Raw genomic sequence first — 142,896 nt, 5'->3', positions numbered from 1 at the left:
ATGTATGTTAACCTGTCACAGGTGTATCTGGACTGTGTGCATATCTGGCTATGAACCAACCTGCTGACTGTGTGTGGCCGTGTCTGGGGAGGATGGCATTAAGAAGGACTCGTGCATCTTAGTTTAAAATGTGTATATCACTTGCATGAAGAAGGGATTGCATTACACCTGCAACTCCTATGTTATAAACCAATTTTACCCCAATAAAACATAAGGAGATTAAAAAAAGTCACTGCGTGTCAACCGAGATGACAGGCTCGGATTCCCTCAGGAAGGACCTGCTGGACCGGGCTTGTCCCCAGAGATGGTGGTGCTGTTTGTTCCCCAGCAGAGGTGGGCTTAGAGCCAGTGTGGTCTCATTTATTGTGCATTTGCATAGCGTCTGGTCCCACCTCTGCTGCCTTGAGGTGGAGACTAGCATTTGGCCAGAGGTCAGAGTGCGGGAGGGTGTCAATCCCTGTCCCCCGAGAGACGCCAGGAGATGGCGGGGGGTGGGGTGGGAGGCCCAAGACGGAACTGTTTGGTCCCGGGACTGAGTTTGGCTAAGTGTGGTTGGCTGGGATTTTATTTTATGTGTGTATGTATGTACGTATGTATTTATTTTGTCTTTTTGCCATTTCTTGGGCTGCTCCCACAACATATGGAGGTTCCCAGGCTAGGGGTCCAATCGGAGCTGTAGCCACCGGCCTACGCCACAGCCACAGCCACGTGGGATCCGAGCTGCGTCTGTGACCTACACCACAGCTGACGGCAACACCGGGTCCTTCACCCACAGAGCAAGGGCAGGGATCGAACCCGCAACCTCATGGCTCCTAGTCGGATGCGTGAACCACTGCGCCACGACGGGAACGCCTTGGCTGGATTTTAAACAGGCAGGTTCAAACAGGTGATGCCTGTTTCCATCCCCAATATCCCAGCACAAAGCAAGTCGGGGAGGTGTCTGTGTTCACCAGGGCGTCCCTCAAGCGTCAGCATAAAGGTCTGAGGTCGGCTAGCTGCCTCCTTTCTGACCTAGAGAAGCGTCACTGCCAAGCGACGTGGTCAGCCAAGAGGTAGAGAAGGCTGTGGATTTTTGTGAGTCCTTAGGACTAAGGCAGTCGATACTCATGCCATGTAACCAAGGGGTCGATTATCTTTCTAAAGAAAGACCTCGATCTGAAGGGGGCCATGTGGAAGGGAAACCCATGGCATTTGCGTTGCTAAGAGAGCTCTCTAAAGTGGAGCCAGGAGGCTGTTAAGAAAGTGCGGCTGGGAGTTCCCATCCTGGCTCAGTGGTTCACGCATCCTACTAGGGACCATGAGGTTGCGGGTTCGATCCCTGGCCTCGCTCCGTGGGTTCGGGATCCGGTGTTGCCGTGAGCTGTGGGGTAGGTTGCAGATGCGGCTCGGATCCGGTGTTGCTGTGGCTGTGGCTACGGCTCCGATTAGACCCCTAGCCTGGGAATTTCCACATGCCACAGGAGCGGCCCTAGAAAAGGCAAAAAGAAAAAAAAAAAGTGCGGCTTATGCACATCTCAGCCTGGGTGGACTCCGACGATTGACCTCATCTGCCAGAAGCTCAAGGTGGTTAGAGGCTCCTTGCCCTAAAACACCTTGTGACAGTCCATCTCCTTACTGGACTCCCCAAATAACGCGTGATTCTTTAAGGACACACATTTCCTGACCCGCAGTGGAGTCAGTCACCATTGCAACTAGGCAACTTGTAACAACCTCTTGGCCTTTTTCTTCTTAAGCCCCCGACGCCTTTGGCTTCCCTAGAACACGCTTGTGGTGTTACTGGGATCTGTGTCTCCTGCGTTGCAATTCTTAAGACCGAAAATAAACTTTTTCTTATTTGCCGCATCCTTGTTCGTTGTTGGCTGACACGTTGCCCTCGGTGGGGAGGAAGGCTAATGTCTCTGTTTTTTTTTGTTTTGTTTTGTTTGTCTTTTTGCCATTTCTTGGGCCGCTCCTGTAGCATATGGAGGTTCCCAGGGTAGGGGTCTCATCGGAGCTGTAGCCACCGGTCTACACCACAGCCACAGCAACGCCAGATCTGAGCCCAGTCTGCAACCTACACCACAACTCACGGCAACACCAGATCCTTCACCCACTGAGCAAGGCCAGGGACTGAACCTGCAACCTCATGGTTCCTAGTCGTGTTTGTTAACCACTGAGCCACAGCGAGAATTCCCAAGCTAATATCTCTGAACGTGCTGTGTGGGCGGGGAGCTCGGAGGAACGTGGCAGCTGCCCTCCTATCCTTAGGGTCTGCGCTGCACCGACGCTTCATCTTCTTGATGGCTCTCTTGGCATCACAGAGAGAGCGCTAGTGTCGAGGTCAGGCACATGGCGCTTTGATCCAGGCTCTGCCCCAAACTCCGGGCATCACTTTTGGCAGTTTGCTCACCATTCTGTGTCTGTGCTGTAAAAAGAGGGGTGGACAGATGTGCTTGTCTCAAGTGGCTTTCTGAGCTTCTCTGCAGGTAGGGGCCAGGAAGGGGCCAAGTTCGTGGCTTGTTGGCCGCGTGAAGCCCTTCCTGTCCATCAACCAGAACCAACAAATCCATTTGACAAATTGGGGTTCTGCATTCCATTTTATTTGAGCACAATGTTCTGTCAGCTTGAAAACCATTAGAGATATCATGAAGAACCTATGCAGCGCAAAGCCTCTGATTTAAAAGCTCACTGTCCCTCTTGTTATTGGTGACTTTTCTTCCCAATTTGGGCTGCTCAGCTTCTGACTTTTTTTTAAGCTTTTCATGGGTCTCCTAAGAGGACGAGCAGGTAGGGCCATGGGTGCGAAGGACCACACAAGCAGTCCCCTGGTGACCATGGTCAGATGTTGGAAAGAAGGGGAGTTCCCGTGGTGGCGCAGTGGTTAGCGAATCCGACTAGGAACCATGAGGTTGTGGGTTCCATCCCTGGCCTTGCTCCGTGGGTTAAGGATCCAGCGTTGCCGTGAGCTGTGGTGTAGGTGGCAGACGCAGCTCGGATCCTGCGTTGCTGTGGCTCTGGCGTAAGCCGGTGGCTACAGCTCTGATGAGACCCCTAGCCTGGGAACCTCCATAGGCCGCGGGAGCAGCCCTAGGAAAGGCAAAAAAAAAAAGATGTTGGAAAGAAGGAAGAGGTTGGAATCATTGGTGACCATATAGGCTTCAGGACTGCGACGGATGGACAGATGTTTGCAGCATGTGCCACCCTTGCAGCTCCCTAGGCACCTCGGAGGGAAGGCGCTCGGAAGCCCCTGGGGGGCATTGTTTGAATAAATTCGTCAGTCAGAAGGACTCCAGCCCCCCACCCCAGCATCTGCTCTGCCACTTTTCTTAAGATTTATGTAATAATCGCCTCCATAGCTCATGGGACAAGGACGTGCTGATGAGAGGGATGGCAGACACCCCAGGATTCTCTTAACTGCAGCACACTTGGGAGTGGCTGGGCCGTAAGATTGGCCCCCAGCTTTCGGGCAGGGCTGGGCACATGGTCAGTACGGGCTGGCATGACAGCTCCAGGGAGGCCAGCTTTCTAGGGAAGGGGGGCGTTATGGGCTGGGGGACGGGAGGTGGGTGGGTTGGCATTTCAGAGGGAGGAGCCAAGGAGCAGCCGGAGGTTATAAAAATAAAGACACTCATTGAAGAGTTTCTTTTTTTGTCTTTTTGCCGCTTCTCACGGCATATGCAGGTTCCCAGCCTAGGGGTCGAATTGGAGCTGTAGCCACCGACCTACGCCACAGCCACAGCAACACGGGATCCAAGCCCTGTCTGCAACCTACTCCACAGCTCACGGCCATGCCGGATCCTTCACCCACGGAGCGAGGCCAGGGATCGAACCCGCAACCTCATGGTTCTTAGTTGGATTCGTTAACCACTGAGCCACAACGGGAACTCCTAGAGCTTCTTGATTTTTTTTATCAGGCACGTCTAGAAGTGTGGGACCCTAGGCATTCATTTCACGTGCATTTAGGAAAGAACATCTGCGGCCTCTTGGTAAAGGAGAGAATTGTTTTCAGGGACCCACGTCTTCCACGGGACGTGCACGCTCAGTGTTACAATCTACCCTGCGTGGTTCCTTCCGTATCAATCCAAGTAGGCTTAATTCTCTACCCTTTTTCCAATGTCTTCAAAAATGAAAACTGTGTGTCTTTTCATATCGTGATAGAATCTTCAGATTTGGAAAAGGAATTTCTGCCGTCAGGTGTTGGTGGGGGCCCAGGCTGTGCTGGGTCTTCCAGGAGGGGGGAGCTCGGCCTCCGGAGCCCTGAGGAGATGAGCCGGAGGGGCCCACGTTCCTTTGTGGTCAGGCAGGGCCCCCGCCCTCAGGCTTCTTGCCCTGCGCCCGCAGTAGGTGGGGTTCTGCTTCCCTTCCTGGGCTTGGAGTGGCTTCCCTCTTCGGTCCTTGCCTGTCGCCAATCATCACCATCACCAGCCACGATGTTAAGAGATGCAGATCTGCTCTCAAGCTTGAAAAGAACCTGGCGAGAACTCCAGTGTCACATCCTCATCTGAAAGAGCTGTGGCAGCATTGCAGTGTTTTCCGTTTGGCTCACATGTGACTTGTCTTCTTAAAAAATATGCACAGGAGTTCCCGTCGTGGCTCAGTGGTTCACGGATCTGACTAGGAACCTTGAGGTTGCGGGTTCGATCCCTGGCCTCGCTCCGTGGGTGAAGGATCTGGCGTGACCGTGAGCTGTGGAGTAGGTTGCAGACTCAGCTCGGATCCCGCATGGCTGTGGCTGTGGCGTAGGCTGGTGGCTACAGCTCTAATTGGACCCCTAGCCTGGGAACCTGCATATGCCGCGGGAGCGGCCCTAGAAAAGGCAAAAAGACAAAAAAAAGCACAACCTAAAAGGTGAGAGTTAAGTTTTATTTGGGTCAAAATGAGGACGGGAGCCTAGGAGGCATCACTCAGAGAGCTTCTGAAAAAGTCCAGTCCACGGCCATACCACCCTAAATGCACCCGATTGTATCTGAAAAACTGCTCCAGCGAGGTGGGGGGTGGTCAGCCTCTATGTGATTTTGATGAAGGGGGGTTACGTGCAACCAAGCTCGCATTTTACAGGAGGTCACTGCTAGTCGTGAGGAGCAGACATCACTGTGAAGGATTTTGGTGCTTTTCTAGATACAAAGAGGTGCAAGAATTGCCCTCGTAGGAGTTTCCCACAGCGGAAACGAATCCGAGTAGGAACCATGGGGTTGGGGGTTCGATCCCTGGCCTTGCTCCGTGGGTGAAGGATCCGGCGTTGCCATGAGCTGTCATGTAGGTCGCAGATGCGGCTCGGATCCCCCGTTGCTGTGGCTGTGGCTATGGTGTAGGCCAGCAGCTACAGCTCTGATTCGACCCCTAGCCTGGGAGCCTCCTTATGCCACAGGTGCAGCCGCAAAAAGACAAAAAAAAAAAAAAAAAAAAAAGAATTGTGCTCATAAAATGTTCTCCTGAAAATATCTAACGACCTGAAGACCTGCTCTGCCCGTCTTCCCAGAGCACAGAGTGCTTCACTCCTGGTCTCCACCCTGAGCTCCTTTCAGGGGTGCTGTGGGCTGGCAGCTGCGGGCTCACGACTCAGTCGCGTACAGGCAGATCGCACGTGTCCATCTGCAGTTAGTTCACAGACAGGACTTTTTGATGGGCTGAGCCTGTTATTCGTGTGGTCTTTGACAATCAGACAACCCCCCAAATGTCAAATCTCTAAATGGCAGGTGAAGATGTGTCACACGGGGGACGTCTCAGGAGATGTGCGACTTTGTGGGAAAGGTTAGGCTTCATAGGAAAATAATAAGTTCCCAAAGGCCAAATATAGTTTTCAGAAGATGCCAGTTACTACTTGAAAATATCAAACCGATATTTCAGAAATAACTCGAGATGGAGCCAGGACCGATTATTTCCTGGCCAAGAAGGTGACCCTGGAAGCTTTTATGGGCAGAGATGCAGGGCATCTTTTATGCCACGGACCTTAGCGCTTGCATCTGGTCTAATGTGGGTGTCGTCCTGCCTCATTACAGAGAAAGCCGACATCCTCATCAGTACAGGATGGGCGCTAGAAAGCTGTCTGCTCACCAGTCTTCGGATTCTTTTTTTTTTTTTTTTTTTTTGGCTTTTTGCTATTTCTAGGGCCGCTCCCGCGGCATATGGAGGTTCCCAGGCTAGGGGTAGAATCGGAGCTGCAGCCACCTGCCTACGCCAGATCCACAGCAACGCAGGATCTGAGCCGCGTCTGCAACCTACACCACAGCTCACGGCAACGCCGGATCGTTAACCCACTGAGCGAGGGCAGGGCCCGAACCCGCACCCTCATGGTTCCTAATCGGATTCGTTAACCACTGAGCCACAACGGGAACTCCTGTGCATATTGGTGGGTGGTGAGGTCATGGACGCCACTGGGTGTCCGTGGCATCAAGCTTCCGGTTCCAACTGGTCTGGGGTCTCCATGCGGGTGGGCAGCACAGAGTTGACTTCATCCACGGGACGGTGAGGGCTTCCGCACCTGCCAAACAGTTCCAAGGACGTGGCTCAGAATATCACATATAGTCTTTGAAGACCTGAAGGTCCCTGACTTGATTGAATGACTAACTTATTTTTACTGGTTTCCCTTTTCTCCCTTCTCTGATGAAATTTGTTCTTTGACTAAAGTTTTTCTGTAGATTTAAAAAAAAAAATAGGTGGAGGACATGAGTGTGGGGGGGTCCACTCTGGAAGACCTCCTGGGGTCCCGCTCAGTTTTGCTTCCCCTGTGGCACGAGGCCACCTAAAGAGTGAGAGCCCTGCAGGCATTAGCTTTGTCTGTTGGACAGTCTTTGCTCTGGGGGCCCAGGGGGCCATCGGTCTGCTGTCCCTGCACTGTCCTTTCAGGACCCCCTCTGCTAGGGCCTCCTGCTGACCCCCCACCCACCCACTGTCCCCCTCTTTTCCCCAGTAGCCATGCCTGGGGAAGGAGCTCGGGGACAAGCTGGCCTCAGAGCTGGGTGCAGTGAGTTTCTGTGCTTCGTGGGGACTTGGGGATTTTGGGTGGCATCAAGGGCTGTGGCTTCAGTGATGGAATCCGCGTGGAGAGGGTGGACAGAGGTCAGCAGCCAGGGCAACGCTATGGCCCGGCCCTGGCCCGGCCTCCCTGGCCCTCCCCAGGTCCCTGCAGGGCCCACCGGCCATCAACCCTGCTTGCTTCCTAAGTCTTTTTCCAACAAACCTGCCAAGCATCTTGGGAGTGGAAGGTGGACAGTGTGTGCACAAGGCCCAGGTCGCAAAGGCCACGCAGCTGTCAGGTCTGAGTGTGGACGCGCGAGCCTGGACCCACGTGTGTGGGAGGGTGGCCGCAAGGGGTGGGGAGGCAGGCGGGACCGGCCACTTCCCGGGCACTGTCCAGGGCTGGATGTGGTTCCCAGTGGGACAGCGGGACCCAGATGTGATTTGAGTTGTGTTTGGGGGGGTCACATCCATGCTGGTGGGGAAGGGCTGACAAGAGGGAGAGCTGGGATGGGCGGGGGCTGGTGGCTCACGGGCAGGGGGAAGAGAGGTGCCACCAGGATAAGTCCGCGAGGTCTGGCATGGGCGGGGGGCCGTGCCGTTTGGCGTGATGGGGGCAGGTCGGGGACTTGAAGCCCCTCTGAGGCGGCCAAATGCAGACTTTGGTCAGCCCAGCACGTCTGGGTCCTGCGAGTCTGGCAGAGAGGGTAAGCGTTGGGACTCAACACAGAGGTGGAATTTCAAGCCACGGGTTCCCAGGAAGTCACGTTGGGGGGTGCGGTGGGGCGGTGGGTGGTGCAGGGTGAGAGTAGCCGAGGGGCCGAGGACACAAGGAGAAGCCGGGGCTGGATTCTCAGCTGCTTAGAACCTGGTTTCCGTTCACGCCGGGAAAAGGATGCTCCTGGCTCCATCCTGCACTTCCTGAGTCGGCAAAGGCTAAAACCGGAGAAGCATCCCTCATGGTGTCAGCTCCCTCCAGAGCCTCCGGGCAGCTGCTCCTTCCTGGGAGCAGACGGAGGCTGCCCAGGACCTGTGCTGTAGGGGACACTGGATGAGGCTTTTGACAAACCCTCATGATTTTCCTGGCCCCAGCCCCTGGCCACCCCTGCCACCCTCTCTGCCTCTGTGAGTTTGATGATTCCATCTCCTGTCGGTGGAATCCTGTTCTATTTCCTCTGTGATGGGCTTATTTCACTCAGCGTGACATCCTCCAGGGTCATCATGTTGTTACAGGTGGCACCATCTCCCTCTATTTTTACGGCTGAATGATCATCTGTTGTCTGTATATCCCACACTCTCTTTCTCTTTCTTTCTTTCTCTCTTTTTTTTTTTTGTCTTTTGTCTTTTGTCTTTTTTTTGTTGTTGTTGTTGCTATTTCTTGAGCCGCTCCCGCGGCATATGGAGGTTCCCAGGCTAGGGGTTGAATCGGAGCTGCAGCCACCGGCCTATGCCAGAGCCACAGCAACGTGGGATCCGAGCCGCGTCTGCAACCTACACCACAGCTCACGGAAACGCTGGATCGTTAACCCACTGAGCAAGGGCAGGGACCGAACCCGCAACCTCATGGTTCCTAGTCGGATTCATTAACCACTGCGCCACGATGGGAACTCCTCTTTCTCTCTTTTTTGCTTTTTAGGGCCGCACCCTCGGCATATGGGGGTTCCCAGGCTAGGGTTCCAATTGGAGCTGTAGCCGCCCAGCCTACATCAGAGCCACAGCAACACGGGACCCAAGCCATGTCTGCGACCCACACCACAGCTCACGGCAATGCCGGATCCTCGATCCACTGATCGAGGCCAGGGATCGAACCCGCATCCTCATGGATCCTAGCTGGGTTTGTTAACCACTGAGCCACAACGGGGACTCCTGTCCAACACTTTCTTTATCCATTCGTCTGTGGACAGACACTCGGTTGTTTGTGTAGCTTGGCTGTCGTGGACACGGGGTTGTAGATACTTCTTGGGATCCTGATTTCGGTTCTTACGGATGCACAGCCAGAACTGGGGTTGTGCTCAGATGTGCAATTGCTGGATCACGTGGTGTTTACATTTTTAATTTATTGACTCTGTTTCCATGGCAGCTGTTCCCATGCACAGGCCCACCCGCAGCAGGGGCGTTCCCGTTTCTCCACTTTCTCGCCCAAACTTGTTATCTTTTGTTTTTTGATAATAGTTATGCTACAGGGATGAGGTGTATCTCCCTGTAGTTTTGTTTGCATTTTGATTTGTGTTTGATAATCAACGATGTTCAATATCTTTTCACGTACCCATCAGTCATTTGTATGTCTGTTCATGTTCTTTGCCCATTTAAAAATCAGGTGTTTAGGAGTTCCCGTCGTGGCGCAGTGGTTAACGAATCCGACTAGGAACCATGAGGTTGCGGGTTCGGTCCCTGCCCTTGCTCAGTGGGTTAACGATCCGGCGTTGCCGTGAGCTGTGGTGTAGGTTGCAGACGCGGCTCGGATCCCGCGTTGCTGTGGCTCTGGCGTAGGCCGGTGGCTACAGCTCCGATTCGACCCCTAGCCTGGGAACCTCCATATGCCGCGGGAGCGGCCCAAGAAATAGCAACAACAACAACAACAACAACAAAAAAGACAAAAGACAAAAAAAAAAAAAATCAGGTGTTTAGAGGTTTTGTGGCTTTTGAAGAGTAGGGGTTTGTATACTTTGGGGGAATTAATCCCTTATCAGATACGTGGTTTGCAAACATTTTCGCTCATCCCATAGGTTCCCTTTTCATTCTAGTGACTGTTTCCTTTGAGGTGCAGAAGAATTTTAACTTGATACAGTCCCACTGGTTTATTTTTATTTTTTATTTATTTTTTATTTTTTGTCTTTTTGCTATTTCTTTGGGCTGCTCACATGGTATATGGAGGTTCCCAGGCTAGGGGTCCAATCAGAGCTGTAGCCACCAGCCTACGCCACGGCCACAGCAACTCGGGATCCGAGCCGCGTCTGCAACCTACACCACAGCTCACGGCAACGCCGGACCGTTAACCCACTGAGCAAGGCCAGGGATCGAACCCACAACCTCATGGTTCCCAGTCGGATTCGTTAACCACTGCGCCACGACGGGAACTCCTCCACTGGTTTATTTTTTGCTTTGGTTGCCTGTGCTTTGGTTGGCGTCATGGCCGAGAAATCACTGCTAAGACCAATGTCAAGAAGCGTTTCCCCACTGGAATTGTACAGTTTCAGGTCTTAGGTTTACGTCTTGAATCCATTTTGAGTTGACTTTGGCGTGTGGTGTAAGGTAGGGTCCAATTTCCTTCCTCTGCTTGTGGATATCTCATTTTCCCAAAGCATTTTATTAGAGAGACTCTCATTTCCCCGTGGTGTATGCTTGGCACTCCTGCCAGGAACCAGTTGGCTCTGTGTGTGTGTGTGTGTGTGTGTGTGTGTGTGTGTGTGTGTGTGGTTTATTTCTGGGCTTGCTATACTGTTCCATTGGCCTATATATGCATCTTTACACCTGCATCGAATGCATTTTACGAGGCCGGCGTTACCCTCAGGCTGCAGCCAAAGATGTTACGAGAAAAAAACGACAGAAAAATCTCCCTGGGGAACATGGGTACAAAAGTGTTCAGCAAAGAGCAAACCCAATTCAGGAGCACGTCAAACGGATCACACGCTCTGACTGAGTTGATTGCATCAACAGAATGACGTACAGGAATTACAGGATCGTCTCAATAGAGGTAAAAATCATTTGCCCAAACCGAACACTCTTTCACGATAAAAATGATCAACAAACTACCTACAGAAGGAATGTACTTTACCCTAAAAAAGGTATAACAAGCCAATAGCTAACATCATACTTCACGGTGAAAAATCAAAGCTTTGCCTCTCAGATCAAGAAACGAAACGAGTGTTCCCTTGCCAGAGCAATCAGGCAAGAAAGAAAGAGCGAGCTTCCAGATCGGAAAGGAAAAATAAAATTATATCTGTGTGTAGATGACATGAAGCTATATGCAGAAAACCCCAAAGACACGGCAAAGAACTGTTAGAAATAATAAATACAGCAAAGTTGCAGGGTACAAATGTAAGTTGCACTTCTACACGCTGGCATAAAGCATCTGAAAAGAGAGTTAATAACATATCATTTACAATAGCAATTTTTTTTGTCTTTTCTAGGGCCACACCCATGGCATATGGAGGTTCCCAGGCTAGGGGTCCAATCGGAGCTGTAGCCACCAGCCTATGCCAGAGCCACAGCAATGCGGGATCCGAGCTGAGTCTGCAACCTACACCACAGCTCACGGCAACGCCGGATTCTTAACCCACGGAGCGAGGCCAGGGATCGAACCCACAATCTCACCGTTCCTAGTAGGATTCGTTAACCACTGAGCCATGATGGGAACTCCCCTACAATAGCAATTAAAAATTTTTTTTTTATTTTTGTCTTTTTCTAGGGCTGCACCCACAGCATATGGAGGTTCCCAGGCTGGGGTCCAATCGGAGCTATTGCCACCAGCCTACGCCAGAGCCACAGCAACACCAGATCCCAGCCGCGTCTGCGACCTACACCACAGCTCATGACAACGCCAGATCCTCCACCCACTGAGCGAGGCCAGGGATCAAACCCGCAACCTCATGGTCCCTAGTCGGATTCGTCAACCACTGAGCCACGGCGGGAACTCAAGCGATTATTTTTATTATAAAAATAATAAAATACTTAGGGAGTTCCCTTGTGGCACAGCAGGTGAAGGATCCAGCATGGTCAGTACAGCGGCTCAGGTCGCTGCTGTGGCATGAGTTTGTTCCCTGGCCCGGGAACTTCCATATGCCATGGGCATGCCTCCTCACAGAAATCCTTAGGAATGAACCAAGGAGGCGAAAGACGGGTCCACTGAAAACTACAAAACAGGAATGAGAGAGGAGGCTTACATCCGTGGAAAAATAACCCATGTTCATGGATTGGAGGCTGTAACACTGTTAAAATGTCCACTCTACCCAAAGCGATCTACAGATTCCATATTTATCCCCTTCAAAACCCCAGTGGTGTTTTTATAGAAATTGAAAAAACTCCTAGCATTAACAGGGAACCACACATGACCCAGAAGAGCCGAAGCAATTTTGAGAGAGAGGAGCAATGCTGGAGGCGCTGCATTTGCTGATGGCAAATACATTGCGGAGCCACGTTGGTGGACAAGAGCCGAATCAAATGAGTTTTCAACTGCACGGGAGGGGCCCTCGGAAGGAAGTGCGGTGCCCCGGCATGCGACTCCCTGGTGGGCCATCAGACAGCCACCATCTTCCTCGAGGCCCCAGACCTTCCTACTGCTTGACGTGGGAACTGCTAATCTTCTGGATTTCCAAGAGTTTACATGCTCGAGAGCTGTTATAACTTCTGCAAGGGCTGATGCCTGGAGGACACGCTGGCTTTCCGCCTGTCACTGTGGCTGGGATGGCACCAGCGTTGCTTTTCTGAGGAGACACTGTCCAACCTGAAGGCTCTTTGAGAGGCCAGCCCCTCCCTTCACAGGGGCACCTGGCAACAGTGTCTTCCCAGCCACCCCACCCCTCTTTCCAAGGGGGGGGGTCCCAGGAACACAAATGTGCTGCTACTCCAGCTACCCATTGAGGACGACTGCCACGCTGGCATGTTTCTGGGCATCCGTGACAGGTGAACTCCCCGATGTGGCCGGCTCGGCCCCTTCCTGCCGCTCCTTTTGCAAACGCGCCTACCGCTGAGACTCAGGGAGGCAGCGGGAGCTGATTGCAGGGACAGGTACACGAGCTGGGCCTCCTGCCCTGGGTTCCCGCGTGGGCTGCTCTTCTCGTAGAAAGGGCTGTGACGTCCTGTACGATGAACCGCAGCAGAGCGTTAGCCACGGCAGCAGCCTGGCAAAGCTGTCTGCGCTAAGCCGACTCTCCTTCTAAACTCTTCCCATGTTCTTCCTTAGGCCTCTTGCAGCAGCTGAAGGATCTTGGGGATGGTTTTTGGTTTTCTCTGAAGTGCTTCTGTTGTCCCAAATGGCTGGCCCAGAATTTCCGATATTCCCCTCTGCTGAGGGAAGAATTGCCTTTTGATGGATTATAGAAGGCTTCCATCTTAGAAAATTCAGCAGCCCATTCATCCCAAATTCCGGCTCTGCAGGAACCAACAAGGCCAGAGAGGCACCGTAATGGGCTGACACAAGGCCTTTGGCGCCAGCTCCCTGGGGCTGAGAGCTGTGGACCGACAGCCAGGCTGGGGCACCCAGGTGTCCTGACTTCCAGCTTTGTGTCCTTGCTGCTGTGGCTCCTGGCGGGGGCAGCCCCGGCTTTGGGCAGCCCTCTGCCAGGTTTCTATCAGGACCCTGGGTGGTGGCATACCTCCGGCCCAGGACTAAAGCATAAGGAGACACGGTCATACCGAGATCCGAGATCTGTCAGCAACAAAAAGAGGAACCAGTAGAAACATCACCCATTTGTCACCCTAACTTCCCATATGCCAGGAATTCTCAAGGGTCATTGGTCAACTCTTTCCTAACTTTGGTGAGAAGCTTGGGAGCTCAGCTGGAGGGAGGGAGCCCCTGGAGGGGGGGGGGCGTGTCCACAGCTCCTGAGGGACCAGGATGACCTAGTGTGACAGGGGACCTGGGCTGGATGAGTCTGGCCGTGGTGGTATTTGCCAAGCCCCAGAGGAAGCAGTGGGGAGGGGGTGCTTCACAAGAGCCCCCAGTTTCCAGATGATTCCAAGACCTTGGAAAGGGCAGAACCTCCTGTGGGACTGGCCTAGCCAGGGCCTCTGGGCTGCCCCCTGCCCCCCCACCCCGAAGGGGTGCCGTGGGGGTGGTTCGTGCACACGGGGCAATCTCCATCCAGTCTCTGGTGCTGGACTCTCCTTGGCTGCAAGTAACAGAACAATTTTCCATAGTTTATTTATTTATTTTTTTAATTTTTTTGTCTTTTTGCCATTTCTTGGGCTGCTCCCGCGGCACATGGAGGTTCCCAGGCTAGGGGTCGAATCGGAGCTGTAGCCGCCAGCCTACACCACGGCCACAGCCGTGCGGGATCTGAGCCGCATCTGCACCCTACACCACAGCTCACAGCAATGCTGGATCCTTAAACCACAGAGCAAGGCCAGGGATCGAACCCACAACCTCATGGTTCTTAGTCGGATTCGTTAACCCCGAGCCACGACGGGAACTCCTCCATAGTTTAGAAAAGAGGGTGTAGTCGTCTCACATAAACAGTGGTCCCGGAGAGACGGCTGCTGACACTGAAATCATGCCATTGAGAGTTAACACCTAGGAAGAGCCCTGTGCACAGCGGGCTGCAGAGTGGAGGGTGGTATTTCCTGGTTGACCTGCGTTCTGCGGCTGTGCCCGGATGATTCACGTGTGTCTCATCTGTTTTGCCTTGATGCCAGCAGCCAGTAGCCCGCCCTCCAGGTGATACACCTGCAAAGAGGCGTGGCCGCTTTCCTGGAAATGCCAAACCAGCTTGGGCCTGGGGGCAACTTGCTCCCGTGCCCTGGGCCGCGCAGCCCTCCCTTGCTGGGGAGCGACCCCCGGTTCAGAAAGAACCGCTGCCCTGCAGAAACAAGATATCACCACCACTGCACGAAATGTGTGCCACCTCTGTACCCAGAGAAGCCAGATCTGTGAGGAAGGCACTGTGTTTTATAATTAATTAAATCAGCACGATCAAAACACCATCTATAAGCCTTAGAAAGGCCTTAGCACGCGAATCTGAAAATCGACACCACAGAATCCTAGGAATGTACTCAATATTTGAACAGAATAGAAATTAGTTACTTCTAATTCCTGCTTTCCTGAGATGCGAAGAGGGGGTGGAAGGAAGTGACAGTCGATGGGGGGGGGGTGTCGGGCAGACCCCTCCTTCCCCAGACCAGGAGCAGAGTAACTCGGATTCCTTTCTCTGGATTTGTTGGCCTCGAGACACCCTCTTGGCTGCAAGTCTGTGTGTTCAAGGTGAGAGGTGGGGGAGGAAGAGCCTGCAGGTGATTCTAGGGGGCCAGCGTGCAGGGCCCCCTCCAAGAAGATATGCAGACGGCCAAGAGGCGTATGAAAAAATGCTCACCATCACTCATAAGTAGAGAAATGCAAATCAAAACTGCTATGAGGTATCACCTCACACCTGTCCAGATGGCCGTGGTTAACAAGTCAACAAAAAGCAAATGCTGGAAAGGGTGTGGAGAAAAGGGAACCCTCCTCCACTGTTGGTGGGAATGCAAGTTGGTACAACCACTATGGGAAAGAGTATGGCGGCACCTCAGAAAACTGAATCTAGAACGACCATAGGATCCATCAATCCCGCTCCTGGGCATCCGGACAAAACTTTCCTTGAAAAAGACACATGCACCCGTATGTTCACTGCAGCTCTAATCACAACAGCCAAGACACAGAAACAACTTGTCCATCCCCAGATGAATGGGGAGTTCCCGTCGCGGCTCAGGGGTTAACGAATATGACTAGGAACCATGAGGTTGCGGGTTTGATCCCTGGCCTTGCTCCGTGGGTTAAGGATCCGGTGTTGCTGTGAGCTGTGGTGTAGGTTGCAGACGTGGCTCGGATCTGGTGCTGCTGTGGCTGTGGTGTAGGCCAGCGGCTATGGCTCTGATGAGACCCCTAGCCTGGGGACCTCCATATGCCTCAAGTGCATCCCTGGAAAAGACAAAAAAGACAACAAACAAACAAAAAACCAAACAGATGAATGGATTAAGAAGGTATGGTATATATACACAGTGGAATACTACTCAGCCATGAAAAGAACAAACAATGCCATTTGCAGTAACATGGATGCAACTAGAGACTCTCATACTAAGTGAAGTAAGTCATAAAGAGAAAGACAAATACCATATGATTTCATTTATATCTGGAGTCTAATAGATGGCACAAATGAACCTTTCTACAGAAAAGAAACAAAACTCACGGACTTGAAGAACAGACTTGTGGTTGCCAAGGGGAGTGGGATGAACTGGGAGTTTGGGGTTAATAGATGGAAACTGTAGCCTTTGGAGTGGATGAGCCATGAGATCCTGCTGTGTAGCACTGGACACTACATCCAGTCATTTGTGATGAAACATGATGGAAGATGATGGGAGAAAAAGAATATATGTGTGTGTGTGTGTGTGTGTGTGTGTGTGTGTGTGTGTGTGAGCGACTGGGTCACTTTGCTGTGCAGTAGAAATTGACAGAATACTAAACCAACTATAATGGAAAAAATAAAAATCATTAAAAAAATAAAAAATAAATTAATTTGGTTAGGCTTTTTTGGTTTTTGTTTTGTTTTGTTTTTTGTTTTTTTTGGCTGCCCTGCAGCATATTTCCGGAATCCCTGGGCCAGGGATCAGATCTAAGCTGTAGTTTCAACCTAAGCAGCAGCTGCAGCAATGCTGGATCCTTAACCCACTGTGCTGGTCCCGGGATCGAACCTGTGTCCCAGGGCTCCCAATACACCACAACTCCCGTTGTACCACAGCAGAACTCCTGTGGCTTTTTTCAATGGGCAGAACTTTAAAATGTTTCTTTGAGCTTCGGAAGAGCTTTCTGAACTAATGATAGAAAAAAATTCACTTAAATATCCTCGTAATGTTTCTGGTTTCGATTTTAATATATTATTAAGTTGTTAATCCATCTGAGTTTCATATTAACCCATAAGGTGAAGGACTAGCCTGTGTTTATTGTTTGCTTTTTTGGTTTAAAATGAACTGTTTCTTTTTTTTTTTTTTTCTGGAAAGGACCCCGAGGAAGCCCTGGTCTGGTGACACATCATTAGCCCCTGAGATGCTGGTGGGACCTTCTGTGGCTGCTGAGGAGCTGGGTGGGCCTGTGGCCTCTTGGGGCAGCACGGGTTCCCTCCTCACGCGGGGGGATGAGGGGTGGGACCCTGGCCAGCGCACGGCCACCCTGGATCTCCAGTCCCAGAGGCGCCCCCAATCCCTGGGGACAGCAAACGTGCGTTCTCACCAGCGGGGCGGCGGGGTTGCCGAGGCAGAAATGCTGTGGTCAGACTCTGCGGCTGGAAAATAGCTGCTTCCTTTGACCCTGGCACCAACCAGATCCGTGGGCTGTGTCAGAACAGAACCACCTTCGTGGAAAGATCTCATCGGAATGAAACCCAAAACATTTTTCTGAGGAAGAACCCTGAGATGTCTGGCCTGGTTGTTTCTCAGCCCACCCTGGTTGCTATGGCAACAGGTACCTGCGTGAGCAGCTGGCAGGAGCCAAGAGACCCGCGGGAGAGTGAGTCTCTGGACTTTAAATTGGGTTTTGGAGTTCCCGTCGTGGCGCAGTGGTTCATGAATCCAACTAGGTACCATGAGGTTGCAGGTTCGATCCCTGGCCTTGCTCTGTGGGTGAAGGATCCGGCCTTGCTGTGAGCTGTGGTGTAGGTCGCAGATGCAGCTTGGATCCCACGTTGCTGTGGCTGTGGCGTGGGCTGGTGGCTAGAGCTCCGATTCGACCCCTAGCCTGGGAACCTCCATATGCCTCCGGAGCAGCCCTAGAAAAGGCAAAAAAAAAAAAAAAAAAAAAAAAAAAAAAAATTGGGTTTTGTTTTTTTCTCAGAGAAATAAATACTTTCAAGTGTATTTCCAGGAAAATAAACCCAAGGCCTGTAGTCTTGGGCTAATTAAGCGTGGGCTGCCCACGTCGGCCAGACTTGCCAAACTGTGGGTCAGTTCATTGCTGATCCTCCAGGGGCCTGAGTCCTGCAGCCACTCGGCCAGCCCTCCTGTGCCTCCCTGTGCCTGTCCCATTGTTAGAGAAACTGTAACGAAATCCTCCCAGAGGCCTGTATGTCCTTTTTTTTTCCCTTTTTTTGCTTTTTAGGACTGCACTTGGGCAGATGGAGGTTCTCAGGCTAAGGGTCGAATCGGAGCTGCAGCTGTGGACCCTCGCCACAGCTCACGGCAACGCCAGATCCTTTTTTTTTTCCCCATTTCTTGGACCGCTCCCGCGGCATATGGAGGTTCCCAGGCTAGGGGTCTAATCAAAGCTGTAGCCGCCGGCCTACACCACAGCCACAGCAATGCCAGATCCAAGCCGCATCTGCAACCTACACCACAGCTCATGGCAATGCCAGATCCTTGACCCACTGAGCAAGGCCAGGGATCAAATCTGCAGCCTCATGGTTCTTAGTCGGATGCGTTAACCACTGCAGCCACAATGAGAACTCCCAACGCCAGATCCTTAATCCACTGATGAGGCTAGGGATTGAACCTGCATCCTCCTGGGTACTACACTGAGCTACAACGGGAATTCCTGTTCTTTCTTAAGGGCACAAGTGCATGTTAATTTATCTGTGATCGCTATTTCCGGCAGGTTGTCTTCTGTCTGCCTTGAGAAAGGACAGGTAATTTATGCAAGTTCCCAGGTGCCTGGTACTGGGCCGGCTGGCCTCTCCTACAGCCTTGATCTGCCTAAGTGGAGGCCGTCCTTTTATCTCAGGCACGGCTGCCCAGCCCCAGTCAGCTGTGCAGGGACCAATCCCGGGGCCCCGAGGGCACCCGGGCACCTGTCTCCTTCCATTCACGCTGTGTGCAGTCAGGCAGTGCCTGTGCGTGCTGAGACGCGACACGTTTGTAAGAAACTGTCTTAAGATTCACCTGGATCTTTATTCCCTGGAAAGGTCTAGTGAGTCAGTCTCTAGAAATTCTGTTAGTACGTTAAGTTTTCTACCTCTGAGCAGAAAGGAAAGCTAGAGGGGCAACGTCTAAGCATTGGAAATCGAGGGGCAGGAGACCCTTGCCCGCCTGTGTCTTTGTGTCCTGGAATACCCATCCCCTGAGTTTACAAGTCCCCTCGAGGTGGGCAGAGGGGGGTCCGATCCCTCTGCCTTGAGCTGGATCCCCACGTAATTCTGTGGGCAGCACCCCATCAGCAGGTGACATGGACCACACTGACAGGGACCTGCCTTTGGCAGTGATCTCTCAGTTCTTTTTTTTTTTTTTTTTTTTAATTTTCCCACTGTACAGCAAGGGGGTCAGGTTATCCTTACATGTATACATTACAATTACATTTTTTCCCCCACCCTTTCTTCTGTTGCAACATGAGTATCTAGACATTGTTCTCAGTGCTATTCAGCGGGATCTCCTTGTAAATCTATTCTAGGTTGTGTCTGATAAGCCCAAGCTCCCGATCCCTCCCACTCCCTCCCCCTCCCATCAGGCAACCACAAGTCTCTTCTCCAAGTCCATGATTTTCTTTTCTGAGGAGATGTTCATTTGTGCTGGATATTAGATTCCAGTTATAAGTGATATCATATGGTATTTGTCTTTATCTTTCTGGCTCATTTCACTCAGGATGAGATTCTCTAGTTCCATCCATGTTGCTGCAAATGGCATTATGTCATCCTTTTTATGGCTGAGTAGTATTCCATTGTGTATATATACCACATCTTCCGAATCCAATCATCTGTCGATGGACATTTGGGTTGTTTCCATGTCCTGGCTATTGTGAATAGTGCTGCTATGAACATGCGGGTGCATGTGTCTCTTTTAAGTAGAGCTTTGTCCGGATAGATGCCCAAGAGTGGGATTGCAGGGTCATATGGAAGTTCTATGTATAGATTTCTAAGGTATCTCCAAACTGTTCTCCATAGTGGCTGTACCAGTTTACATTCCCACCAAAAGTGCAGGAGGGTTCCCTTTTCTCCACAGCCCCTCCAGCACTTGTTATTTGTGGATTTATTAATGATGGCCATTCTGACTGGTGTGAGGTGGTATCTCATGGTAGTTTTGATTTGCATTTCTCTTATAATCAGCAATGTTGAGCATTTTTTCATGTGTTTGTTGGCCATCTGTGTATCTTCTTTGGAGAAATGTCTATTCAGGTCTTTTGCCCATTTTTCCATTGATTGATTGGTTTTTTTGCTGTTGGGTTGTATAAGTTGCTTATATATTCTAGAGATTAAGCCCTTGTCGGTTGCATCATTTGAAACTATTTTCTCCCATTCTGTAAGTTGTCTTTTTGTTTTCTTTTTGGTTTCCTTTGCTGTGCAAAAGCTTTTCAGTTTGATGAGGTCCCATGGGTTTATTTTTGCTCTAATTTCTATTGTTTTGGGAGACTGACCTGAGAAAATATTCATGATGTTGATGTCAGAGAGTGTTTTGCCTATGTTTTCTTCTAGGAGTTTGATGGTGTCCTGTCGTATGTTTAAGTCTTTCAGCCATTTTGAGTTTATTTTTGTGCATGGTGTGAGGGTGTGTTCTAGTTTCATTGCTTTGCATGCAGCTGTCCAGGTTTCCCAGCAATGCTTGCTGAATAGACTTTCTTTTTCCCATTTTATGTTCTTGCCTCCCTTGTCAAAGATTAATTGACCATAGGTGTCAGGGTTTATTTCCAGATTCTCTATTCTGTTCCATTGGTCTGTCTGTCTGTTTTGATACCAGTACCACACTGTTTTGATGACTGTGGCTTTGTAGTATTTCTTGAAGTCTGGGAGAGTTATGCCTCCTGCTTGGTTTGTGTATCTCAGGATTGCTTTGGCGATTCTGGGTCTTTTGTTGTTCCATATAAATGTTTGGATTGTTTGTTCTAGTTCTGTGAAAAATGTCATGGGTAATTTGATAGGGATTGCATTGAATCTGTAGATTGCTTTGGGTAGTATGGCCATTTTCACAATATTGATTTTTCCAATCCAGTGATCTCTCAGTTCTGATGTCTCAGTTCTCAGGTCACCATTTGTCTCCAGAGACTTCGAGTCCAGCGGAAAAGAAGGGACAAGAGCATTGGCAATGAAACTCACTGCCAAGTACCAAGGCGGAGACCAGAGACGGTCAAGAGGAGGAAGGGAAGCCGGGCACAGGGCCTCAGCACCCTGGGGGCATGGTGGCAGGCTTCCCAGGAGGCTGACTCTTGACATAAAGTGTACCTTGTGGTTGCCCACCCGGATCAGGGGGAGACGGCGTGAATGCGGGGGGCTGGCGTGGTGGGAACAGGTGACGTGTGACGATTTGCGAAGGCTCGTGCGGGGAGCTCTGGGGTGTGACGGCGAGAGGCCTCTCGGGGACGCGAAGGCTCTGGAACATGCTCGGGTGGGCACCGAGTAAACCGAATTGCAACTCAGGAAGGTCGCGCTGGGTGATTTGGGAAGAATCCGAGGGCAGACGATTCACTAAGAGACCAACTCAGGAACTCCTGGTTAAATCCACAAAATGGGATTGTGACCAAGGGACGGGGGCGGAGGGGTGGCACAAGGGGCCCCAGAGTGGAAGATGGCGGGTGGAGCTGTGAGGACCGCAGGCTCTGGGGCTTCTGGCTTGAAGGTGCAGGAGGAAAGCAGCTTGGGGAGGAAGATGTTGGCCTAATCTTTTCATGAAGCTGAAGCTTCGGTCACTGATTTTTCTAATTTTCTCTTTTTTCGATCTGTATTTTAAGTTGTAAAAATTCCTCCAAGGACTGCTGCAGTTGCATTCTACAACTTTTTTTTTTTTTTTTTTTGTCTTTTTGCCATTTCTTGGGTCACTCCCATGGCATATGGAGATTCCCAGGCTAGGGGTCTCATCAGAGCTGTAGCCACTGGCCTACACCACAGCCATAGCAACGCAGGATCCGAGCCACGTCTGCAACCCACACCACAGCTCACGGCAATGCTGGATCCTTAACCCACGGAGCGAGGCCAGGGATCGAACCCGCAACCTCATGGTTCCTAGTCGGATTCGTTAACCACTGTGCCACAATGGGAACTCCTGGTTAATATTTTGTTCAAATTTTCTGCTCCTTAGTGGTTTTCTCATAGGCTTATTCTTTCCATGACAGAGGAGCGTGTTAGACTCTCCAGCTATGGCAGTATGCGTGTTGACTTCTTCTCTTAGTGGTGTCCCTTGCTTCCTGGTTCTAGGGGCGGGCAAACGTAGGACTGTTACGTCTTTCTGATAAATCAACCATTTATCATCATGAAGAGACGGAGAACGTGGGTTTGGGAAGGGGTAGAGGAGACAGTATCAGATGTGCAGTTTGGACCTCGGGAGGAGATGGCAAGCTGTAAGTGCCGACACACCGGTCGTCTTTATAAGTGGCCCCCCCATGTTAGATGAGCTTGCTGTTTCCTTCCCCTAGTGCATTTGATCAAAAAGCGGCTGTCCTAAATCTCATGCCTAAAGAGCCTTGTTGGTTGATTTTTTTTTTTTTTTTTTTGTCTTTTGGCCTTTTCTAGGGCCGCTCCTGCAGCATATGGAGGTTCCCAGGCTAGGGGTCCAATTGGAGCTGCAGCCACCGGCCTATGGCGGAGCCACAGCAACGTGGGATCCAAACCGTGTCTGCAACCTCCACCACAGCTCACGACAACACCGGATCCTTAACCTACGGAGTGAGGCCATGGATCGAACCTGCAACCTCATGGTTCTTAGTCGGATTCGTTCACCGCTGCGCCATGACGGGAACTCCGCCTGGTTGGTTGATTAACCGGACCACATAATTTGTGTTGCCCTATTAATGGTTTCTTCGCAGAGATACTTCCTGCAGGGACGTGTGGCGGTGGGAGCTGCAGGCTGACCATCAGGAGAGCCACCTCCGGATGGCCTCTCTGATGGCACTGCTGTTTCTCCGTCCAAGGATTTGGGCCTCAGTCCCGTGCCCAGTGGTTTCTGGCTGACTTGGGGATGTGACAGTGATATTGTGTTATAATACAATGATGTGATAAAACCACTAACGTTTACAGTGTCATACCATGTAGTATAGCTGTAACCTCACCTCGTTAGCACAGAATCGTGCCGTTTTTATAGGCAACTACGGCATCCAGGTTTTTATTTTACTTATGGGGGGACTGTGACATTTTTCTCATTCTTTCTGTCTTTTATGATTTTTGTACCCTGATTATCTGTTTCTGCTGGTCAATTTTCTAAAAGTTGGTATTTTTCTTCCATAAGAAGAAATCAGCCTTGCCTGATTTCTTATGTAGCCAAGGGCCTTGCCGACACTCGTGTAGCAATTGCTGGGGCCTCGGGCTGCTTCTGGGGCATCCACAGTTGACCCATTCTGTCCCCGCGGACGTTGTGAGACTGGGAATGGGCTTGGGGTTTATGCCTGCTGGTCCGCACCCGGGCCGGGTACAGGGCCATCCTTGTCCCAAGTGGGAGCACTGTCTTCCGGGAAGTCAGCCCCTGGCTGGTCGGCACGAGGAAGTGGGCTCGGGCACCTGTGATATCTCGGCTCTTCTGAGGGCCATGGGCCAGAATGGGGCTGGGGGTGAACACAGACCCCCCCTTACTGCCTGGACACTTGCCCCATCCAGAGGGGTGAGGGCGGAGGCTTGGGTGAACCCAGCTCATCAGGAATTTGCTTGGACAAACTGACAGTCAGATGCCACGGGGATGTCATTATCTTATCTGTATATTTTGCCAACGAGCATCCTTCCAACTTGCTCTTAAAACATTATTTTCCTCAGAGATGCTTTCCTGGCCCCAGGTGGGCAGACAGAGGCATGTCGAGGTCACCTTCCCTCTCAGGCCCTCTGGCTCCTGGGGGACCTTGCTTGGGGTCATCCTGTGCTTCCATGGGAAAAAGGTGCCTCCAGACCTGGGGCTGAGCAGGTGCCATGGGGACCTTGCTTCCTTCCTGGTGGCCTCCAGAGAGTTCTCCTTGCTCCCACCCACGGTGGTGCTTTCAGGAGCAGTGGCGGGCACGGCACCCCTCCCTGCCATCACACGGACCCAGGTCCGAGGGTCCCAGGCAGCCTCGTGTGGTCACCTGCAGGACAGCCCGGGGCTCGGCCTTCCTCTCGTTGCGTCTGGTGGATAAGCCGCCCACTTGTCTCCATGGGGACTTCACGAGTGTGTGGACAGGGCCGGTCAGGAAATTCGCCCGAAATCAGAGGAGGGTGTCGTCCTGACCCCCGACACTGGCAGTTCTCGAGCAGCCGAGACATTTCAGAGGCTGCTCACATCACCTGCTTTCGGACCTGCCCAGAGGCGCCCTGCATGGACTCCTAAGGAGCCGAAGCCCCCCCGCTTGCCCTTCTCTCTCCCTCTGCGGGGTGTCGACCCTGGGTAGACAGGGGGAGCCAGTGCATTTATTTTCGGCTCTGCCAACAACGCACCCAGAGCACAGCAAGGCAGCTTGCAGTTACCTGTGGCTGGCGGGCTGCTGAGGCCCTCCCAGGCTCATGCCCACCCTCTGCTGCCACTGCAGGGCCACCATCAGTGTGGGATCTGCTGGCGGGTTGTGAGCCAAGGCCCAGGTGTGGCGTGGGGTGGGGCCACGTGGGGTGGTTTTCGGTGATGTCCTCTGTAATCTGCTTTGACCCCTGCCTGTGGCTGCAGGTGTACAGGCCAGCTGGGGACGCCCTGGGCAGAGGCAGCCCCAGGATGCACGTTTCTATTGCCCGGCTGGTGGACATGGAGGGGAACCCACTGTGGTTCTCGAGCCCGGAGCCTGGATGCAGCCTCATGGTGTTTCGTAACAGCAGCCTGTCTGGCCTATGGGTGCAGCTGCCGTGCCCACCACCCACCCTCACACCTGGGACCAGGCTGCCCTGTGTCAGGGGGCAGAGCCCTCCCCACCTGCAACCTTGAAGCCCCCTCACTGCCTCTGCCCTGGACTCTGCCCTTGCTGTTCGTGACGTCGGCCTGGCCATCTGACCTTAACCTCACTTACTGGCCCCGGTGGGTACCTGTCAGTGCCAGACCCCTCCCCTCACAGCCCTGCATGTCCCAGCAGTGCCCCAAAGGGGATTCCGTGGTTGGATTCACCTAAGAACCATTTTGACGTTGCTCGTGGCCCTCTTGTTTATCTGGGTTGGACAAGAATGCAGGGTACGGAGGGCGTTCACTCGCAGCCCAGCCTGAGCTGGGTCTGTCCTGGTGGCACCTGCTGCGGTGCCTCCCAGCAGCCCTCAGAGACCGTGCCTGCCAGTGGCGTTGGCTCAGATTCTCTGGATGCTTTGTCTTTGTTCTGGCCAGGATCAGGTTGACTAGATTTCATGCTTCAGTTTCTTTCTTTTCTTTTTTTTTTTGTCTTTTTGCCATTTCTTGAGTCACTCCCATGCCATATGGAGGTTCCCAGGCTAGGGGTCGAATCGGAGCTTTAGCCACCGGCCTATGCCAGAGCCACAGCAACGCAGGATCCAAGCTGCATCTGCAACCTACACCACAGCTCACGGCAACGCCGGATCCTTCACCCACTGAGCAAGGCCAGGGATCGAACCCGCAACCTCACGGTTCCTAGTCGGATTCGTTAACCACTGTGCCATGACGGGAACTCCCTCAATTTCTTTCTTTCTTGGTTTCAGAGGTCAGAGGAAAGAGCACTTGGAATTGCTCTGGTTGGAGGTTCTGCAAGGTCACGCAACCTGCTACGGGGTCCTTCCCCGCCTTCCTGTGCACGTGCAGGTGGAGACGCAGTTACGTCGAGACAGCCAAGTGGATGGCAGGGGACAGCTTTTGCTGAGGGGAAGCGCAGGCCCGGAAGGCCGTTAGCTCTTGACAGAAATCCCGTGAGTCAGACTCATGGTTTAAAAAGCAGTGACTCTGTTTTATTCTAGAAGCATCTGAACAAAAGGCAAAGGCTTTTGAGGTCTGCGGTGCTGCTCAGGGGTGTGGGCTCAGGCAGGCACAGCGGCATCATGTCCACGGCATCCGGGCTCCCCTGTCACCCTGATGTAACCTCCTTGCTAAACTGTCCAAGGAAGTGCATGGCTTCTCTTCTCTCTGGGCCCCTCTCAGCCTGGCCCTCCTCTCAGCCCACCAGCTCCAGATGCCTGTCCACCCCTCCTCCGACTTGCACCGCCATCTGTCACCTCCTGAAACACCTCCTCGGCCAAAGCTTCCCCCAGCTCCAAGGTCTGGCCTGACCTTGCATCTCTCATCTCTCGCAGGGTGGAGGCCAGGCCCCCATAAACCATGCTGACCACATCTTTGCTGCACTTAAACTTACTTCTAGGAGTTCCCGTCGTGGCGCAGTGGTGAACGAATCCGACTAGGAACCATGAGGTTGCGGGTTCGGTCCCTGCCTTTGCTCCATGGGTTAACGATCCGGCGTTGCTGTGAGCTGTGGTGTAGGCCGCAGATGTGGTTCGGATCTGGCGTTGCTGTGGCTGTGGTGTAGGCCGGCGGCTACAGCTCCTATTTGACCCCTAGTCTGGGAATCTCCATATGCCATGGGAGCGACTCAAGAAATGGCAAAAAGAAAAAAAAAAAAACACCCAAAACAAAAAACTTACTTCTAGGTCACCCTCTCTGTAGGTGCATGCACCCCACAGCCCTCATTCAAGGCCTGGCTCCCTTCTTCCCCTCCGGACCTGTGGGCATTCTCTTCTGCAAAGCCTTGCGTGGTCTTACACATAGACGGACAGACGGACAGATGGAGGGCTGGACAGGGAGGCACAAGGCAGACCAGGGGCAGATCCGTGAGCCATAGCGAAGTTCCTATGTCACGGGCGAAGTAGGACCTCAAGGCCTCTTGTAATTTCTGTGCAGCATGGGTGACTCGGGAGGTTGCTGACTCGTGGCCTCCCTTGCCCTTCGTCCCTGAGCTGCGCAGGACGTGCTGTCTCCTGTGCTGCTCTGTTGGGGCCCCATCGCCCCAAGAGGAAACCCTCTCGTCCACCTATGTCTTCAGCTTCTCAGTCTGACGAGGAGGGGCTCTCCTCGGGGGAAGCAGGGAGGGAGACCAGGAAGCCAGACAGGACCCTTTGCAGAGGCGCCGAGGGTGTGTGGGGGGTTCGTGCATCCACGGGTGTGTTTTGTGTTGAACCTGGGGCTGAACTCAGAGCCCAGAACACGTACTCCTTGGGCTTTCGCTGCAGGCGGACAGGTCTGGGAGAAGACGGGGAACTCACGCCCGAGAAGGTCTGCGGAATGATGGGCTTCTAGTGTATCCTGTGTCTTCAGATCCAAAAGGCTGCAAAGACTTAGGGTTTGAACATCCCAATGTTGCGTATTCTTGACTCGTAATAGCGTACTTAGTAAAACCACGAAAGCTTGTGTTTTTCAGGCACGTTGAGTTTATGCGCTGCTTCTTCTTCTTCTTCTTCTTCTTTTTTTTTTTTTTTTTTTTTTTTTTTGGTCTTTCTGGGGCCGCTCCCGCGGCATATGGAGGTTCCCAGGCTAGGGGTCGAATCGGAGCTGTTGCCACAGCAACGCAGGATCCGAGCCTCGTCTGCAACCTACACCACAGCTCCCGGCATCACCAGATCCTTAACCCACAGAGCGAGGCCAGGGCTCGGACCCGCAACCTCGTGGTTCTTAGATTCATTAATCACTGAGCCACGACGGGAACTCCTATGTGCTGCTGCTTATGCTGCATCACCTACAGCATTCAGCACCCAAGGATTTATAAAACGCTCAATCTCCAAAAGACAGACTGGTGCCACCTGGTCTCATTATTTTGTAATTCTATTCTAATTTAGGTCCCCCTATGCTTTCTTCAGTGTCAGGGGTTGAATATGAATAGCTGTAACAAGGATCCCAGTGACAGCTCTGGGGACAGTGACACCCTGAGGCCTGCTGCCCGGGGGCTGGGTCCCAGACGCCTCTGGGCAGGAGGAGGTGGGACCGTTGTCAGGAGCGGGGACCACCTACTGCCTCCACCTGCCCCACTTTGCTCATTAAGCCTTTAGAGAAGATAAAGGAAGTGACAGGCCCATTTCTTTCCACCTTCCAAAGAATACGCCTCTGCATAAAAGATGCCCTAAATCCTTTGTGACGGCCACAGGCTAAGTGGGGCCTCTCCGAGGGCCTGGTGTGTGGCAGATGACAATGACATAAACTGCCTCCGGCCTCAGCCTCTGGTGAGTCTCGTCCCCATTTCCTAAGAATAAAGAAGCTAATCTGTAAACTTTCAGCAGGACTTGCATTCTGGTGGGGTAGCTTCCTGGGGGAGCAGGGCGTTAGGCTGAGATCTGAATCAGAATGAAAGAAAAAGCTCTCCTTAAAGGAGAGACTAAAGACAGGAGGCGGACTGGATGCAGCGAGGCGGAACCCCCGCCGTGCTCGTCCACGGCAGCCTCACCAAGGGGGCTCTGCGGCCCCTCTGCCAGGGCCAGATGTCCAGGCCCGGAACCCATTGCCCCTTCTGGGACCTTGTTCAGTGGGAACTCTTGAGCAGACCCATGTACCCCAACATTCCCTGATGGGGGTGGATGGAATACACCACGGATGTTGCTGCCGCCGAGTGTCACGCAGCTGTTAAATACAGAGCCACCTGTGTGCACACAGGCCAGAGCCACACAATCCGTCTGAACTGCAGAAGCAAAGCTGGAGCAACCTCTATGCAATACGATCTCCTTTCCAGGAAGAAGAAAGGGCGGGAGGGAGGGGGGAGAGAGGTTTGCGTAGACGTATAGGAAAATACTCAGAACCACATCATTCACTCATATTTACTTCAGGGGCAGTGAGAGGCAGATGGAGAATGGAATTCAGAGGTTTTGCACTTTCTAGATAATAGCTGCCTATCATATCTGAGGTTTGATAACTCCTCTGTGTAATTTCTGTAACTTGAAAACCTAAAGAAAAGCATCACTTAAAAACTGCCATTCTTGGAGTTCCCGTCATGGCGCAGTGGTTCACGAATCCAACTAGGAACCATGAGGTTGCGGGTTCAGTCCCTGACCTTGCTCTGTGGGTTAAGGATCCGGCATTGCTGGGAGCTGTGGTGTAGGTTGCAGATGCGGCTCGGATCCCGCGTAGCTGCGGTTCTGGTGTAGGCCAGCAGCTACAGATCCGATTTGACCCCTAGCCTGGGAACTTCCATATGCCACAGGAGCGGCCCAAGATAATGGCAAAAAGACAAAAACAAAAAAACAAACAAAACAAAACAAAACTGCCATTCTTTTTTTTTTTTTTCTCTTTTCTTTGTCTTTTTAGAGCTGTACCCGCGGCATATGGAAGTTCCCAGGCTAGGGGTCCAACTGGAGCTGCATCTGCGACCTACACCACAGCTCATGGCAACGCCGGATCCTTAACCCACTGATCGAGGCCGGGGATCACACCCGTGTCCTCACGGATCCTGGTCGGGTACATCACCCACTGCACCACCATGGGAACTCCAACAACTGCCATTCTTATTAAGAAAGCAAGCTCCTGCTACTTCCATCTGCAGAGAGGCAGCCTCTTGTCAATGCACACGGCGTCCCCTTCCCTGGAACATGATCTGTCGTAAGCAAGTCCGCACAAAGCCCTTTTCACCAGCAGACACCTGACAACCTGCCATCGCCTGGGGCCTGGGCTGCGCTCTTAGAACGCGCAGCATGTGTGTTCATCTGGCTCATTTTAACTCAGCCTCTCAAGACTCTGCCTTTTACAGTGCGCAGTATTCGTCTCGGAGCAGTTTCGCTGAGCCTGGAGTTGGACAGAAACAGATTCTGTCAGTGGCCAAATGAGGGTGGGGGTTGGTTCCCAGAATGCACACACACACGCGCATGTGTGCAAGGATGCATGTGCGCACATGTGCAAGGATGCACGTGCTTTGCTCTGGCTCTAGTTAGCAGGTTCTCGGGGTCTAAGGAGCTGGGGGGTGGGTGGGTCAGGAGCTGCAGCCCTACCCTGCCCTGGGGGCTGCTGGGAGCTGTGCCCTCGGGAAGGTGGCTTCTTCCAGAGGCCATGAGCTGCCACGCGCCCCCCTCCCCACCCCATCCTCCATCCAAGCTCCACTTTAGAAACAGGAGGACTTCCTCTGAATAGTCTCAGTGTGAGATCCTGGGGCCTCAGGATTTGCTGTTCAGAGTCACCCAGTGAACAGACATGAAATGCGTTTTATTCAAGGTCACGCAGGGTGGCTTGGGGACATTCCACACACGTTTACAGCATTTTAAAATGACATGTGTTGACTCTTTGGTCACCAGCTCCTCTTCTCAGACTGAGCGAAATTCCCTCTCCCCTCTGCTCTTGATCAGGCAAGTTCAGGCCTTGGTGCCCGCTGGCTGATGGACCTCTCGGGTGCACATCTGACACCTGAGCCCCCATGGCCCCAGGAAGCCGGGGGCTGGCTCTCCAGCTGGTCTCTGGACATGGCTGCGCTTTGGCCAGGCTCCTTTCACAGGGGTGCGGACGCCCACACCGAAAGGATGCTGCAGGGTGGCAAGCCTCGCAGCCTCTCGCTGGCCATCCAGCCTGCTTCCTCATCCTGGCCCTACCTCCATGCCCCACTCCCTGGTGCCAGCTGTCCCCGTCACTGGCACTGCCGCCCAGGTCTCTGATGACTCAGGACGAAGGCTCTGTGGCCTCATTGTTCAGGAGGGCCCAGTATCATCAAGGCTTGGAGAACTGGTGCAGCAGCAGAGAGGAGAGCTGGACGGTGGCTGAGCAGGACCGGGGCAGGTGGGGCACAGGGGGGGTGCTGGGGGGGCGAGGTCCACCTGGGCTTGCAGGAGAATTCCATGGCAGCTCTCAGTGGGCATGGACGTGTCCTGCACACAGGAGAGCGGCCCCTTTGGACCTGGGGGTGGGGGCCCGTTATGCAGGTCATGCAGAGGGAGGGGCAACCACATCACTCAGGGTTAGCACCCCAGTTCGGGCCTGTACCTTCTGAGAACAAGCACTGAGATTAGGAAATGCCCCATTTTCTCCTGCAGTTCCTGGACCCCAGTCCTGGGCTTTGGTCTTTCCTATCCTCTGTGAAAACAGGCCCATCCACACAACCAAACATTAGGAACAAAAGGGCCTAAATGCTGGAGTTTGACAATCATTAGCTTTGAATCCCAGGTGGTTACAAGGTCCCGCGGTTCCATGGCTGGGATGAGCCCAGACCAGCTCGGGGGTGGGGGTGGGGGTCAGCGCTGATTTGTCCTGGGCACTCCTGGCAAGGGGCTCAGGCTGCTGCTGCGAGGGGGGCCCCGCTAGATGACCGAGGTCTCCGTCTGCAGGAAGGATGGGGCGCGGGAGCCGCGGGGGACCTGCAGGGCGCCCTCCGAGCCGTTCCTTGAGATGGATGAACTGTGCAGCCTGTAGTCCCGGCCGGAGGGTCGGCTGGGGCACAGGCCTCGCCACCTCCTCCTCAGCTCGCTCTGCACCTGGGCCGATGGGAAATGCAAGGTGCCACGGGGGTCAGGGGCACGCTGGCAGCCAGGACCCCAGAGTCCCCCTGCAGCAGACTCGGTGAATGGCCTGCTTCCCCCCACCCTTCGCTGAGTGTGACATCCCAGCCCTGCTCATCAGATGGGCAGTAGGACAGGAGGGAAAGACCAGGGGACCAGAGAAAAGTGTTCAGACCACAGAACCCAAGGTCTGAGCTGCTGGTTTTTTAAGATCTGCAAAGGACAGCGGCTGATACTCCCGATCCCAAGAGGACTGATTCGAATTTTCAGAGAAGCCGAGCCCTGGTTCTGCTTCCTCCTGCCTGGTGAGGGAGTTTCAGGGAGTCCGGAGGAGGAGGAGCCCCTCAGCCCAATAGAGGACAGGGCAAGGGGCAGTGCTGGGATGGTCAGTGCTGAGAGGAGAGAAAGCTGGACACAGCAGGGGCGGGACAGCATCGGAGTGGCCTCGCGGCAGGGCAGTCAGCCCTCCCGGAGGGGCTGTGCAGTAGGAGGCCAGGGGTCGCCCCGGCTGCCTCGCGGCCGCCCTTGGCCCAGAAGAGGGGTTCTGGGCCCCGAGAGTCTCCAGGCGGACCGCTCCCCTAGCTGAATAACCTCTGCACAGATGGGCCGCTCAGGGACAAGAGCGGATGAAAGAGCAGAGCCTGCCTTTCTCCCAGGCGTGAGGTTCCTATGACCCCTACGGCTGATGCTTGGGGGGTGGGTGGGGGGCTCCCGGCTGGGAGCCTGGCGAAAAGAGAGTAAAGTCCAACTTGGGAAAAACCTTCCCACTGAGGGCGGGGAGAGGAATCTACGGAGCTCGCGCGCTGTAGGAAAAGAAAGGCCTGCGAGGCTGCTTGGCACCTGCCTGAGCAGCTGAAAAAACAGCCACTGCCTGTTAGATGAGGGCCTGGGGGGCGTGGCGGAAGCAGGGGGCGTGGCAGGAGCAGGGGCATGGCAGGGGCGGGGCCTGGCGAAGCAGGGGCGGGGCGTGCGCGCAGGGCAGCGTTGGACAGCGGCGGGCAGGGTGGACGCAGGTGGGCTGGCCAGGGGGTTCCCAGGGGGCACCCTGGGCCGGAGCCAGGCTGGTCAGATGAGGTGGCTGGGATGCGCGGCAAACTGAGCACCGCGAGGGCCCCGGGAGGGCTGCGGGCGCTGGGCGGTGGCACTGACCCCTCAGGAGGGGTGGGGGGCGTTTTAGGGACTCCATCCCAAGCCAGAATCCAGGCTTCCCCAAAGCACTTACTTCACTGTTCAGAAAGCAGTAGAGAACAGCCACCACCAGGCCCTGCAAGCGAGAAGGGTGGTCAGAGGCCAGTCGTCCGCCTGGGGGACACACAGCCCCTTCCCGCCTCACCTGAAAGGATCCGATGCACAATTCGAAAAGTATCTGGTATTTGGAGGAGATTTTGATGGGAAACACGGCAAACACCATATAGTGGACTCCAAACAGCGGGATGAGCAGCAGGGTGGACTTGGTGAGCCTCCTGCATCCAAAACACAAAGGGCCCTGAGCTCCCGCGGTGCCTGGACGTGTCCTCCCTGGCCAGCCCAGAGCCCCTGTGTAAACCACCCCAGTCCATTATGGGCAGAATGTGCAAATGCGGTGACAAGCACCTCATCAAGCAGCACAGCTCCTAGAGGACATCTCCAGGAGTTGGCCAAAGCTGCCTTTGGTCCGAGGGGGTCTTACGGTTTCATTTTAATAGTGGAGACCCGGAGTGCCCATCGTGGCTCAGTGGTTAACGAATCCGACTAGGAACCATGAGGTGGCGGGTTCGATCCCTGGCCTTGCTCAGTGGGTGAAGGATCTGGTGTTGCCGTGAGCTGTGGTGTAGGTTGCAGATGCAGCTTGGATCCCACGCTGCTGTGACTCTGGTGTAGGCTGGTGGCTACAGCTCGGATTCGACCCGTAGCCTGGGAACCTCCATATGCCACGGGAGCGGCCCAAGAAATGGCAAAAAGACAAAAGACAAAAAAAAAAAAAAAAAAAAAAAAAAAAGCGGGGGTTGGGGGGAGACCCAACCCCAGCCTTTGAAGGATGGGGAAAGTTGTACTTTCAGATCCAAAGAGCAGATGCTGCAGGGGTTGTCCCCTGGGCACAAGCAGGCAAGAGTGTTCCTACAGAGGGCTGTTTACAGGTCCCAGCAGGGGACCGGCTGTGGATCCCACAAAGTCTGAGGACTTGGGAACCTGGACTGGATCTAACGTCTCTTTCAAAGCGCTCTTACCCTACTCCGTCAAAAAGCAGATTTTCTTCTCGGTGCACTGGTGTTGAAAACAAAGCAGCAGAACTCAGTTGTACCCTCCTGGAAGCCTCACTCCTACGCCTGTGCCCCTCTTGCTCCCCAAGGAGTTACAGGTCAAGTTTCTCTAAGTCAGGCCTTCTCAGGCCCCAGCTGCACCAGAGCTACCTGGCAGGCATGTTAAAACACAGATGCTTCTGACTCTGAAAGTCTGGGCTGTGGCCTGAGAATTTGCTTTTCTATCAGGTTCCTAGAGAAGTGTGGCTGCTGCCTGGAACCCCACTTGAGAACCACTGCCTGAGCCAGGGACTGTCAGGGCTGCACAGAAAAATCACCTAGGGGGCTTTTTAACCTCTTTGAGTCCAGGCTGCTCCTCATCCAATTAGTTGGGTCTCTGCAGGTGGCCCAGCATCTTCCCAGGTGATTCAATGTGGCTGTATTTTTTTTTTTTGGGGGGGGGCGGGGGTCTTTTTTGCCTTTTCTAGGCCCGCTTCTCCCGGCTTATGGAGGTTCCCAGGCTAGGGGTCAAATCGGAGCTGTAGCCACCGCTTACGCCAGTGCCACAGCAACACGGGATCCTTAACCCACTGAGCAAGGCCAGGGATCGAACCCACAACCTCATGGTTCCCAGTCGGATTTGTTAACCACTGAGCCACGACAGGAACTCCCAATGTGGCCATATTTGATGCTGCAACCCCAGCATGGTCTGAGGAGCAGGAGTATTGAGGTCACCTGGGGAACAGTCAGGAAGGCAGGGGCTCGCCACGCCAGGTGATGCGTGGGCACACTGAAGCCTCCTAAATGGAAAACCGGCAGACACTCCAACAACCAGGCTCGTCCAGGATGCTGAGTTGAGGGAACTGAGTGCAAAGGGGCTCCTTGCTCTCCCCCACCTTCTCTGGCTCTGGGAGACATAGTTACCACTTTCTTTCCGTGTTTTTGAGGCACCTACCTCAAACCCAGCCCTCAGAGCCTCGGATATAAGTTCCAGAAGTGTGTTCATGTCTCTGTTTCCCTCAAACACACACAAACAAAACAAACTGCCTGTACCACGACCTGTGGCATGACAACCAGAAGAAAGTGTCCTGTGCTTCAGGCCACCTGCCCAACCTCTGAGACCAGCTCTTCTGCAGGAAAGGCTGTCACTGACTACGGAGCTGCCGTCATCTGCAGACCTGAATATTCGACTTTGTTTTTTTATTTCTTTATTTTTGTCTTTTTGCCTTTTCTAGGGCTGCTTCTCATGGCACATGGAGGTTCCCAGGCTAGGGGTCTCATCGGAGCTGTAGCTGCCGGCCTACACCACAGCCACAGCCACGCGAGATCCGAGCCGCGTCTGCAACCTACACCACAGCTCCCGGCAATGCCGGATCCTTCACCCACGGAGCGAGGCCAGGGATTGAACCCGCCACCTCGTGGTTCCTAGTCGGATTCATGAACCACTGTGCCACGACGGGAACTCCCTGAACGTTTGACTTTATAACATGCATGGTGCCCATGGCTGCCTTGGTTCAGTGTCAGCCGTGAATGAAGGCTGGGAGTCTGCAGGGACCTGCCCTTTGGTTAAATGCTAGTGAAAACCTGCTGGATTCCCATCAGTGATCCATCTGGAATCTGCTAGGGTACTAGGCTCTAGAAAAGGTTTTAGAGGCTGGACCCCTGGGGCCCTCTGCAGGGAGATCTGTCACTACTGTTCCGAGACAGAAAAGATGTCAGCATGTACCAGGCGAGCATCACAGATGTGCTCAGCCTTTCTGGTTATCCTGGAAAAGGAGAAGGTATATATATATATATATATATTTTTTTTTTGCTTTTTCTAGGGCCGCTCCCGCAGCATATGGAGGTTCCCAGGCTAGGGGTCCAATCGGAGCTGTAGCCACCGGCCTACGCCAGAGCCACAGCAACGCAGGATCTGAGCCTTGCCTGTGATGTACACCACAGCTCACGGCAACACCGGATCCTTCGCCCACGGAGTGAGGCCAGGGATCGAACCCACAACCTCATGGTTCCTAGGCGGATTTGTTAACCACTGCGCCACGACGGGAACTCCAAGAGAAGGTCTATGAACCCCGCTTCCTTTTGTTTCCGAAATAAAAGTATGCATCTCTTAGATCTACTTAACGACACTCCCAAAGGGCCCGAGGGCAAGGCCAGCACGGCTGCGAATGCAACGTGCAGAATCTAGAAGTTCGATCTGAAGGCAGCCTGAGCTGCAGGCGTGGGCTGGGTCCAGGAAGCCGCCCGGCTGTCCCCTGAGCTGTAGCAATGCTCCTTGGAAGGTCTGCACGACTTTGCCCTTTGTGGTCGGATGTGGAGCCCTGTCTCTTGGCCTGACCGTTTACACAGCTTCCTCTGAGGTGGGCTGGGCAGAGGGGCTCACACACCGGCACGAGCACAGGTGTACCACGATGCTTACGGGTGCCAGGCGCTAACTGTCCTTTGGGTGTTAACTCAACCAGTCCTCATAACCACAGGGGCCGTTATTATTATCTCCACTTTACAGGTGAGCAGCTTGGTTACCGGTCCCAGGCCTCCGGCTAGTTCGTACCTCAGCACTAGGCTGCTGACCAGGAGGCTGGCACCCGTCCGTCTCCCCAGGTCCCCCCTGCTGTCCAAAGGAGGGGAGGGGGGAGACAGCAGAGTCCCTCCCCCGCCCGGGGCGGGGCAGTCGTGTCACCCGCCCAGGGTAACACAGCATTCAGTGTAGCTGCAATTCCAACCCCGGTCTGTCTGAACCTAAGGCTCCTACCATCTGGACCAACCACACTAAACGAGTTTTATTTTATACTCTTTTATACTTTCATTTTATATATAAAATTGGGAGCTTTGTTTTTTCTTTATAAATTCTTGATAGAAATTTAGAGAATTTTCCAGTGCCTCTGCAGAGCTACAGAACCTCGGAGTTCCCGCTGTGGCGCAGTGGTTCACTCATCTGCCTAGGAACCATGAGGTTGTGGGTTCGATCCCTGGCCTTGCTCCATGGGTGAAGGATCCGGCGTTGCCGTGAGCTGTGGTGTAGGTCACAGGCGAGGCTCGGATCCCGTGTTGCTGTGGCTGTGGTGGGGGCTGATGGCTACAGCTCCGATGAGACCCCTGGCCTGGGAACCTCCATATGCCAAGGGTGCGACCCCTAGAAAAGACAAAAAAAAAAAAAAAACAGGAGCATGGGCGGGTCTCAGTAAGCAGCCCCTCTGGGGAGGCCAGGGGCTCGGCTTGAGCAACAGCCATGGCCACACGGGCCCCTGGACGAGACACTCCATCTCCGGGGTCCCTGTCATTGGCCACGAGCACTCTCTGGAGACTAAAGGAGAAGAACGGGAGCCATGTGCAGGGTCCTTGGGCCCCGGTCCCTCTGTTCCACGCACACCTGCTTCATCCCCCTTCCGTGAGGTTTCTAGGCTGTGTGGGGTGGGTGAGGGCAGCTCAGAGCTGGATCCAAACACATACTCACTTGTACTGTGACTGGTCATTCCCGCCCACATCTGGGGATGTCAACTTCTGTAGTAAAATCCGTATAATACTAACAAAAAGGACAAAATTGACCTGCACAAAAAGAGATGATATGTTTGTGTGTGATGCTGGCGTGGCCGGATGTCTGCAGCTCAGCCCTGCCCCAGGTGGGGCTCCAGGCACCCTGTTTCAGAAGCACCCGGGCCACCCAGCCTGGGTTTGCACCCCCTGCCCCACAGCCCCAAGTCAGAATGGGACAGTGTCTGTCTGTGGCATCACACGCATTCTGACCCCAGGCTGTGCAGTCGAGAAAACCGATGGTGACAGGGGTGGCAGCCAGATGGCGAATGCAGGCGGGCATCTGCCCCATCCAGCTGTGAGGCCTCTGATGTTCCCTTGAAGGAGCGACTCCTTCTCGCCCGTCCCTGCCCTGCGACTTCGTCCCAAAGGTGGGCCCAGCCCCCCATGGAAGAGCTCAGCCTTAGGGGCCTTCGATCAGAAGACCCACTACAACGGGGCCGTCGAAGAGGACAGCGTGCTGGCTCTCCGCCCAAATGTGCAACCCGGGGGCGGGAGGGGGGCACTCACGTTTCAATACGGATGTGACTTACTATGATAGAAATTAAAATTGGTGTGCGTATAACCCACCAGGGAACACTGTGGTCATTGGTATCCCAGCAGCTGTTGAAAAGAGAGGAGGAAAATCGTATCACCACGGGTTCCAGCGACAAGCCCCGCACACGCACCCGCCCACGGTCCTTGCAAAACACGCCGGCCCGCCCCGGAGACGGTCCCTCCGAGAGCTTAGCGCTCCACCCTAAAAGCACAGTGACTCTGTGGTTATCCATCCCGACCCGACCTGTCCTTTGGAGTGATTTTGTTTTGTTTTATTCTTTTTTTTTGATCTTTTTGCCTTTTCTAGGACCGCTTCTGCGGCACATGGAGGTTCCCAGGCTAGGGGTCCAATCAGAGCTGTAGCCACTGGCCTACGCCAGAGCCACAGCAACGTGGGATCCGAGGCGCGTCTGTGACCTTCACCACAGCTCATGGCAACGCCGGATCCTTAACCCACTGAGCAAGGCCAGGGATCGAACCCACAACCTCATGGTTCCTAGTTGGATTTGTGAACCACTGCGCCACGACGGGAACTCCAGTTTTGTTTTATTCTTGAGAGTCTACTCATGGAGAGGAAACCCCAATAGCCCGGAGAAGGGGCAGCGCGAGCCCCAGCAAAGTCTCCTAACTTGGGACGGGCGCAGGCTTGCTCCAGCTGACATCATAGAAAAAAAGGACGTTTTCCTTTGGAAAATCAGTTTCCCCTCACTTCCCAAATGCCTTGTCTTAGTTTCTTGAATGAAGGTTTTTAAATGTCTGCAGAATAACTGAGGCGCAGCTAGGGATGCCTGTCTAGCAATCTGCTTTCTTTTTTGATTTTTAGCCGAAGAGCTGTTCGCCGTAGGAAGCGAGGACACAGGAGGCTTGGAAAACGCCTCCCTCCTTCCCTCGGTCACCTGCACCCCTCCCAGGGGGCAGATCCCCGCCCTCGTCCTGGATCCTGTCTGGTTTGGACGGTGGGATGCGGACTCCTTGGAACCCACAGGGCAGAGAGGAGCCTTCTAGGATGTTCTGTCTAGACCGGCAGCCCTGGCCCACTGCAGGTGCCTACAGCGTGTGAACGGTCCAGGCTGACTGGGACAGCTGCCCAGAGTGCCAGTGACAGACACACCAGATAAACTGCGAGGATGTAAGCTCCAAGGTTTGGGTGGCTTGTTAGTGTGAACAACTGGTAGCGCCCGGGGGCTCGCCCGAGGCCCAGCGTCGTGCCTGCATCTGGGCCATCATCGGGCTCGGCACAAGCAGAGATGCTCTGGCCCTCATCCAGCTGCATGGCCTCGGACTGCTGTGCCCCAGCTGGCCGCTGCACCCAGGCTCCTCGCTGGGCTCCGGGCTCCCCACCCTTTGGTGACCACCGCTCCCCCTTCTAGGATGCTGCCCGTCTCTGCCTGGTTCATCCCAGTCTCATCTGTGCCACCAGATGCGGCTCAGTGCCATCTCTGCCCTGGCTCTTCGCCCAGGGCTCCAAGCCCACTGTTCCTCCCAGCCATGGTCAGCGTCCTCCCCGTCGGGCTGCCTCCCCGACCAGGTCCGAAGCCTCTCTCTGGTTTCCCAAGACAAGTGACACGGGACCCTGGTCAGTGTTACTGGATCTCCGCACAGGCTCAGCACTCACCCTGTGTCTTCTAACCAGAGCCGGGCTGCCGTCCACGCCCCCGTGCAGACAGTGGGGATCCCTGCAGGAAGACCCCAGGTTACCATGACCCCCTTCAGCTGCTTGGACCAGCCCGGGGTAGGGGGGGACTCAGTGGGGCCTTTGTTGGCCCAACAGTCAAGGGCAAGGGCTTTCTGATGAAAAGAGTAAGTGGAAATGCTTCATAATTACACACATCTGTCCTCATGTCTTCTAAGCAGTGGAGACAACTGGATATGAGTTTGAAAGCTGAAACTTCGTGGGCCTGGAAGGCATCACCATGTTTTGTGGGTGCTGGAGAGGCTGTGTTCAGACTCGATGACTGGAAGGGGTGCCCTGGTTGGGAAGGTGGGGGTCCCGCAGCTCCACCTCCTCCCCAGCTCTGGCTGAGGCACGATGGACAGCCCCCCAACTCCTTCTCCCCCCACGCCCCTTCTTCCCGACTCTCCCACCACTGGGGCGCAGCAGGATGAGAGTCAGGGCAGTTTTCACCCAGGTCCTGGTTTCCCAGAAATATGAACGCGTTGGCTCCAGGAACCCACAGCTGCTCTAGGAAAGCACTTACTTCTGGGGCATCACAGTATTTTTCTGAGCTGAAAGGACCTGCATTGATAGGCTGGAGGATGGGAATTGGGAACCCCGAGGGTTTGGGGGTGGCAGGGGCCGCCAGGGGGGTGGACTCACCCCATCCAATCAGGAGATAGGCCACGAAGCGCCGGCTGGGGGAGAAGATGGCCACCAGGAGGGTGTGCAGATACAGCCCCTCCACCAGGAGCCAGCAGAAGTTGGCCATGATGCAGTACTGGAAGAAGACCAGGCTCAGCTTGCAGCCCACCTGGAACGGCACAGAGGGCGGCTGTGTGGCGAGGCCAGCACCGCTCCAGGTCCCACCGAGTTTGTGCGCTGCACAAGGCGTGTGGACCCCAAGGCAGAGGTGGCCACCAGAGGAGGCTGGTGCGCGTTCAGGTGACGCCCCGGAAGTGGCCGGAGGGTAACCCAAGGCCCAGGCAGAGGTACACAGGATCCCTGAGGGTGATGCGTATCTTGGAGAGCGAACCTGTGGGGGTCTGGTGGGCTCGGCTGACCTCGCTCTCCCTCCTGGACCCCCTCTCCGTCCTGCACCCTCCCCCCCACTTGCACCCTCCCCCCCACTTGTACCCTCCCCCACTTGCACCCTCCCCCCCACTTGTAACCTCCCCCCACCTGCACCCTCCCCCCACCTGCACCCTTCCCCCACCTGCACCCTCCACCTGCACCCTCCCCCACCTGCACCTTCCTCCTGCACCCTCCCCCCACCTGCACCCTCCACCTGCACCCTCCCTCCCATCTGCACCCTCCACCTGCATCCTCTACCTGCACCCCCCCACCTGCACCCTCTCCCCACTTGCACCCCCACCTGCACCCTCCCCTCACCCTGCATCCTCACCCTCTATCACTCCCCCTTTCTCCTCCTTCTGTTCTTCTTCACTGTGCTCTCTTAACAAGGGATGAGAAAATAAAAGGCAAAACAAGAGAAACCCACAAATAAATCATTTCCCCAGGAATTGTGAAAGGGAAACATTATGTATTACATAAAATAAATATATTTTAATCGCTCAGATCTTCATGTAAGGAAACACATCAGGTATTTCCATGTCATGAGAAAATATGAAATTGAGGCTTTTAATCACTGAGCTGAAATGTACTGAAAAAAGAACAGCACTTGTATTTCTATTCTTCTGTATCTTTGCAGCTTCCTCCCCTGCTACGTGCGGATGGATGGGGTATATACTTACTTGTGTGTGGATATACCTACACACGTGTGTGGCGGACGTGCACGTGTGTGTAGATACCCTTTCCTGTTACTCAGACACGTGCATGGGGTGGGGCGGGGGGGCGCACCTGTAGGAAATGCACGGCGGCCTTTCAGACTTTGACGTACAGCGGTTCCATCCTCTTGGGGATGCCTGATCCCCTTACCCTGCACTAGTTTCTCTCGTCTCAGTGGGGTGTGTGTGGTTCTGCTCCTTTATTTTTATTTATTTATTTATTTTTTACCATTTCTTGGGCTGCTCCTGTGGCATATGGAGGTTCCCAGGCTAGGAGTCTAATTGGAGCTGTAGCTGCCGGGTTACGCCAGAGCCACAGCAACAGGGGATCCGAGCCGCGTCTGCAACCTACACCACAGCTCAGGGCCACGCCGGATCCTTAACCCACTGAGCAAGGCCAGGGATCAAACCCGCCACCTCATGGTTGGTTCCTAGTTGGATTCATTAACCACTGCGCCACAACGGGAGCTCCTCTGCTCCTTTCTCAGGTGGTTACCGATTACGGATGCCAAGTGTGGGGAGGGGGTCTGGCATGAGAGGCGGCCCAGTGGACATTGAGGCAGGGCTCCCATAGGTGGAAAGACACCTTCCAGAACCAGCCGTGAAAACAGGCGAACGAACTGGTGTCCTTGGGGCTCAGCGGCTCTCGTTGGAACAGAGACGGAGGGCAGGTGGATGTCGGGGGGAGAAGCACTCTGGGCCCACCTGCGGAGGAAACCACTGAGGCACCTGTGGCGCCTCCGCCTTTGGGAAGCTCGTCCAGCGCTCTTTGCCGCAACTTAAATACACGTGCCTGGCCATCCCTGCAGTCTCCCAGTGCCCTCTGTCCAGGTAAGAGAGCGCGCCCAAAGGCGGCTGTGCAGAAAATACAAAATTCAAGCGCGCCTGTCAGTGTGGGATGGCCACGCAGATCACGTCCCACCTCCGCGATGTGTGCGGAGGCAGCCGCGGCCCCGGTGGACGCGGGGTTTCGGGCTGCGTGGGGAAAAGGGCCCAGAAAAGGTGTTTACGATGAGTCCAATTCCACTTTCCTGGTGAAAAGTTACGGTGCTGTGGCCGCACTGCCTCCTTTTGCTCGTGTGCTATCAACCTGCCGTGAGCACGGGAGGCTTGGGCTGCTGAGCTGTCCGCTGACCCCATCATCTTCACCGCTGGAGAGCCCAATGGCCACGCAGGGGGACAGCGCGCCACACAGAATGCAGGAGGCTGATCGAGGCCCGCGGTTCCCCCACCAGACCTGTTCCCTGCCTGGAGCCTCCCACCACTGTATGCGGCCCCACATCCAGGGGGCTGAGCCCGCGGGCCATGGGGGCTCCTGCTGAAGATCAGCTTCCATCTGGCTGCTCCTTTTCTCTGGACTAGAGCACCGGTGCCACAGGACTTAGGTGAAACCCAAACCAACCAGCCCAGCAAAGAGGCGCTGTGTGTGCAGGGTGGGGCCTGGAGGCGGGGGGTGGGCGGTGGATCTGCTTTCTGAGCCATTAAATGCATTGGCCTCTGTCAGACCTGATTCCCAGAAAAGGATGAGAAGGCTGCCCCCAGCCCCAAGGCTGTCGAAAGCAAAGTCACGTCTTATAGCTGGAAGCCTGTGTCCTTCGGGGGCCTGCAGGACCGAAGGCGTTTCCCCGGAGAGCCAGGAAGACTTAGAGCATCTGGAGGGGCGGATCGAGAGCGCGTACGCAGCAGAGTTGATTTAAATGTGTGGAAACAACAGCTGCAGGCCTGGGCACGGGGCACGAAGGGGGTCTCGGCGCCCATGTGGGTCCGATGCCTGGAGCCCTCACTGCGCAGCGAGCAGCCGAGGTGATGGCCATGGTGACGTCTGCTGTGTGGTTTCACTCGTCCCGTGTCCACAGCCAGTCCACACTCGAGGACACGGGCTCACCCAGCAGCCCACAAGCCCTGTCCTTTGGAGCCGTCCTTCCGGGATGGAGCCAAACTTGTGGTGGATCAGAGCCCGAAGGGGGCATGTGTGTGCCTGTTCCCCTCTGCGGGCACGCGTGCCCGTGCATGTTGCTTGCTTTCTCTCCTCCTGCCCCTCTGCCATTCAGATCCGCGCTGTGGGCTGAGGCGGCAGCTCAGGGGCCCAGGACACCCTGCAGGGCGCCGATTCCCCCCTCCGCCCCTAGCACCCCCGGGACAGCAAGCAGTACCCTGTCAGTGCTCGCTTGGGGCTGTGCAGCCCTGTCCAGATGTTCTGGCCTCACTGCCCAGCTCAGGCCTCCGACTCCCCAGGCCTCTGACTCCCCAGGCAGGTGGGGCTCAGGGCAGGGACATTCAGCTCCCTGAGTGGAGAGCAGGCCAGGTCCTCCGTCTACACAGCAGGAGCGAGTGGAGAGCACTACTCCAGTTTTGTGGGTCCATCAGGGTCACGATGTCTCGGATGGATGTCCTCTGGGAAGCTCTCAGCAAGGAGGCCCCTTCGAGCAGAGCTTTGAGACACGTGCAGAAGCGACAGAAGGGCTCTCAGCAGGAGAAACGGGGTCTGCCTGCTCCGGGCACCGGGTGCACAGTCTGGGCACAGGAGACTCCCCTGGGGGACAAGAGCCCAGTGTGCCTCCCCCCAGATCCCCTGCTTCCTCTGGGGGGGGGGCGGGATTTGCCAGGTAGGGGATCTCGTTGCTAAATTTATTATCACATTGAGTGCACACGTGTCCTGGGCAAGATTCTCCCCAGAAGTGTGTCCACCTGCAGGCCTCACAAGCAGCTTAAGTTCTCCGCTGTTATAAAGGCTTCATGCTCTTTCAAAGGACATGAACTCAGATCTCTTCAGCCCAGAGCAATGGTGCCCACAGCAGACAAATCCATCCGCCAGGAACCTGGTAGGAGAGCAGCCTTCTGGCTCCGTGGGGAAGCAGTGCCATCGGATCTGTGGTGACGTCCAGAACCAAGGTGCAGTGGCGGTGGAAGGTGGGGTAGAAGGCCTGTATCTCTGAGAAGCTCAATAAATGCACTAAACTGAACTATGTCCTAAAGGCTCATAGACATCCCCCACAAACCCAGCAGTCTCGCATGCACTTGGCAGTTAAGGCGATTGAGTCTCCTATAAAGAGCGGCCAGGCGGTCGGTCAGGACGTGCACTGCGCTCCTAGCGGGGGCCGTGGGGATGCGTCTACCACGCAGGTGACTTCCTCCCAGCCATCGAGGGAAGCACCTACTGCCCAGAATCTGGGTCATTGGGTGAGACCACAGCGCCATGTGTGTCCACCTGTGTCAGGGTTTTCCAGCCGGGGCTGCTGTGCTCCCTCCGGGCAGCACCCTTGCGGGAGTCCTGCTCTGCCTGGGGTCAGCACTCCTGGCCGTGAGCTCTCACCCAGGCAGCAGCCCTGTCCCTACCTTGTCACACCTGCCGTCCTGGACCTGCTCCGAGGTCTGGCCTCCATTTGCTCAGGCCTGACCCCTCGCCCGGCCCGGGACCTCGGTCCCCTGCGCCCTGGCCCTGGGACTGCATCCCGGTGGGAGATGCGAACAGAGAGGAGGGATGGTGGTGAGGAGGAGGGGGCGGGGCTCACCGGGCGCCTCCCCCAGCGAGAGGGCCCTGCCCACTGGGCAGCCTTACCCAGGAGGACGGCTGGTCAGGGCAGTGCAGCGTGCCCGAGCTGGAGTACAGAACGTCGTCCTTGACCAAGACGGAGACGGCGCGCAGGATGAAGGAGAGGAACAGGTTCAGGTGGATGTAGTTCCGGGTGCAGTGCAGCCTCCTGCGGGGGCGGGGCGGGGGCGGGGCGGGGCGAGGGGAGCGCGGGAGGGGGGAGAGGGGGAGGGGGGAGAGGGAGGTGGGGAGAGGGGGTGAGGGGGCAAGGATGGGGTGAGTGTGGGGACGTGTGGACAGGGGTTGGGGTGATGGGGAGAGGGTGGAGGGGGTTTGGGGTGATGGGGAGAGGGGGTTTGGGGTGATGGGGAGAGGGTCGGGGGTGGCAGATGGGTGTGGGGAAGTGTGGAGGGGGGTTGGGGTGATGGGAGAGGGGGTGGGGGTGATGGGGAGGGGGTGGGGAAGGGTGGACAGGGGTTGGGGTGATGGGAGAGGGGGTGGGGGTAATGGGAGAGGGGGTTGGGGTGATGGAGAGAGGGTGGGGGTGGTGGATGGGTGTGGGGAAGTGTGGACGGGGGTTGGGGTGATGGGAGAGGGGGTGGGGGTGATGGGAGAGGGGGTTGGGGTGATGGGGTGGACGGGGGGGTGGGGGTGATGGGGAGAGGGTGGGGGTGGTGGATGGGTGTGGGGAAGGGTGGACGGGGGTGGGGGTGATGGGGAGGGTGGGGGTGACGAGGGGGGTTGGTGGGAAGGTGGTGGGGACAGAGGGGATCGGGAGGAGGGAGAGGAGAGAGAGCATCACTGACTTTGTGCAGATTTTACTTTTATTTCTTTGTTTTCACATCTTTATCTTTTTCAGGTTCTTTTCCCTCATAGGTTGTTACAAAATACCAGGCATCGTTCCCTGTGCTATAAAGTTGTGCACACTTTAGTAGCTGCCTGTGTGGCTTTAATCTTAGGGTTTCTCCTTGATGGAAGTTCATCTTTTGTTAGCTATTTCTTATTATATAGCACAGATGTTTTCAGTTTTGGATTATGATAAATTTTTTTTTTTTTTTTGTCTTTTTGTTGTTGTTGTTGTTGTTGTTGTTGCTATTTCTTGGGCCGCTCCCGCGGCATATGGAGGTTCCCAGGCTAGGGGTCTAATCGGAGCTGTAGCCACTGGCCTACGCCAGAGCCACAGCAACGCGGGATCTGAGCTGCGTCTGCAACCTCCACCACAGCTCACGGCAACGCCGGATCGTTAACCCACTGAGCAAGGGCAGGGACCAAACCCGCAACCTCATGGTTCCTAGTCGGTTTTGTGAACCACTGCACCACGATGGGAACTCTGATAAATATTTTTGTACACACATATTTCCCCTTATTTCTGACTTATCTCCTTAGTTTATTTAAAGTCCTAGAAACAGGATTTCAGGGAGTTCCCGTCGTGGCGCAGTGGTTAACAAATCCGATGAGGAACCATGAGGTTGCGGGTTCGATCCCTGCCCTTGCTCAGTGGGTTAAGGATCCGACGTTGCCGTGAGCTGTGGTGTAGGTTGCAGACGTGGCTTGGATCCTGAGTTGCTGTGGCTCTGGTGTAGACCGGCGGCTACAGCTCTGGTGAGACCCCTAGACTGGGAACCTCCATATGCTGCAGGAGCGGCCCTAGGAAAGGCAAAAAGATAAAAAAAAAAAAAAAAAAAAAAAAAAAAGGAAAAAAATAAGGCAGCCTTCACAGAGCCTGAAATAAGGCTGCCAACCACTGCCATCCCTGACTGGCTCAGGCTGGTCTGCCCACCAGGCTAGACACAGTGGAAGCCTCTCTGTAGTAAGATATCATACAATGCCTCTGCCATTTATTTTTTTATTTTTTTGCCTTTTTTTGCCTTTTCTAGGGCCCCTCCTGCACATGGAGGTTCCCAGGCTAGGGGTCTAAACGGAGCTGCAGCCACCAGCCTACACCACAGCCACAGCAACTCGGGACCCGAGCCACATCTGCGACCTACACCACAGCTCACGGCAACGCCGGATCCTTCACCCACGGAGCGAGGCCAGGGATCAAACCCGCACCCTCATGGTTCCTAGTCGGATTCGTTAACCATTGCGCCACAACGGGAACTCCTCAAGACTTTTTAAAAGTGAGAAAATACAAGAATAGCTGAAAGAAGTTCCCCCGACCCCAAGCAAGAGGATTACAAAGAAAAGCACATGAAGGCCCATGATAAGGTGACTGCTCAAATCCAAAGACAAAGCAAACAGTCCTCAAAGCACCCAGGGAAAGACTCATCCGTCAGTGGAACGATGGTGAGACTGGCAGCGGACTTTTGCAAAAGAAAAAATGATGTATATCTTTAACGTCCAGAAAGAAAACTGCCAACGAAGAATTGAACACTCTTAAAAATACCCCCAAGCATGCAGGCACAATCACGAGGATGTCAGGCAATCAAACGCCATGAGACTTCACGGCCAGGAGGCCTGTGCAGAAGGAGACACTAAAAGGAGAGCTTCAGGCAGGAGGAAAATGGTCCCAGATGGAAACACGAAAATACAGAAAGGAATGAAGAGCCAGGAAAGACAGGCGGGCAGCTCTAAATAAATACTGACTTCCAAACAACAGTGACAACAGCAATCACGCCTCATGGTATTTAAAATTCACGTGGATTTTTTTTTTTTTTGTCTTTTTTGCCATTTCTTGGGCTGCTCCCATGGCGTATGGAGGTTCCCAGGCTAGGGGCCCAATCGGAGCTGTAGCCACCAGCCTATGCCAGAGCCACAGCAACACTGGATCCTTAACCCACTGAGCAAGGCCAGGGATCGAACCTGCAAACTCATGGTTCCTAGTCGGATTCGTGAACCACTGTGCCACGACGGGAACTCCTATACGTGGAATTAGAACACATAACAACGGCATTAAAGGGATGGGGGGGGACAGAACGAAGAGCTGAAACTGGGAACTGGAGGTTAAGGCCTGTGAGACAGGATGCAGGTTGTAAATACGGGGTGGAAACTAGAAGGAGAGTAGAATATATAACTAACAATCTAAACTGGAATAAGAACCCTTGATAACTGAGCAACACCAGCTGGTGCAGGAGCAACAAGACTGCTGAGACAATAGAAAGCGAAGAGACAGACGGTGGATTGAAACTCTAAGCTGTCCATACGTCTAAATGCGAGGGCACGTTACTGCCCATAAAAGAAAAATAGACTAGAAATAAAAAGCACATCTCGATGAAATGGAGCTTTCCAAATACTCAGATTAAATATAAAATAGGGAATTCAAAGTAAAAGCACAGAAAACAGCATACCTTGCAAATCGTAAATAAAAAAAAGTTAACACAACTACATTAACACAACAGGGTATTTATTTTGTCTTTCTGCCTTTTCTAGGGCCGCTTCTGCGGCATATGGAGGCTCCCAGGCTAGGGGTCTCATCAGAGCAAATCACCAGTTGCTGTGGCCTACACCACTGGAGCCACAGCAACGCGGGATCCAAGCCTTGTCTGCGACCTACACCACAGCTCACGGCCACGCCGCATCCTCAACCCACTGAGCAAGGGCAGGGGTCGAACCCACAACCTCATGGTTCCTAGTCGGATTCGTTAACCACTGCGCCACGACGGGAACTCCCATCCGTTTTTTTTTAAATGCAAGTGATGCTGAAGGCACCGATTTAATCCTAAAAACCAAAAGCTTTTCCTAGATAGAAATTTCTACCCCCATCCGTGAACCCTGTTCAACATCTCTCATCACAGAGAACCCCCCCCGCCGAGGGTCCAGAGGCAGGAAGGAGGGGCGGCATTCAAAGAGTGCTTACACTTGCCAGGTAGGCTCCCCAGCCTGCATGCTTTAGAGATGCACAGAGAACTTAAGCAATTTGTCCAAGGTCACACAGCGGCCGAGGGACTGACCCAGGATGTCAATCTGTCCTCATGCACCTGTACCCTTCACTGTATGTCATCAGAGCGCCACCATGAGGCCCAGATGTAGGTGCTTCTAAGTGGAAAGAGGAAGGCCAGGCTGCATTTTTTTTTCTTTTTTTTTTTTTTTAGGGCCAGGAATCGAACCCGCAACCTCATGGTTCCTAGTTGGTTTCCCAGCATATGGAAGTTTCCAGGCTAGGGGTGGAATCTGAGCTACAGCTGCTGGCCTACACCACAGCCAGAGCAGTGCCAGATCTGAGCTGGGTCTGCAACCTACACCACAGCTCACGGCAACACCAGATCCTTACCTTACGAAGCCCGGCCACGGATCGAACCCGCATCCTCATGGATACTGGTCGGGTTCACGACCCCTGAGCCACAAGGGCAGTACCCAGGATGCATCTTTATTTTCAAAGCATTTGCACACTGCCGAATGGAAATAATAGATGCACCGCATTTGGATCCAGTCCGTATTGTAGCCTCACAGAAGACGTGCAGAGAATTTAAATACACACATCAACCTTAACGTCATATTTCATGCTGCCATTTCCCAAGGGCATTTGATGGGCTTGGCACAGGGGGTGGCTTGGAGGCGGCAGTTTCTGCCCTCCTCTGATGGGCCGAGACGGCGTAAATGGATGGCGTCTCCTCCCATGTTTTTGGCAGAATGGCTTCTTTCTGCTACTTACCTGAAGAGGCAGAGAATGATGCTTCCTGTTGTCAGGGAAATCAGAGAGACACTGTAGCCCAGGGTATAAATGGTCTTTACGAGGACATAAAACGTGATCTGAAAGAGAGGGGAACGCCTCTGTAAGCCGCTGGTGGCCAGCTACGAACAAGGGGCCGGTTCCCACCTCCCCCCCATGCCCTCCCTTCAGGAAGGGCTACGGGCTGCAGAAGCTGGAGCTCCATCCTCAGCCAGAAAGGACACTTCTCTTTAAACACCCACCTGGAGTTCCCGTCGTGGCGCAGTGGTTAACGAATCTGACTAGGAACCATGAGGGTGCAGGTTCGATCCCTGGCCTTGCTCAGTGGGTGAAGGATCTGGCATTGCCATGAGCTGTGGTGTAGGTCGCAGACATGGCTCGGATCTGGCATTGCTGTGGCTGTGGCTGTGGCGTAGGCTGGTGGCTACAGCTTCGATGAGACCCCTAGCCCGGGAACCTCCACATGCCACAGGAGTGGCCCCAGAAAAGGCTAAATAAATAAATAAATAAACACCCACCTGTCCTCATAACTCCGTGTGAATGACCTGGGATCGTTTCCATAAAGCAAACATGTCTGGAGGGCGCGCAGGGCCAGCAAAGGAGAAAGTGCCCACCACTCACAGCCCCCGGGTGCCTCCCTGGGCAGCGGGCCGGAGGGTAAGCCAGAGAAAACCACCGAGCTGGGCCTCGCCTTCAAGACCAGGCTTTGTGGAGGCGTGCGCAGGGCACTGGGCGCTGCCCCTGCCATCGTCACTGAGTGCCACCCCCACAGAAATGGCCAGTTCCAGTTAGAACCAAGTGGCACTGGAGCCCAGGAAGACAGAGATCCTACAGAGATGCCCGCCGTCCCCGTGAACTCCTGGTGGCTTTGGGTCTTAGGTCTATGAACGGCTGAGCTAAGCATGAAAGGAACCTCGAATCCTGCCTTGGGGTGACCCCTTTCCAAAGCCTCCAGAGGTGTGCTGGGGGCGGGTGGGGTCCCTGTCACTCTTGGTGGCTTCGAGCCTGCAGGGAAGAAAGTAGGTGGCCAGCTGGGCTTCTGCAGTGGCCTGGAAAAGGCTGGTCTCAGGTCCTGTCCCTCCCCTGCGTCCCCTCCCGACAGGGGCGGACTGGCCTTCGCTGCCACCTCTGCTGCTTCACTGTGATGACAGTTCAGGCTTAACAGCTGCAAGTGTTTCAAATTACCGAATGCACGGAACACAGGGTCCTGACCCCACACGCCGCTGATCGATGCCAGAATCCAGCCCACAGGGAGCAAAACCTCCAGGCACTCCGGGGCCCACCTCCCTGAGGCTGGATCCCCCCTGCGGGTGCCCTTCTCAGACCCTCTTGCCTGTGTATGCGCTGCGGTCGTGACGGGTTGACGGGGTAGTTGCTTCTGCACATGTAACCCCCACCCACCGTCAGCTGTGCCCCTGACGGCCGGCGCTCTTTCACCCCGTTTTCAAGGTAACCCTCCCCCTCTATTGTGGCTCGAAATGATCTCTGCTGGGCTTTCCCATGTTTATCTTTTTTCCTTACATCCTTTCTTGATGCTCAGCTCTTCCGTCTGGTTTATTCTTTCCCCTGAAGCGCAGTTCAGGCATGTTTCACGAGGGTCTGCTGGGCGTGGATTCCGCCGTCTGTTGTTCTGACCCGTCTCTTTCCCTTCATCTCTGAGCAGCCGCTAGCAGGTGGATTCTGAGCGAGGCCAACTCCCCCACTCGGGAAGCGTGTGCGTCCGCTGCATCCTGGGTGGGCAATCGCCTCTTTCTCTGCGGGTTTTGAGTCTCACCAACTTGATATTTCCCAGTTTCATCCCCGCTGTCTGGCTGTGGAGTTCCTTTTTTTTTTTTTTTTTTTTTTTTTTTTTTTTTTTTTTTGTCTTTTTTTCTTTTTGCCTTTTCTAGGGCTGCACCCGGGGCATATGGAGGTTCCCAGGCTAGGGGTCCAATTGGAGCTGCAGCTGCTGGCCTACACCACAACCAGAACAACAGGGGATCCAAGCCGCGTCTGCAACCTACACCACAGCTCACAGCAACGCTGGATCCTCAACCCACTGAGCAAGGCCAGGGATCAAACCCGCAACCTCATGGTTCCTAGTCGGATTCGTTAACCCCTGAGCCACAGTGGGAACTCCTGTGGATTTTCTTTTATTTGCTGCACCTGGGGTGGTCAGGGTCTCCGTCTCGCCTGCTGAGACTGTGATCACATTGATGCTGGACCTGCAGGCAGACCCCAAACGCCTCCGTGTCCCTGTGCTGGGTTCCAGCAGTTTCTTCGAATCTATCTTCCCCATTACAGAATTCTCAGTCCATCTGTATCTGATTTGCTGTTTGATGTATCCAGTTGATTTACATTTTAAAAAAATCAGGAGTTCCCATCAAGGCTCAGTGGTTAACGAATCTGACTAGGAAGCATGAGGTTGAGGGTTCGATCCCTGGCCTTGCTCAGCGGGTTAAGGATCCGGTGTTGCCGTGAGCTGTGGTGTAGGTTGCAGACACGGCTCAGATCTGGCGTTGCTGTGGCTGTGGTGGAGGCCGGTGGCTCCAGCTCTGATTCAACCCCTAGCCTGGGAACCTCCATATGCCCTGGGTGTGGCCCTAGAAAAGGCAAAAAGACAAAAAAAAAAAAAAAAGAAAAGATCAAAGTGTAGCTGATTTACAATGTATTAGTTTCAGGTGTACAACCAGACGATTCAATTATATATACACATATACATTCTTTTCCATTACAGGTGATTCCAGATGCGGGATATAGTTCCTTGTGCTACACAGTAGGTCCTGTTGTTTAGCTATAGCTATTATATATTTAGTAGTATGTTTCTGCTAATCCCAAATCCCCAATTTATTCCTCCCCCACTTTCCACTTTGGGAACCATAAATTTATTCCCTATGTCTGTGAGTCTGTTTCTATTTTATAAATAAGTTCATTTGTATCGTTTTTTATGGTATTTGTCTTTCTCTGACTTCCTTCACTTAGTATGAGAATCTCTAGGTCCATCCATGTTGCTGCAAATGGCATTATTTCATTCTTTTTTATGGCTGAGTAGTATTCCACTGTATATTCCATTGTATATTCCATTGTATATATGTACCACATCTTCTTTTTTTTTTTTTTTTTTGTCTTTTGTCTTTTTAGGGCTGCACCTGCGGCATGTGGAGCTGTGGCCGCCAGCCTACACCACAGCTATAGCAACGCCAGATCCGAGCTGCATCTTTGACCTATGCCGCAGCTCACGGCAATGCCGGATCCCTCACACACTGAGCAAGGCCAGGGATCGAACCTGCAACCTCATGGTTCCTAGTCGGAGTCGTTAACCACTGCGCCACAACGGGAACTCCGGTACCACATCTTTATCCATTTCTCTGTCAATGGACATTAGGTTGCTTCCATGTCTTGACTATTGTAAACAGTGCTGCAGTGAACACTGGAGGGCATGTGTCTTCGAATTACAGTTTTCTCCAGATATATGCCCAGGAGTGGGATTGCTGGATCATATGATAGTTCTCTTTTCAGTCTTTTTTTTTTTTTTTTTTTTTTTTTTGCTTTTTAGGGCCACACCTGCAGCATATGGAGGTTCCTGGGCTAGGAGTTGAATTGGAACTGTAGCCGCCGGCCTACACCAGAACCACAGCAACACGGGATCCAAGCCGAATCTGCGACCTACACCACAGCTCATGGCAACACCGGATCCTTAACCCACTAAGCAAGGCCAGGGATTGAACCCACACCTCATGGTTCCTAGTTGGATTCATTTCCGCTGAGCCGTGACAGAAACGGAACTCCTATTTTTAGTCTTTTAAGGAACCTCCATACTGTTCTCCATAGTGGGTGTATCAATTTACAGTCCCACCAACAGCGTAGCTCCCTTTTCTCCACACCCTCTCCAGCACTAATTATTTGTAGACTTTTTGATGATGGCCATTCTGACTGGTGTGAGCTGGTACGTCACCGTAATTTTGAATAGCATTTCTCTAATAATTAGTGATGTCGAGCATATTTTCATGTGCCTGTTGGACATCTGTAAGTGTTCTTTGGAGAAATGTCTATGCCGGTCTTCTGCCCACTTTTTTTTTTTTTTGGATTGTTCTTTTTTTTTTTTTGTTATTGAGTCATGTGCACTGTTTGTATATGTTGGAAATTTAGCCCTTGGCAGTTTCATAGTTTGTGAACATTTTCTCCCATTCTGTAGGTTGTTTGTTTTTTGTTTTCTTTATGGTTTCCTTTGCTGTGCAAAAGCAGTAAGTTTGACTAGGTCCCATTTACTTTTGCTTTTATTTCTATTGCCTTGGGAGGCTGATCTAAGAAAACGCTGGTACAATTTAAGTCAGAGAATGTTTTAACTATATTGTCTTCCAGGAGTTTTATGGGGTCATGTCTTATATTTGAGTCTTCAGGCCCTTTTGAGTTTGCTTTTGTGCATGACGGGAGGGTGTGTTCTAACTTCATTGATTTACGTGCAGTTGTCCAGCCTCCCTGGCACCACTTTCTGAAGAGACTGTCTTATTTCCATTGCATATCTCACCTTCTTTGCCAAAGATTAATTGACCATAGCTGTTTGCGTTTATTTCTGGGCTCTCTATTCTGCTCCATTGATCCATATGTCAGTTTTTGTGCCAATACCACTGATTGATTACTGTAGCTTTGCAGTATTTTCTTTTTTTTTTTTTTTTTGCCTTTTTGCCTTTTCTTGAGCCGCTCCCATGGCATATGGAGGTTCCCAGGCTAGGGGTCCAATCAGGGCTCTAGCCACCAGCCTACACCACAGCCACAGCAACACGGGATCCGAGCCTCGTCTGCAAGCTACACCACAGCTCACAGGAATGCCTGATCCTTAACCCACTGAGCAAGGCCAGGGATCGAACCCGCAACCTCATGGTTCCTAGTCGGATTCATGAACCACTGCGCCATTATGGGAACTCCTGCAGTATTTTCTGAAATCTGTGAGGATTATGCCACCAGCTTTGGTCTTTTGACTCAGGATGTCTCTGGAAATTCCGGGTATTTCATGGTTCCACATTATTTTAGGATTATTGGTTCCAGGTCTGTGAAAAATGTCATGGGTGTTTTGGTAGGATCACATTAAGTCTGTAGATTACTTCGTGTGGTGTGGCCATTTTAACAATATTAATCCTTCCGATCCAAGGGCATAGGATGTCTTTCCATTCCTTTAAACTTTATTCCATTTCCTTTATTAGCATGTTATAGTTTTCAGCACAGAAGTCTTTCACCTCCTTGGTCAGGTTTATTCTTAAGTATTTTATTCTTTTTTCTTTGGTGGCACTCTTGGCACATGGAAGTTCGTGAGCCAGGGACTGAATCCAAGCCACGTCGGTGACCTACATCACAGCTGTGGCCACACCGGATCCTTAACCCACTGCGCTGGGCCAGGGGCTGAACTCGACCCTCAGCAGCAACCCGAGCTGCCACGGAGATAACACCGGATCCTTAACCTGGTGGTGCCACAACAGGAATTCCAGTATTTTATTCTTTCTGATGCAATTTTAAAAGGGATTTAAAAAAAAAAAAACCACTTTCCGATAGTTCATTGCTAGTGTAAAGAAATGCAACAGATTTCTGTCTGTTTAGATTTTCATTTTTTTAGGTCTATTTTCCCCCCAGATCAGGTCCTTTTTAGAGTATCTTGCTTTCGGTTATTTTCAATTTTCTTTTTTTAAAAAACAGTTAAAATGCACATATTTGTATTCTGTGCTGGTTGCATCCATTATCTCAGTTCTGGGGATGTAATTTCACTGTTTGTTATGTGCTCACTGGTTTACCATGGCTTCTTCCATGTGTAGTTGGTAGCTGTGTGTTCATCTTTGGAGTTGGCTGATGGGAATTTGTGAGGCCTCGGCAAAGAATTCCTCCAGGAGAACCTGTGTTTGTTCTGCCAAGTGCACCCTGTGCTACCAGCTCAGGAATGCTTTACCTGAATAGACGTCTCAGCTCAGAGTTTCTGTGCTGCTCAGCATGACAAGAAAACCCAACTTGCAGAAGGGTATACGGGGTGACAGCTTCTGGGGAAAGACTTAAAATTCCTTCATGGAAAGCAAAGATGAGTGAAAAAAACTGTCCCTGTCACTTCCACCGTCAGAGTCCATCCAGTCCTCCTCTCCAGCCGCCCACCTCTCCCCACTGCTCCGAAGGGACCCACTGTCCCTGCTGTCTGGCACCCTGGTCCTCAGCTCTTCCTTCCTTTTTTTTTTTTTGAGATTTCTGTACTTTCCTGAACTCTTAGCTATGCATTGAGAAGCTTCCTTGTTGTACTTTATTTAGCCTTTCGAGGCGGTTTGTTGTAGAATTTTCACCCCCAATTTCTCGGAAAATTCTTATTTCCCATGAACATGCTTGGTCGCATTGGTGAATGCATCGCCTTCTGTTCATCGCACATGAGAGAGTAATGGACTCGAACACGGTCCAGGTGCCTCGGAGGCAGGGTGAGTGAGGGGAGCCCACACCAGGGCTCCCAGACCTGCTCTTACCGTGGAATCTCTGTTTGGGGACTGACTGTCCAGGAGGCACCATGTGACTTAGGAACCAAGACTAGATGAATTTAGAGGTTTTTTTTTGTGTTTTTATTTTTTTTTCTGTGTTCAGCAGAAAGAACATTTCTGTTTATATCTAGTTTGCTTACACCCGAGTTAGATTTTACATGGCTTCCTCATTGAGGAAGCTTCGTTTGGGTACCTGCAAGTTGCCTCCCTAAGGCCTCAGTGGAGCAGAGCAGAGTCCAGAGTCCAGGGTGGTTGAGGGCCCCGAGGTCAAGCAGCCTCAGGAAGGTCTTTTCAGACCAGCGTGCACGACAGCCCACAGCAACCGTGGGCAACGCAGAACCCAGCCTGGCGAGCCCCTCAAAGAGCCACACGATGCCTGTAGAGCTTAGTGGACAAGACCTGTCCCTGCAAACAGCTCTTAGGAGAATGAGGCAACCACAAGAAAACAATCAGGGTCTCTGCTGGAGCAGGAAGGGTGGACAGCTTTTAGGGTTAAACAGAGCGGGGACTCGGCGAGCAGAGGGACGTGGCCTTGCGAAGACCCGTGGCTCCTGCACCATGACCTTGGCTTTCAGATCCATGGGGAAAGGATGGGCCATTCAGTGTGATCCTGGGAGAACAAAATACTTTCTTGGTGAAGAAGCCAGTCCTTACTTCCCAAAGTTGCTGCAAGTCAATTCCAAGTACGTTAGAGTCACTGCTAAAGACGCATGTTCTTCTTCTTCTTCTTTTTTTTTTTTTTCTTTTTTTTAGGGCCACACTCGTGGCATATGGAAGTTCCCAGGCTAGGGGTCAAATCGGAACTGTAGCCGCTGGCCTATACACCACAGGTCACGGTGATGCTAGATCCTTAACCCACTGAGCAAGGCCAGGGATCGAACCTGCAACCTCATGGTTCCTAGTCGGATTCGTTTCCGCTGAGCCATGACGGGAACTCCCAAGATGCACATTCTAAGAAGAAACGATACAAGTGGCTGGGTGCTGCTGTTAGGGTGCAGATGCCTAAGTGGAAGAGGAAAGAGGTCAAGTCCCAGTGATCCCACATGAAATGTGAAGGATTTCCCAGCTGGTGAGAAACCTGGACTCCATCCTCGGTGGACCAGATGCTTTCTGGTGGATGGGAAGGAAGGTGCCCCAACGGGGAAGCTGGCAAAGCAAACGAGCTCCTGAACTTGGAAAGGCCTGAGCCCATTCGTAATCAATCAAGGGCAATTAAAATAACAAGATAGCTTTTTTTCTGGTTTAAAAAATTGGTGAGAATTGAAAAAAAATATGAAACTGCTGGTGAGGGCATCAGCTAGATGGGCATCACATCTCGTCTTGGGGAAAATACACATTGGCACATCTTTTTGGAGAGCCGTTTGACAACATAACTAAAAGCACTAGAAAAATCCTTTTCCTATTTCACATCCTCTGACCAGGAATTTGAGATCTGTGCTCAGGTGTGTTTATTTAGTAAAACAACGAAATAACAGAAACAATCCCAGAATAACAGAAACAACCTAAATTGTGAACGGTTGAGTCAATTCGGCATATTCATAAAAGAGAACATCCCGCTGCCCTTAAAAATTGCATTTTCAAGGCTACGGACTGATTTAAGGAAAGGTTCATGGTTAGAATCGTTTATAAAACAAAACAAGCCAGGTGTACAAATAGGTACCATGGTACTTTTGAAATGAATACGTAGGCACGGGGAAGAGATGGGGGTGCTACCCATCCGTCACCCATCATTCTCTCCTCCTGAGTCCCTCTCGGAAGCCTCCCCTCCCCCCTCCGCCGCCAACACACCAGTGCACACGTGTAATCAGAGCCGCAGAATCGGGGACAGGTAGGTAGCACAGGTGAGAACAGTGGCTGCGCGGAGGTGGGAGCAGGGCTTTCAGTCTCGAGCTCTCAGCAAAACTGCTGTTATGTTCCTACGGGAGAACCTGCCTCTTTTCTTTATCACCTGTAACATCTAGAATCTGCACCCCAACCTTCACAAAACAGACCTAAAGGGCACGTCCTTGGGGGCAAACCATCCGTCCTGGGGCGCCTCCCTCCTAACGTCTTTGACGTGAGAAGGCACAGCTACCCTTCAGGTGAGCGAGTTATTTAAAATGTTCCGTTTTCATCACTTTTGGATGCATACAAGATTTATTCGAAATGTCTGGCTGAACTTAATATGCAGTTTTGACCTGATCAGAATAATGGGATGGCCCCCTCCCCAAACTCACTCTTAATGAGTTTTAGGCGCTTATGGAAGACTTATAACCGGATATCAGTAAGGACTTGTTTTCCTTAAGCCAACAAGAGCAATCAAAGAACACGTAGGACCCTCTGTAATTCTTAACTCTTTTCTTTGTCATTACTTTGGGCACCCGTTATGCTTGAGGTCCATGAAAAGCTGGCTCAGGTGTTCCCGTCGTGTCGCAGCGGTTATCGCATCCGACTAGGAACCATGAGGTGGCGGGTTCGGTTCCTGGCCTTGTTCAGTGGATGAAGGATCTGGCGTTGCCATGAGCGGTGGTGTAGGTCACAGACATGGCCCGGATCTGGTGTGGCTGTGGCTGTGGTGTAGACTGGCAGCTACAGCTCCAATTGGACCCCTGGCCAGGGCACCTCCACATGCCGAGGGAGCGGCCTTAGAAAAGGCAAAAAGACAAAAAAAAAAAAAAAAAAAAAAAGAAAAAAGAAAAAAGAAAAGCTGGTTCAGAGAATATATGACGTAGCTGAGGTTTTATTGGCCCGGCTTTTGCAGTCAGACAGCCTGCATCTGGCTACACCGCTGGCAAGCCACGTGGTTGCTGCCAGCCTCCGGTGACATGCCAATCTCTGTCTGAAGATCCTTTCAAATGTTGAGGGTTCTGTATCACCCCACCTGATTACTGAGAATGTCTGGAGCCTGGTGTGGTGGTGTGGGGTGAAATAATGGAGGAATCTATTACAGAACACAGAGTTTGCTTTTTTCCTGCAATCTGAATAACGTTCTCACTACCATCGAACAGAAAACCTCTAATTATACCCCCAGATTATATTGTGCTCAAGTTTATATAATTGGGTTTCAGATCCAATGTCCCTTCTCCCAGCAATGCCCAGGCACTTAACGGGTAGAAGGCCCTGACCTCTGGGGCTTTTCCCGAGGCTTCTCAGAGGGGTATCTGGGATTACGTTGGGGTGAACACAGAGAACTCAGGAAAAACAGTGGGTGAAGAGTTCCCGTCGTGGTGCAGTGGAAACGAATCTGACTGGCACCCATGAGGATTCGATCCCTGGCCTTGCTCAGTGGGTTAAGGATCCGGCGCTGCCGTGAGCTGTGGTGTAGGTCACAGACGTGGCTCAGATCCTGCGTTGCTGTGGCTGTGGTGTAGGCTGGCAGCTGTAGCTCCAATTCGACCCCTGGCCTGGGAACCTCCATATGCCGTGGGTGTGGCTCTAAAAAGACGAAAAGGAAAACCCAAAAAACAAAAAAACAGTGGGTGAGTGGGAGGCATCCAAGGGACAGGGACCCCCTTTGTCTGACGCGGCTGCCACCTCCCCAGAGGACAAAGGTCCATCATGCCTCGGGGCTTCCACGCCCCTCAGATCCTGACGCTCACCCATCTTCAGATGCTCTGAAGGCCAATGAGCGGGTCGAGCCAGCATGGCTGCAGTTCTGCTCTGAAGATGTCCATTGCTGGCGGAGGCCAAAGCCAGGGTGTTGGCTGTACTTCAGACAGCCAGAGCTGTTCTTCTGGGTTATCAAAGGCCTGTCATCCCCAAACAAAAGGGTGACAACCTAGAAACCCAGTCAGGCAGCTAATTCAGCCTCAGAGTTCCATCCAATGGCTAGAATGACCCGGCGACTGGTAAACCCCAGGGCACAACAGAAGGCCTGAGTTTGGGCTGCGTGTATGGCCCTGGAACAAAGCAGCCTTGCCTGGTGAGACCTGGGCTTCCCCATCGGGGACGTGATCGAGCCCAGGAAGCCGGGGAAGGCAGGGCCCAGGGTCCCTCCTGCAGCCCCATTTCCAGGTGAGGCGGTCTCTGGAAAGGTATGGATGCCTGGGGCTCCAGCAACCTGGGACCTCATCTCTGAGCCTGAACAAACATTTTGCACGTGACCTTGTATTTTCTTTCTTACAGAAAGGCCTCAAATTGTTTAAGCTCGAGGCTCACAGGACGATGCCCAGGCTGCACAGCCTCACGGGGTGTGGGGGGCACTTGCTCCTGAGGGGCCTCCGCTGCAGAGGTCATGCAATCACAGATGTCTCCTTACACGGGAAGATCAACACCGGTGGGGACCGGAGCGTGCCCTGGGGGGCGGGGACCGGGGTCAGGTCTCCAGTGCTTGGGCAGCAGCCCTCAGGGACACAGGTAGCAGGGGATCGCCTCGTGGTTTTACCAGGGGAGACGGTCTCAGGGTCACACGTTACCATCACAAGTGGGAGACCAATCTACTCGTAACAGCGCTTCAAAAGCTGCCGTCATCATCACACGATCACGTGCTTCAGGAAAACAGTGCAGAGATGCTTCTTTTTCTTCCCAAGGCTGAGCCGCTGCAGGGGCCCGCGCTGGACGGTAGGGACAGGGCCCCCTGCACGCCGAATCGCTTCTGAGTCCGCAGGCACGCCCCAGGCCAGCTTCGGCTGCAGGTCCCACCCTACTGGCTGTCCCCCAGGGTGACATGAGTGTGTGGGACCAGGTGACATCCAAGCCTCTTCCAGCTCCAAGGGCGCGTGCTCGAGAGTGGTCCAGAGCTTCACGGCAGAGTCCTGCTGAAGGGAGCCTGCAGACTCAGCGAGTGTTTCCAAACAGTGCGTCATAACCAGGCCAGCAAAGCCTCCAGTGGGCCTGGGCCGGGCCTGGTTTGCGTCTGCTGTCCCCGAGGGACTATTAATAGCTCCCCTTTCTCTCTGGAGAGGCCAGATTTGGCTGATATTTTATACAGCCGTCCTATTTATAACCCAGTAGTGGGTTATGCAATCACTTTTGTGGGTCGCAATCAAGGCGAAAGAAGGTAGCACAGAAAATGTGGCTGTGTGAACTGGTTGTGGGGAGGGGTCATAGGGCGACATGCATGTCTCCAGGAGGCAAGCGGAACCACTGTGGACACCAGCATCTAAGGATGGGCCTTGGAGTTCCCGTCATGGCTCAGGGGTTAACGAATCTGATTAGGAACATGAGGTTGCGGGTTCGATCCCAGGCCTCGCTCAGTGGGTCAAGGATCCGGCGTTGCCGTGAGCTGTGGTGTAGGTCGCAGACGTGGCTTGGATCCCACGTGGCTGTGGCTGTGGTGTAGGCCGGTGGCTGCAGTTTCAATTCGACCCCTAGCCTGGGAACCTCCATATGCTGCAGAAGTGGCCCTAGAAATGGCAAAAAGACAAAAAAAAAAAAGATGGGTCTTCTGGATTAGGAGGCATGGCCCGTCTCTGGGGTACAGAAGGGCTTGTGGGTTCAACGAGCTCCCCCTGCACCCCGAAAAAGGAATGAGAAAAGTGCTGCCCTGTGCTTCCAACTCTGCCCTCGGATCATGCAGCCGAGGCAGGAGCAGGAGCAGGAGAAGGCAGCTGAGGGAAGCGCAGGAGCGGGTGAGGTGCCCGGTGCTGGGGAGGCCCGGCATGTCGCCAGTCGGGTGGGGCTCCTGGGGGCCACAGTCGTCTCTGTGGTAATCACTCCACTTCTGGCAGCTCCCCGTCATCCCAGGGCAGCTCCTCATCCCCATTCCTCTGCCAGGGCTTCAGGCTCCTCTGAGAAGGTGCCACAAGAGGCTCACACACGTGTGTCCTGTGGGGCAGCAGGCAGTGCTTGTCTCACCGCAGGACAGGCTGAGCGAGTCTCCAGTTGGGGGCCTTTCCCTGGGGTGGCTCTGGAGAAGGGCTGAGGCAGGACTTGGGAGCCCGAGGGCCAGCAGTCCTTGCCAGAGGCCAAGAAGTAGCCTCTGTCTCAGGTTCAAGGAGATTCCTAGCCTCACCTCGAAAAAGCAAGGCAGAGGCTTCTTTGTCTTGTCTTTTTGGGGGGCCGCACCTATAGCATATGGAGGTTCCCAGGCTAGGGGTCAAATTGAAGCTGTAGCCACTGGCCCACGCCACAGCCACAGCCACGCGGGATCCGAGCCACGTCTGTGACCTACACCACAGCTCATGACAACACCAGATCCTTAACCCACTGAGAGAGGCCAGGGATCGAACCTGCGTCCTCATAAATCCTGGCTGAGTTCGTTACCGCTAAGCCATGACAGGAACCCCTGAAGCTTCTTTGTTTTAAAACAAATGTTTTAGAGGCTACCAGAAACACCAGTCTGTTTTCATGGGATCGTGGTCCAAAGTGCAGACATCAAGCCTCTCCCCAAGACTCACACACCAGCTCAGGATTCCTCACGAAGCTTGCCTCATGTGCTGTGAAGGTGTCGTGAGTTGAATTTCTTCCTGCATGTCTTCAAGACCCACCCGTTCTGCTTAGGAGACTGTACAATGACTGTAAGAGTGACGCATATTTTGCGATTGACAAAAGTTAATTCACTGACTTCCTCAACCGCCTGTGAAGGAGCAGAGGGAGTGTTAGCCACGCCCCTTTGTACGGATGAGGGGCCTGAGCCTGGGGTGCGCGGCTGGTTTAAGCACACGGGACCCCCAAGGAACAGAGCTAAGACCCCAGCCAAACCCCAGTGTCCTGCCTCCAAGAAGGCTCCCTCCACATGGAAAATTACTTGTCCATTTCAGTCCATTTCAGTTTTTTTCCTTTAAGAGGAATCCCTCAGTTTCGCGTGTCAGGAGCTTATAAATCACCACTCATCATAACAATGAGTAAAACACTAGACAGCCTGAAAGATCGAGCACTTTTCTTGGGTCCACAAGAGAGGAGGTAGGACACGGGACAAATAGCTGCCCCAAGACTGGAGAGAGACAGGCAGCGGCAGGAGCTGAGGGTTCCCCGAGCAGAGTCATGCGCTGATGGTGAAGCTCCAGGAATCAAGATACTGTGCAAAAAAACAAATGTATGCAGAAGACCTAAATAGACATTTCTCCAAAGAAGACAGACAGATGGCCAGCAGGCATGTGAAAATATGCTCCGCATCACAAATCATTAGAGAAATGCAAATCAAAACTGCCACGAGCTGTCTCCTCGCACCAGTCAGAATGGCCATCATTAATAAGACTATAAATAAAACATACTGGAGGGGGTGTGGAGAAAAAGGAACCCTCCTACACTGCTGGTGGGAAGGTACGTTGGTGCACCACTGTGGAAAACAGCATGGAGGTTCTTGAGAAAACTAACATAGGACTACCCTATGACCCAGCCATCCCGCTCCTGGGGATACATCCAGACATGATCTTCATTCAAAAAGATTCATGTTCCCCTATGTTCATAGCAGCATTCTTCACAACAACCAAGACACAGAAGCCACCTAAAAGTCCATCGACAGAGAAATGGGTAAAGAAGATGTCAGATGTATAGACAGTGGAATATTACTTAGGCATAAAAAAGAACAAAAGAAAGCCATTTGTAGCAACATGGATCCAACTAGAGATTCTCATACTAAGTGAAGTGAGTCAGAAAGAGAAAGACAAATATCACCTGATATCACTTAAATGGGGAATCTAAAATATGGCACCAATAAACTTGTTTACAAAACAGAAATAGACTCACAGACATAGAGAACAGGCTTGTGGTTGCTAAGCGGCGGGGGAGGGAGTGGGATGGAAGGGGAGTGTGGGGTTAGCAGATACAAACTTTTCCATTTAGAATGGAGAAGCAATGAGGTCCTGCTGTACAGCACAGGGAACTATATCCAGGCATTTGGGCTAGATCACGATGGAAGGTAATATGAGAAAGGGAATGTATATAAATATGTATTTGTGACCGGGCCACTTCGCTGTCACTTGGCACAACATTGTAAATCAACTATACAATCATACGATTTAAAAAAGAATGAATGTGGACACAAACCTTATGCTGTCATAAAATTTCACTCCATAAAATCTCACTCAAACTAGGTCATAGACCCAAGTATAAAATGCAAAACTATAAAACTCCTGGAAGGGAACAGAGAAAAAAGTCTTGGTGACCTTGGATATGGTGATGCTTTTTATTTTATTTATTTATTTATTTATTTATTTTGCCTTTTTGCCTTTTCTAGGGCCACTCCCTTGGCATATGGAGGTTCCCAGGCTAGGGGTCTAATCAGAGGTATAGCCCCCCGCCCACACCAGAGCCACAGCAACGCAGGATTCGAGCCGTGTCTGCGACCTACACCACAGCTCCTGGCAACGCCGGATCCTTAACCCACTGACCGCATGGTTCCTAGTCAGATTCGTTAACCTCTGTGCCAGGACGGGAACTCCTGGTGATGCTTTTTAAAATACAACACCTAAGGTGCCAATCATGAAAGAAATAACTGATCCGCCGGACATCACGAAAATCAAAACATTCTCAGCAGAAATTGACAGAACATTGTAAATCAACAGTAAGAGAAAAAAATAAAAATCTTACAAAACATTGAAAAATTCTGCTCTGCGAAGAACTTTCAGAGAAGGAGAAGACAAGCCGCCAAATGGGAGAGAGTATTTGCCACCTGGGACTGATGCTCAAAACAGAGAACCCTTAAAACGCAGCAAGAAGAGAACAAACCACCCCATTAAAAAGGGGCCAAAGACCTTAACAGATACCTCACCAAAGACAGGTCCAGGTGCAAGAAGGCTGGTGGAAAGATGTGGCACACCAAATCCTGGGTTGTGGGGTCAGGCTGGACCCCAGAGCCAAGAGGAACATCCAGCGCCCACACGAGGGTGGGGCCTGTCTGGGTTTGTGCTTTAAATTCCATTAACCCAAGAGACCGCGGGCTAGTTTCCCTTGACGGTAAAATGATGCTTAAGAAGAAGGCTGTACCTCGTGGGCTTGTTGGGGGCTTAAATGAGATAATCCCCGTAGAGAGCTTGAAGGTGCTCTTAGTAGATGCTCCACAAACGATTTATGTCCCTTGGTTGGATTTTATAACGAAAATATTTTTTATAATGAGAGAGATTTTTAAGGTTATTCATCCAGAGACCCAAGTCCTCCTCGGTCAGGTTAAGAAATACCTTCAAGTAGGAGGGCCTGTAGCGGCGCAGTGGAAACGAATCTGACTAGGAACCATGCGGTTGCGGGTTCGATCCCTGGCCTCGCTTAGTGGGTGAAGGAGCCGGTGTTGCCATGAGCTGTGGTGTAGGTTGCAGATGTGGCTCGGATCCTGAGTTGCTGTGGCTGTGATCTAGGTGGGCAGCAATAGCTCCGATGAGACCCCCAGCCTGGGAACTTCCATATGCCGCAGGCGCAGCCCTAAAAAGACAAAAGACAGAAAAAAAAAAAAAAGAAAAACAAAGAAATACCTTCAAGCTTCCTTTGTACACATCCCGGATCTCAAATTAAACCCCCAGCCCTGCGCTTGCTTGGGGTGGGTACCTTTTCCCCGCACCGGGCCCAGCCCTGCATCGGGGTGGAGGGCGAGGGATGCAGATGGTTCCTCCTTCGGTCTGTGGGTGGTCAGAGGCCCCACAGGTGCCCGCAGTGGGAAGCGCCCTGAACTTTGGGTTCCAGCATCTCTACCCTTCTTCGCTGCAGCCTTCGGGGACGCCTGGGAAAGTGGGACGGCTGCAGGTGGGCCGTGGACAGCACTGCCTGGGGCCAAGGTGACCAGGCGCCCTCACAGCAAGGCTGGGTCACCTGGGTGGTGTCACACGCCCTTGCCCCCGAGGTCACCGGGCACGGGGAAGGTGCCCCTTGAGTGTCTGATGCCTCGTGGAGAAGGTGAGGGGTCGGATGGTCACACCTGCCGCTCACTTGGAAGAGGGCCGATCCCTAGAAGCTGCACTGCTGTTCAGCTCGGAGCAGGGGTCTGGCAGCTTCTGGTAGCGTGGCCTGACGGTGACATCTCAGAGCAGGAGGCTCTGGGGCGGGGGCCGGGGCCTCGGGGCTGTTGGCAGAGGCCCCAGGACCGCGTGGCTGGCTTGCAAAACACCCCTGGTTCAGTCCTAACACAGAGCACTCCTTCGTGGGTGTGGACAGGGTGGAGGAGAAATGGGCTGCCTTTTAAAATCCAAATATGACGTTTCTGAGGTAGCGAAACAGCCCTGGCTATTTCGAAGCACTTTCTGCCACAGAGACCTATGCTGAGCAAGGATTTATGAGGACAATGCACGGACCCAGGGGTTGGGAGCTGGCCTGACCCCAGAAATATCAGACAGAGCCTGCAGAGACCCCTTCTGTGAGGTCAAGGCCAAAGTTCTTCACACATGATTCATGAAAGACAGAGAAGGACTGAGGGGTAGGAAGAGGCTGGGGTCACGGCCACCAGTGTCACACACAGGCTTGTCCCTGATGGGGATAGCAGATGAGGTAACAGCTTTGGAAAAATCCTAAATTTCCTAATTTACTAAAGGTGCCGAGGTTTTTCTTTCAGGAAATACACCCTTGAGCTTGACCCGCTAAGCAGGCAGGAGTGTGCCACCCAGCCCAGCGGGCGACTGTGTCCACATCTGCCCCCCCGCTGTCAGAGAGACAGTGGAGGTGGAGAGAGGGCCCCCGCCAGCCTGGTGCCCTGCACTGTTCCTGCAGGTGCATCTCTTTCGAAGAGGTTTCAGGAGACGCAAGACAGAGGGAAGGTGACAACTGAGACTCCTCATTGTCCCAACAGGGTCCAGGGTGGAGGGCCAATGTCACTGAGAAATGATCTGTTGAATGACATACACTTAGGTGTTCTGGGGGGACTTAAACTTTGATTTTATTTGACTACAAAAGTAGCAGAAGCTTATTTTGGAGAAAATAGGACATGGAACCAAACCGTAAAAAGGAACGTGCAGTTCCAAGGCCCCTGCTCCTGTCCTTATCAGCAGCCTCGCCATGCCCACCTCCAGCCACCCTAACTCCCTAATCACACGGATGTGACAGGTGGAGCCAACAAGCCAACAGCAGGTGAAACTTTCCAAAACTCTGTTGTCTCTTTTTAGCCTTTTTTTTTTGTCTTTTGTCTTTTTAGGGCCCCACCCGAGGCACATGGAGGTTCCCAGGCCAGGGGTCCAATCAGAGCCGCAGCCACCGGCCTACACCACAGCCACAGCCACGCGGGATCTGAACCGTGTCTGCCACCTACACTGCAGCTCATGGCAACGCCGGATCCTTAACCCACGGAACAAAGCCAGGGATCGAACCCACAACCTCATGGTTCCTAATTGGATTCGTTTCCACTGTGCCACGACGGGAACTCCTTTTTTTTTCAGGTTTTAACAGCAATCGTGGGTACCCAGTAAAACAAATATTACTCATTTCCATACTTGCTTCAATTATTTCTCAGGACCACAGGCTTGGAGTCCTGAAATTGTACACCACATGGAAACGAGCAGCATCACCCAGCGAACATCCTGGGGCCCCGCAAGTCTGCCCCAGAAGTGGAGCTTTCCACCTGCCCCTGCCTTGAGGGCCCGGCTGGGGCAGCCTGCATCCCCGAGACCTGTCCTGGGGCTGCCCGACCCTCTGCAGGGGCCCAGCCTGTAGCCCTGAGTCCCCCAACCGAGGCCTCAGCCCTGTGGACACACCTGGTCCCCACGGTTGTCTTAGAGAATCAGAGGCAACCACTCAGCAGCGCAGGGCTCTGGTGTCGCTGCGGTGGGTCCGCGGCTCCGCCTCCCCACCCCTGCTAGGCTGCGGTCACCTGCATCTCAGGCGCACTGGGTCTCCGTCCCTGGTGACGAGTTTTTCCTCTGCATTTCCCTCGACTCGCCTGCATTGCTTCCTGAGTGTTTCTTCTTCATTATTTGAGCCTCATTTCTGTACCCTTGTCTCCTTGCAGGAGAACCTTCTAGACCGGGGGATCCATCCTGGGACCCGAGTGTCTCTCTAGATTTCCTTGTTAACCTCCTCTTCGTCACTCTGTTTCTCCTTTGGCTTCTGGAAAGACTCATTCCTTTACTCAGCAAGCACTAAGCCTCATGCTCCCAGGCCCAGTAAAACCAGCATAAAAAGAGCTAATAATTGGGTCCGCTATGTGAATCTCCGGAATCACCTTTCTTTTGGGGGTCAGATTTCTACCTGGACCATCCGCACTTACGGATGCCCCTAGTCCTGCAGGTGCTGCCCATCCCCTGCGGGGTCCCCAGGTCTTGCCCTGCCTCCCTCATTGCCCCTGACCCCGTGTCACCCCATTATTTGATAAGCAGTCCATGAGGCAAGAATGGCCCACAAGTGCCCCCGAAAATTACGATGGGAAAAGCTTCCTTGCGCCATCAGATGCAAAATGAAGCCAAACACTGCCCCTCGTGCTTGTTCAGAAGCCGAACGGAATCGGCTTCTGGAACCGCTGGAGCGGAAGTGAGTATGGGATTTGCAGCCAGCCCCTTGGGTGGGTCCCACTCAGATCTCGACCTCGAGGCCCATGTTCTGGAGCCGCTTCAGGCTCCGGCCCTGGCCTCCAAGGCCCGCGGCTGCTCAGCACATCCCGGGCCGCCCCTTCCTCTGACATGGGGATGTTGGGGGGCCTGGGGGGCCTGGGAGGACCAAGTGAGAGGCCGAGGGTGCCCGATGGGGAGGGACCTCACACGCCAGGGCCGGGGACCCTTGGGGAGGTGGGAGGAGTTACCGCAGGGGTCAGAAAGCTGAGAGGAGACGCAGAAATATTTTTAGGAATACGGCATAACATGGAAGAAATGTGTCCACTTAAAGCTTGGGAGGCCGGAATGCCAAACAGTTCTCGTGGCTAAATTTAGCTGGAGTGTCTTTATTGAAGAATTATGGTCATAGGAGACTTATGGCTCACACGGCCTCGTGGGTCCACTCGCACAGAACACCAGCCTGTTGCAGGGGCTGCTGTCCTTTGGCAGAGGGACCGGGCCATGGGCCAAGGGTGGCATCACACGTGTGGCTGTGGCACACGTGGCAGCCGAGATCAGGGTACAGCCCTGGGGTCCTTTTGGATTCATCTGGAAGACTCCCACTAACAGGAGAAGGGAGACCACCCCGGGGCCCAAAGAGACGTAGGTGGGTAATCTCTAGCCATTTCTGTGCTTTGTCTGCTCTCAGCATCCCTGGGAGCTCAGGGAGGCAGGGACCACGGAAGCAGGTGGGAAACTGAGGCAGGGGCAGGGTAGGGGGGGCTGCCCCTGAGTGCTCTGACCCGAGCCTGCACACAGCCTTAGAGGAGGCGCAGAGTCCAGAGATGACGTGTTGGGGCAAGAGCCACGCCGGACAGTTCAGGGGCAAGACGGGTGGAGAGAGGGCACCAGACAGGTAACCTGGGGACGGGGGGGGGGGGGGGGGGACGGGGAGGGAACGACCAGCACTGGCTGGTCCTGCCTGAGGCTGAGACCATGATGGCAGGACAACCTCTGTGGCTCAGGAGACCCTCAGCTCCTGGTGGGGGTGGGGCAGTGAGAGGGCCTCGTGGTGTCGGGCTGCCTGAGCTCCCCGTGGGGTTTGGGAAAGAGGAAGAGGAGCTGCGGGTGTGAGCCCAGATCTGGGGTGGGTATGGGTGGGGGGTGAGAGAGTCCTTAAGTCCCCTCAATGAGAGTAAACCCTTTCTCCAATGATGAAGAGGCCTAAGATGAAGACACACAGGCCTGAGGCTGATTTTCCTGGGAAATTCACAGACTGGGAAGAGCCGTCTAATGGAAATTGGGGACACGGGGACAGGCCTGGCTGGCTTCAGGGTTTCACGGCACCAGAAAGCCTGGGTGCGACCACTGCCCGTCCCTGCCATCCGAGGGCCTCTCCCTCCATCCAAGGGGGGTAACAGCTCTTGCTGGTGTCAAGGGTCCTTGGGGGGGGTCTTCAAACTTCCTCCCTCACAACTCCCACTCCTGACCATTTTATCTCTGGATTCCTCCACCATGTGTGGTTTTTGTGGAGGCTAATGTTTCCTCTCGAATTTAATTAATTTTGAAACCAATAAAGCCTGCACACAGAGCACCCAGGGCAGAGTTTGGCTGCGCAAGAGCAGGGAATCCAATTAAAACTGCAAAACGGGGAAGCAAGAGCCCCTGATGAGATGAGGAATGACGGGGAGGCAGGAGCTGCTGAGGCGGGAGAATGGGGTTGATGCAGGGGCCGCTGGTCCCTCTATGGGGTGGGGATGGGGGGACGTCCTGGAGCCCCCCAACCCCCACCCCCGTGCAGCCTAACGCCCTGCGGCTTTTATCTTTGGAGTGACCCCCCTAAAGCTGCAACCAGGAAGAAAAAGCATTCATTTTGATTTTGTGCCATTATTTTCTTTTGCTTTTCACATTGAAATATTTTGAGTTTCTAATCCGCTAGCAGGGACTATGCATTCAGGATTCGTGCAGAAGCTCTGAAATGTTTAATGGAGACCAAAAACAGCTCTTCACACTGGGCGGGAGAGCATCCCAAAACGACAGGCTCTGTGTCCTCACGGGGCCGTATCCCACACAGGCCCCACGGCAGCGCCCTCTCCAAGCACCTCGGGTTCTGTGTAACCCGAGCACAGTGTCAGAACATCGGGGGAAATGTTTTCCTGTGGAATGCATGAGGCCCAGGCTCGCAAATGAGGGCCCGGAATAAATGCTGCTGGTGAGTTGCACACAGCTCATCACCCCTTTGTGTGTCCTGAAGCCTCGGAGGGGACAAATTCGGGGCTGGCTGCTGACGGTGGGGGGTCAGCAGAGATGTGGGGGATCGAAGGCGGCGTCAGGACCCCACCCACCCACCCTGCTTGCGGGAGGCCGGACACTCTGCAGGCACTGAGGCCCGTCTTCCCTAAAATGATCCCCCCATGTCCTGCAGGGCCACGTGGAGGCGTGGAGGTAGGCGAGACGTGACAGGGTCCCTGGGAGCCACTGCTGGATGGCTCATCGTGGGGTATGTCCCCACGACTGGTCAGAATGCAGGGTCCTCTGAACAGGACCTGGGACGCATCTCTACAGAAACCGTCTGGAAACTGGGGTCCGATTCTACACAGTTGAAGGTCTTATTCCCAGGACTCCGGCAGGATGGCTTCCTGGTTTGGGCATTACTATTTTTTTTTTTTTTTTTTTTTTTTGCATTTTCTAGGGCCGCTCCCGCGGCATATGGAGGTTCCCAGGCTAGGGATCGAGTTGGAGCTGTAGCCACCGGCCTACACCACAGCCACAGCAACGCAGGATTCAAGCCGCGTCTGCGACCTACACCCCAGCTCACAGCAATACCGGATCCTTAACCCACGGAGCGAGGCCAGGGATCAAACCCACAACCTCATGGTTCCTAGGCGGATTCGCTAACCACTGCGCCACGACGGGAACTCCTGGGCATCAGGATTAAACAGCTGAACAGAGGTTTGAAACGAGTCTGCAACTTGAGATTCGCTCCCACGCCCATGAAAATGTGTCGGCCTGGATCTCACGAGGCGTCTCCGCCCAGGCTGTGCACTGGGCCATGGACAGCACGTGGGGCAGTGGCTCTTCCCCTCACTCCGCAGATGGAGGGCTGGAGATCGGGGAGGCTAAATGCCGTCAGAGCTGTGGCGGGGGGGTGTGGATCTGCTCCCCTTTTGTGCTGCTGCCCAGGGGTCACGTGCAACCTGCCAGCTGGGCCTCCTTTGTCAGATCACATAGAATATTAGGTATTCGGGCCACACGCATCAGCAAGGACCCCGGACCAGAGCAGTGATGCGAAGAACAGGAGAGCTGGAACCAGGGGCCACGGCGAGCGGGGGCAGAAGGGGAGGAAGGGACAGGGCGCCGCCGGGAGGCCCTGGGGCTGCTCTCCTGTGTCTGCGAGCCTCTGGGCCATAAACCACCACCCGGTGCCTCTGGGACGTGGCTCTTCCGCTGGCCTCGGATGCCACTCAAGCGACCAAAGGGAGGTGAATACCCGCAACGTGGCAAAGCTGAGGCAGCACAGCAGGGAGCAGGGCCTCGCTCCTGGGATGCCCTTTCTGGAAGTTTAGCTGGGACCCCACTGCTGGCATCACCTGTCACACAGCAGAGCCCCATGTCTGGCGAGGGCATTCAGACGCTCTTCTCATCCCCCTGCCTGAGAGTCTGACCACATGTTCCCCCAAGAAGGACCCACACCCACTCCTCACCCCTTCCCAGGGCGCTCTGCACGCAGGACCCAAAGCCCCGATCCTGACACCGACCGTCTCCCCCGAGCCCCCAGGACGGCAGGCACCGAGGCATCTCTGCACTGGCTGGGAGGGTCCACCCCGTGGCTGCTGCCTCCACCTTATGGGGGGAGCGGTGCAATCGGGAGCGGCCCCCCCCCCCCGGGGAGGGCTCTGTCTGGCTCTAGTCAGACAGACGGGGCCCCTGCCATGTCGCATCATTTCTCTCAACCTCTGTCTCTCCAACTACAAAGTAGGTTTTCACTAGGACTAAGTGAGCTGAGGGCTGGGGAGACAGGGGGCTGTTGCTGATGCGATGAGCACGTTCCGTGTGTCCCCAGAAACACAGGGAGCGTGTGGGGGGGCGGTGCTGGGGAGCCATTGCCCAGGGGACTCCGACGGAAACATCAGCAGCTCCCTGGGCAGCAAAGACACGTGAGCTAACACGCCGCTCACAGCAGCACCACCACGGCCAGTGTCACTGACCGCCCATCACAGGCCACGGATGTACCTTCCTACTAGGGGGATATTGGCTAAAATACAAGATACTTCCTCTCTAGCGTTTACTAATTTGCTAGGAAAAGAACTGGTCTCAAATGATAAATCTCGGTGAGGACAGCAAAGAGAGCCTCTATGACAAAGGACCACGAGAGGATCCAGGAAAAGCCATCTGACCTCGGCATGACATCCCAGGGACAGTGGGAATGGGACCTGTGTGGGGTGGGCCGGGGGCCCAGGGGCAGGTGAGAGGGGCGGGCATCGGTGACATAACTTTACCCGTTTCGTGGGCTTTGGGCATGAGCAGTGGGCTCCTTAAATGGGCACCACTCCTGACGCCTGCAGGGAGCACGTGTCTGCAACAGCCCAATTTCAGCTTCCCCAGGCTCTTAGCTGTCCACACAAGGTCACCGGGCCAATGACAGGGCGCAGGGGAGGCAGTGATCTGGTTATGAGGCATGGCCGGGTGGGTGTGCGGGGCCCAGAACATTCACAGGAGGTGGGGGCAGCGTTTGGCGGAGCTGGAGATGGCACATGCCCCTCCTTAAACTATGCTGGCCAGTGGGGGGCCCTGCGGGATGCCTGTCCCAGCCTGAGTCCCCATGACCTGAGGGGGGAACCCATCTCTAAGGCTGCCCAGGGCTCCGACCACATTGCTTCCACCACCTGCTGCTGGCTCGGGGCTAAGAGAACTACCGCAGGGCTTCTCCACAGCCTCTGGTGTTGTGGCAGAATCTTAAAGGCAACAAAGAAACCCTCAGGGCAGAAAGGGCAGCTCGTTAAAGCGCTCCTGGGGTCACCTTCCAGATATGCCCACAGCAGGCAAAGGCCAGCCTTTCTGCCTCCACGTGACTCCCAGCGCCCAGCGGCTGAACCGAACGGGGACCTGGCTGGATTGGGTCAGAACTGCAAGGAAATCCCTTTTTTTTTTTTTTTTTTTTTTTTTTTGTCTTTTTGCTATTTCTTGGGCCGCTCCCTCGGCATATAGAGGTTCCCAGGCTAGGGGTCCAATCGGAGCTGTAGTCTCCGGCCTACGCCAGAGCCACAGCAATGCGGGATCCGAGCCGCCCCTGCGACCTACACCACAGCTCAGGGCAACGCCGGATCGTTAACCCGCTGAGCAAGGGCAGGGACAGAACCCGCAACCTCATGGTTCCTAGTCGGATTCGTTAACCACTGCGCCACGACGGGAACTCCGTGCAAGGAAATCTCAAAGCATCACGGTTGAACCTGCACCTCTGGAAACACCGGAGGTGAGACGCACGCAGCCCTTACCTTGCTCTCGTCCTCCGGGTCGCTGTAGCCACAGGCGTCCATGAAATCTGGGAACATCTCCGACCACCCGTCACGGGTGCAATTCTTGCTTATGTTCCCTGGAAGTTAAAGGCCAGGTGTTGGCTCCGCGCGGCGGCTGCGCTCTCCTGGCTGTGCCCCCGCCACGTGGGCTTTGAGGCAGCCGCCTGGCATGAAGCTTTCTGGGCTCCCTCTGCCCAAGGCCAGCTCCGCACTCCATCAAGGAAGCAGACGCCCTGCTTCTTTGGCCCGAATGGGAAGCCGGGTCCTCTGATGAACACCTCCCCCACAAAAAAAAGCTCAGATATGGCCCCGTACCTGGTTTGCTGTAAAAATTGCTGAACAGTTTTGGGCAGGGCACGGTGACGGTCTCTCCGACATCTGCGGGGCGCCAGCATGTGATGTTGTCCCAGACACCGCTGCAGGCTGGAGGGGGAGATGGGGGGGTGGTGGTGAGAGAGGACCCCGGGCCACAGCGGGCGGGGACAGCACCCTCGGGCCACGCGTGGGGAGGCCCGGGGTGAGGGTACCTGATCTGCCCAGAAGCTTTGCAAAGAGGAAGCCTGTTCATTAGATGAGTTGCAGACTGCTTTTCTGTGAAACAAACTCGCACCGCAATGTTGCTGAGAATATACTTGGCATGTGTGCATTGCAATTACTTTTGGAGAAACGAGCAGATCCGTGGCAGAAAGTACTTGGGTAACCCAGTGTGCTCTGCGCACTTTTGAGTTTGAATAGTTCATGATTTTTTCCCGCTGGCGTGCATCCCCCAGTGTGCTAAGATGGGCACCACTGCGTATTTGCAGAGGTCCTGGAAATGAGAGCCCCCCCGGATGAACGTACACGTGCTTTTACGGAGTCTGGCTTCAAGGGTAATTTACAAATTTAAATATTTGATAAGAATTCGTTGATTTTATTTTTTTATCTTTTTGCCTTTTCTAGGGCTGCACCTGTGGCATATGGAGGTTCCCAGGCTAGGGGTCCAATAGGAGCCGCAGCCACTGACCTACACCACAGCCACAGCAACGCGGGATTCAAGACGCCTCTGCGATCAACACCACAGCTCACGGCAACGCTGGATCCTTAACCCACTGCCAGAGGCCAGGGATCGAACCCGCCACCTCATGGTTCCTAGTCGGATTCGTTAACCACTGCGCCACGACGGGAACTCCCAAGGTTCTTGTGTATTTAAAGAAATGCTGCTCTTTGAAAAATGACTCAGAACAAGGCATCAAGTCCAAAAGCATCACTAGAAACACACCTGCTGTGGGGTGGGAAGCGCAGCCTGCAGGCTGGGGGGCCGTGTGGGTGACCAGGCGGCTGGGGGATCACTTATGTGGTGAGTCAGAGTCCCAAGAGAGCTGACTGGGAACAGGTGAGCTGCTCTCCACTTCCCAAAGAGCATGAAAATAAGAGCTGAGAAACTTGAAAGGGCAGGTGCACGAGATGAAGGCAGAGCATGGGTGTGTGAAATACCCAGGCAGAGCAGGGGGGACTGCAGCCCAGCCCGCAGGAGGTGAGAAGGGCCCCGGATGCCAGGCCATTGGGCACAGGCAGACTAGATTCGTGAGGTCACGGGGCATTTGAATGCTGAACGCTGAGAGCACCAGCCTTCCTGGCCCTGCTAGGATTTTCCAGAAGCTCCGCCTACGCCACCTGCTGGAGCAGCATCCATGGGAGGCCCTGGACCAGCCAGGCCAGCCAGGCCACGGGGACGGGGTGGACAGTGCGGCAGTGGGTCTGAGAACACATTCTGGCATCACGCGGTGCACTTGATCGTCGCAAGAGCATCTGTTGTTCCGGTACAAAGTTTGATGTTAATTATTGATAGAGACACAGAAAACCCACTTATTGTCCCAGGAAACACAGAGAGGTATAAAGAAAGGAGACCGTGCCTGCTACATGGTCAGCTGTGATCTTACTAACAAACCACACTTTTTAAAAAATTACTCAATGAATTTATTACATGTGTAGTAGTACAAGGATCATCACAATCCAATTTTATTGGATTTCCATCCCACACTCCCAGTGCATCCTCCCCCCACCCCCAACCTGTCTCCTTTGGAAACCAGAAGTTTTTCAAAGTCTGTGAGTCAGAATCTGTTCTGCAAAGAAGTTCATTCTGTCCTTTTTTTCAGATTCCACATGTCAGTGAAAGCATTTGATGTTGGTGTCTCATTGTCTGACAGACTTCACTTAGCATGATAATTTCTAGGTCCATCCATGTTGCTGAAAACGCCTGTGTTTTGTTCCTTTTAATGGCTGAGTAATATTCCACAGTATATATGTACCACAGCTTCTTGATCCACTCCTCTGTTGATGGACATTTAGGTTGTTTCCATGTCTTGGCTATTGCAAAGAGTGCTGCAGTGAACATGTATCTTTTTGAGTCATGGTTTTCTCTGGATAGATACCCAGGAGTGGAATTGCTGGATCAAATGGTAGCTCTAGTTTTAGTTTTCTGAGGCATCTCCATACTGTTTTCCAAGTGGTTGCACCAATTTACAATCCCACCAACAGTGTCATAGGATTCCTTTTTCTCCACACCTTCTCCAGCACTTATTGTTTGTAGGATTTTTGATGATGGCCATTCTGGCTGGTGTAAGGTGGTACCTCATAGTGATTTTGATGTGCATTTCTCTAATAATGAGTGATGTTGAACATCTTTTCATGTGTTTTTTTGGCCAACTGTATGTCTTCTTTGGAGAATTGTCTGTTTAGATCTTCTACCCACTTTTTGATGGGGTTGTTTGTTCTTTTGGTATTGAGCTGGGGGAGGTATTTATAAATTTTGGAGATGAATCCCTTGTCAGTTGATTCATTTGCAAAGATTTTCTCCCATTCTGTGGGTTGCTTTTCATTTTGTTTAGGGTTTCCTTTGCTGTGAAGAAACTTTTACGTTTAATTAAGTCCTATTTATTTATTTTTGTTTTTACTGTCATCACTCTAAGAGGTAGATCTGAGAAGATATTGCTGTCGTTTAAGTGTTTGGCCTATGTTTCCCTCTAAGACTTTTATAGTATCTGGTCTTATATCTAGGACTTTAATCCATTTGGAGTTTCTTTTTGTGTATGGTGTTAGGGAGTGTTCTAATTTCATTCTTTTACATGTGGCCATCCAGTTTTCCCAGCACCATTTATTGAACAGGATGTCTTTTCTCCATTGTATATTCTTGCCTCCTTTGTCATAGATGAGCTGGCTGTAGGTGCGTGGATTTAATTCTGGGCTTTCTCTCCTGTTCCACCGATCTCTATGTCTGACTTTGTGCCAGTACCATACAGTTTTGATGATTGTTGCTTTGTAGTATAGTCTGAAGTCCAGGAGCCTGATTCCTCCAGCTCCATTTTTCTTTTTCAGGATGTCTTTGGCTAGTCTGGGTCTCTTGTGCTTCCAAAGAAACTTTAAACTTTTTTGTTCAAGTTCTGTGGAAAATGTCCTTGGGAATTTGATAGGGATTGCATTGAATCTGTAGATTGCCTTGGGCAGTATAGTCATTTTGATAATATTAACTCTTCCAATCCAAGAGCATGGTATGTCTTTCCATCTATTTGTGTCATCTTTGATTTCTTTCATCAGTGTCTTACAGTTTTCAGAGGACAGGTCTTTTGTCTCTAGGTAGGTTTACTCCTCAGTATTTTATTCTTTTGGATGCGATGGTAAACAGGATGGCTTCCCTAATTTCTCTTTCTGCTCTTTCATTGCTAGTGTATAGAAACGCTGTCGATTTCTGCGTATTGATTTTGTATCCTGCGACTTTGCCAAATTCATGGATGAGCTCTGACAGTTTTGTGGAAGAGTCTTTAGGATTCTCTAGGTAGAGTATCATGTCATCTGCAAATAGGGATAGTTTTACTTCTTCCACAGCCATAACAACGTGGGATCAGAGCTTCATTTGCGACCTACTCCTGAGCTCACAAAAACGCTGGATCCTTAACCCACTAGTGAGGCCAGGGATTGAACTTGTGTCCTCCTGGATGCTAGTCAGATTCATTTCCACTAAGCCCCAACAGGAACTCCTTAGCAACCATTCCTAATGTTTAAAAGCTCTAAACAAAATAATGATGCAATGAAATTGTCCTAACATAGCGAAGACCATTTGTTGAAAGAAATAACTATCATTAGAAGTGGTTAAACAGTGTACAATGCAAATCAGGAATGTGACCAGACACTGGCTGTCACATTCAACAGGAGGTCAGAGCTTTCGCTAAAACAATAGATAAAATGAACCAAACAGATATGCTGATACAAGGAACAGAAAAACATCCTAGACACGCACTTTGCAATGTGGCCACCACCAGCCACAAGTGGCCGTTTGGGTTTCAATCTCCCTCCACTGAAATTAAGTGCAATTAAAAATTCAGCCCCTCAGCTGCAGTGGCCACGTGTGGCTTGTGGGTCTCACCTCACAGCTCAGGCATGGAATACTCCCATCATCACAGAAAGCTCTGCTGGACAGCACCGTGCTAGCTCTGTAGTTAAAACAAACAAGCACGGGAGTTCCCGTCGTGGCTCAGTGGTTAACATATCTGACTAGGAACCATGAGGTTGTGGGTTCCATCCGTGGCCTCGCTCAGTGGGTTAAGGATCCGGCATTGCCAGGAGCTGTGGTGTAGGTCGCAGATGCAGCTCAGATCCTGCGTTGCTGTGGCTCTGGCGTAGGCCAGCGACCATAACTCTGATTAGACCTGTAGTCTGGGGACCTCCATATGCCGCGGGTGCAGCCCTAGAAAAGGCAAAAAGAAAAAAAAAAAACCCAAAAAACAAAAAACAAGCACAAAATAGTATTAAAAGCCAATCTCTCTTTCTCTTTTTTTTTTTTTTTTTTTTTTTTGTCTTTTTTTGCCTTTTCTAGGGCCACACCTGTGGCATGTGGAGCTTCCCAGGCTAGGGGTCCAGTCGGAACTGTAGCCACCGGCCTACACCACAGACACGGCAACTCGGGATCCGACCGTGTCTGCAGCCTACACCACAGCTCATGGCAACGCCAGATCCTTAACCTAAGGATCGAGGCCAGGGATCGAACCCGCCACCTCATGGTTCCTAGGCGAATTCGTTAACCCCTGCTCCACGACAGGAACTCCTAAAAGCCAATCTTAACAAGCTATCGAGAAACTTTAAGCAAAGAGAGAAGATAACAAACCCATCCTTACTGTACCTCAGCTATGGCTGAGGGTAAAGAAGCCCAGACAGACGAAACTTTCTACAGGTCATGATCTGTCAGATAACACGTTCATAGAAATCATCTGAAATAGTTCAGGAATAAATTGTAAAGGATAATTTTTTAGTAAACCATTTCCTTTCTACTTATCACACAAAGCTCTTCCCAACCCACCCACCAGGAGGAGGAGAAGGCCTCTTATCCAAAGAGGGGTCAGAGGCTTGAAGGGCACGGGAGAGAAGCAGAAACACGCCTCACGCATCTTCCATCCATTAAAGCACAGCACGTGGTTTTATCACTTAAACACAGAACATAGAGCCAAAGCCTTTCCTTTGTGCGTGGACTTGCTGACCCGCCTCCTCACTCCTTTCCCGTGCAAATCACACCCTGACCTGTCATCTGCATTTCCGGCTTCCAAGTACTGAAGCGGCTGACGTGGGCGCCTGCAAAGCTGCATTTTCAGAACGGTCCCGGCTGTCTCGCTCACCTGCCACTCACTGCTTTTGGTGTTGCAAAGCACACACATTGGTTTCCCCAAAAACCAGTGCTTTCTCTGTACTCCGGCAGCTCACATCCTGTCTCATCAAGCAGCTGGGTGAGCATCAGATTCAGGAGGCAGCGATGCACTGTAAGCGCGGCAACGTGTCCCCCCAGAGCCTGCGGGAGGTGCTGAAGGGTGGGCAGGGGAGCCCTGGCCCCGGGGGGCCTGGCCAGGGAGCCATCTCGAACTAGCCCGGCTTCATGGGAAAAGACAGGAGAGGAGCCTGGTGTAAAGCGATGCTGGGGGCTTCCTAAGTGCTTCCGGAGAAGGCAGTTTAGCCCCCTGAAGACGGTGTCCTGGACCAGGGATCTTACGCGCCGTGCAGGTTTCAGACGTCACACCTTGGACCGAACGTCCTCAGACCTGGATGGAAAGCGCTGCTCGTCCAACAGGCTCCCATCACTATTCTCAACACCGCAGAGACAGCTGCAACCCAGCCTCTCCGGGGGTGGGTGGGGGGGAGTCTTACGAGGGAGGGAGGGACCTACCGCAATGGAAAGAAATGGACCCCTTTACCCAAAAAGCCAACTTTCTCTCCAAAACATTGCCAGGCCAGCCACACGCTCACAGGTGATGGTACATGTGTTATTTTCATTTCTGGATTTACGTTCTCATTATTTCAATGATCTAAACACCAATTAATTTTCCAGATAATCACATGTCCTAGCTGCCAGCCTGCACCACAGCCACAGCCACGTGGGATCCGAGCCGCATCTGCAACCTACACCACAGCTCTTGGCAACGCCGGATCCTTCACCCGTGGAGCGAGGCCAGGGATCGAACCCACGTCCTCATGAAGGCTGGTCGGGTTTGTTAACCACTGAGCCATGATGAAAACTCCCATGGTGATTTTTATTTGCTTTCTATTTTTTAACCTTGCTCAGGAGAGACCAGAAAAACAGCACTCCTTGTTCCCCAGTCACTCCTTTTTTTTTTTTTTTTTTTTTTTTTTTTGGTCTTTTTGTCATTTCTTGAGCCGCTCCTGCAGCACATGGAGGTTCCCAGGCTAGGGATCGAATCGGAGTTGTAGCCACCGACCTACACCACAGCTCACGGCAATGCCGGATCCTTAACCCACTGAGCGAGGCCAGGGATTGAACCCGCAACCTCATGGTTCCTAGTTGGATTTGTTAACCACTGAGCCACGACGGGAACTCCCCCAGTCACTCCTTGTATAGAATTCGAAGTGGCCAGAACCACACGGGTCAGCTGTCTGGACGGGGAGGAGGCCAGGCTTGTGGCAGCACCACGTGTGCTCACACCACCGACCCCGTCACAGGTCATCCCACTCTGGGGCCAGGCTGCGGGCACAGACCTGGTGGGGAGCGGCCGAGGGGCAGTGGGGGAGGGGGGGTGTCCAGATGGCAGCCTGGGCCCTTCCCCCAAACCCCTGGGACCAGCTGTTAACACCCACATCCAGGGATTCCGGTCTGATCTTCTAGACAGTATTTCTCAACTTTTCAAATTCTTGGTGGTTCCACGTGCAGCGGGGCTGAGACCCACAGTCTGGGGGTGCCGGTGTGAGGCTGGACCTGGAGGATCATGAGTGTGGGTGCTGATGGGGGCCCAGAGCAGCCCTTAGAACCTGTTAGAAAGTTCCCGGTCCCACCCCAGGCCCCAAGCCTGCGCGGCTTAGGGTTCCACTGCACGCAAGAAGGAGGGTGGGCTCAGGGCCCCTGCAGCTCTGACTGAGAGGATGCACGGAGCCACCTCACTAAGCCTGGTTTCCTCCTGTGCAGACAGGAAGTGCATCCTGTGAGCCCCCCCCGGTGTCATCACAGGAGCCACTTGGCACAAGGAGTCCTGTGTGGCTGGCAGGACACCTCACAGTCTCATAATGACACTGGAGGGCCAGCGGTCCCTGGACTCTGTGCATGACCTGCCCCCAATGCAGGAGGCGGTGCAGACAACCACTGCTTTGCACCTGCTGAGGGAAATGCAGTTCTGGGGATGCGCTGGCAGCTGCAGCCACCGACAGAAATAACACCGGGGGCCGGGCTCTGCCCTCGTGAGCACCTGTGGCTGGGTGTCCTCTGCCCTCGTAAGTGCTTGTGGCCTGGGGTGTCCTCAGCATCATCTGACCTCACAGATGAGTGAACAGAGGCACAGAGAGCCTGACTGAACTGCCAGAGCACCACCGCAGCCCCTGACCGCCCTGCCCTCTGTGGTGACTGATTGGGGGTGGGTGGGGTATAGACAGGCCGCCAGGTACCCAGCCCAGGGGGCAGCACCAGGAAGGTAGGCTCAGTGGGGTGGGGGTAGGGGGTGGGCAGGATGGGACATTGCCGACCCCCCTGCACCTCCTGCATGGTGTGAGGCCCCCATGGGCCTGACCCTGGAGCCTCAGCAGGGCAGCCCCGGGAGGGCCATTCTCCATGCTGTGGGGTCCAAGAACCCCTTAGCAGGCCAAGGATGGGGAAGCCACACTGATTGCTGGACATCTCTGAACAGGAAGAAAGTCCTTTAAGAATGAGTGTTGCCAGTGGAATACTACTCAGCCATAAAAAAGAATGACATAATGCCATTTGCAGCAACATGGATGGAACTAGAGACTCTCATACTGAGTGAAAAGAGTGAGAAAGACAACAACAAATACCATATGATATCACTTATAACTGGAATCTAATATCCAGCACAAATGAATTATCTCCACAGAAAAGAAAATCTTGGACTTGGAAAATAGACTTGTGGCTGTCCGATGGGAGAGGGAGGGAGTGGGAGGGATCGGGAGCTTGGGTTATCAGATACAACTTAGAATAGATTTATAAGGAGATCCTGCTGAGTAGCATTGAGAACTATGTCTAGATACTCATATTGCAACAGAACAAAGGGTGGGAAAAAATGTAATTGTAATGTATACATGTAAGGATAACTTGATCCCCTTGCTGTACAGTGGGAAAAAAAATAAATAAACAAAACAAAACAAAACAAAACCAAAAAAAATCAAACAAAAAAAGAGTGAGTGTTGCGTTTTCTCCCTCCTGCCAGGAGAACACGGCTCTGGGCCCAGCTGAGGGGGTCACTGAAAGACCCACCTGCTGAGTCCGGAGGGGGGTCTGGCTCTTGGCAAACCCTTTCTTCACAGACTGGGGTCCAGACCTAAAGAGGCTCAGGGACCCTCCGAGGTCACGAGACCCTCAGACGCACGCACATCAGGGCCTTCGCCACGACCCGAGCACCGGCCCCTGGCACTTAGGATGTCTCGGCGTCTAAGGGGGATAATAGGAGCCCCTCACTGAGAAGCCTGGAGAAGTGTCCCGGCATCTCGGGGTGTGCGATCTTAAATCACCAAGGTGGCGCGCGCGCGCCCCACGCATGTGCACCCGGTGCCGCGGGCCGAGCAGAAGGACGTGTGACCTCTGCTGAGAGCGGGCGAGCACACACGCACACGTGCTGCTGCTACTGACACTACAGTCTGTGCTGCAGGGGGAGGCGGCCCCCTCCCCACCCCTCCCCCACTCAAGGGCACCCTGGGTCCCGGAGGAAACTCAGGCGGGGCCCCTCCTGCTTCAGGCCACTCTGGCCTCAGGCACAGTCTGGTTCTTTATTGAACCGCCTCCCCCAGCCAGGCTGGTTTCAGGTTGGTGGCCTGCCGTGGGGGACCGCAGGGCAGGCAAGCCTCGCCTGGCGGATTGGGGTCCAGAGCTGCTGGCGGTGGTCTCTGGGGCTCCAGGGGCTCCCCAGCTGACTGCAGAGGCACTTCGGGGTCTTGGCACAGGGGCTTTGAATGGAAGCCGGCACCTCCCCTTCCCACAGGCCCCGGGGATGTCACCCCCTGCCGCAGCCCTGTCCCTATTTGGCCCCTGCCCTGCCGGAGGTCCTCCTGGGCAGAGGCCCGTCACAGACCCTGGGGCTCTCACCCCGCTGCAACGACCTGTGCCTGGGTTTGGGGGAGCGGAAATCTCAGGATATCCCAAGGACTCTTCCCGAACAGCCCTGCCCCCTCGCCGCTCGTGCTGAGGATGCTGGGAGCAGCCCTCTGAGTCCTCCTGGCCCCTCACAGGGCATCTGCTTCCTGCCCCCTCCAGGGCCTGACGTCATTCCCCCCCCCTTTTTGTCTTTTTGCCATTTCTAGGGCCACTCCAACGGCACATGGAGGTTCCCAGGCTAGGGGTCGAATCGGAGCTGTAGCAACCAGCCTACGCCAGAGCCACAGCAACACGGGATCCGAGCCGCGTCTGCGACCTACACCACAGCTCACGGCAACGCTGGATCCTTCACCCACTGAGCAAGGCCAGGGATCGAACCCGCAACCTCATGGTTCCTAGTCGGATTCGTTCACCACTGCGCCACGACGGGAACTCCTGACGTCATCCTATACGCCTGTCCTGGGTTCTGTTTACCAAACAGAATATCCCACCCACTGAAGTCTTCCTTGCTTTCTCGTTTAATATCTTCTCTTTTTCACGTTCTGGGTGTAACGTGCCATCAATTTTAACAGCCCTCCCACACTCCCCACCTCCACTTTCTTGTGATACAACCAAGCAGGGATGATGTAACTGTCTGATGGGAACTCTCGTAAGGACTCCACAGGTACCCCTGAAGCGCTCGAACTTTTATTCTGTCCTTTTGGAAGGAACTATGGTTCTTTGCCAAATGATGCGGAAAAGCCCTTCTCTACAGAGAATGCTAATGAAGAAATGTGTACAGAACGGTGAAGAATGGGAAAAGTCAGCCTCTTGGAGCCCAAAAGACAGGCTGATCCAGGCACGAATCCGGAGCCATGAGTGGGAAGGCTGGGGAAGGCCGGCAACCCCGCAGACCCCCTGCCAGGAGCGAAGGGAAAAGCCAGAATCTTTCTATTCAAGATTCTGGAGGTCACTGTTTTTTTTTTTTTTTTTTTTCCAGGGCTGCACCTGCAGCATATGGAGGTTCCCCGGCTGGGGGTCGAATCAGAGCTGGAGCCGCCGGTCTACACCACCGCCACAGCAACGCAGGATCGGAGCCGTGTCTGGGACCTACACCACAGCTCACGGCAACACCAGATCTCCGACCCACTGAGCGAGGTCAGGGAGCGAACCCGCGTCCTCATGGATACTAGTCGGATTCGTTTCCACTGCACCTCAGTGGGAACTCCAGGAGGTCGCTTTTTAACCTAGAGACCAAAGAGCATCAGGGAAGTGAAGGGACAGAGGGCACCAGTGTGGCGTGTGGTGACCCCACGGAGCACACACATCACCTGCACCCACTCTTCTCCAAGGGGCCACCTGGGTCGAGCCAAGCCTCCGCATCCAATGCAGCGTCACGGAAACATGGGTGAGGACACCCCACCCCGAGAGGACTACTGAGACACCCGGACTGTGCGACATTCTGCAGGGTAAGGACCTGTCTGCTGACACAGGCACAGGGGCCACGGCACTGCAGCGACAGGAAAACGGGCCACCGAATGTGTCCTGTACAAGCTGTCACAGCACGCGCTGGGCCTGGTGGTGGCACCGAGCACCTTCCTCCCAAGATTTTTTTTTTCTTTTTGCCTTTTCTTGGGCCACTCTAATGGCACATGGAGGTTCCCAGGCTAAGGGTCCAATCGGAGCTGTAGACACCAGCCTACGCCAGAGCCACAGCAACACTGGATCCTTAACCCACTGAGCAAGGCCAGGGATCGAACCTGCAAACTCATGGTTCCTAGTTGGATTCGTGAACCACTGCGCACGACGGGAACTCCCCCTCCCAATACTTTGATTATACGGATGTTTGATCACACAGCAAAGAGCGAGCTTTCTGTCGGAAAACACTCACTGAGATCGTGATGGAAGCCATGGGTCCTCCACCTGCAGAGCCACGTCCAGCCTGGACTAGCCGCGTGCAACGTGGAATCCCGGCCTGGGTCAAAAGGGAGGTGGCCCAGGGTCCCCTGGTAGGGAAGGCTGCCCGGCCAGGCCTCAGGAGAGCACACGGAAGAGAGGGAAGCTGTGCCTGGTGGGGCAGGGACGAGGTAGCAGGGATGCACTGTGGGACCAGGCTCAGCCTGGCAAATGCTGCCCAGAGAGTTGCCTGCTTTCGCTTCCACGTAACTCACTCATGATCACTCCCCAAAGGCCAGGACTCTGCCCTGTGTTCTTGTAGGAAAAGACTAAGGCAAAGGAACACCGACAGGGCAGCAGAACAGCAATGCTTGGCACCGGGCTGGTCTGCAGGTATTAACTGCATTTGTGATGCTAACCCCCCGCCGCCCAGCATAGGCCCGGCTCTGCTGCCGTCACCTCCGCTACGAGGGGCTGTGCTAGTTGAGGCGATTCCCGTGGAGCCTCCGAGCCTGAAAACTCTGATGTCACAGTTTCAAAAGAAAGGCATTGTCTTCATTTGGCCATCAGAGCCATTGATCTGTCTCTTGTCCCCAGCTTCCTCCCAGGCCGAGTATCAGTGAAACGACTAAAAGCTTGATAGACGGGTTCATCAATTGAGTCGGGCAAATCCTGTTTAAAAAGTGCTCTCTCCTCTCCTGTGAACCCAGCTGTTCGTTTTTTTGGTGTGGTTTTTTTTTTTTTTTTTTTTTTTTTTTTTGTCTTTTTGCCTTTTCTAGGGCTGCTCCTGCAGCATATGGAGGTTCCCAGGCTAGGGGTCCAATCGGAGCTGCAGCTGCCTACACCACAGTCACAGCAACTTGGGATCCACATCTGCGACCCACACCACAGCTCATGGCAACACCGGATCCTTCACCCACTGAGCAAGGCCAGGGATCGAACCCGCAACCTCATGGTTCCTAGTCGGATTTGTTAACCACTGAGCCCCGATGGGAACTCCCAGCCATTCGTTCTGACCTGAATCACCAGACTGGCTGCCTACCTGCCTGCCTGCCCACCAGGCCTCATGGAGCCTGTCCCAGGGCCCTGCTCAGGCTCACTGAGGACACAATTCACAGATTCTACAGGTAAACACACAAGCCATTCTTCAAGAACCCGGAGGCCGGGGGGAGCCTGACCAACGTGCTTCCCCGGACCCCTGAGCGCCCGGGGTTCAAAGCCTGCAGAGGCTCCCTGGACAGCACCAGCCCCCTCACTTCTCCCAGGGGCCAGAGGACCAAGCAGCTCGAAGCAGCCACACCACCTCGGGGCCTCCAGTCCCTGTAAGATGTATTCTATGCCCGTGGCTGAAAATGGGGCTACTTGGAATTCCCACCCTCAGCCCAGGGCCTGCTTTCGGGACCCTTCGAAGGGCGGCTGCAGCTACGCCTGGCAGAAGCCTTGAAATATGCTGCCACCTTGCTTTGACTTTCTGCTCAGAGGCCACCCCTCAGAAAGACCACCAGCTCCTTCTTGGACTTTCTGGCCATGCTTTCCGGCAGCCTGAGCTGGCCCCACAGCAGAGGAAGGACCCCAGGATCTGTCTCCTGGCCTCAGGGTGTGCAGGGTTGAGATGTGGAAGGTACCCCCCATGCCCGCTGCTCCCAGGTTATCTGTGAACAGGAAGCGGACAGGTGCTGGGTGTGTCCAGATCCCCCGCCCCACAGACAGGGACCCGATGGCTGGTGGACCCTCTGATGGACCTGGAGGCTCTGAAACACTGGCCTTTGCTCCCTGTCAGGCTGTCCCTCAGCTTTGGGTTTACTCCTTGGGCATTTTTTTTTTTTTTTGTCTTTTTGCCATTTCTAGGGCCACGCCTGTGGCATATGGAGGTTCCTAGGCTAGGGGTCGAATTGGAGCTGTAGCCGCCAGCCTACACCACAGCCACAGCAACGTGGGATCTGAGCTGCGTCTGCAACCCACACCACAGCTCACGGCAACGCCGGATCCTTCACCCACTGAGCAAGGCCAGGGATCGAACCCCGCAACCTCATGGTTCCCAGTCGGCTTCGTGAACCACTGCGCCATGATGGGAACTTCTCTTTGGGCATCTTTGATGCTGTCCGTCCAGGTGCCCAGTCACAAATATCCCGTTTCTCTGAGTCCTACGGAATGCAGTTCATCTGAACATTAAGACTGATGATCAGAATAGCAAATGGAAGATTCCTTCTTTCTGTTGTCCTCGGGATGCATGCTGACGTCGTTTGTTCTTAAAAGACTTGCAGTGAGCTAAGGAGAGCTGCATCCATGTCGGGCTGGGTACGGAGCCAGATGCCTTTTAGAAATGCTGCCATCAGGAGCGATGGCCGTTCTTGCGACGGGCAGAGCAGTGGAAGGAGACGTGGGAGGGGAACGCCCACAGCAACAACCCACTGCCACAGCCGGTGTCTGGGACGTGACCTTCTCAGACAGTCGGTGCAGGTGAAAGACAGTCTCACATTGGGAGAGGCGCTGCTGCTGCTGGAAGCTGCGGGAGGGATTTCAAAGGCAACCTAACTGAACAAGCTCAGGCGTGACAGCAGCCCTGTTGCTGGTGGGGCCAGGGACCAGCAATTCCCTGTCCGAGCAACAGACTATACTTTGCTCACGACGGCAAGGCTTTTGGACCAGCGCAGCCATGCCCTCTTAAAACCGGCAGCAACAAGCATTCATTTCCTCAACAGACATTCGCTGGGCATTCACAGGTCCAGAGGCTGCCCTGGATGGAGGTACTGGGCCGGGAGGGCTGTCGCCAAGTCTCCCTGCCGCAGGAACCCTGCAGATGCGCCAGCCGACAAAGGCCCCCACTTGGGGCAGGCTCAACATCCCCCTGGGCTTATTACTGAGTCCACAAGCAGGTCAAGCCTTCGATCCCAGAGAGAAACAGCCCAGCAGGTGTGGACCACAGCCCAGGCCACGCTGTGTCCGACACAGGCCACCTGTGCGAGAACACAGGACAAACCCAGGCCCCACAGCAGAGCTCCGACTCCCGCTGTGCTGAGGTGCTCCAAGGAGGGCGTCACAGGGAGCTCATTCTTCAGACGATTCTGTCTAATGAGGAGGCCACGGTCACCCCACCCTTGCTGGGCGGGAGGTGACCTATGATCGCAGGCCTGGGACGTGCCTCTGGGGGCCCCCGCCACTGGACGGCATATTGAAATCGGATCACTTTGGCATCCTGAGTACGGAAAAAGCAAAATTTAATTTCGGTTCAGGCGGATTCCATAGGTGGGGTCATATTCTCGCCCTTGACAGACGATTAAACTGAGACTCAAACCCCAAAACGCATCGATGCAGTTAACTGAACCAAGGGCTGTTTCAGACACAGAGAGAGCCAGTCTGAACCTCTTTAAAAAATACGCGGAGTCCAACAGACTCAGAACGTCCTCCTACTGAGCCGAGCAAATCCAGCGCCTGTGGTTGGGGTCTGGCCATCAGGGCCGCCCCGCGGCCGCACGACGGGACACCCCTCGAGGTCCTCAATGGGATCGATGTGGGAAAACCGCTGCAGGAGAGACGCCGTGGGCAGAACGCCGCCCTCTGGCCCACGGAGACGAACGATGTCGGTGCCCCCTTGGGACCTTGCTGGTGCCACTCGAGCGCCCGGGCGCGCAGAGCCGAGCCCTGTCCTCAGGAAGGCCAGGCTCCCGCTGAGATGCTGGGGAATCCTGCCAGGTTGTTCCTGGGATAATCTGCGGATTTATGATGAGGACTTGGGCGACTTCCCGGGCTCGTTCCAGGACATCCATCTCCCAGTGTTATGACAAAGCATCCTCGCACCCCACGGCAGGCACACAGCTGCGTGTGACCCCAAGGGCAGAAGGCCTGGCCATGCCGTCCACAACTCCCTGCCAAGATGGGCCTCACATGGAAATCTGTGCCCCCCCCCCCTTCCTCCCAGGCTGTGGGCAAGGTCTGCAGGATGAGAGAATGCCAGGGGTCCCTGGCCCGTCCAGTCCCGCTGACCTCTCCATCCCTGCCTCGCTCCCCTCCCTCCTCCTCCATCCAGGGCCAAGCCCTTCAGCTCTGCCCGGGTCACTCCTGCCTCCAGGACCTGCTGCCCCCAAATGGGCCCGCTTAGCCGGCTGCCTCCAGCCTCCGGCCTCCTCCTGGGCCTTGCTGGGGCCTCCGCTCAGGCTCCACGGCCTCCACTCTAAGGCACTCTCCCCAGACCCCAGCTCCTCCTGGGTGGTCTTCCTTGGCCTGATTTCCGGGGTGGCCTACTCCCACTGTGCGGCCACGGGTATGTCTCAGCCGCCGTCTCCCTGCAGCTTGGCCTGTGCTCCACGAGGCCTGTGCAGACGATGATAAGCACCTGAGGCACCTCCCACCTGCCCTGTGACGCGCTCACGAGCTTATCTCCCTCCAGGGTCCCTGTAATTCCTCTCAGATGCATCTGCTCCACGACCCTTCCTGAAACAGAGCTCCTTCCAGACTTTTCAGAATTCCGCAGCAGGCTCCTTGCACCCCAGCTCCAGGCTGTGGGTCAGCTGCTTCCTTCCTCCACCTTCTCATTCTGGGTCCGTGTCCCCAGGCCTCCCTGTGCCAAGCTGCTGTGTGCCCGCAGGTCCGGCCCCACCACCTCCCAGCACTGGAAGAAGTTAGCATGGGCCCCAGGAGGAAATACGGCCCGGCTCCTCCAAGCTTGTGCCCTGGAGCCTCACCCAGGGCGGGGTGGGGGTGTGTGGAGTGGGCACAGGCGGGTCGTATGTCCTCTCACCAGGGTCCAGAAGGCAGCCGGGCAGCCTGGCCGCACCCTCAGTGTCCACTCAAGAGACCTCAGCCCTTCCCCTGCAGGGGAGGAAGGAGCCGTAAGAAGTCACCAATCACCTCAAAAGCGGTAGGAACTTCCTGGGGTGGAGGGAGGGGCCCTGAAGGGGTCGGCTCTCTGCTGTGGGAGCCTGGCCCCGGGGGGCTCACAGTAAGGGGGGGTGTCTCAGGGTGCAGGTGTCTGGGGATGGATGCTCTGGTCCCCACCTGCAGGGGCCGATGGCCGCCTCCGATGGTCTCTCTTGATACGCAGAGAGCCAGGCATGTGGTGACAAAGATGACAGCCCGGAAATCAAGGCCCTCAGAGCCCTCGCTGTGGGGTGGAGAGAGAAGGCGCTGATTTCATGAAGTCAACTGCACGTCTGCTCCTCGCTCGGCAGGTGCCAGACGGAAGGGTCCCTCCGCGGGTGCCTTGGTCCCCAGGGGCCGCTGCCTGGAATACACCACCACCCACCACCGGGAGGGGAGGAGTGGGGAGGGGAGCGATACCAAGTGCAGAGGGCAGGGAAGCTGGGGGCCTGGCCTGGAGGGGCAGCAGTCAGCTGCAGGCACAACAGGGCGGGCTGGATGGAGCTGATCCGTTCCAGAGCTGAGCACAGGACAGGTGTGCCAACTGAGACCAGGGACCCAGAAGAAAACCCAATGCATGCCAAGGTGATAGGAAATTATGAAAGCACCGACCCCCGATAAGCTTAGGATGGAAGCGCTTCCCTTCCTCTGGGTGGCCTCCCCCCTCGCGTTCAGCTTTATTCTGTCTCATCTCCAAGGAAAGGGAGAACAAGCCCGCAGCCAGATTTCTACCGCTGTCCGATTCTGTTCCAGGTAGAATGCCGTTACTGCTGGCCGTGGAGCCCAAGTCCCCTTGGGCCTGCTCACCCCCAGGGACTTGGACTCCTGGTTCCCAGAGAGGACGGCGCGTCCCACCCAATTTCTCATCACCTTTCAGCCTGGCATAAACGCAAGAAACTCATGTAAGGAAAAGTCTGTGACCGGCAGAACCAGCCGATGCCGCAGCAGGGGCAGCTCGCCCCACCACCTCGAGAACAGGTCAAGGCCACGCAGGCTCCAAGGCAACCCCAGACCTAGTGCTGGACCCACAAAACTCTACAGAACCTCAAAAGCCAACAGGTTCAACTGCCCAAGTTGGCCAGAAAGGGCTGCAATTGGCCCAAACAATCAGAGCGGGCACCACCAAAGCACCAGGAACTGGAGGGAGGGCGCGCGCGCGGCAGATGCGTGGAACTCTGCCCCCTCGAGCAGCACCAGGGACTGTTGTGAGCCAGTGCCCTGGGGTCCCTGGAGGAAGCTCGGGCGCAGGGGTCCCTGTGCTTCCCCATCACGGGGAGATGGTACCCGAGGCCGGGCTGGGCCTTCCCCTGCAGCCCTGCCCAGAGGTGTGGCAGCTCAGAACCAGCCCCAGCAGCAGGAGGAGCGGCGGGACATTCTCAGGCCATGGCCTGTGTGACACCAAGTGGGACACAGAAGACAGAAGGGCACGCTCAGAGGAGAGCATGAGCAGCGGTGGATCCGCGTCCTGTGGTCACCAGCACCAGAGACTCAGCACAGCATAGAAAGGAGGGTGGGAGGAGTTCCCATCGTGGCGCGGTGGTTCACGAATCCGAGTAGGAACCATGAGGTTGCGGGTTCGATCCCTGCCCTTGCTCCGTGGGTTAAGGATCCGGCGTTGCCGTGAGCTGTGGTGTAGGTTGCAGACGCGGCTCAGATCCCGCGTTGCTGTGGCTGTGGTGTAGGCTGGTGGCTACAGCTCTGATGAGACCCCCAGCCTGGGAACCTCCATATGCTGTGGGAGCACCTCTAGAAAAGGTAAAAAGACAAAAAAAAAAAAAAAAAAAAAGCAAACTCCAAAGAGCAGATCAGAGCTTTGCACAGTGAAAAGGGGAGGGGAACACACACACACATGCACACAGGACTCTAAGAGGGGGACACACCTGCCGTCATGTATGGCATCTTTTCTCTGTGCCTAGGTTGCTTTGATACCTGCTGTGACATCTTTCATTGATTTGTTTAGCCAAAGCGTCCTTGGTATGTGTTTTCATTGCCAAGTTCGGTGTAGGATGGCTCCAAGGACAGTGGACAATGGGGTAAAGGGACCAACAGCACACAACAGGGACTTGTGGCCCAGAGGCCACTGCAAGCCCTGGACAAGAGGAGAAGGATGTCCAATACTACTGAGAGTCACCCTCCCGGGGCTGGGGACACTGCACGGCCGTGTCGTGGGAAGAGGCACAGACTGCTTTGTTCAGATGCCTCTGGAGGATGTCTGTAGAGCCAACAGCCTGGCAGACAGGCAGTGAAGCCCTTGGGCTGACCTCGGGGACAGAGACAGCAACTTTCTCGGGACCCACGCTTGGGCAGGAGCACCGGCAGCCTCTGGTGACACTGGGATCTCCTCAGCTAGGACACAAATGCACAGTGGGTCTCTCTGCACAGCCCCTGTGGGACTCGGGGAAGGGAAGCCTGCAGCGCTTACTCTGCCAGGAGCAATAAAACTGACGGTCTCTAACCCAGGGTCTTGTGTCCTCTGCAGGCACCCGTGAAGCTGGGGCAGGTGAACTTGTCCCCTTGAGGGGGGCGCGTGCAAAATCCAAACGCATCACAGCTCTTGACAAGTGGATCAAAGTCAGCCCAGCACCCTTGGTTTAAAAAGTCAAAGCAGGAGTTCCCGTCGTGGTGCAGTCGTTCACGAATCCGACTAGGAACCACGAGGTTGCGGGTTCGATCCCTGCCCTTGCTCTGTGGGTGAAGGATCCGGGGTTGCCGTGAGCTGTGGTGTAGGTTGCAGACGCGGCTCGGATCCAGCGTGGCTGTGGCTGTGGTGTAGGCCGGTGGCTACAGCTCCGATTGGACCCCTAGCCTGGGAACCTCCATATGCTGTGGAAGCGGCCCAAGAAAAGCCGAAAAGCCAAAAAGCCAAAAAAAAAAAAAAAAAAAAGTCAAAGTAGAGGAAATTTGCAGTGTAGCCCTTCCCAGGGCTCTGGTCCTAAGCCAGCGTTCACTGTCAGGCCCACCTCGGCCACGCACCTCACCGCACGGCTCAGACTGCAGAACCATCGAGGAAACACAGACACTGCCCTGCCCCCCGGGGATGCGGGCCACCGTCCCTCGGATCTAGGTCAAAACGATGTCTTGTCCCAGGGCAGTTCCTGTGTGAGGCGGGAACACGGGGAAGGGCTGGAGAGCTGACTCACAGCCTCCCGCAAAGCCCCGGGAGGGACAGCCTGCCTTAGCTGTTCTCTTTGGCAGGATTAAGTCCGTTTTAGCAACGAATCAATACTAAGTCACAAAGTCCTAACTGCCTCCCAGGCTTTTCTTTTTTACGAAGTGAATCCCTTAAAGGGATTTAGAATTGAAATTGGGTGTTGGTTTGCATGTTTCTGTTTGTTTGTTTTGTCTTTTTGCCTTTTCTAGGGCTGCTCCCTTGGCCTATGGAAGTTACCAGGCTAGGGGGTCTCATCAGAGCTGTAGCCGCCGGTCTACACCACAGCCACAGCCACGTGGGATCCGAGCCGCATCTGCCACCTACACCACAGCTCACAGCAACGCCAGATCCTTCACCCACGGAGCGAGGCGAGGGATCGAACCCGCAACCTCGTGGTTCCTAGTCGGATTCGTGAACCACTGCGCCACGACGGGAACTCCTTCCGTTTGTTTTAGATTCAACGTGTAATAAAAAGAATTCCGTGTGAGACGCACACCTCACTAGAACTGAGAACCAGTTTTTCTGAGTTTCTGATGCTCTTTCACAGCAAATTCTTAATCCTATGGAATGTAAAAGTGGCTCCTACAGACCTGCAGAGGCTCATCTCGCTTTCAACATCGCGAAGCTAAGGGTACAGGGTGTGATCACTGGTCGCCTGGTCACTCGTCGCATCCAGCACCTGCCTCTGTGTGGCCAGTTTAGCTCCTCTGCAGGGTCTTCGCTCTGGGAACTCACGCCTATTTATATCCCTGGCATTTGAGCCGCGTGTATTTCAAAGAGCAAAAAGAAATAAAGGGAATTTAGGATCCAGGGTGCCTTTCTCTGCCGAGAGCTGAGGGTGGCCAGGCCAGGCTATGGTCCCTTGCCTCTTTCTTCTGAAGGGCTGCTGGCTGTCAGCCAGCTCTTCCTATGGGGCGAAGGTGACATGATTTGGGGGCAGGTATTTTAGCTGTAGCGTGGTACTAAGAAAGCCTTCACCATAAGAAAATGTCCAAGGACATGGAGTTCCCGTCGTGGCGCAATGGTTCACGAATCCAACTAGGAACCATGAGGTTGTGGGTTCGATCCCTGGCCTCGCTCAATGGGTTAAGGATCTGGCATTGCCATGAGCTGTGGTGTAGGTTGCAGATGCGACTCGGATCCCGCGTGGCTGTGGCTGTGGTGTAGGCTGGTGGCTACAGCTCCGATGAGACCCCTAGCCTGGGAACCTCCATATGCCGCAGGAGTGGCCCTAGAAATGGCAAAAAGGCAAAAAAAAGAAAAAAAAATGTCCAAGGACTAAACGTGTCATCGCAAAAAAGACTGGCACCTTTCTCCACGGCTCCAAGCAGGGCAGTCGTTGGGTGGCCTTTATCTAACCCCCCAAGTTCTTTCTGCTCAAGCTGATGCCAAGATCTTCACAGGCTGTGCCAGTCATGCTGCCGTCCTGTCATCTAGCACGTCAGCATGGGTCACACGCAGGTCACCCCGAGGAACGCCAACCAGGCAGAAGAGCCTGCGAGGAACCCCAGTGAGTGTCCGCAATGTCCCAGCCCATCCGGCAACTCGAGTGCTTCTCCACGGGGTGGGGGCAGCCTGGCGCAGCCCCCACGCGGAAAACAACCTGGCAGCTCCAGGCAGCACCCACATGGGAAGTCTGCCTGGCTCCCGCAGAACTTTGTAAAAAGCACTAGTTGCAGACTTTTAGGAAGTGGCATGTTTGATATAACGTTTGCATTTGTGTGTGTGTGTGTGTGTGTGTGTGTGTGTGTGTGTGTGTGTGTGTTTGGGGCCATACCCACAGCATGTGGAAGTTCCGAGGCTAGGGGTCGAATCGGAGCTGTAACTGCCGGCCTACACCCCAGCCACAGCAGCGCAGGATCCGAGCCGGCCGCGTCTACGACCTACACCACAGCCCACGGCAACGCCGGATCCTTAACCTGCGGAGCGAGGCTAGGGATCGAACCCATGTCCTAATGGATACTCTTCAGGTTCACTACTGCTGAGGCATGATGGGAACTCCTAAAATTTGCATTTCTTTCTTTCTTTTTTTTTTTTTTTTTAGGGCCACACACCTGCAGCATATGGATGTTGCCAGGATAGGGATTGAATTGGAGCTGTAGCTGCTGGCCTACACCTTAGCCACAGCAAGACTGGATCTGAGCTGCATCTGTGACCTACACTGCAGCTTGCAGCAGGACCGAATCCTTAACCCACTGAGCAAGGCAAAGGATCGAACCCACATCCTCATGGATATGAGTCACCAGGAGGAACTGCGAAGTCTGCGTTTCTAACGTTCTGTAAAAACAGGGAGCTGGGAGGTTCAGTGCCTGCATTTCCCCCACATCCCCACCCAAGTGTCATCCCTGTCCAGCCGCAGGGCAACAGCTTACACTCGTGAACAGCTGGCCAGGGACCAGGGACTGACTCATGCCTTTGGAACAAGTGGAACTAAAAGGCGTTGTTCTTTTCTTCTTTTTTGTCTTTTTGCCATTTCTAGGGCCGCTTCTGCGGCATATGGAGGTTCCCAGGCTAGGGGTCCAATCGGAGCTGTAGCCTCCAGCCTATACCACAGTCACAGCAACATGGGATCCGAGCCGCATGTGCAACCCACACCACAGGTCACGGCAACGCAGGATTCCCAACCCACTGAGCAAGGCCAGGGATCGAACCTGCAACTTCATGGCTCCTAGTCGAATTCGTTAACCACTGCGTCACGACGGGAACTCCTAAGAGGCATCGGTCTGAGCGAATTAAGGCCACAGTCCACCTCTGTGAGCTGACCAGCAGCAAGGAATCTGTTTACCAAAGGGACCTGGCCCAGGCCCTCCCGGGTCACAGGGAGAACTAGCCTCCCCTGGACCTGCTGTTTCTCCTGGTGCAGCAGGTGTCCAGGTGAGTCCTGGACACAAAAGTGCAGGTGCTCCATGTGCATCCAGTCAACCCTGACCAAGCACGAGGGCTCTCCTTGGAGGGAAAGTCAGGGCCAAACTCCGTTTTCAAGAAGTTAAGTGCTCCCTGCAGCCTGCTGTGCCAGTTTTCTATTTGTCAGCAAAATGCTCTTGATGAACAGGGGACAAGACAGACGCACCAGGACAATAAATAGTTCCGGATCGTTTCCCCAAAACACTAGTTACACGGGGGGGGGGGGAGAGAAGAGGGAGCAGCTCCCCAGGGGAGGGCCAGGTGGGGGTGCGGGGGCATCACTAATAAAACTGCCCGCTTACAGTCTGAGGTCGGAATGTCAGTGGTACAATTCCCCTGCCTGGCATGGGGGTGTCCGCCTGCATCCAGAGCTTGGGGCAGAGGGCCTGGGACACCTGTCCTGAAGAGGGTGGCGGGAATTGGAAGTGCTGGGCCCTGGGGAGCAAAAGCGGAGCTGCCAATGCCCTCACGTGAGGTGGTTGTGTCCACCTTTTCTGCAAGTTCACGCCCCGAGCAGATGCCACTGGGGCAGAAGCCTGACGGCCCACGATGTGACTGCCCGATAGTGGTATGAGGCGGTCACCTACTGCGGGTCACCTACTGTGGATGTGGCGGGCAGCGTCCTGCCTTCCCTCTCCCTGCCCAGGCCTCGCGGGTGGTGCTACCGGCTGTGCTGACAGGACCCAGCTTCCTTGGCCACCGACCAGATGCTTCGAAGGGTTTCAGCCCGTCTCCTCTCAGCATCTGGCTCCCCTAAGCCTCTGAATGTTCTCTGAAGGGACCAGATCTCAGGGGCCATGCCAACTGTCTTGTCCTTGGCATGGCAAGATCCAGACCCGTCTATCCACGAGCAGCTGGCTAGGGGTCCCACGTGGCTTTGCACAGGATGGACGTCGGCCCGTGTTGGGGGTGCAGCTGAGCCACCTCGCTTGCCCTCCTCTGGACAGAGTCCCACCAGACCTTCTGGAAGACACGACTTTCAGGACACGTGTGCACAGCAGAACCACAGATCTTGAGGGCTGGAAGGAGCCCTAGGGCCCGAGGCTGCATTCTCAGCTGAGGGAGTGGAGGCTCCAGGGGGGATGAGGTTAAGGGACCCAGGTTGCCGATTTTAGGGCCGGTCTAGAGCTGCATCGAAAGACTTGAAACATGTGGTCCGAATGTGAGTGCAACACGCACACTGGCTTGGAGTTCCCGTCGTGGCGCAGTGGTTCACGAATCCAACTAGGAACCATGAGGTTGTGGGTTCGATCCCTGGCCTCGCTCAGTGGTTAAGGATCCGATGGTTGCAGACGTGGCTTGGATCCCGAGTTGCTGTGGCTCTGGCGTAGGCCGGTGGCTACAGCTCTGATTAGACCCCTAGCCTGGGAACCTCCATATGCCGTGGGAGTGGCCCAAGAAATGGCAAAAAAGACAAAAAAACAAAACAAAAAAACAAAAAGTGTACACTGGCTTTAACAGATGTGCAGTCAAAAAAGAGAAAATTTCTCATCAAAATGTTATATTGACTTCAAGGTGAAGGGGTAACAATTTGGCCGTATCTGGATAAATAAGATATACTTTTAAAATTGAAATCCCCTGTTTCTTTTCACCTGTTTCAATGTGGCTACTAGGAAAGTCAAGATTACCCTGGAGGGCTGCCTCGCCGAGGCCCTCTGCAGGACACCCCACTTCAAACACATGATCGGACTTGGACTCGAAATTTTTTTCTTGGCGAGAACCAAAAAAAAAAAAAAAAAAAAATGACACAGACCAGAGAAGAAAGCTAAAGGGCAAAAAGGTTTTGCTACTGTTTATAATCTGGGTGTTTTCCCAGAAACTTCAGCGTTTACAGCATGTGAAGGTGCCTAGGGTGAGGGCATGTTGTCCCAGCCCTGCTTCTGGGACCTGGAGAAATAAAATCAGCACCTGTCACTGAACTCAGATGAGGTCTGTTCTTCAGGAAAACAAAAGTCTCATGTTCTAATAAATTTCCACCCTGCTTAACTGGATCAAAATGATGTACAATGTAACTACGAATTGAAAATGCAAGAAATCACATCAATATTCACTGCGTGTACAAGGGAGTTGCTTTTGCAAACTATAGCAATGCCCATGAAATTATTTTAGTAACTGTTGCTATTATCTCAAAACACGGAAGCTAATTCTGTTCAGGATGAGGCTTTCTTTTAAAAGGTTTCTGTTACCCCCGGACCCCATCCCCACTCCTCCCGATGCTATTTGCCAGAAGTTCATTAAAAACAGTGGAAACAGATTTCCTTTTATAGACACGGGTGACCTTCCACGCCAGTTTCCCGAGGGAGGGGCAAGCTGCCTGCAGGTCAGCTTCTCTGTCCTGGGCCCAGGTCTCACATCACGTGTCTGCCTTACCTTTGTAGGTTTCTGTGGGAGCTCTTAGAAGCTCGGCACATCTTGTTTCTTCCTCCTGTATTTCCAGATGAAATCGGCATTCTGGATGAATGCTGTTCACCTGATCAAGGTTGAAAGAGAGAGGAAAAATGCCACTCTAAGAGGAAAGTCAAGCAAAAATTCTACATAAAAGCCCAACGAACCTCACCATCCCAAACTGCTTCCAAACTAACTCTCATTTAAAAGTAATCACCTTGGAGGTCCCGTCCTGGCTCAGTGGTTCACGAATCCGACTAGGAACCATGAGGTTGCGGGTTCGATCCCTGCCCTTGCTCCGTGGGTGAAGGATCCGGCGTTGCCGTGAGTTGGGGTATAGGTGGCAGACGTGGCTCGGATCCCACGTGGCTGTGGCTCTGGTGTAGGCTGACAGCTGTAGCTCCAATGAGACCCCTAGCCTGGGAAACTCCATATGCCACAGATGCGGTCCTAAAAAGCCAAAAAAAAAAAAAAAAAAAAATTAAAAGTATCACCTTGATTTTTTGGCGTGGTGATTTAAAAAAAAAAAGCTTCACTACTTATTTTGTATAGAAATTACTAAACAAGTATGAAACCTGATAGACTCTTTTTGGGGGGCAGGAAAATAAACTTATTCACATAACACACGGTAGGCTGCGAGGACTAATTTGGCGGCCATAGAGGTCTTTAATCCAATAATCTTTCACTATTCGAGTCCTCCATTTCATAGCCCTTGATTTAATCAAAGTAAATACATGTTTAGTCCAGGACGGCCCTTAATGACCGCATACAAGCCCAGACGCCAGCATACTTTGTGGAAGAGCAGCCTCTGCCTTCGCTGGAAAGCCCTAATAGGATAACTTTATTTTTAGAGGCTGCAGGTCACATTCAAAACTGAACTTGAGAATCTGGTGGGAAGGAGCTTTTCAAAAAGCTTTGGGGGGTCTGTAGGGAGGGGCCTGGGGGAGAGCCCCAGCACTGGATGGGGGGGGACCTCATGTCAGGATGCATCACAGTAGTGGAAGAGGAGGGGACACGATCAGTAATATTGTTTATGAATGCCTGCAAGAGACAAAACTGCATGCTGTTTCCGTCTGAAAAGATAATATTCTCGGGTCTCTATTTTCACCAAAGTCTGACAGTCTCTCTTTTTATGGCCACCTCCCACCCCTAAGACACATGCACACTGGAGGCTGGAGCGATGCCCCCCACTGTCGTGTTTGAACAAAATATTACTGTTACTAAAGAAAAGCATACTCGTGCATATATCCTGGCCCTCTAGGTTGAGTTATCCTAGACTTATTAGAACTCTAACCGGGAATAACATTTCCTAACGGAATGAAGAGAAGAAACGTAATGCTGAAGACTTTTGCCACATTCCTCCTCCTTTTTAGAAAAGATCTGAAGCTCGGGTGCCCACACCGGGCTCATCCCCGGGCAACCAGCGGTGTACGCACGCACGTACGCACGCCTGGTTTTCAGGCAGGCCAGATTCTGCACACACGAAAAGGCAATAGCTTACATTTACAGAATTAGGGAAGTTATACAGACTTCTTAAAAAGAAAAATGGATTTTTGGTAAGGTATTGAGAGACACCGTAATACCTGACATTCTTGGAATATGATGTATTTGGGGGCCTCCTAGAAATTAGAGCAGCATGGACCATAATAATTCCCGATGCTGTTAAACTCGCTCTTTCAAAGCATGAGTTAGGCGGCACTAATGATTCCCGAGAGGAAGAAAGACCTGGCGGGCCTTCACAAGAGATAAAGAAGCTTGGCAGCCCTGGGGGTGGGCTAGGTCCCTGCTGCTGCTCCTAGAACCGAAATATCCCCATCAATTACAGCTTTCCCTAAATAGCTCCATCCTTGACTAGGCAACCTTACCCAGGCTATGAGTCAATAGAGGCAGTGATTTGGCCAAGACATAAAATGCGTGCGCCTACACACAGGCCAACACTGTCTCCAGTCCCTGAGAAAAGAAAGCAGGGAATAGGGTTGGTATTTTATTAAAGATCTTCAAATAAAAGGAAGAAGTCTTGAGATGAAGGCATCTATAAATGCAGTCATTCAACAATCTTCTGTTCCTCCAATGCTCTTAAACAATGATTAAAAACAAACAACAAAAAAAACCCCAAAACAACCACCCCCTAAAACCAAAGCAGACTATTTCCCCAAAAAACTTTCTTTAGTCACATCCCATCTCCCTGACACACGCGAAAACAAACAAAAAGCAGTAACAGTACTAGAAGGTGGAAGGGGACCGTATTTAAGGACCAAGCAACTCCAATTTGCCTCTGAAATGCGAAGCCTGCGCCGGTGACCACAGCCCTGTCCCCGACCCCTGGAGGAGTCCCATGACCCGTGAAGCGGCTTCGCGGGCCACAGCCTCCGGGAGGAGGCGACCTGACCGGCTCCACTTTAAAGGGCGTCGAGCAAGAAACTGGATCCCGTTCCCACCAAACCCAGGACGGCGGAGCGGAGGGGGCAGATGCATCTTTCCAACCCGTCTTAGACCCGGCCGGCCGAGAGAGCTCTGTTCTCTGCGCCCTGACGGCGAGGGTCCAGAGCTTCCGGAGGGCTCTGCCCCCTCTCCCCTGAGGCCAGCGGCAGGTGGGGATTCAGCGCCAGTCCCGCGCCCGGACTCGGGAGCGCACGCAGTCCGGCGCGGGGAGCGCTCCATTCTTGGGAGGGACGACGCGATGGGGCGCCACGAGGAGGGGGTCGGGGCGCACTCACGGGGGCGAGCAGCCAGCCGCAGCAGGTCAGCAGCGCAGGCGGCAGCAGCGCGGGCGCCCTCATCCCGGCTCAGCGGCACCACCATGGGCCTGGCTGCCGGTGCGCAGCGACGCGGCTCCCCGGCCAGCTCCCCGGCTCCCGAGGTCTGCGCGCGGCGCCCAGGAGCTACTGCCTGGTCCCCCGCCCGCCAGGCGGGGATGCACCCCGCGCCGGCTGCTCCGCCCCCTCCTCCTCCGCGGGGCCCCGTCCCCGCCCCTTCTCAGGCCCCTCCCCCGTCCCCGCCCCTTCCCAGGGCCCCCCACCCCAGTCCGCGCTCCTTCCCGGGCCTCCCCCGTCCCGCCCCTTCCCAGGCCCCGCCTCCGTCCCCGCCCCTTCCCAGGGCCCCCCACCCCAGTCCGCGCTCCTTTCCAGGTCCCCCCGTCCCCGCCCCTTCCCAGGCCCCGCCTCCGTCCCCGCCCCTTCCCAGGCCCCCGGCCTCCCCATTTCGCCCCCTTCCCCTCGCGCTCCCTCCATCCGGAGTCTCTCTGCCACACGCTCCCTTCTCCCCCCCAACCTCCCCCATCCCGCTTCACTCTGGTTCCCCCTGCCCCCGCTCCTCCCGCAGCCCCCAACCCCGAAGCCGCCTCCCCACATCTCTTGGCCTCTCAGAGAGAGTGAGGGGATGGGCACAAGTGGGCTCCCAGGTCCAGAGGAGCGACTGACTCTGAAGTGACCCACTTTGGGATCAGAGACCCCGGTTTGCCGGTACCGTGTCCTCGTTAAACAACCTAAAGATCCCACGGGGGTGGCAGAAGGGCGGGGAGGCAGGGGGAGCCTTGGAAGCCAGTGGGATTTGTTGGGACGCGTGAAAATTTAGAAGATTGGCGTGCATCCTGGTGGGGGCAGCCCCAGCCTGTGTCAAACCCGCAGTTCATCTTTCCCCAGCTTCGGAAGTGGGAGGTGGGTGGGTGCGGGCTGCAGGAGCCCAGACCCTGCCTCATCCTGCACCTGCTTCAAAACATTTGGAAGACCCAGTGTAGCAGAGGGGGCTAAGTGTTACCTAACAAATGGAAAAGCACTGAAAATGAACAAACAGCACATTTTGTTGTGGTTTTAACTTTTTTTTTTTGCTTTTTAGGGCTGCTCTCACGGCCTATGGAGGTTCCCAGGCTAGGGGTCGAATTGGAGCAGCAGCTTCTGGCCTATGCCACAGCCACAGCACCGCAGGATCTGAACCGCAGCTGCGACCTACACTACAGCACATGGCAACACCAGATCCTTAACCCATCAGGCTAGGCCAGGGATTGAACCCGCAACCTCATGGTTTCTAATTGGATTCGTTTCTTCGGTGCCACAATGCAAACTCCGGTTTTAACTTTGTATTTGGAAATAAGTTTAAACTAACATAAAAGTTAGAATAAGAATAGGATAGGAATAAGAATAGGAATAGATAGAAGAGGAATAAGAGTAAGGATAGGACAAAAGTTATTTAGATTCGGCTCTTAAAGTTTTACCTCCCTAGCTTTTTTTGTTGTTGTTGTTCTTTTCTAGGGCTGCTCCTGCGGCATATGGTTCCCAGGCTAAGGGTCGACTCAGAGCTGTAGCCACCGGCCTATGTCAGGGCCACAGCAACGCGGCATCCGAGCCGCATCTGCAACATACACCACAGCTCACGGCAAGGCCGGATCCCTCACCCACGGAGCAAGGCCAGGGCTCGAACCTGCAACTTCATGATTCCTAGTCGGATTCGTTAACCACTGCGCCACGACGGGAATTCCTACCTCCCTGGCTTTATCATTTGTATTCTCTCTGCCCAACCTCACCCCCCAAAAGATCCGTTAGTATCTTTCTATCAACCATCTATCATCTGTCCTTCATCCGTCTGTCTGTCTGTCTGTCTATCCATCAGTTATCACCTATTACTCGTTTGTCTATCATCAGTCTTTCTGGTGGGAACAGTAGTAGAGACAGGATCTAGCCCCTGAGTAAGATCTGGACCCTGGGTGAGATCAGGGCTCTGAGTATGCAGCTTGGGATCCAGAAGCTCACTGACTCTGAGTTCACCTTAACAAACAATTTCTTTGACTTACTCTTTGAAGCTGGACAAACAATGAACTTTGAGCCAAGGGCCTTGTAAATGAGAATTGCGATGCCAACCCTTCACCCGGAGGATCACCGTGGGACTCAAGATCATTTAGGCAAATCCTAGAGCTCCCCTTGTGGCTCCCCAGAAGCAAATCTGACTAGGAACCATGAGGTGGAGGGTTCGATCCCTGGCCTCGCTCAGGGGGTTAAGGATTCGGCGTTGCCGTGAGCTGTGGTGTAGGTTGCAGACGCAGCTCAGATCCTGCGTTACTGTGGCTGCGATGTAGGTCAGCAGCTGTAGCTCCGAGGTGACCTGGGAACCTCCATATGCCGTGGGAGCAGCCCTAAAAAAAAAAAAAAACAACCCAAAAGTAAAAGACCCCAAAGATCATTTCGGCAAATCCTATGTTCTCAACTTTAGCTTCATGGGAGCAGGCAAGACCCAGGGTCTCTCTCCCACGGTGGGAGTTCGTAGGCCAGCAGCTGGGGTCTGCCACGTGGAGGAAGAGCTAGGCAATAACAAGACACAGGCAAACGGGAGAAGGGGGAGCCCGTTTTTCCTGGGACGATCGTGAAAGAGTGAATGTCCCCATGGGGCTGGAAAATGGTAGCAGTGACAAATCATGATGAAACTTGGGGGGGGTGTGTGTGAAAGCGTCTCAACCAGAGACAAGACCTTGGCAGAAGTGCCAAGGAATAGGACTGTCCTTAAAGCATCAGAGCAAGGAAGATGCCCAGTTTGGAGACCTGATGGCCTGACAAACGATCCGAACCCAGGGGAGGGCAGATTACACAAGGGTAAAAACGTCACACATCTCAGAGCTCCCGTTGTGGCTCCTTGGTAAATAACTCGACTAGTGTCCATGAGGTCTCAGGTTCAATCCCCGGCCTCGCTCGGTGGGTTATGGATCGGGCGTAGCTGTGGCATAGGCTGGCAGCTGCAGCTCCGATGGGACGCCTAGCCTGGGAACCTCTATGTGCACAGCCCTAAAAAAGACCAAAAAAAAATTTTTTTTTAATTTAACACGCTGTGGATGCACAGCACGAGGGTCTTGACATACTCACACGTCCTTCCTTTTTCACGTTTCCCACTCACGTTGCGGTGGGCAGGTCTTATATTGTCAATTAAGCTCCTCTGTGTCTTTTGATTAAATGCCCATTCTTCCAGGAATTTGTTCACTCCCCCTTGCAGGGAACGAACCTCTGTGTCCCCAGGGCTGGGGAGGGGGGGGCTCCTCTGCTGGTGCCAGATGCAGGAGGGCTGGTGGTCTTGTTTCTGCACCCCGGCACTGGCCCCCAAGCCGGGCTTCCCCCTGGCTTTGCTGGGCTCACCTCTGCAAGCAGCCTGGGTCCCTGTCCCGGGCTCTGGTCACGAGGACCCCACCTCTGTCTCCTGATCCTGGGGGCTCTTCTGCCCAGGACCACACAGCCATGGGCAAAGCTACCTCCCCATCCTCCCGCCTGGGCACCCACGAGTTCTCAGGTGCTCCCACACCTGTGGCCAACCTCTGAGAGGGGAGTGGGGGGAATCAGATCTCTGACGTGGAAGCTGATGGGCTCCTCCCCCGTCGGAAGCTGGGAAACCTGGTGATCCAGGAAGGGGAGCCTTGGGGCTTGGTGCTCAGTGGAGAGTGAAGTTGCTTCGGAGAGAAATGCCAGGCTGGTGCTTTATACTTTGCCCAGAAGAGGACACAAACTTCAGGTCCAGGACCCTCTGGGCTCATCTGTCTAGACGGGGGATGCTGGGACCATATCTGCTTGGCTGGAGGGGCCGTGCCCACAGCCCCCAAAGCCATTTAAAACCTGTGAAGCAATGCATAGATACAAACTCTTGCCTTTGGAATGGATGAGCAATGAGATCCTGCTGTGTAGCCCTGGGAACTATGTCTAGTCACTTATGATGGAGCAAGATCATGTGTGAAAATAGAACATGTACATGCATGTGTAACTGGGTCACCATGCTGCACAGTAGAAAAAAAAATTGTGGAGGTCCCGTCGTGGCGCAGTGGTTAACCAATCCAACTAGGAACCATGAGGTGGTGGGTTCGGTCCCTGGCCTTGCTCAGTGGGTTAAGGATCCGGCGTTGCCGTGAGCTGTGGTGTGGGTTGCAGACATGGCTTGGATCCTGCGTTGTTGTGGCTCTGGCATAGGCTGGTGGCTACAGCTCTGACTGGATCCCTAGCCTGGGAACCTCCATGTGCCATGTGAGCGGCCCTAGAAAAGGCAAAAAAAAAAAAAAAAAAAGAAAAAGAAAAAAAACTGTTTTGGGGAAATAACTATTAAAAAATAATAATAAAAAATAAAATAAATAAAATATATAAAATAAAGAGAGGCGGCATTTGCCTGTGTCCCTCTTTTCATGTCTTTTGAAGGCATGGAGACTAGACTTCAATAAAAAAATTACTCCTCCCACTAACAAAGCCAGGCGTGTTGGCAGATGCTGTCAGGTTTCAGGCCTTCACCCACACATGGCTCTGGCTGGGGGAGCCGCAGGTGGCCAGGGGAGCACTCTCGGGAGCTTGGACCCCAGCCTTGTGCCTCGCGGGTTCTTGGAAGCAAACTCAGAGCACGTCTCCCGAGGTTGCGTCCCTGCGCCTATATGGGCACGTGGCCTCCTGGCCCCTGGGCGCCCCTGGCATAGAGCTGGTCACATAAGATTGAATTAGTTCCCTAGGCTGTGGTGTAGACTTCCTAATATGTGCTTGGCCTACTTCTCCAGCTGATTATGACGATAACACCAAACGCCAGCCACGGAAAGACTCCAGACACATTTTTAAAATACACAGATGCGAAGGGCTGCCTTGGGGAGGTGCCCCTTGCCGGGCAAACACAGGCAGAGCCCGGGCCCCGGTCCCACCGGCACACCCACTCTGGTGCTTTCCCATCCCTCCTGTTTTCAGCCACAACCTACCTGTCCAGGGAGATGGATTCACCAGGGCAAAGTTCTCTTGCGATTGTAACGCTGCAGGACCACCGTGGTCCTGGGCTCTTTCCTGGTGGTGGTCCTCTTGGGAGAAGACTTTTAGATGGTCAGCATCAGGCCCATGCGAGTAAAGATCCATCCTCTGCTTTGCCAGTTGGAGAAACAGGCGGCTGCCCGCACAGAGTCTCCAGACTCTGCAGGGGGGCAGCTGATCAGCGGCGGCCTCGCCTTCAGACCCCCAGCGAGAGGCAGAGCCCTTCCTGCCCTCCGAGGACCCAGCTTGAGCGCATCTCTGACCTTGGGGCAGCGTGGCTTGCTTCGGGGGAGGGAACCCCCCCAACCCTGCCCTGTGCCCTTCCTGCAGCCCTTTCTGCCTTGGCCAGGAGGTGGGTCACGCTCTGGGTGACAGTTTAGCTCATTCGGATGGCCTTTGGGCTTACGTGCTGACCTAACCAGCTGCGGTGCCTCCGTTGTCTGTGACACAGCTCTCAGTCTCGGGGCCGGAGGCCTTCGGAAACATCTGGAGGGAGACCTGTGTCTCCGGGGCTCCTGAGAGGTGGGGAAAGTAAGACACATCTGGAAAGCTGTGGTTTTCTAAGAGGACTTCACGGTTTAGAGCATTGCGTGTTCACTGAGTTCCCACGTCCCTCGTCCTGCCACACACATCACCCCTTTATTTATTTATTAAAAAAAATTTTTTTTGGTCTTTTGCCTTTTCTAGGGACACTCCCGCAGCATGTGGAGGGTCCTAGGTAGGGGTCCAATCGGAGCTGCAGCCGCTGGCCTACACCAGACACAGCGACACGGGATCCAACCATGTCTGCAACCTACACCACAGCTCACGGCAATGCCGGATCCTTAACCCATGGAGCAAGGCCAGGGATCGAACCCGCAACCTCATGGTTCCTAGTCGGATTCGTGAACCACTGCGCCACGTGAACCACTGCCTTTTCTAGGGCTGCTCCCATGGCATATGGAGGGTCCCAGGCTAGGGGTCTCACGGGAGCTGTAACTGCCAGCCTAAGCCAGAGCCACAGCAACGCGGGATCTGAGCCGCGTCTGCAACCTACTGGATCCATCACCCACTGAGCAAGGCCAGGGATTGAACCCAAAGCCTCCTGGTTCCTAGTGGGATGCGTTAACCACTGTGCCACAACGGGAACGCCCACACATTAGCCCTTTATTAACATCTTGATCTGCACAAGCACAAGGGAAAACCGAGGAGCCCGTGTTGGTAACTAACACCTGTGGTTTCCGGTCGCTGCAGTTTTGCCTCTTCCGCAGTGGCATGAAGTTGGACTTGGACAGTCCATAGCCTTTTCAGATTAGCTTCTTTCACATAATAATATGCATTTAAAGTTCCGTCCTGGCTTTTGGAGGCTTGACAGCTCATTTATTTTCAGCGCTGAGTAATACTGCAGTCTGTGGACGGACCACAGCTTCCGTATCCACGCACCCTCTGAGGGGCATCTGGGTTCCTTCCAATTACGCAGAAAGCTGCTAAGATAAAGGACAAAGATCTGCTGTCGGCACAGGGTCCATATCAACCTGGCGTAATTAACCGCAATGGGAAACATATGAAAAAGAATATACATATGTGTATACCGGAATCACTGCTGTACACCAGAAACCAACACATCCTTACAAAGTAACTGCACGGCTGGAGTTCCCGTCGTGGCGCAGTGGTTCACGAATCCAACTAAGAACCACGTGGTTGCAGGTTCGATCCCTGGCCTTGCTCAGTGGGTGAAGGACCCGGCGTTGCCATGAGCTGTGGTGCAGGTCGCAGATGTGGCTCGGATCCCGTGTTGCTGTGGCTGTGGTGTAGGCTGGTGGCTGCAGCTCTGATTCGACCCCTAGCCTGGAAACCTCCATGTGCCACAGGAGCGGCCCTAGAAAAGGCAAAAAGACAAAAAAAAAAAAAAAAAAAAAAAAAAAGTAACTGCATTGCTGCTAAAAACATGTGTGAGCATGTTTTTATATGAACATAAGTTTTCAATTCATTTGAGTAAATGCTTGGAGGTGTAGCTGCTGGGTTATACGGTAAGAGCATATTTAGTTTTATTAAAAAAAAAAGGTTCCAACTCTTCCAAAGAGCCTGTTCCATGTCCCATGCCCATCAGCCAGGAGTGCAGGTCTCCTACTGCTCCAGCCTCGCCAGCAGTTGCCGTTGTCTGTGTTCTGGATTTTGGATGTTCCAACGTTTGCATAGTACTATCTCACTCTTTCAACTTGAATTTCTCTGAGGACATTTGAGGTGGAACATTTTTCCATATGCTTATTTGCCATCTGCCTATCTAATTTGGCAGAGTGTCTATTCAGATATTCCACTGACCTTTTTTTTCTTTTTTCTTTTTTTTTGGTTCTTAGGGTTGCATGTGCAGCATATGGAAGTTCCCAGGCTAGGGGTGAAAGTGGAGCTGCAGCTGCTGGCCTCAGCCACAGCCACAGCAATGCAGGATCTGAGCCGTGTCTACGACCCACACCACAGCTCACGGCAATGCTGGATCCTTAACCCACTGAGCAAGGCCAGGGACCGAACTTATATCCTCGTGGATCCTAGTCAGGTTTGTTACTGCTGAGCCACAATAGGAATTCCCTTATTGACTTTTATTTTTTTTAAATTCTTTTTATTGTTACTTTTTTTTTTTTGTCTTTTTGTCTTTTGTCTTTTTGTTGTTGTTGTTGTTGTTGTTGTTGTTGTTTTTGCTATTTCTTGGGCTGCTCCCTCGGCATATGGAGGTTCCCAGGCCAGGGGTTGAATTGGAGCTGTAGCCACCGGCCTACGCCAGAGCCACAGCAACGTGGGATCCGAGCCGAGTCTGCAACCTACACCACAGCTCACGGCAACGCCGGATCGTTAACCCACTGAGCAAGGGCAGGGACCGAACCCGCAACCTCACGGTTCCTAGTCGGATTCGTTAACCACTGCGCCACAACGGGAACTCCTATTTTTACTTATTTTTTAATTTATTTTTATTTTTTTGCCTTTTTGCCTTTTCTAGGGCTGCTCCTGCGGCATGTGGAGATTCCCAGGCTAGGGATCTCATCAGATCTGTAGCCGCCAGCCTACACCAGAGCCACAGCAACGTGGGATCCGAGCCTCGTCTGCGACCTACACCACAGCTCATGGCAACGCTGGATCCTTAACCCACTGAGGGAGGCCAGGGATCGAACCTGCGTCCTCATGGGTGCTAGTCAGATTTGTTTCCATTGAGCCAAGATGGGAACTCCCACTGCTACCTTTCAGAATAGCTTGTTTTTGGTTTTTACGGAGAAGAAAAGCAAATGCACAAGTTTAAAGGCACACGAAACAAAGGACCCCTGTTTGTAACCGCATCATCAGCAGAAATGAGAATCGGAGGAGTAAATTGGCAAATGGGTCTTAGTTTAGAGGCTGGCTTCTCCAGCAAAGATGGGAGAATAATTAAGGACCCAAGAGCCGCTGGATAATTAACGCTGCTCTCTCAGGAGCAGCTGAAGGCCCCGTGCAGGGTTTTCTGTGTGGAGTTAGTCTCTATCCCTGGCGCCCTTTCTGCACAAAACCAGAGGTAGGAATAAAAGCATCAGAAAGGTTTGCCCTAGTTCCTTTCATGAAAAGATTGCTGGGTATTCTCTGTCCCTCGGTCCTTTTTCCTACCCTCGGATCTCCTTCATGAGGTCCTTCCAGGGCTCTTTGGGGATGTGGCGGGGGGGCCCTGCGAGTCTCGCGCTGAACCCAGAATATTTCGGTGTCATTCAGGGCTGACAGCCAGGTACGTCTCTTTGGAGACTTCGTACTGCCAGTGACTTCTTGGCGCTTCCTCCTCTGGCAAAGCTGCCCACTCCCTAAGTGGTCCGTGGGAGCTGAGAAAAGAGGGCCTTGGAATCTAGGCATTTGCAGGTCCTACCACGTGACCCTGGCATTATCATTTTACCTCTTGGATGCAAGCCTCCTCCTTTGTACAGTGAGCTGGCAGATAGGCTAACAGGTAATTCTGACCATCTGCGCCACTCTGGAAGCAAGCTAAACCTACATTTCGAGTTTGATGTAGCTGCATTTTCATATTTATTTGTTGTCTTTAGAAGAACAAAATGAAGCTTTTTATAAATGGCTAGACTGTCAAAGCTGGAAAAAATAGTTCCTTTATTATACTTTATTTTCCTATGCATCTTTAAAAGACAACAGCTTGGAACTGTTGTCACACCTGGAAGCAGAGAAAAAAGCCTGTCATCCAAGCAGGGTCATACCCTCAGGGTGTGATCTGACCCACAACCTGCGATCCAGGGTCAGCTCTTCACCTGAAAGAAGTCGTGTCTGGCCGTGGCCAGTCCCTTCCCGGGATGGGGGTGGGTGGGTGGCTCTTCCAGGACGGTGACCATGGGGAAAGCCAGTCATGGCCTCTGTGCAGCTCCACTGGCTCCATTCTACATGCTGCGACGCTGGATCACCTGATTTTCTGGTGGCTCGTTTGTAGGTTTCTTCTGTTTTTCTGCATTGGCTAAAATTTGCCGGCCATGACGTTATAAACAAGAAAGTCATTTTTTGGTTTTTAATGGAACGTCTGTTGAAATCCATCTTCTCCAGTTTAACTCTTTCCTATAGTTTCTGCTTGTGCTGAGCCTCAGAGGTACCCACACATCCACGGTGTCAGGTGTTGGGCCAGGTCCGAGCAGACAGGAATAACCCAGCAGCCTGGTGTGGCTGCGTCTTTAAGGAAAAGACACACACACACACACACACACGCACACACACACGCACACAACATACTCATTGAGAAGACAGACAATTTTCTCCCTCGTTTTTGTGCCAAGACTTTTGTAAGACTTCAGGGCATCCATTTTCAGCTATCGACACCCTGCTCTTCAGCCTCAAACGGTGTGAAACATGGGGGCGTGGATGCTTTTACTTGAAAAGGGTCGCAGAACAGTGCATGAGACCTCACCAGACTCATCTTTCAAGCATTTCATGACTGCATGCGTGACATGGTTTGAGGTTTAAAATATCAGAGGGAAAATTCACACCACAAAGAGGTGGACAGGAGAAAAACAAATGCAAGCTTTTCAGACAAGTAGCCTCTGGCCTGGCCGTGCATTGTCAAGGCTGGCCTCTATCCTCCCGTCTCCTCCAGCTCAGGATGCTGCTGCTGCTGGGGGGAGGATTTGGGTGCCAGGAAGACACAGCTTTCCAGATTCCACTAAAGGGTGCACGTGGCTGTGCTTTAAAAAACCTTTCTCTCTTCACGTTTTAATGTTGAGGCATAGGAGTTCCTGTCATGGCGCAGTGGTTCAAGAATCCGACTAGGAACCATGAGGTTGCAGGTTCGATCCCTGGCCTTGCTTAGTGGGTTGAGGATCTGATGTTGCCGTGAGCTGTGGTGTAGGTCGCAGACGTGGCTTGGATCCCGCGTGGCTGTGGCTCTGGCGTAGGCTGGTGGCTACAGCTCCGATTCAACCCCTAGCCTGGGAACCTCCATATGCCGCGGGAGCGGCGCAAGAAAAGGCAGAAAGATGAAAAAAAAAAAAAAGTTGAGGCATAAACCACACACAGCAAAGGCACAATGCACAAGCGTCCAGCTGCTGTGTTTTTCATACACAACCAGCTCTAGGGCACCTCCAGGGCCCGCGGGCTCTGTGGTCCCCTTCCATCCCTGTCCCATCTCACTGCCCCAGACCCCTGTGTCAAAGCCACACACCATGAAGAGACCAGAGTTAGGACCTGGTCTGACTGACCGGCCAGCAGAGGTGATGGCCGGTCCCTGGCTGTTTGGACAGTAAGGCGCATGCCGATCTGGGCAGCTGTCTGATTGGTCTATGTCTGCCCCTCTCAGCCGGGAAAAAGGTTGGCGGGCATATGGGGGTGACCCACATTTCTGCCATGCCCTGGGGTGAGGGTCAGGCCTGTGCAGTCTTTGCTGCGTATTGCTTTGCATCATTCCACCTGCAGCCCATCCTCAGAGCATCCTGCAATTTAGAAAACCGGAATGTTCAGCTGATGGTTAGGGACCCGTCAGCACCCAGTGCTTGCAGGGCAGGGTTGACCTGTGAGAAGAAACATCCCTGACACCTGGAGACATGTCATCAGCCTCACCGCGGGGAGGCGGCATCCGGGCATGATGGGAAAATCTATGTCTGGCTTTGCTCTCGTAAACTCAACCAGCCGATCACACAGAGCTTATACAGATGATCCCCCGTGAATACACCCGAGCTTTAACTCAAATGCCTGTGTGGGTCCATGTAGAGTAACCACATCAGATGGGACCTGGAGCGACAGCTGCCCGCGAGCCTCTGCAAAGCCGGCGCGCAGACCATGTTTCCTCCAGGGAGGCCGCCTTGCTGCCTTGTTGTGATTGAGGGTGCCTAGCTGACGGCTGCTGAAGTTTGTTTCTCCAATGTGCATATCCTGCTCTGATTCTTCAGGCCTGTGCTCTCCTTCCAGCGTGTCAAGTACGGGAACGTGGGACTGGAACAGGAAGTGGAAAGCGACACACGGTGGGGGGACATCGCCAGGGCCGTGGGAGGTGATGGGTTGGCACGGGTGTGGGCGGCGGACCGGGATTGCGTGAGATTCATGGGCTGTACGGTGTCGTCACCTGGGCACGGTTCCCCCCCTTCCCGGATTACCGCAGGCCTGGGGTGTTCTCTGCACCACCTCATCACTGTGCAGAGGGGACTGGGGTAGGGGGCTGCGCTGCCTCTCCCCACGGGCAGTGCTGCGGCCTCGTGCCCTCCCACCACAGGCCTGCCTCCTGCCCCGCTGTCTGTGTTGAAAGGATTTGGAGAGCAAGCCCAGGACAGCAGGACTGCTCTGGGTCACCCATCTTCATCTCCATCAGGGCCGGGAGCTTGGTCCAGTCCAGCTCCTGGTTCCGGGAGAGGCTAGAGCCCGGAGGGGCTGCAGCTTCCGAGACGGGACCCGTCCCTCCTGCACCAAGGCCCCTGCCTGGAGGCACAGCAGCTCCCGTCTCCTGGGAGCCCTTCCTTCCTTCCTCCTTCCTCTCCTTCCTTTTTTCTCTCTCCCTTTCTTTGTTTCTTTCAAGTCTAGTTGACTACAAGGCTGTGCCAATTTCCGAGGTTCACCAAAGTGACCCAGAAAAAATCTGCAATGTTTCACCAATTTGCATGGCAGCCTTGGGCAGGGGCCGTGCCACTCGTGTCTGTATTGCTTCTGTACATGTGCTGCCAACGTGAGCGCTGCCCTCAGGTACTTACCTGGTTATTTTATGAAACCCCTACCGAGGGATGTGACCACCGTTCCTGTTTCAGGAACAGACAAGGAACTGAGGAACCAGGTGGGGGCCATGGAATCCCAGTGGATTTTCGGGCCCGTAACTCAAGTCTGCCTCATGCTTCCTCCTGTTCCTTCTGAGGTGCCTCCTTTGTGGGGTTCAGCAAAGCAGGACCTAGCCGTCTCACGCTGCACCGACGGAGCCTCTGTCCGTGACCGTCCGGAGTGCGGTCCAGAAGTCCGGCCTGGGAGGAGCTGCCTGACTGGATGCAGTAATGCAACAGTTCTGCTCATTTAAGTGCATGTGAGTTTATCACCTTAAGAATTTTTAAGAATGATATTCTTTTTTTTTTTTTTTTTTTTTTTTTTGTCTTTTTAGGGCCACGCCTGTGGCATATGGAGTTTCCCAGGCTAGGGGTCTAATTGGAGCTGCAGCCACCAGCCTACACCAGAGCCACAGCAACATGGGATCTGAGCCCCGTCTGCAACCTACACCACAGCTCATGGCAATGCCAGATCCTTAACCCACTGAGCGAGGCCAGGGATCAAACCTGCAACCTCATGGTTCCTAGTCAGATTCGTTAACCACTGAGCCATGATGGAAACTCCAAGAATGATATTCTTGAGCAATGAATTTCATGTTATTTTATTTTAATTTTTTTTGGTCTTTTGTCCTTTTTTTTAAGAGCCGCACCCGCGGCATATGGAGGTTCCCAGGCTAATAGGAATTTCATTTTAGAACCTTTGAGCTAGTTTTTGAAAAGGAGATATGCTTCACCGTTTATATTATTCTGGGACCATCTTTGTCTGCAGCATAATGTTATGTGATACTGTTTTGTTTAGCAAAAGAACCGTGTAGGGGAGTTCCTGTCATGGCTCAGTGGTTAACAAACCCAACTAGGAACCATGAGGTTGTAGGTTCGATCCCTGGCCTCGCTCTGTGGGTTAAGGATCTGGCGTTGCCAGGAGCTGTGGTGTAGGTCACAGACACAGCTCGGATCTGGCGTTGCTGTGGCTGTGGTGTAGGCTGGTGGCTACAGCTCCAATTAGACTCCTAGCCTGGGAACCTCCATATGCCGCAGGTGCTGCCCTAGAAAAGACAAAAAAAAAAAAAAAAAAGAATAAGAACCGTGGGTTCTTTGGATCTGTCAGATCAGAGGATACCCCAATGGCTAATAATCATAGACAATTATAATTCTTATTTGTCAGAGAAATGGCCTATATATGCAAAGGAATGGCCGAATTGAAAAACCCTGGCAGCCCTGAGTCCTAGCAGGGGTTCGGAGGAAAGAGAACACACGTTCTCTGTTGGCGGGAGCCCAGGTGGGTACAGCCCCTCAGGAAAGCATTTGGCCAGGGTCACTGAAAGCTAAACCTGTTTCTGCTCCCTCCTGCATCTACACCCAAGAGGAAATTGTGCCGGTGTCCAATGAACACCCTAGGCAGTCTTATGCATAGGCACCCAAAATTAAAAGCCACCCTGATACTGATCAGCAAGAGAACGGAGAGGTACCCTGGGCTGGAGGCACGCCCTGGGACACTCGGTAGCAGTAAGTGGAGAACCACCGGCTGATACACAGGATGTGGCAAGAGTCCCAGACACAGTGAGGAGACCAGACCCAGAAGTCTGCAAAAGATGAGCCAGTCCGGCTACGGCGATGAAAGTCAGACTAGAGGTCACCTCCAAGGGCACTGTGGGGACAGAGGTCAGCTCGAGGTCACCTAGAGGCAGCTGGAAGAGACCCGGCTGCTCTTCTGGGGTCGGCAGTGCTCTCTGTTGACCTGGGGGGAGGGGATACGGGGGTGTGTGCACACGTCAGTAAGTTACATGCCCTAGATTTGTGTGCTGTGTGTATTCTGTATGTCAGTTTTTTCAGAAGTTTTAAGCAGTAATTTTATTGTCACCGGAAAGTGGCTTCATCACCCAGGTCATGGTGTATCCGTAAGTCCCTTTGGAGAAAGACGAGAACACTCATGCTTAACTTTTTGGATTTTTTGTGTTTGTTTTTTTGTCTTTTTGCCTTTTCTGGGGCTGCTCTCGCGGCATATGGAGGTTCCCAGACTAGGGGTCTAATTGGAACTGTAGCCACTGGCTTACACCAGAGCCACAGCAACACAGGATCCAAGCTGCGTCTGCGACCTACACCACAGCTCCCAGCAACGCCGGATCCTTAACCCACTGAGCAACACCAGGGATCGAACCCGCAACCTTGTGGTTCCTAGTCGGAGCCATTCACCACTGCGCCATGACGGGAACTCCAACTTTTTGGATTTTTTTTTTCTGCCAGTGTATTGATGGATTTGTAAAATATTTTTGTATTTCATAAATTTTTAGACATGTCACATGACTTTAAGGGAGAGTGAAAATGCTACAAAGCCAATCGAAAATACTCCTTGAAGAAAACAGCTGTTTTTTAGCGATACCAGTCTGGGCTCCATCAGTAGGAAAGCTTTCTTTCTGTGTCTTAAATCGCTATGCAGCTGATCCTGAGCAAGAGACTTATTTGGGAGGTGGCCCCTGCGTCGCTGATGGGGCCGTGGGGAGGAGAGACGAGGAAGGGAATATCATTCATAAGCAGATTATCGCTGTGGATTGTTGGGAGGTGATACAGAACGTGCCCCAGAATTGTCCCATCTGAGGGGCTCAAATGCCAAAGCCTTCATTCTCCAGTGTCCATGGGACGGGGAGGCTCCTGGGGCCATAACTCCCCTGCAAGGTCCCAGGTGGAGGCGTGGCTGGAGTGGGCACGTCCTGGAGAGGGGGTGCCGAGGGGGTGCAGTGCGATGCAACAGCGGTCCCCAGGCCCCCTGTCCTCAGACTCCAGAAGTGGTCCCAAGTCACAGCTGAAAATCAAACTAGACTCCTTTCCCTTCAGCAGTTATTCTCGGGTCACACATGAGGTGTGTAAAATGGAGGGAGTCCCCTTCGTGACGCAGTGGTTAATGACCCCGACTAGGATCCATGAGGGTTCGGGTTCGATCCCTGGCCTCGCTCAGTGGGTGAAAGATCTGGGGTTGCCGTGGCTGTGGTGTAGGCTGGCGGCTACAGCTCTGATTCGACCCCGAGCCTGGGAACTCCCCTATGCCTCTGGTACGGCCCTAAAAAGCAACATTCCCCCCCAAAAAACCCGACTAAAATGGAGTCAGATAATTACTGAGGTTTTGCAGGCAATACTCCTGATGTGAAAAGGTAAGAGATTTTGGTGCAAAAATGAAGCCTTTCCTGAATTTCATAAATTTCCATTTATGGGGTGGGAGGGGGTTGCTTTTCTCTCCCCTTTTTTTCAGGACAAGGGGAAACTCTTAGGACACAGGGGAGACCTCCTCCCAAGCTCAAGTTTTGTTTATTTCCAGGTTCGAGAAACTTTTTGAAAATTTAAAAAATGTTCCGATTTTATAAAACGCTCTTATAGCCAAGACTCGGTTCAGGCTGCCAACACACACGCTGTGTGGACTGGTGCCCTCCTTGCCGAAGGTCTGGCTGGGAGCCAGGCCAAGGGCAAAAGACCAGGAACGACAAGCAACTGATCTAAAATTTCCATCTTTCGGGCCAATTTCCAGAAGCTGTTTGGCTGGCTGGAAACTGTACAGGGGTGCAGTTTTTGGCTCTGGGAGATTTGCTGTCACTGATTCCCAAAGCGACCTTGTCATATCCTGGGATAAACTTTGAGGGAAGGATAAAGCTCCGTTCCATCTACTGAATGAAACCAGGGATCCGATGCTAAGCCTGGGTCTTAGTACAGTTTTCTAGTGGTGGTTGTGGATTTGCACACCATCAAACATGTTCCTTCACCTTGCCTTTCTTAGGCTATTGGCTCTAACTTGGAGGTGGGGGGTTTGAGAGTCCTTTATTTTTTTATTTTTAATTTTTTTTGTCTTTTTGCCTTTTCTAGGGCCGCACCCTCGGCACATGGAGGTTCCCAGGCTAGGGGTCGAATCGGAGCTGTAGCCACCAGCCTACACCACAGCCACAGCAACGCAGGAACCGAGCCGCGTCTGCGACCTACACCAGAGCTCACGGCAACACCGGATCCTTCACCCACAGAGCATGGCCAGGGATCGAACCCGCAACCTCATGGTTCCTAGTTGGATCCGTTAACCACTGAGCCACGATAGGAGCTCCACGAGAGTCCTTTATAAAGATCTTTCTCTGGGAGGTAATAATCCGTGCGGTTGCTCTTAGGGAAAATCGCCGTGTTTGCTTGGCTTTGGCTGCGGGGTGGAGCATAGCTTTTGACCCAGAATTTAATCTCAGTGTTTTCCCAATACTACCTGGCAGCGGAGGTCATGGGCTATAAAATATAGATAATAATAGTATCATTGACATAGGTTGCTGTGAAGATTAAAGAAGGTGAAACATAGATCATGCCGAATGGCTCCAGGCACAGCGTTGGCACTCGGCAGGTGCTAGTTGCTGGAGGTGGCCTTGCTTCTGTTCATGGCGCTGCTCCATCTCCCCGCCCCCCTGCATCCTCTTCACCTGCTCAGGGTCGTCCACATGGACCACCCAGCCTGGGGCTTCCTCCCACTGAGCCTTTTGTCGAATGTTCCTCAGCTAGGCAAGCTTCGATCCACTGAAGCATTAGACATCAAGCTGTTAACGGTGGCGGTCATGGGTGAATGTGGCAAGCCGCTCCGGTGACCTGACTTTTGGGCTTTTCACATCAGCTTCCAAGGGTTTAGGCCAAAGGCATGAGTGAAAAAAATAAAAATTCAACCTAAGGGGGGGAGAGTATGTGGCGACGTTGCTGATGTGTTATGCTTTGGAATTTTTTTTTTTTTTTTTTACTTTTAAAGTCTTATGAAAGCATAGTTGATGTACCATGTTGTGACAATTTCTGCTGTACAGCAAAGTGATTCAGCTGTACATGTACAACCTTCATAGTTTTTCAGATTCGTTTCCCACATAGATTATCAGAGAATATTGCATAGCGTTCCCTGTGCTATGGAACAAGTCCCCATTGGCCAGTCATTCCATAGACCTCGGTGTGCATATACCAGTCCCGCACACCCAGGCCATCGCCCACACCGATCTCTTTTGGTAACCACAAGTTCGTTTTCAAAGTCTGTGAGTCTGTTTCTGTTCTGAAACTAAGTTCATTCGTATCATATTGTATATTCCCCATATAAGTGGTATCATAGGATGTTTGTCTTTGTCTGACTTAACTGCACTTCGTATGATCATCTCCAGGTCCATTCATGTTGCTGCGAATGGCATGATTTCATTCTTTTTCATGGCTGAGTAATATTCCATTGTACATACGTACCACATCTTCATTCATTCCTTGGTGGATGGACATTTTGGTTGCTTCCATGTCTTGACTCTTGTAAATAGTGCTGTGGTGAACACTGGGGTGCCTTATGGTTTTCTTTAGACAGATGCCCAGGAGTGGGATTGCTGGATCATATGGTAGTTCTCTTTGATCTTGGAAAACTTCTCATACCAGCAAGCTCACCTGAGTTCAACACAGCCTCTGCTGGAGAGCAGACCTCTCAATGTTCAAGCCTCGTGGCCGCGTGCTGCTGGCAGGAGGCTGTGTCCTCCAGCTTCTGGTCTTAGAGGGGGCCAGAGCTGGAACTGTCCCTTGTGACTGGGGTGTGGTCAGCTAATCTCTTCACCTCTCTGGGCCCTGTTAATAAAACAAGAGGCATTGGTATTTTCCATCTTCCCTGAAAAGCAGTCTCTTCCTGGGCTTGAAGCTTCATCTAAGCGAGAAGCTCCCACACACCAAGCTGAGAGAGTGCTTCTGAATTTCCTGTGGGTGGACAGAGATACCTGACCAGGATTTATGATTTTATTTTCCAGACAGAGAAATTTTAGCTTCTTAACATTTGCAGGGTGTTTTGTTTTGTTTTGTTTTGTCTAAGAATGCAGGAGAAGCTTGATTTATAGGAGTCAAACCATAGGCACACTTTTGAAGAGGTCATTGGGACTTCTGGCTCTCTTGCCTTTCCTCTCTGAGTGTCTGGGACCCCTGCGCACACAGAGTCGCCTTGGGGGCCTCAGACTGTCTCCAAGGGAAGCCTGCCCTGCCCTGCATGTTCCCTCTTGCCTCTCTGGTGTTCTGTCAAAACTCTCATCTCCTTAGAAAATTGAGACTAGCTTGCTAAAGCTCTGCGAAAACACTGGTTGCTGAGGCGCAGCCATAGGGACTTAATAGCCATGACTTCTGATTGAGCCTCGTTTGGCGCTGGCCACGATGACTCAACCTTTCTCTGCCTTCTTCTTACCATGTTAATGCACAGGCACATGAGCCATGATCTGCTCCAGCTTCCACACAGGCAGGTGCATCCTGCCCTCTCCCCAGCTCCAGGCTGTGGCTCCATCCTAGGAAGGAGCAGCTGCTGGCATTTCTCATCCTCCCTCCTGCACCGTGTCGCAGAAGCAGGTGCAGCCAAGAGGACTTGGTCTCTCCTCCCCTCAGTGCCCATCTGTAGGAGGGCAGCTCCACCCAGGCACAGCAGGCTGACGGTGCCGGGCACCAGCTCACTCGAGGGCAGAGATGCCATGCTGAGAGGGCGAGCCAAGCAAGAAGACCAGGGGCTGCCTCCTCCCATCCTGCAGGCCCTTGTAAAGCCTGAGTATCACTCAGGAAAAGAGGGTCCCTGCCCCCCACCCTGCTCTGGTGAGATGGTGCAGGTGCTTTTCCTAGGAGGAGGGCAGGACACAGTGCCAGAGCTCTGCTGTCCTGCTGAGGGGCAGACCCTGTGACCAAGGGTGCTGTCGACGACACGGGACATCTTGGTAGAGAGAAAGGAAGACGTCTGCGGGGAGCTCCAGGACGTAAGCAAAGTGGCAGAGCAGCCAGATGTTTTGAGGGGAGAACCGGGAAGAGAACGGGCTCTGCTGGGGTCACACCAACGCTGGGTTGTCAAGGCTGCAACTCCTCGGGGTCAAGGGCAGCAGAAGAGCAGATGGGACAGCATTTCCCAGCCACACAGACCATTGACACAGGGAGGAAGTCACACAGGCTGGTGGGACTTGTGGCCCAAAGTGACAAAACAGCAAGCTGTCTGGCCCAGGGATAACTCCTAGGGATCCAGGCCTGTAAGTAATAGCAAGTCGATCCCAGCATCTGGAAGACTGCAATCATGCCCTGTGCCGTGTCTCTCAGACAGGATCAGAAGGGGATGTATAAGCTCTGCTCTCTGAATGAATGTGAGGCAAAAAGGTAAACTTACTGAACGTTCCTAGGTGCCTCCAAGCATCCCACACACAGCACGTTAAAGAGTAAAAAAATCTCAACTGACTAAGGGGCTTAAACACAGCCTTTGACAAAAAGTGACTTGTGAACTGACCCAGAGGTGGAACTTAGGAAGCCAGCATAGACGACAGAAATGAAACTAGGGACAATGTTGTATAGCGCTATCAGGGGTTGCATATGGGGGGCAAGCTGGAAGGGAGAGAGACTTTAGCCAAGGCACTAAACAAACAACCACCCAAGCAAGCAACCCCACGGAGGGGGAATCAGTATTCGGAGTTGCTGAAATATAGTATCTGAAATAGTCTCTTTAGAAAAATTATTAAAAAAATGTATGTCTGCACCCATGGCATATAGAAGTTCCCAGGCCTGGGGTTGAATCCAAGCCACAGCTTTGAGCTATGCAGCTGCAGCAATGCCAGATCCTTTAACCAACTGTGCTGGGCTAAGGATTGAACCCTCACCTCTGCAGTTGGATCCTTAACCCACTGAGTCACAGTGGAAACTCCAAAAATCCTCTTTTTTAACAAAAAATTCTAAGGTATGCAAATGTGATCCATACAGAGGGAAAACAGCAGGCAAGAGAACTGTCTTTGAAGGGTCTCAGATGGTAGACCTAGCAGAGACTTCAATGCAGCTGTTATAAAGATGTTGAAAGAACTAAATGAAACCATACCTAAAGAACTGAAGGCAAGTATGATGACAAGTCTCATTAAACAGAAAATATGAATAAAGAGAGAAATTACCGAAAAGAGTAAAGTAAAAACACTGGAGATGAAAATTACAACAACCAAAATGAAAACTTCACTAGAGAGGCGCAACAAGATCCAAGCTGGCAGAAGAAAGACTCGACACACTTGAAGAAAGCGCAATAGAGATCATACAACTGTAGGCCAGAGTGGGGGGAATGAAGAAAAATTTGAGGCTCCATTAGGTGCACAACACAGATGCAAGGGAAGTACCCAAGGAGAGGAGAAAAAGAATGGAAAAAATTTCAAAGGAATAATAACTGAAAACTTCCCAAACATGATGAAAAATATTCATCTACACATCAAAAAAAAAAAAAAAAAAGGAAAAGAAAGGACTGAAGCCAAGAAATCAATATAGATACATCATAGCCAAGCTGTTGACAGCCAAAGACAGCCAAAATGTTGAAAGCAGCAAGAGAGAGTCAACTCATCATAAAATATTAAGATTAACAGATGACTTCCCATCAGAAACAATCCAGGCCAGAGGAAGCGAAATGACATATTCAAAGAGTGAAAACTAAAAAATGTTTAGCAAAACTATCTTTCAAAATAAAGATTTGATAAAGATGTTGCATAAAGAAAAACTGAGAGAATTTTTTGCTAGAAGACCTGCCTATCTAGACATAAGTTCTTCAGGCTGAAAACAAATGACACCAGACAGCATTTCAAATCCATACACACATAAAAGGAGCACCCAAGATGATAAGTATGCAGTTAATTAAAAAATACAGTAACATTGCACACTTTATCCATTTTTCTTTTAATTGGCTAAAAAATAATTACATAAAACAATATGCATATAGTACATTTTGAGGCCAGTACGCACTGAAATGTGATATTTTGGACTATAACTACGTAATGGACTGGAGGGAGCATGTGGAACAAAAGGTACTAACTCTGCTCCTCAGAAAGAACCTAAGAAAACAAAAAGGAATTAATTAAAAGGTTAATGTGACCGACTCAACAAATGCACAAGTACATTCCTTTCTTTTCTCAGCTTTGATAAAAGACATAAAGCAATCATTATTCAAATGCATTGTGGGGCTTGTAATACCACAGAAAGGGGAGGGAAGGGAGCTATATAGGAATAAAGCTTCCATATGTCATTGGAATAAATGTTGTACAAATCTGAAGCAGATTTTGATGAGTAAAGATGTATAAATGCTAGAGCAAACACTAGGACAATAACAAAAATTATATGTAAAAAATAATTAAAAGAATTGAAAATATGTTACACTCTAAAGTATTCACTAATGCAAAAGAGAGCAGTAAGGGAGGAATACCTGAACAAAAAATATGGAACATATAAAAACAAAAAACGGGGAGTTCCCATTGTGGCACAGTGGAAACGAACCCGACTAGTATCCAATGAAGATGTGGTTCAAGCCCTGGCTTCGTTCAGTGGGTTGGGGATCCAGCGTTGGTGAGCTGTGGTGTATTTCACAGATTTGGCCCAGATCCTGTATTGCTGTGTCTGAGGTGTAGGCTGGCAGCCATGGCTCTGATTCGAACCCTAGCCTGGGAACTTCCATATGCCTCGGGTATGGCCCTAAAAAGCGAAACAAACAAACAAACAAACAAACCCCATAAAAACAAACAAAAGATTAAAAAAACCCAACACCGAAAAACAAAATGGCATATGTAAATTTAACAATATTAGTGACTGCACTCAAATTAAATAGATTAGATAATCCAGTTGGAAGGCAAAAATTATCAGATTGGATTTTAAAAAAAGATCCAATTATAAGCTGTCCATAAGAACACACATTAGATTGAAAAATACAGACTACAAGTAAAAGAATGGAAAAACTATGCCATGCAAAGAATAAACATAAAATAACCAGAGAAGTGATACTAATATTATACAAGATAAATTTTAAAACGAAGAGAAAAAGGTATTAGAGATAAAAGTTTCTAGAGGGATATTGCAAAATGATTCAGGTGTCAACCAGCCAGGAAGATATAACATATATGCACCTAGCAGAGTATCTCCAAATATACGTGAAATAAGAACTGAGAGAACTGAAGGGGGAAAGAGACAACTCAAAAATAATAGTTGGAACATCAGGGTGGAAGATGGACAAGGAATCAGAAGACTTGAACAGTTGTATAAATCAACTGGTCTTAACAGCATTTTTAGAACATACCACCTACCACAGCAGAACACACATTCTTCTCATGGAACATTCTCCAGGATAGACCACATGCTTGGCCCTAACCCAAGCCTCAACACATTTAAAAGCATTGACTTGTACAGAAAGTATCTTTTACAACCACAATGGAATAAAATTAGAAATCAGTGTAATAGAAGGAAATTTGGGAAACACACAAATGTGTAGAAATGAAATAGCACATATCGAAATAACCACTGGAATAGAGGTACCTTAGAAATCTGTACATAGAAGTATCATATGACCCAGCAATCCCACTCCTGGGCATATGTCCAGACAAAACTTTCCTTAAAAAAGACACATGCTCCCGCATGTGCATTGCAGCTCTATTCAAAATAGCCAAGACATGGAAACATCTCAAGTGTCCAGGACAGACGATTGGATTAGGAAGATGTGGTATACTACTCAGCCATAAAAAAGAATGACATAATGCCATTTGCAGCAACATGGATGGAACTAGAGACTCTCATACTGAGTGAAATAAGTCAGAAAGAGAAAAACAAATACCATATGATATCGCTTATATCTGGAATCTAATGTAAGGCACAAATGAACCTTTCCACAGAAAAGAAAATCATGGACTTGCAGAGTAGATTTATGGTTGCCAGGGAGGAGGGGGAAGGAGTGGGGTGGTTGGAAAGCTTGGGGTTAATAGATACATTGATACTATTCCCTTTGGAATGGATGAGCAATGAGATCCTGCTGTGTAGCCCTGGGAACTATGTCTAGTCACTTATGATGGAGCAAGTTCATGTGCGAAAATAGAACGTGTACATGCATGTGTAACTGGGTCACCATGCTGTACAGTAGAAAAAAAACTGTATTGGGGAAATAACTATTAAAAAATAAATAAATAACCACTGGATCAAGAAAGATGTTAGAGGGTAAATTAGGAAACACTTTTAGATGAAGAAAATGAAAACCCCAAATACCAAAACTTAGGCGATGCAGCTAAAAGTCTTCTTAAAGGGAAATTTACAGGTGTAAATGCCTACATTAACAAAGAAGGATCTTAGAACAATAACCTGGACTTTCACCTTCAGACACTGGGAAAAGACGAGAAAATAAACCCCAAGGAAGCAGAAGGAAGGAAATGACAAAGATGAGGGCGGTACCAGATGACATGGAAAACAGTGGAAACACTGATTCTTTGAAAATATCCATATGACCAGCCTTTAGCTAGACTGACCAAGGAAAAAAGACGATGCAAATTACTGACACCAAGAAGGAAAGAGAGGACAGCACTAGCGACTGTATGAAATGAAAGGTGCCAGGAGCAACTGATTGCTCAGGCGACATTACCAACTTCCTAGAAAGACTTAAAGTGTCAGAGACGACTCAAGGAGGATTCTGGGAAGAAGGCAGAACAGGAAGCACCAAGAAGCCCTTCCCACCTGGACCTCAGCTGCTCTGGCGAATCTGTCTAATGTAACTATTTTGGAGCTCTGGGGCCATTGAAGGTTCGAACATTTTTTTCTTTTTCCCTTTTTGGGAGACATATTAAAGACGAGGACATTCAAAACCAATTGCATATGTAGGGTAAGGTGGAAGGTGACCACAGGTGCCTAGGGAAAGGTACAGGCTCAGAAAAGATCTGAGAAGATCAACTTTTTTTTTTTTTTTTTTTTTTTTGGTCTCTTTGCCTTTTCTAGGGCTGCTCCCGCGGCACATGGAGATTCCCAGGCTAGGGGTCTAATCAGAGCTGCAGCCACTGGTCTACGCCAGAACCACAGCAACGCGGGATCCGAGCCGCATCTGCAACCCACACCACAGCTCACGGCAACGCCGGATCCTTAACCCACTGAGCGAGGCCAGGGATCCAACCTGCAACCTCATGGTTCCTAGTCGGATCCGTTAACCCCACGCACGACGGGAATGCCGAGAAGATCTTAAGTTTACATCTCAAGTTGATCTTTGGCACCGAGACAGCCTAGAACAACCCAAACAAACTAAACAAGTGCATTAAGTAAAAACGATTTAAAAAAAAAAAAAAAGAGCAAACCTTAGAGAAGGGGAAAGTCGGATTTTCAGAGTTACACGATTATGAGATTCAAATGTTGAGTTTTCAACAAAAAAAATCACAAGACGTACAAAGAAATAAGAAAGTATGGTATATTCAAATGGAAAAGCATCAACAGAAACCATCCCTGAATGGACCGTACTTTTACCTGAGGGCAGACACACCAAAGACCTTAAAATAATGGCCTTACAGGTGCTCAAAGAACTAAAAGAAGCTATGGAAAAAGTCAGGAGGAGTTCCCGTCGTGGCGCAGTGGTTAACGAATCCGACGAGGAACCATGAGGTTGCGGGTTCAGTCCCTGCCCTTGCTCAGTGGGTTAACAAACCGGCGTTGCCGTGAGCTGTGGTGTAGGTTGCAGACGCAGCTCGGATCCCGTGTTGCTGTGGCTCTGGCGTAGGCTGGTGGCTACAGCTCCGATTGGACCCCTAGCCTGGGAACCTCCATATGCTGCGGGAGCGGCCCAAGAAATAGCAACAACAACAACAACAACAAAAGACAAAAAAAAAAAAAAAAAAAAGAAAGAAAAAGTCAGGAAAACAGTGTGTGAACAGCACAGTACTGGGAGTTCTAGCCCGAACAGTTATATAAGAAAAAACAATAGAAGGCCACCCAATTGGAAAGAAGAAGTAACATGATCTCTGTTTGCAGCTGACATGACATGATATGTAGAAAACCCTAAAGATTCCACCAAAAAACGCTCTTAGAACGAATTCCTGAACTCACTAAAGTAGCAGGATAAAAAAGCAACACACAAACATCAGCTGCATTTCTGTACACTAACAGAGAACAATTTGAAAAGGAAATTACCAAATAATCCATTACAATAACATCGAAAAGTATTAAATATGTAGAACCTGACTCGACTGAGGAGGTGAAGATTTGTATGACGAAACCTACAAAAGATAGTGATAGAAATTAAAGAAGGAATACATACATGGAATCATTATAATAAAAATTACATTTTCTGACGTCTGGTGTGTAGTTTGCATGTACATCACATTTGCATTTTCAAGTGCTCAGTCAGCTGCAAAATCTCACTGTCATGGGATAGAGTTCAAAATCTAGATCTGATTGTATTCCAAAAAAGCCAAAAGCCATTTATGTGTTGCTCCCGAGTTTACTCTGAGAAAATTTAAAGACAGAGAAGGGTAGACATTCCCATTGAGTTGAAAAAAAAATAACATTTAGAAAAATGTTGGAGTTCCCGTCATGGCTCAGTGGTTAACGAATCTAAGACCATGAGGTTGCAGGTTTGATCCCTGGCCCTGCTCCGTGGGTGAAGGATCTGGCATTGCTGTGAGCTGTGGTGTAGGTTGCAGACGCGGCTTGGATCCCACGTGGCTGTGGCTGTGGTGTAGGCCGGTGGCTGCAGCTCCAATTCGACCCCTCGCCTGGGAACCTCCATGTGCCGCAGAAGCGGCCCTAGAAAAGGCAAAAAGACAAAAAAAAAAAAAAAAAAAGAAAAAAAAGAAAGGAAAATGTTATTTTATTGTGATAAGAATACCTAACATGCGATCTACCCTTTTAATATGTTTTTAAGTCACAACACGTCACCATTAACTATATGTACAATATTGCACAGCAAGAAAAAAAAAAGCATTTTTGCCTAAAGGAAAACCGACTATGCTATTGAATCAGAAAACAGACATGGTTGTCATCAAGTCAAGGAAGTAAGTGGTCTGAACAGGATATTTTGTTTTGTTAACCCGGGACGACTTGTTCTCCAGTAGTTGAAAAGAAACAACCTACAAGATTTGACTGAAGCATTTGCCTGGGAAGGCTCAGGGACCCCGCAGGAAAACCCACCTCCACCCCACTTCCAGGCGAGACCACCTACGGCATCTCTGGGCAGGGAAGGTCATCTTTGGAACATCTGATCGCCAGGAAATGTTCACTTGAATAAAAGTGGAATTTCATTTAGACGGAACCGTAGAAGAGAAGCAGACCTCAAGCTCTATTTAAACCATATGGGCTGCAATCAAAGGAGACCAGACCGCCTGACAAATTTATGTTAGGAAAATGGCATGAGAGTCAAGGGCCTTTCAGCCAACCAGACTGAGAAGGCGGGTTAGCCAGGGTTGCACTTTGGGTCCTGATACTATTTTAATTTAATTTAACTTAATTTAATTTAAGATTATATTATATTTTATTTTATTTTTTTGTCTTTTTGCCATTTCTTAGCCACTCCCGCGGCATATGGAGGTTCCCAGGCTAGGGGTCTCATCAGAGCTGTAGCCACCGGCCTACACCACAGCCATTGCAACGTGGGATCCGAGCCTTGTCTGCCACCTACACCACAGATCACGGCAATGCCAGATCCTTCACCCATGGAGCAAGGCCAGGGATCGAACCCGCCACCTCATGGTTCCTAGTCGGATTCGTGAACCACTGTGCCACGACGGGAACTCCTTGATACTCTTTCAGCCCCACCACTAGCCGTCGGTTCCAACAGCATTGCCCCGTCCTCTGTTCTGGGATAGACGGTGTCTGAGCTGCTGTCCTCTAGACAGGGGTTGTCAGAGGAACCCACAGTGCAAGTGTGGATTTCTTTTGGAAGAGGGAGCTTTCCATAAAGGTCTCATTGCTGTTTGGATTTCCCAGCCAAACGGATTTATACACGAGCTGCCCCACATCATCAGGCTAAGCTCTTCCAGCTCAGGAGCAACGGCGAACAGTAAAGGGCTCACAGTTGCAAACTTGAAAAACTGGCATTTTTACCGTGCTTTTGTCTTTCCACAGTTCCCCAGCTTTGCAGTTCTCCTGCGGACCATGAGCTTGGAGGGCTTGGAGCTGGCTGGTAAACTGAGTCTCTGAGAGGCTGTGGAGCATGGCGGGAGCTCAGAGCTCCTTAGGCGTCCTCACCTTCTCCCTGGCTTCCCTCCCCACTGGCGTCCTGGTGTGGACTTTGCCCTCCTCTCTTGAGGCTCCGTTTCTTTCTCTGTTAGCGCTTTACCCCAGGCTGAAATTCTTTCCATAAAATAGACATATTTTATGTGGAGAGTTGGCTTTCTTATGGTCCCCTTTTTACAGTTATCATGAGTGATGGGAGATGATGCTTGGAGGAAAATTGATGAGCAGACCTGTCTCTCCTTGCTTCTCTTAAGCCAGGTTTCCACTCATGAAATTTCCTTTTTGGAAAAAAAGCAACATTTTGTGGTGAATACTTTTTCCATCTGGCAAAGTTAGGATAAAACCTGTTGCAGAGATAGAAAAAAAAAAAAAGGTTAAATAACCATAATTTTCCTCTGCATCAAAAATTTGGGGCAGAGCTTTGGTGCCTTCTGGCTTGCATCTCTCACAAGCGTCCTATCTTAATAAATCTATTTCTTGCCTATCAAAAAAAATTTTTTTTGGTTTGGTGTCTGACTCCCCCTAAGGCAAGAGTTTCCACTGACTGTTTTCCTCATCAATTTTCAGATTCCTATGAGCTATTTTCATATATCATGATCTGGAAACACTTTATCTTGGTTCTCAATTTTTTTTTAATTAATTTTTTTTAAGGGCCACATCTGAGACATATGGAAGTTCCCAGGCTAGGGGTCTAATCGGAGCTACATCTGCCAGCCTACAACACAGCCACAGCAATGCCAGATCCAAGCTGTGTCTTCAACCTACACCACAGCTCATGGCAACGCCAGATCCTCAACCCACTGAGCGAGGCCAGGGATCGAACCTGCAACCTCATCATTCCTAGTCAGATTCGTTAACCACTGAGCCACGACGGGGTTGCACTTTGGGTCCTGATACTATTTTATTTTATTTAATTTTAATTTTATTTTATTAAATTATCAAACTCTTGACAGGTGTGTTAATACAGGGCACACTAGATTATGGTGACTCTGGTGGTGATTCCTGGCTTGGATGAGTCCCTGGGTGACTTCATTTCTCAGAACAATGAGTGGTTATGCGTTTTGCGCTTTGTCTCTACGTTGTCAGCAAATAGAGTCTGGTCGTTGTGGCTTCTTCTCAAGGGCCTGTCCAATCGCATAGCAAAGAATTCTTCCAGCCACATCTCCCCACTGTTCCCCAAATAGAATCCTGTGGTTTCTTCTGCCACCTCGGTTGGCTGCCTGATCATAAATGTGTCTCGAATCTGCGTATTGCTGCATTCATGCCTTTTTGTGTATATAACTCCCATCCGTCTTCCCAGGCGAAACTCAAATCCTTCCTCTCCTACTAGCCCTTCAGGGAACGTCCAGGACCCTAAATGTCTCCTTTTCACAGTATGTATGCTGTACTGTCACTCTCCTGTCACTTACCAAGTACCATCTTATTTGAGATGCCCTTTTAATCAACCACGTAGGCACGCTCCCCCCGGGCATGTTAGCCACGAGTTAAAGAAAACGGGTTTGATCACACAGAGTGGTTGGTACTTCGGTTGACTGCCCATCTGTTTGGGCATGTAGGGACTCTTGGCTGTCACCATCTCTCCCGACGCTCTCTGAGTCAGGCCCCTCCAGCCTCGTCACAGACTAAAAGAATGGCATTGAGCTCCGGGAGGTGAAGGGCAGCCGCCTGGTCCCCATCCATGGCTGTCAGAGAGCCCAGTGCCCGCACAGAAGACCACCACTGTTCCTTCCACCAGCAAATCCCCTTTGCTTTGGGCAGCGCTGTGCCCGGGGCCTCCTGAGGACAAAGCCCCCTGTGCCTTCCCGCACTGGCGAGCCAGCCTCTCTGGGCCCCTCTATCCCTTTCTTCCTTGTCCATGGCAACTCTGGCACTTTGACCTCCCTTCCCTCTGTCCGTGCTCCTAGGAGCCAGCGCCGTCAGCATCCGACCATCTCCCGGAGGTTCTTGACTCCATGAGCGCACCTGCCAATCGAAAAACTCTCCCTAATCCCACCCTGGCTTTGACGAAGCAAACCTGGCGAGGGTGAGAATGAAACTTCTCGGGAGTCCACTGCTTTGGGGACTGAGTCCTGGGCTGGGTCATCTCTCCCTGCTCTCCGCCTGCAGGAGATGAGAGCAATTTCTGTGCCACCGGGAGCCTCCTGGAGTAAAAAGCCTCAGTCAGCTTTGAGGGACTGACGGCTCACTCCCTTTTGTTACCTTCCTCAAACCAGGCATTGAAGCCAGACGTTACCCCCTGGTTCCACTGTCCTACTTCTCATTACTCTCTAGAGAATTCTCAGCTCTGTCATCTGCCCTGTGTACCAGGCACGTGATCCCTGGTCCAGGCTTTCACCAGGGCACAGATCCCCGGGGACGGGGCATTCTCTGCCTCACCTCAAATTAAGACCCTGTCCCTAGGGGTAGGTCCCTCAGCTCCAAAATTTTACCCCAGGATCTGTGGTCTTTCAGCACGACTGGCATGAACAGTATGGATTGGGCTCCAGGGTGGCCCATGAGATGGAAAGGGTCATGCTGGAGCCTTATTGGGAGTGGTCTGGGGTCTGCACCTGCAGAAAGGAAGGAGGCAGGATTAGGCAAGGAAGAATCTGAGCTGGGGGGACTGTCTCCACAGAGGCCTCAGCTGACCCCGGGAAGACACTGAGGCTGGAAGAACGCTTTGCAGTAGCTCTTTTTTTTTTTTTTTTTTGGTCTTTTTGCCTTTCCTAGGGCCGTTCCTGTGGCGTATGGAGGTCCCCAGGCTAGGGGTCCAATCGGAGCTGTAGCCACCAGCCTACACCACAGCAACGCGGGATCCAAGCCGCGTCTGCGACCTACACCACAGCTCACGGCAATGCCGGATCGTTAACCCACTGAGCGAGGCCAGGGACCGAACCAGCAACCTCATGGTTCCGAGTCGGCTTTGCTAACCACTGTGCCACAATGGGAACTCCTGCAGCAGCTCTTCAGATGGGACTTTTACCCCCACCTGGATGCTCGGGTCATCGAAGCAGGAACACATGAGACCAAGTCAATAAAGCAAGAGAGATTTGCTGAGGCATCCGAAACGGATGGGCTGAGCTCCAAGGGGCATTAGCCCCGGCTGCGAGGAGAAGTTAGTCTTAGAAAGGGCCCTATGGTAATTTGTGGCCAGGACAACGCAAGGCAGGTCCCACAATGTGGGGAAGGATTGTGGCAAGGAAAATTATCGGGGAAGGGAAAAGCTTGATCAGTGAGAGGAGATGGGGTGGGTCTGAGTCTCATGACCCTGTAAGCGTAGCAGCAGGAACCCATGTACCGGGGTGGGTAATCCGTACAGGGGGTTAATTGTTGCAGGCAGTTGTTTCCCACAGACCATTTTGTCTTGCTGTCTAGCTCCTAAAGGCTGTATCCCCGTGTGTGGGGGGGCTTTTCCATTCTCCTAACCCATCCCTGGGTCCATCCACAGCTGGGAGGTGCCCTGGGGAAAAGCTGTGACCTCCAGCTTGCCAAGCAATCCCTGAGTGGAGCTGATAGTTGTGGGTCCTCCCTGGGCTCCGCACGTCCAGCAGCTGGAAGACTCTGGAAAGATCTGAGCTGATGGTCACAGCAGACAGCCCTTTGGCCGAAAGAAAGCCAGACCCCAAAGCATGCAGGCTGGTCCATCCCACAGAGGTCGAAGGCAGGCAAAGCTGGACCAGTGAGCTGGCTTAGGGAGGGGTGTCCTTTGAGGAATGGCGCAAGCTGAGGACCCCGGGCTTTCAGGATGCGGGCGATGTCCTGTGTGGGTGGGATTGTGTGTGGGTGGGTGGCTGGGGGGGTGTTTGCTTTGGGATCATTCTTTGGACGGCATGTCTGTGTTTTGTGCCCTTTCTCCATTTGTGTTATACTTCGGAAAATGTGAAATACTTTGGCAGAGGACACGTGCGTTGAGATCTGGGAAGCCTGGTTGTCTGAACCTTTGCTTACCTCTTGTGGATATGGACGCAGCCTGGAATGTCCTGGTTTGCTGGATGAGGCATGCTTTGGCCAGGTGCAACCCATCCGCTTTCATTTTCCAGCCATTGAATTTTGGAAGATTCAGATGCTAAGTTGGACTCCTTTTTCTTTCTTTCTTTCTTTTTTTTTTTTTTTTCTGGTTGAAATGAGTAAAGCAATGTGTTGTTTTTAGAATGGAAAGCTTGGGCTAACTGAAACTGAAATTCTTTCTTTCAAATCACCGTGTGAGCATTGCTCTGCATTTTTGTAATATATTTACTCTTCAAGTTAGAGCGTGCATCTACTGTAGAGCGATTTTGCTTTTAGGATGAATCACGATAATGCCTAGTTTCTAATATTTTCTTTTATTTTATTTTTGCTTTTTTTTTTTTTTTTTAAGGCAGCACCTTCGGCATATGGCAGTTCCCAGGCTAGGGGTCAAATTGAAGCTGCAGCGGCCAGCCTACACCACAGCTCATGGCAACACTGGATCCTTAACCCACTGAGTGAGGCCAGGGATCGAACCCACATCCTTGTGGATACCAGTCGGGTTCGTCACTGCTGGACCATGATGGGAACGCCTCTATTATTTTAAAAGTTCTTCAGGAGTTCCCTGGTGGCCTAGCCGTTGGGGACCCAGCGTTGTTACTGCTGTGGCACAGGTTCCATCCCTGGCCTGGGAACTTCAGCATGCCATAGGCAAAAATAAATAAATGAAATTTTAAAAATTTAAAAAATAAAGGAAAGAGCTCTTCACAGCAAGGCGGCATTTTGCTGATTTTGGAACATGAGTAGTCAAGGCAGAATGATTGAAAATCCTTCAGTTTTGGTTATTTTAAGAAAAAAGGTTCTAGTGAGAGGGAACTAAAACCTTTCCAAGACACACATGAGCGCCATCGTGCCCTGTGCATTTTGAAGAATCAGCCTCTTTCCCCAGGAAGACAGACGGGCTTTGCCAGGAGTCTGTGACACCCGGATCCACTTGCCATCCTTGCTCAAATCAAGAGATTCCTCAAATGACGCAATGACACGTTTCGGACAAATGCTTGGAAGGCAAGTGACCTTCGTAAAGCTGCTGCTGTGCACCCTCGAGAACACAGCCAAAACCACAGCCCATGGCATGGCTTAGCTCTGCTATAAAATAAAAAACAGGGGTGTTCCTGCTGTGCCTCAGCCGTGATAACTCTGACTAGTATCCAGGAGGACTCCGGTTCCATCTCTGGCCTCGATCAGCAGGTTAAAGATCTGGTGTTGCCGAGAGCTGTGGTCTATGTCGCAGGTGGCACGAATCTCGCTTTGCTGTGGCTGTGGTGTAGGCGGGCCGCGGCAGCTCAGATGCGACCCCTCGCCTGGGAACTTCCATGTGCCGCGGTGTGGCCCTAAAATAACAAAGCAAAACCCGCCAACCCAACAGGTAGACACCTGGACAATGTCAGTGAGCGTCCGCCAGACCTGGAAGCAGAGTGGTTTCTTTGATGAGCCCTGCGGTGCTGTTGGGAACAGAAACCCAGGTCCCCGTGCATAAACCGCAAATGCATCACCAAACGGGAGGTGTAGGCAGCCTGTAACTGACAAAGGATTCGTATCCGTAATTCCAAGAACTGCTATAAATCAATAAGCAGAAGTCCAATAACAACATGCAAAATGTCCAAAAGCAGCCGCACAGACTTCACAGAGAATGAAACACAGAACCAACAGCTCCGTGACCAGGGGCTCAAGATTGCTAGTGATCAGGAGAGAGCACAGCCCAATGCGTGGCGATGACTTCCGTCCCTTCAGGCGGTGAAGGTGACGGGTCTGACGAGGCTGCGGGTGGCGGATGTGGCTGGACAGGGTCTGCGCGCGCGGCTGGCAAGGGTGCCAATGGGAATTCAGGCTTCGGAAAGCAGCTTGTCTTGGGGGGGAGTTTGGACAGTTGTAGTTTCTTGCATGTGTACACAAAAGACATGCATGAGAATGTGTCACGGGGCAGCAAAAACCTGGAAGCAGCCCAAATGACCATCAATGGGAAAACGGATACAGCATCATGGGTTCAAACAGGAATTCCTTTTCACACCCCAAAGTAGCAACCACAGCTACATGCAACCAGAGGGGTGGGTTTTAATGATTGGATTTTGACTGCTAAATCGAAGTCCCCGAAGAATGAAAAACAACTAAAATGGAAGCCACATGATTTTTTTTTTTTTTTGTCTTTTTGCCATTTCTTGGGCCGCTCTCACGGCATATGGAGGTTCCCAGGCTAGGGGTCGAATCGGAGCTGTAGCTGCCGGCCTAGGCCAGAGCCACAGCAACGCCAGATCTGGGCTGCGACTGTGACCTACACCACAGCTCATGGCAACACTGGATCCTTAACCCACTGAGCAAGGCCAGGGACCGAACCCGCAACCTTATGGTTCCTAGTCAGATTCGTTAACCACTGCACCATGACGGGAACTCCTGAAGCCACATGATGTTTTAGGAACAAGGGTACAGGCTAGAAATACATGCATAGAAAGGCAAGTGGCACAAGGTAACAGCCATCTAAGGAGGGGAGTGGACTGGGGGATATTTAAGCAGAGGTAACAGTTTTACAATGTCCTAATTTTTATTTGGGGTAGTGCTAAACTATTTACGTAAAATAATTTTTAAAAGCAGGCTTTGCATGAACAATAATGTGAGTACATTAAAAACTAAAGTTACAGGAGTTCCCGTCTTGGCTCAGGGGTTAACGAATCTGACTAGGAACGATGAGGTTGCAGGTTCAATCCCTGGCCTCGCTCAGTGGGTTAAGGATCTGGTGTTGCTGTGGCTGTGGTGTAGGCTGGCAGCTACAGCTCTGATTGGACCCCTAGCCTGGGAACCTCCATATGCTGTGGGTGCGGCCCTAGAAAAGACAAAAATAAATAAAAAAATAAAATAAAAAAATAAAGTGAGCATTAAAAAAGAAAAAAAAAAAAAGGAAAAAACTAAAGTTACAAAGAGAAGAAAATAAACAGCAAAAGATGACCTTGGGATTGAAGTCATTAAGCGAGGACAGTTCATCAGAAAGTGGGAAAACAGAGAAACAGAGAAGTCTACATTGGACCGTGAGAGGAATAAAATGTGGCTGTTGTTTTGCCGAGGATCAGCCCTGATAAGGATGCTTAGTCTGGTCCAATTCCAGAGAAGCTGTCTTTTTCTGAAACAACTTCGTCTCCCCTTGGGGGGAATTAAGGCTGCAGGTTCCACCTGCCAGGATGTGTGTTCTCTGCCTCCCAGCTGCGGGGTGGGGTGGGGGGGGGATAGGTTGCGAAACTCTCCAAGACCTGAAGTATTTGCCTCCTGGCTGCTTGCCCAGGATACACTTTAAAGGGACCAGGAAATGGTATTTTTCACCATGCCTTTCCTGGAAATTTTTATAAGGTAATAAATCACAAGAAAAGCTCACACAGCCTCCTCCTTCATAGCACTTCTGTCATAAACATGAGTTTCCACTGATATTCCCCGGGAACGTTTTAGCCTAAACCCGACACTATCAATTTTCTGACAGAGAAAAATGACTGATGTCACTAAGAAGAAGCATCCTCATATTAATTTTGCGGCTTCTGCACCGGCTTGCGGTAGAAACTCAATGCATCTGCGTTGGAGACCTGAATGGTCCTTAAAGGATGAGATGTGGAGGAGGTCCCGTCGTGGCGCAGTGGTTCATGAATCCGACTAGGAACCATGAGGCTGCGGGTTCGATCCCTGGCCTCGCTCCGTGGGTTAAGGTTTTGGCGATGCCGTGAGCTGTGGTGTAGGTTGCAGATGCGGCTGGGATCCTGCGTTGCTGTGGCTCCGGGTGGCTACAACTCTGATTTGACCCCTAGCCAGGGAACCCCCATATGCTGCAGGAGCAGCCCTAGAAAAGGCAAAAAGCCAAAAAAAAAAAAAAAAAATGATAGGCTGTCAGGTTGGGCTCTGCTCACAGGATGTGTCGCTGGACAAGGCATGTGACCTATCAGGGGACAAACGTCACTTCGTGCACAGGTAACGTTCTTCTCTCCTTCTCTCCTTTCCCCTTTCTTCCTTCCCAATCATTTTCAGCTCCTGTCATCTCTGTGCAGAGGAAGAGCCAGGCCCCTAGGGATGCCGCCTGTGCCGTCCTGCCCTGGGGCTGAGAGTCCACGAGGCTTGACGGCAGCCAGAGGGCAGTTCCTTCACCCCCTCTCAGAACTGATCCCCGGGCCCCTACATGCGCCAGTAAATTTAAGCCATTTCTTTTTCATCATTTAGGTCTAAGAGCAAATGGATCTCTCCCTTGGGTAAAGTTCAGGGCCCCGGGTTGGGCCAGTGGGGGGGACACCCTTGAGTAAAGTGTGGTGATTGGAATGCTACGACTCTTTTCCAGAATAAACTACACCCATGATACACACACTATCCTTTTTTTTTTTTTTTTTTTTGGTCTTTTTGCCATTTCTTGGGCCACCTCACGGTGTATGGAGGTTCCCAGGCTAGGGGTCCAATCGGAGCTGCAGCTGCCGGCCTGTGCCACAGCCACAGCAACGTGGGATCCGAGTCGTGTCTGCAACCTACACCACAGCTCACAGCAACGCTGGATCCTTCACCCATGGAGCAAGGCCAGGGATCGAACCTGCAACCCCACAGTTCCTAGTAGGATTCATTAACCACTGCGCCACGACGGGAACTCCACGCTGTCCTTTTTGTGTGTGTGAGTAAAAATAAAAAAGAACTTAAGGATGCTAAGGTAGCATCATCTGAGAATATCAGCTCTTTTTATGAGATCTGTAAAAATATTTCACAGGATTTTTTCCATACCAGTGTCAACAAACTATATACATATTAGCAATTTGCTTTTATCGATACTTTCCAAAGTTCAAATTAGTTATCATAGAGCAAAGCCCTATTTTTACTTTTGGGTTCATATTTCTTCAGATTACATGCTGTCGGGTGGCGTTTAGTCAGGGTCCCACTAACTAACTAGGAGCGGGAGCAGTAACTAAGGGAGGATTTGGGCAGCCGAGGCCCCTGGTGGCCACTGGCTGTGGGCATCCGTTAGTCTGAGCTTAGCGCAATGACAGGTTCCATGGGTTTTGCAAAGAAATGTGTCATAAGATTGGTTCTAGTGGGAGCAGGAATGAGGAAGAGGGCAACTCCCTTTGTTTGGGGGACCTTCGAACTGGACCTGTCAGGAGCAGGAGGTATCCTCTAGCCGGTGGGCAGGAGTCCGGGGCAGAGTCCAGCCTGAGGGTCTGCTGAGGGGGCGGTAGAGGCCGGTGTTCAGGGCAGGAGCTGCCCAGGGGAGCTGGTGCAGGAGCCAGAGGGGGAGGGAGGCTCTTCCCCCCACAGGGATGGGGTCACGGGAGGGGCCACGATCAGATTCCACTCACAAAAACAACGCCAGGAGCCGGGTGGAGGTGGAGATGAAGTCCCTGCCAGAGATGACAAGAGGTGACACGCAAACAGCAGCCACGGCAGGGTTGGAGAGGAAGGGACAGACTCCCCTGGCAGGAAGGGAGTGACATACGCCAGCTCTGGAGGCGGGAGGGACTGTGGCCCATGGGATGTCATTACAAGGGGGAGTGGGGGCTGGGCCCAGGGCTGAGCTGCATCCCAGGAGGTGCGGGTTCAGGCCTCTCTGCAGTTTCATTAAAGCCCTTTACAATACATTGACTGACAGGTCAGAGGTCGGGAAACATGCCCAGGATGGCACAGGCTCCATCAAGGTCGCCCCAGGAGCCTGTCTGGAAGCAGTGGTATCAGGAACGTGCCCTGCGGTCACAGCACTCAGGTCTGGAGGGGGACAGGTGGCAGGATGAAGGCAGTGCCAGGGGACACAGGGTGGCTGGAGAGACAGCCGCAGAGGAGCTGGCCGGGGCAGAGCAGCCTGGAGAGACCCTTGAAAGAAAAAGACCTCTCTTAGCCTAAATTCTACAACAAATTGTGTGTTCTACAAACATTTCAAGTTCACGCCACTGTGTCCATTGTACAAGCATTAAACATTTAGTCATAAATCTGACTTTTGAAAGGATTGGCAAGCCTGTCGCCCTGCAAACAAGCCCATCAAGGGCAATGGGAGAGGAACACAGAAGCATCTATGCTGAAGCAGGAGGCAGCCACAACCCCACAGAGGTGAGAATTCCTGCAGCTCCCCATCATGGCCTGGACCCCAGCTCCTCTCCTGACTCTGTAACCCTCCTGGCAACACGCCCCCGGAGCAGTCCTGGGAGACCGGAGGAGCTGTGATGGACTGAGGGTATTTTATCCCTCTTAAATGCTTGCTTTGCAGCAAATGCTTGCTTCACTTGCAGTGAAGCACAAAATTGGCAAGAAAGATCTGTAATTAGAATTTCAGTGATGGCAGGACTTGGGGTTGGCTTTTATACGTGCTCAGAGGTACCAGGCCAGGTGGGCTCTTGAGAAGCGCTTGTGAGATAAGACTGAAAGGAATGGGTCTAGAATTCCAGCCTGTTGGAGGCAGAAAAGCCTGTCTTATCTTTTAGAGCCGGGAGGTGCTCTAGCAAGAGCAAGCCTCCTCACTGCACAGGTGAGGGTTTGGGGCACAGAGAGGTTTAGGAACTTTCTAATGTCACATAGCTTGTGTCAGAGTAGAAACCAGGAGCCAGACCAGTGCTTTCTCTGTCGAACTGCATCCGTTTGGGCAATCTGCTTTTTTTTTTTTGGTCTTTTTTTGTCTTTTCTAGGGTTGCACCTGTGGCATATGGAGGTTCCCAGACTAGGGGTCTAATTGGAGCTGTAGCCGCCAGCCTACACCAGAGCCACAGCAAGGCAGGATCCGAGCCTCATTTGCAAACTACACCACAGCTCAAGGCAAGGCTGGATCCTTAACCCACGGAGCGAGGCCAGGGATCAAACCCACAACCTCATGGTTCCTAGTCGGATTCGTGAACCCCTGCGCCACGACGGGAACTCTGCAATCTGCTTTTTAAAAATGGTCTTTAGCAGTGCTCTCCCACAGCCATTCCAGTGGGTCCCCTTTCTCTGAGTGGCTTTCCTCGTCATGTGCTCACATAGCAGCACCGTTCTCCCTTGGGTGCCCTCAGAAACAGAGGGTGCAGGGAGCAAATTGTGTATTCTTCATCCTCAGTCACCCACAGGAAAGCTCCAGGCCATGACCTGGGTGCTGTGCTTACACCCCCTAATGGGATCCCAACTTTGGGGCCAAGGACGAGCTGAGCAGCCAGGCCCCATTTATACGGAGACGGCCTCTGGGCGCTTGCATAGTGTCACCTGCCTTGCCAGTCCTTCTGGAGCCTTTGGCAGGGCCACCAACCTGGGCAGGGTCCCAGTGACGCTCTACGGAAATGTGACATGATGTGTAGGCGCCAGGGAGATGGGCAGGGCTGACACCCCCCCCCCATTGGTTTGTGATAAATTTTCTTTTTTTTTAAGGGACGTCTGGCCAAGCCATCCTATTGGAAGGCCCACAGTACCCAAGACTTTGGGTTCAGTTCCAAGGTCTTTCTTCTTGCTAATATCTCTCTTTGAGCTTTCCAGGGATCTTGACATGGGGTGAATTGAGGGAAATCTAGAGTAAAAGATATTTTTCCCCAGGTCTCCCGATGTTCCCCAGAGTCCTGGGTGCAAGAACTGACTATTTAGACTTAATTATCTGTTTATCTGGGAGATGCTCAGATAGGGAGCCACTGAAACTTTCAGCTCAAGGGTGTTAGACTCTGCAAAACTCAGATCCTGGAGTTCTCATCGTGGCTCAGTGGTTCACGAATCTGACTCGGAACCATGAGGTTGTGGGTTCGATCCCTGGCCTTGCTCAGTGGGTTAAGGATCCAACGTTGCCGTGAGCTATGGTGTAGGTCGCAGATGAGGCTCGGATCCCGTGTTGCTGTGGCTCTGGCGTAGGTGGGCGGCTACAGCTCCGATTGGACCCCTAGTCTGGGAACCTCCATATGCCAAAGGCAAAAAGGCAAAAAGCCAAAACAAACAAACAAAAAGACTCAGATCCTAAATTTCTCAGCTCCTGTGGCCCTTTACAAAGCTCTGGCAAGTTTATCGGGGAAGACTTGGGCTGTGAAGGAAAGAAGGATGGGAAGCAGGAAGTCACAGAACTGCATGCAAGGTGCCTGAAGATCCTCTAATCCAGATGCTCAGATGGTCACATGTCAGCCCAGAGAGGAGACCTGCCCTGCATGGAATGAGGACAAAGCCAGGGGAAGTTCTCCTGAGCAGGAAGAGCAGGCAGGGTGGCAGGGCCATCCAGCCAGCCTGTGAGAGAGCTCAGGGTGTGTGCCCGAGGGTGCAGGCCTCCACACGGCCCCCCTCACTCTGCTGGGCTCAGACAGAAGGGCACTTGCCCAAGACCCCAATAGACAGTTATGGACATTTGTATATTTTCTGTATGTGATCCCCAGAGAGCCTCTGAAACGTGAATCTACCCTCCAAAGTCTGCAGAGGGTCTGGAGACACGGACTGCATCCTCAGAGACCTTGCAGTTACCAGGGAGAGCAAAGAGTAAACTTGGGAACTGGGGTTCAGGAAAGGCCTTCTAGAGGAGCCCGCATTTATGCTGAGATGCAAGTGATGAGAGGGACACAGTCAAAGATCATTCCAGGAGTTCCTGTCGTGGCGCAGTGGTTAACGAATCTGACTAGGAACCATGAGGTTGTGGGTTCAATCCCTGGCCTTGCTCAGTGGGTTAAGGATCTGGTGTTGCCGGGAGCTGGGGTATGGGTCACAGACGCGGCTCGGATCCTGCGTTGCTGTGGCTCTGGCGTAGGCCGGTGCCTAGAGCTCCGATTCAACCTCTAACCTGGGAACCTCCATATGCCGCAGGAGTGGCTCAAGAAAAAAGGCAAAAAGACCAAAAAAAAAAAAAAAAAGATAGTTCCAGACAGAGGAACCGTTCGATGTGTGCCGAAGCCTGTGGATGAAGGAGGCGCATCTGAGGACAGGAAGGAAGCCACCGTGCTGGGCCCTGGGGCGAGGACCAGAGGGACAGGAGGGCTTCGGGGGCCACCATCAGGCACATGGGTTCTGTCCAAAGGGCAACGGGAGCCCTGGAGCAGGCGTCCCACGCAGGAGGGTGCAGTGGTCCAGGCGAGAAGGCGGTATCTGGGCCACCGGGCCGTCACGGGAAGAAAGGAATCGGCTGGATGAGAGGAGCCTTTGGGGTGGACTCGGCAGAGCTTGGTGATTAAGGGCATTTCTGGGGGTAGATGGGGGTCTATCAAGGTTGTTTCTAGGTTCCCAGTGTGAACAGCTAGAGGGAGGGCCGGTCCCGCTCGTTACCCTCTCTTCCCCTCCCGCACCCTGCTCTGCTCTGCTCCCCTAGGGCATGGCCTGAGGCAGAGAATCAGGACCACGAGTGTTGCGAGACATGTTTTTATAATATTTTCTTAGCCTCTTTGCTGAAAGCTCCATCTCGTCCTTCCTTACTTTGTCCTGTCTTCTTGCTTGAGAAACAGTCCCGGTGATGGTAAATGATTTAAGCTTAAGAACAAAGACCTAAAAGCAAGCTGAATGAGAACATAATACAAGGGTCTAGGCACACCGGACCTGTGCAGATGGGCACGCCATTTGCACAAGCATGATGTGTCCTCCAAAAAATAAGAGAAAGAGGAACCTCATGGCCAAGTGGTTTATGAGCGGTTGTTAGCAGAATATGCATCAGCAAAGAGAACCAAGGTGCAAACCTAGGCACACCAGGTTGCTGCAAATAGGCATGCCCTTTGCAGAAGCACAGGGAGGATTCTCTGAAAGGCTCTGCAGAGATCGTTCACTCCGATGCTAATGATTCTTAAATGCCTAAAGTTTAGAGTAAAAGTTTAACCATCTACCAGCTAAGTGATTTTTAAAATAAAAGAACTTATAAAATAATAAAAAAAAAACCCCTATATCCTGCACCTACCACCCCCTTTCCACTTGACGTCATCCTCAAGAGCACAATAAAAGCAGTGTGGTTTCTTGAGGCAGAGCTCTTGGTCCCTGAGACCTTGAGTCCCCCGGCTCCCACCTTTACTTAAGATAAAAGTCTCTGTGTCTTGTTTCATGTTAACTTTTTTCTTGAAGTTTCACAGCACCCGTTCTCCGGCCCCATCCTGCTGAGCTGGTCTCGGCACACGAGGAGGCTGGGAGACGATGAAGAGGAAGCTTTGCAGATGTTAAGGTGAAGCCCGAGTGAGGATGCTGAGAAGGAAGTCGTATTTACAGTTCAAGAGCCCAGGGAAGAGTCCCGTGGGAATAATTACCTTCCTTGGTAACTGACGTCAACGGGGGAGGCGGGGGGGGGGTGTTGGAGAGGAAGCAGGATCCGGAAAGAAGCCTGGGGGACGGATTTCAAGTGTGGTCCAAGTGTGGTCCACTCATCCCGGACTGCAGCATCCCCAGGGATGCTTGTGAAGATGCGGATACTGTGCCTCTTCTGCTCAGTGGTCAGGGAGGTGCAAAGAATCACAGCCACGGAAGCAAAAAGAAAGCAGACGTTTCAAAGCACACACGTCATGCTTGGTGTGTCTGAGAGATCATCCAGCTTGAGGACCGAGGGGCATCCCGTGGATGTGCTGCTGTGGAAACCATCCACGACCCTGGCGAGGTCAGAGGAGCGCTGCACACCCAGGTGGGCTGATGGGTCTGGGAAGAGCATTCAAGGTGAAGGACTGCAGACCCAGCCTCGACGATGCCTTCCAAGGAGCTTGCTGGAAGACCAGCTCTAAGAGGAAGCTCAGCAGCTGGCAGAAACAGGAGCCATCTTGGGTCTGGGTTTGTGTTTGCTTTTAGGATGAGCGAAACTTAAATCCCAGTGGGAAGGCGCTGATGGAGAGATAGAGGGGGAGGTTGGTTGGCCAATCAAAGCCCTTTAGAAGGACAGCCCCCCCAGCCCCCTGACACCCCAGTAGAGAAACTCCCCTTACACCTTAATATCAGAATTGTATCGTGCTCATCCACATTCCTCTCGAACCCTTCGAGGCTAAAAATACCCAATGCCTCCAACCAAAGGCAACCCGGCTAACTGAGGGTACCTTTAGGTGAGCCCAAATCCCTTCCTGAATTTTCTCTCCCTGGTCCTAATTTCATCCTGGGGCTTCTAGAATAGACACAGTCCTGCCGAGACCAGCTCAGCAGGATGGGGCCGGAGAACGGGTGCTGGAAAAAAGTTAACATGAAACAAGACACAGAGACTTTTATCTTAAGTAAAGGTGGGAGCCGGGGGACTCAAGGTCTCAGGGACCAAGAGCCCTGCCTCAAGAAACCACACTGCTTTGATTGTGCTCTGGAGGATGACGTCAAGTGGAAAGGGGGTGGTAGGTGCAGGATATAGGGGTTTTTAAAAGTTATTTTAAAAGTCACATAGCCGGTTGCTGA

At 52.5% G+C, this 142,896-nt stretch overlaps 1 protein-coding gene across 1 annotated transcript; it reads right to left on the bottom strand.

The window, feature by feature from the left end:
* On the bottom strand, positions 30,546–100,575 carry VIPR2 (vasoactive intestinal peptide receptor 2). The gene is given in 13 exon segments (NM_001195117.1): positions 30,546–30,833; positions 32,080–32,121; positions 32,191–32,320; positions 36,531–36,622; positions 37,141–37,210; positions 38,760–38,820; positions 39,462–39,612; positions 44,145–44,286; positions 48,709–48,806; positions 73,000–73,097; positions 73,336–73,443; positions 97,743–97,842; positions 100,475–100,575. Coding segments are annotated over 13 exon segments (1,329 nt in total). The 5' UTR covers positions 100,538–100,575; the 3' UTR covers positions 30,546–30,659.

The sequence above is a fragment of the Sus scrofa genome, chromosome 18 (assembly GCF_000003025.6).
Source record: "Sus scrofa isolate TJ Tabasco breed Duroc chromosome 18, Sscrofa11.1, whole genome shotgun sequence".
NCBI classification, from domain to species: Eukaryota; Metazoa; Chordata; class Mammalia; order Artiodactyla; family Suidae; genus Sus; species Sus scrofa.
This window is presented reverse-complemented; position numbering and strand designations above follow the sequence as displayed.